Raw genomic sequence first — 139,367 nt, 5'->3', positions numbered from 1 at the left:
TGTTGTCTCCCCTATTCAAATTGTGATTTCCTTGAAGGTAGAGACTGGTAGTGAACTTCTTTGTATTTCTAGTACTTAACACAATGCCTATGTAATGGGAATGCAGATTTGGAAGATCTTCCCTGCCCCTAGGCTAAAGTGCACCTGAAGCCTGGGGTGGGAGGCTTGTTTTTCAGTAGATACTTCTTGATTGGCCAGTGAGTCAATAAGGTTGTTACATTCTCTGAGCCAGGAGAAGGCTATATAAGCCCTGATGTGTAGCTTTGTTTTGGGACTCACTTTGAGAAGTGTTCTGTGATTTGATCTGAATTCTGGGAAGCCGTTGTTGAGAGTCCCCCGGCTTTGAAAAACCCAGATGTGGAAACCCAGATGTTGACTGGGTATGGATGTAATGGTTGGACAGTTTGGAAAGCTGTCTACTTGATCTGTTTCTGTCTTGATAATTCTGCCTGTATACTTTGAAGTTCAGGGTGCTGACCTTTTTTCCCTGAACAAGGTAAACTATATATGTCTGACTGATTAAAGTAAGCTTGTTAACCCATTTTGAGTTGCTTTCCTTTATCAAAGCAGATCCAAGAACCTGTGGTGGCAGCCACCCTGAGGACGCTTGGGGTGCTTGCTGCTATAGCCTATCACAAAGTACGTGCTGATTGACTCACTGATTGATATTTGGAGAAGATGACTACCATCAGGAGGATGAACCCCAAGCTATGTTCTGTTTTCCCAGAAGATATGTCATTGAGGGAGTTTCTTGGATAATATAAGTCTAAGGTAAAAGTGAAATACCTATTTGGTATTCTCAAAAAGTGTTTCACAGTTGACGTTTTCAGTATCAAACTCCAGAGAGTGTATAATAGGAGTGATACTCTATTATATCATGCTTTAAACATTTTTCATTGAGTGTGTATGTGTCTTTTGAGTTTCTAGCATCTAATATAATTTGAAGGAAATAAATTGCTATTATATGTAGATACAGACATAGATATAGATTTTTACAGGGAAGGTAAGGTCACATAAAAGTTTTTTAGAGACTGGGCATTTTTGTAGATAGCAGAGAAGGAGTCAAAGGATAAAGAAGGATCAGAAATTAGGATTAAAAGCACAAGATCACATACACATCTACATCCATCCTTTTAGGTAGAACTTTGTTCATCTCTTTTAGAAAGATATCAGACACCTTGGACAGGGGGTGGGGGGTGGGAAGAGAAGCCGGCAGGAGCTTCCCTCCCTCCCTCAAGGACTCACCTTTGGACAGTTCATTCTGCCAAGGACCGAGCTCCTCCTCTCCCCACTCCTGCCCCTGGAAAGTTAGTTTGAAGAGGGGGGGCTGAGAACATAGACATGAAGAGGAGGATCCACCTGGAGCTGAGGAACCAGGCCACATCGCATGTAAAAGAACTTGTCCTGGACAGTTGTAGGGCAGATGATGGGAAAATTGAGGGTTTAACTGCTGAATTTGTGAATTTAGAGTTCCTCAGCTTAATAAATGTTGGGTTGTCTACAGTTTCAAATCTCTCTAAACTACCTAAGCTGAAAAAGCTTGAACTTAATGACAATAGACTTTTTGGAGGTCTGGATGTATTAGCAGAAAAACTGCCAAATCTCACACATCTAAGCCTAAGTGGAAACAAACTGAAAGATATCAGCACCTTGGAACCTTTGAAAAAGCTGGAATATCTAAAAAACCTGGACCTGTTTAACTGGGAGGTGACAAAACTGAATGACTACCGAGAAAGTATCTTCACACTCCTTCCACAATGAACATACCTTGATGGATATGACCAAGAAGGCAAAGAAGCCCCTGACTCTGATGCCAAAGTAGACAGGGTAGATGATGAAGATGAAGAAGATGATGAATTTTATGAAGATGATCATGAAGAGGATGGTGTAGAAGGAGATGATCATGAATATGATGTCAGTGGAGAGGAAGAAGAATTTGGACATGATGGAGAAGTTGATGATGATGAAGATGAGGATGAGGATGAAAAATATGAAGAGGAAGAAGAGACTGGGACAGGTGAAAAGAGGAAGAGAGAAACAGATGGTGAAGGAGAAGGAGAAGATAATTAAGACCCCAGATGATCTGAAAAAAGAACTGTTCAGTATTGTGTGGACTGTTCCTATTGATTTAGTAGCTGTACAAAGAAGTGGTAGCTATAAGCCAAGCCCCCAGGACACCTAAAGAGCCAAAGAGTAATTCTTGTGACATTCTACATTCTTCCAATCAATCCCCATTGGATAGCCAAGTTACCAAGAAAATTATTAGGTTTTCTTATAAGACTATTGCTATAGCAGGAAGAGCAGCTGTGATTGGTGAGTCATGATTGTTGATGGCTACCAGTTACACCAAGGTTGTAATATCATTTTTACTTTCTGTACAACAAAAGAAGCTTTGTAAATAAAATCTTAACATTTTGGGTCTGTGTAGCAGCAAGCACCCCGGAGTCCTCAGGGTTTGCCGCCCATACAGGTTCTTGGATCTGCTTTGTTAAAGGAAAGCAACTCAAAATGGGTTAACAAGCTTACTTTAATCAGTCAGACATATATCGTTTACCTTGTTAAGGAGAAAAGGTCAGCACCCCGAACCTCAAAGCATACAGGCAGAATTATCAAGACAGAAACATCAAGTAGACAGATTTCCAAACTGTCCAACCATTACATCCATACCCAGTCAACATCTGGGTTTCCACATTCTGGGTTTTTCAAAGCCGGGGGACTCTCAACAACGACTTCCCAGAATTCAGATCAAATCACAGAATACTTCTCAAAGTGAGTCCCAAAAACAAAGCTACACATCAAGGCTTATATAGCCTTCTCCTGGCTCAGAGAATGTAACAACCTTATTGACCCACTGGCCAATCAAAAAGTATCTACTGAAAAACAAGCCTCCCTCCCCAGGCTTCTGGTGCACTTTAGCCTAGGGGCAGGGAAGATCTTTAAAATTTACATTCGCATTACAGTCTGTTAAAAAAAAGATATCAGACAAACCTAAGCTTGTACATGTACATGTAATGGAAGGTAATCAGGGGAGAACTTCCCCCACTATCTTCTAAACCCTGGACCACATGTGGAAAGATGTGTGCTGGCTCATTGCTAAAGGACTTTTACTTTGGGATGATGCAGCAACCCCTTATTGGTTCCCCATGGACTGATATTTTCCAGGGACAGAGCCATCCCCTTATTCACCCATGACCAAGGTGGAGAGCAGTGGTGCGGTGCATAAGAAGAACAACTAAAGACCTCTGATTGCACATATCCCTTTGCAAGACTCTCTCATACCAGAAAGGACCACGGTACGTGCTAACTCCAGAGGAAATGACTCAGTTTAGCAAATCGATCCCAACTACATGGAGCCCCTGATTACCGAGATCTGGCATCATGGAAACCTTAGATGACCTCCTTGAAATCATAGAAACTTTGAATGGCCTTGCTAAGATCAGAGATTTAGTAAGACTCTCAGTAATATAAAGAATTGTAGGGCTTGATTTTTGGTAGACTCTAAGAACTTGGTTTATTTTGTAGTTACAGGTGTTTAAAGAAGAGGTTTTCACCCAAGTTTTGGGGATAAAGGTAGAAAAGTCAGAGAGGAGAGATAGTACACAAGCAGATGCTGCTGCACTAACCTCAACCTTTCAAGTGTACCCCCTAGAACCTTGTGAGGCAGGTGTAGCCAACCTCTCTCTGAGAGAATGAGGATAGAATGCTCTCTAAAGTAATTCCATCTAAGCACTCAGTATGCTCCTAGCATCTCTGAGCCAAGGTGAGAAATCCTTTCTCATGTCCCTGTGACTTGAGGATCCTTTCAAATTAAACTGCATAGGATTTCAAAATTCTCCACTGGAGGAAGAGGGGGGAATAACAGGAGGCAAGAGGGTGTATGCTGAGTCTTAAAAGAAATAAAGCACATTTAGTTCATCTATCTAAAGAAATGTAAAGATCAAGACTCCATATCTTTTAGTGGAAAAAAAAAAGTCCATAACACACAGAAGTCAGTAGTCCCTTTGTTTGCTGTTGCTTAAGTTTATATTTGGTACAGTGGGCCATCTCTAGTTTCTAGTCTTTCTAGTTAATAATAGTCTTTATTTAGTAGTGCAACCCTTGGCAGTCATCATTCTCCTCAGAGAGAAGGCTAATGTAATACTCACTGAGTTTTCAGCAGCGGCTGGAAACAATCAATAGGTCATAAATAAACCTACCACCACACAGGAAAGACAATGAGATTATATATACTCCTACAACCTCCAATTACAGTAAGAGCAACAATTATAAGGCTGTACTCCTACAGCCACCCTAGGGAGAAAATGAGAGAAAAATGTGCCATTAGCTTAATGAAGAGAGAGCAGCGGAGCAACATACACATTTTCTCACTATTAACTCCCACAGTGTGCCACCAGCACATAAGGGTAGCAAGAGTTGCAGAGTAACAATTAAACTTTCTGACAATTAGCCCCTACAATGTAAATTCCTTGAATCCAAAGTGTTCAAGATTCAAAGATTTCAAAGAATCTTATTTCTAGTTTCTCACCATTTGCCTATAAAATTTGAGGAAGGTCTTTCCTTGTGAAAATTGAGGAAGACAAAGTTAAGGGCTTATTTTAATTTTGTAGATAACCTACACAATATTTTTAGATTGCATGTATAGAATTATTGCATGTATAATTTGAATGTCATGGTTAGCAAAAGTGATGAGGTACACATAGATTGAAGTTAACAAAAAAAAGATGGAAAAATCTACAGGGTAATGTTCATAGCCTAATCAAGAGAAAGATGCACAGAATTAATCTGAGTAATTTTGCAGAATTCGGCCTTCATGAAATCTCTGGTATAAAAAGAACATGAAAATGAGAGAGCAATATAGACAATGGCTGCAAAAGCATAAATGAAAAATCACTAAAAGGAAGGCTAACTGAGTAATGACAAGGGTAAAAGGTGAGTGAAAGGAGGAAATCAATGAAGCTAGTGAACAGATAATGACACATACTTCTGCCCTCCTGGGAGATATGAGGTACTCCTGGGACAGACTTTGTCAAAAATGTTCACTTTACAGGCAGGACAGAATTTATACCCTGAAAGTGTATAAAATGTTACTCCCTTCCAACTCCATAGTCAGTACTGCAACCAGTAAAGAGTTAAGAACTCAGGAAGTTATTCCCTGAAGGGAGTAGGAATTATTACACAATTCCCCCTCCAGGGAGCCTGTTATGTTTCAGGGAATAAAGAAGCCACACCTACCCTCTCCACTTTGCACCAGAATTGGAGTGAATTGAAATGTCATTAGAAAGATGTCTAACTCCAAAGAGAATGGGAGTCAATCATGGCTACCATGTAAATTGGAGAAGGAAATGGTAAAACTCCAGTATCTTTGCCAAGAAAGCTCCAAATGGTATCACAGAGAGTCTTTCATGATTGAAAAATTACTTAACCACAACTTGACACCATTTAAAAACTAAGAAAGTGCAAAAATTTAAAAATTAGGGAAGTGCATGAGTATTCAGGGCACATCCAAATTTTCCTTTGGCCTGTCTATGGTTAACATTATTCTAATGTTCTGGGCCTCAACCAATAATATGTGACAATGAGGAGTTTTGATTTTAACCTGGTTTAGAGATAAGAAATTATTATTATAATTACTATGCTGTTATTATAGGTTGAATTTATATTTAGTTGAGGTTTTTGTGCAATATACAATATTTTACCTACTGTGTGTGCAAAGTAGTCTTGTCACAGCAACAGCATGACAACATGAAAAGCCTTATAACAAATAGGTAAATACATATCTTTTGTGAATTAAAAGGGGGTAATTATTTCAGCTCACTACATTTGTAGGCAAATAGCTAAAAATCAAAGTAAAAATGTTAGAAAATATTGAATACTGATAATAATAACTACAATGTTTCACTACGACTGAGACTTTCTGGGTTAATAAAACACCTAAAAGCTTCCTTGATATCAGGTCTAAATGAAGAATAGCTCATTATTATTCATCTCTGCTCTAAGTAGTGCCATATTTAATGGTCTTATCAATTTGGGGAGTCAAAATTGGGTATGAATAGTGAAAATGACCCCCAAAATATGATTGTGCTTGTAATTTTTTTTATAGCTCAGATAGCAAAACCCAAATTGCTGGGTGAGGCAATTTGACATAAAGGAATTCTGACTCTACCCTTTTACTACTTATATGGCCTTGACAAAATCACTTTATTTCTCTGAACCTTAACTTTTTAATCTAAATGATTAGATTAGATAATGCTTAAGGTTAATTCTAACTCATAATCTATGAATTTACTTTGACATTTAGTACTGGAAATATTTCTGTCTTCCTTTGAAGGTAGAGAATTATGTAGATGAAGTGTGTCTGATTTTTTTTTAAACAGAATGAAGAACTTACATATCCAAATGTGAATTCATCTTCAAAGTAATCTATCTAGAAGACTGACTACATTTATTCCAGTCATGTTGAAATACAGTTTTGGAATGATTTTTTGAATTGCTGTCAGTTTCTATGGCACATTCTTTGGAATGTATTCATTGCTGGCAATTATTGGTCCTTTGAGAGTGAATTTGCTTTTTTTGAATCAATCCAGCATCACTAAATTTGTTGAATAACATGGGTGATCATAGGGTCACACATTTAGAGCTATAAGAGACTCAGAGAAGTCAAGGGACTTGCCAAGGTCACATCAGTACTAAGTGTCAAAGCCAAGATTCTAATTGAATTTCTTTTTTTCCCAGTCCAACTTTTGTTTCCCAACAGTACACTGATCAATCTGGTAATGCTATTTTTGATAAAACAAAACAAAACAAAATCATGTGACTTCAGCATAATGAGGTCATTTCCCATTTGCCTTACAAACTGTTCTTGAAAGCAATGGCAAGAGGAGATCCAAATATATTTTGAAAAAATGGCAGTATGAACAGGTAAGTGGAAAGTCTCTTCAGATGACTTCTTTTAAGAACAATATTCATTGGGACATTTGTGTTTCAGTACGTTTCTTTAAAAAAAACTACATCTTATTATTTTAGTCACATTTTGTAAATTGAATTATTTTATAAAGTAATAATTGTTTGAATATACTAAAAATTAGAGATTTTGAATAATAATGTAACTAAGATTTGTCTTGAGTACGAACCAGCTATGACCAAATTAATTTTGTTCATATTGTTTTCCTTAATATAAACTCTCCAGCTTACCTTATCCTTTCTCGTCTAAAGTCTCATCATGGCATGGAGCTCACCCTTTGTCAACACAAGGACTGCCAATGAAGTACAAACCTACCTCTTAGAGGCTCTACCCAAGAGGAAGAGACTTTGAATAGGGTCTTCGAATAGAACGTTGAATAGCGATGTCTGCTATCAGACTAGCTTTGTGAGGTGGCAGGGCTCATCACCAGAGGTTTAATCATGAGGTCACTCAATTAATAAACATTTACTATGCCCTTACTATATGCTAACCCTTTTTCTAAATACTGTGGATACAAAGAGTGGTAAAAACCAAAGCAAAATAAAAAACACGGTCTGTACCCTGAAAGAGCTTTACATTTTTACAAATAGAAGGTTATCTCAGAAAGGAAGCAATAGGAGAATAGTGGAGAACTGGGAAAGACTTCCTATAGAAGGTAGGATTTCAGCAAAATCGTGCAAGAAGCTGGGAAGGTCAGAAAGTGGAGGTGAGGAGGAAGAACAATCCAGGCATGAGGGACAGCCAATGAAAAGGCAATGAGGCAAGAAGTGGAATATTTTATGGGAGAAATATTAAGTATAGCTGGAACATAGAGCCTGTGAAGAAGAGAAAGTATAAGAAGACTTGAAAAAATAGGAAGATGTCAAATTGTGAAGGGTTTTAAAAGTCAAACAGAGAACTTAATAACTGATCTTGAGGATAAGGAGGATCCACTAGAGTCTATTCAGTAATGTGTGACATGCTCAGACTTGTGATTTAGGAAAGTCACTTTGCCAGCTGAGTGGGAGATGGATTGCTTTGGGAAGAGATTTGTGGTAGGGGCACCAACCAAAAAACTGTTTTAAAAGTCTAACTGATATGATGTGATCTCATACTAGGCTGTTGGCTGTGTGAGTCTAAAGAAGGGAACATCTAGAAGAGATGTTGTAGATGTAGGAAAGATATATGTTAAAAAGTTTGACTATGAGTCAGTCAACAAACATTAAGTGATTACTATGTTACAGACATTATACTAAGGATTGGGGTTACAAAGAAAGGCAAAAGATAATCCTTGTTCTCAAGAGGCTCACAGGCTAGTAGAGGAGCCAATCTGTACACACAAGCTATGTGCAGGATAAATAGGAAGCAATCAATAGAGGGAAGGCACTAGAATTAAGAGGAATTGAGAAAGGTTTCCTGCAGAAGGTCTGGGACTTAAAAGAAGATAGATTTAAGGTGGAGATGAGGAAGGAGGACATTTCATATATGAGGGATAGCCAATGAAAATGCCTGGAATCAGGAGATGGAATGTCTTGTTTGAGGAATAGATAAAAAACAACCCAGTGCCACTGGATTGAAGTGGGCAACAGTATAAAAAGTGTAAGAAGACTGGAAAGGTTGTGGGGGGGAGGCAGGTTATGAAGGGCTTTGAATGTTGAGGATTTTACATTTTATCCTGGAGGTGATAGGGAGTCACTAGAGTTTAATGAGCAGAAAAGGGTGACACAGTCAGACCTGAGCTTTCAGAAAAGAATTTTATCAGATGAGTGGAAGATAGATTGCAGTGGGGACAGTCTTGTGATAGGCAGAACTATCAGGAGAAACTGGTCATCCCTCCTGTATGCTTATATTTATATGAAAAGTAGGACGAGTAACTTCTTTACCTTGTAGGCTAGGCTAGTTTTGCAATATCTATTAAGCCATAGAAGACAAGACTAGTTTTTCCTGAAAAAAGCAGTGAAACTATTCTCAAGACTTAATTATTCCAGAGGACTAAGTCTTAGACCATTGACACAGATTTCTGGTTACTTAAGGCATAATGATCCCAGTGCATTTGAAATGGGAACTTCTCAGGCTTGATAAACTCATATCTGTTTCACTAGTCAACATACTTCTCCGTTTGGGTGTTCTACTATGGCAAATTTGGAGGCAAGGGAAGATTAATCTGCATGAACCAATGGTGTATCTGTCCATGGCTTCTGTTAAACAAACTTCTTTGTGCTAAATGTTAGGTAATCCATGAATATCTCATTTTCTTCCAGGCTCAAGTCTGAACTACTAGATTGCCAGAAGTTAGACATAGTCCAAAACATTTGGTATAGCCAGCAGGATTTGATCAGAATGACTCTGTGACTGACCTTCATGGTTGAATTGGAGAAAGAGGAATGAAGAGGAAATGGAGCCATAAATGATCAAATGCCTAATTAAGGAGCCTGACATCTCGTGATGACTTGCTTCTGGCTGTGTATAACAAATCCTTTAAATGGAAGAGGGAAGAACCTCTCATTGATCTAGTGGGGTTACTCCAATGCATATTTAAGAATGCTACCATGAAGAATAAATATATTATGTGGACTCAAATTCATAGGCTGTTCCTAATAGGTCTAGAAAAGTTCAATCATGAGAATAAGGACAATGAAAATAAATTGTTTTCAGACTTAGCAACTAGAGAAAGAAGTAAATGTCCTCTTGGTTTTTAACAACCATGCCCTGAAAACAGTATGACCATCAATGATTTAATAGTAGCACAAATGACAAGATCAATATTAATGAGAGCTGGAATCTGAATTCATATGGGCATTGTGTTCTCCAACCCAAAAACGTGCTGGAAAATGTGTTCAACTCCATTGAAATCAGGACTATAAATGAAGAGAATGGAAACAGGTGAGAAGATGAGACCTGGTAACTTATCCTGATGAGTAAAAGCTTTAGGCTTACCTAATTACTACCCTGGTGAGGAGTGATTTCCTCCACAGTGTGTTGTGAGAATGGATAGACTTTTACCACAAGGAACTGTGTACTGATCCAAAGGAGAAGAGTCTTTGCTTGTCAACTTGTGTCCTCTCCAGACAGTCCAGATCACTAAGTCAAATTCTTGGCCCCTGCCCAGGAATCTTATCAAACGTATTTCTTAAAGTTCTCTCATGTGTCAATGGAGAGGACTTTTCAAGACCCCCAACCTCTGAATCAATTTCCACTGAGGTAAAGTTGTTCTTTTCCTTCCTGTTCCCAATCCCCTCAGTCTCTTGCACCATTCTCTATGATCAGGGCACATACTATACCACAAAAGAACTCTGATATTGGAATCTACCACAATCACATTTGCTGGGTTTTTCACCTCCAATACCATCCTTGGGCAGTTGGCATCATTGGACAATACTGAACTCTTGAAACAATGGTTTCATCATCATCATGTTGCTGACTTCAGATTTAGTGTCACACACACATACCGACCTGACCCTAAGCTCACTCAGTACCTCTCCTCCACCTTCCATGCTACCAACAGTGAGGCTGTACTAGCAGGCCCAAGGACATGACATACACTTACAAAGAATCCTACCTCCCCAAACCCAGTCTCATGGAGACCCTAGGTCTAAGTTGTGAAAATTTGCCCTGGCTTCAGCAGACAGCCACAGACCCTCAAGAGCTAAAGCCTATGTTGGGGTGTGGGGGTGTCCATAACCCTATAGCATCTGCACTGTAAAGCTCTGAAGTGCCAGTTCCAGGCAAAGAACTAAATAAGGAATAGAGGGTATAGGACAGGACACCTGGGCAGGACTCTATGTATGTGCATGTGTGTGTGTGTGTGCATGAGCTGTGTAGCACAACACCAAGTCTGAGGGAAAGAGCACAGCATCCATCTGGGAATATTCTGACCAACCAAAAATCAATTGGAAGAGAGGGCTAGGCTGGTTGACCATGAATTGCCCAGAATGGAAAGAAGCTCAGTTGTTTTGAGATCTAGTCCCCAAGGAAACCACAATCAGAGGAGAGGGAGTCAGAAAGTGAATTAGAGGAAAAAAGAGGGGTAAAAGACTGAAATAACAAAAAAAAATATGAAGAAGAATAGAAGGAAAAAGAAAACTGAAAAAACCTTGAACATAAAACAAGAAAAACACGCACAAAGAGGGAAATATGGTCTCCAGAGCTAGTAAACAAGTTTAGGTATCTATGAATAAATACTACAAAATAAAGGAAGATCATCCAACACTTACTAATTTAAGGATAACAAGGAACCACAATACATTGTTCTTGAATGTGTCAAAAGAGAAATGAGATCAATGAGAGCAGAATCCTCACCAAAGAAACAAAAGAGAGAACAATAGCTTGAGAATGCAAATACACCAAACTGAAGGACAGTCTAGAAAAAGAAGAAAACATGACATTAAGACAAAATATGCTCACTATACAAGCAAAACATACTGATCTCAAAGAAAGGATGTATAGAGACAATCTAATGTTCATAGATCTCCTAGAAGAACATGATGGGACAAAAATAACAACAAGTACCCCCAAAATCCCATTAACAAAATAATGAAGGAAATTATGAGAAATCCCCAGGACTCCTGAACTTAGAAAACTAAATTATAACTGAAAAAATGAAAATCTCCAGGAAAACAACAACAATAGGACTGCCGACTCCAGGACACACCTAGAGTTCAATTGAACAATTCCGTTCAGATATAAGAAGTTTTGCGCGTGATCAGGAGAAAGACCTTGAAATACAAAGAAAAGGACATTTGAATAATGTAAGACTGTCCTATACCCACTAGAAAACATAGGAGGAAATGGAATAGTGTATTCCAGACGGCCATTGAGTTCATATGATTCATTCCAGGGTGATCTACTTGGAAAGTCTGAAATTAACTCCATATGAAAAAAAATAGATATTCAATAATAAAGAAAAATGTGAATAATTTTTAGAAATGAAACCAGAATTGAAACGATGATGTGCCTCTCGAAAACCCTAAACAGAAAGGCAGAAGGAATGAAGAAATGCAGCAGAAAAAGACAACAACAGAGTCACCAAGAAGACTCCCACACACAAGGAGACAAGGGTGAAGATGGAGATCTGGTAGAGATAACAGGGAAGAGGCAGAAAGGAATCGTTCTGGACACAATCTGGTGACACTTTGCCGAAAGAGAATCAATGTATTGCTTTGGGTTTTGTTTGGTTGGTTTTTTATTTTTGGAACCACATTACAACATGGGAGAGTATATCAAAGCAGGGAAGAGAGCAGGGGGATAGGGAGGAGTGTGTGATGAGCCCAGGTCAAATTGATGAAGGGAAGACAACCTCTTATTTCAGAAAAGGAAGAGCCTACAGAGGAACAGTTGAAGAGGTAAGAGGGAAGGATTAAAATGGGGAGGAAGGGAAGGAGGCTTTAATTTTGTGGTGAGAGGGGTTTTCACTGATTAATGTTCCTAATGGATGAAGAGAGAGAATTTGTGAAGAGAGATGAGGATCTTATTATATTGGGGAAAAGGGAGTTGGAACCCATGAGGGCAATTGGCATCTGGAGGAGCAGGAGAACATGAGCCCAGGGAAGAGACTATGAGACAAATGTGGGAAAACAGGAAACCAGAGGATGGTATAGATCAGATGGGCTGCATAATCAAGGATGTGGTAGAGAAGGGGCCCCACCATGGAGGACTGTCCTCTATGACACTGGCAGTTATTGGCCCTGTTTTGGGGTGTGAGGTAAAGTAGAAAAGGGGAATCCATGGAGTGGTCCCTATGAGGGAGTGGCAGAAACCCCCTGGCAGGGAAAACCTAGAATGGATAGCTTGGAAACTTTGAGTACATGAGGAATACAGAGAAGAGAGAGACTAGATAATTATAAGGGTCATGAATCAGAGAATGAAAATCTAAAATAGACAGAGAGGAGGAATAATGAAGCTAATGGGAAAAATCCCTTTTGGAAAGTGGGACAAAAAAGGAAATTTAGAAAACTAATGAACAGGACTAGTTGAAACAGAGGAGAGAATAACAGGAAAGGGAGAATACACTTATCCAATCAAGAGTGAAAAACAGGGATGGAGCGAAGAATTATATAACCAGAAAAAAGCAGGAAAGAAAAAAGAACTCCCCCCCCCCCAAAAGGGAAAGAGGTAACAAATGAGAAGTGAGAATCAGGGGTGAGAGAAGATCCACTGGGAACAAGGCCAACTTTTTAAAAGATTAAAGTAACTAAAAGAACAGAGTATAGGAACCATATAGAAGGTGGGGAGGAATCATAACTTAAAAAAAAAACAATATTAGAGACAGTTGGAGGAAAATACAAACCTAACTCATAAATTTAAATGTGAATGGATGAAATAATCCAATAAAATGAGAAAGAGTAACAGATTAGATAAGAAACAAAACTCTAAAATCTGTTGCTTAAAGAAACACATTTAAAGTTATACACAAAATAAAACTGGGGGATGGAAAAAAAAATTGCCATGCATCAAATGAATAGAAACAATCAAGAGTTGTCATTGTGCTAGCAGACAAAGGAAAATCAGACATTCAAAAAAATAAAAAGAAACAAACAAGGAAATTATATCATGTTGAAAGGAATCAGACAACAAACCAAGATCAATAATAAACGTATACACTACAAATGACTTAGCATCTAAATTCATAAAGGAAACATCACCTAAGCTTCAGGAATAAACAACACAATATGAGACCTTAATATTCCTCTCTCAGTTTTGGGCAGGTCTAACATAAAGATAAACAAAAGGTAAAATATAGACATGAACAAATTGCTAGAGTATCTAGAGTTTAAAAGACTTATGTTATCTTCTAAATGGGATGGCAAAAAGAATATTCAGATTTCTCTGTACAACATGGAGCTTTTATAAAAATTGACCATGCGCTTGGGCAAGAAATGTTGCACACAAATGCAAAATGGTAGAAATAATTAGTATATCCTTTACAGACCATAATGTAATAAAAATGAAGTTGATTTAGGAACCACAAATAGAAGATACAAACTCAAATGGAGACAACAATAAAATCTTAAATAATGAGTCTGTCAAAGAACAAATCACAGAAGCAACTAACAACTATGTAAAAGAAGATGATGATGATGATGATGAAACAACAGACTAAAATTTCTGGGATAAAACTAAAGCAGTCCTCATAGGGGAAATTATATTCTGACAATATGTATTAAGAAAAAGAGAAGTTAATAGACTAAATATGCACTTTAAAATATTATAAAACAAATAAACATAAAATAAACACAAAGGAAAATATGTTAAAAGTTAGAGGAGAAATAGATAAATTAGAAACAAGATACCATAAAAATAATAAAGGAAACTAAAAGCTGGTTCTTTGAAAAGACTAGTAAAATTAACAAAACTTTAAGCTAATCTGATTTTTAAAAGGAGAGCAGAAAATCAAATCAATAAAATTGCAAATGAACAAAAGTGAAACCACAGAAAAAACAGAAAAAATGAAAAGAATAATCAAAACAAATTATACACAATTGTATGCTAAGAAATTTGAGAACAAAAAATAGAGAAATGCTTTCAAAATATAATCAAAGTTTTAAATAACAGTTAATACCCATGCTCCCTAAATTATTTTAAAAAATTGAGGAAGAAAGCTAGAATCTTTTCTGAGACAAATATAATCCTAATATCTAACCAAAAAGAAAAAAGAAAACTAAGTCAATATCATTAATGAACATTGACTCAAATTTTAAAGAAAATCTAATCAAACAGATTACAGTAATTTATCCAAGAAATCATTCATTCAAGTGGGATTTATATCAAGAATACAAAGATGGTTTAACATGAGGACAAAAATGAACATAATTAATCATATTAAAGCCCCAAACATCCAAAACTCCATGATCATTTCAACAGATGCAGAAAAAGCCTTTGACAAAGTATAACAATTTTTTATGCTAAAAACCCCACAAAGTATAAGCATATCTTGATTAAATATGAATTTACCTGGAAGAAGAGGAATCTTTTAGGTGATAATGTTAATCCTGAAGATCTGAATAAAGATGGGGAAGTGTCCTTACCCAGACTCCTTAATTGAAAGGGGCAGCCTCTTGGAAGCCTCCAAAAGGCCTCACATCTAGTGAAAGGTGATATACTATAATGGATATAACCCTAGTTGTGGGATTTCCTGGAGGGTGAAGGTGAAGAGTAATGGCTGCCCCAGAACTATCAGTTCCATCATAGCTCTGATTGTCCTGACACTGCTCCTTTTAACACTTTACATAGGAAAATCTACGAACAAGCTTTATCATTACTTAACACATGGAACAGATTAAGATCCTTCCAAAGTGGGGAGGTAAAACATGGAATTTGTGGTCCTTACTCTTACCATATTCAGTCACCTTGGTATTGTATTTCTTGAGAAGACTGTTCCATTTCCTGTCTTCCCTCCTCCCCTTTGCCCCTTGAACTAAACTCCTTTCTGAACTAAACTTCTTATGCCAGGCTTCTTTCATTACTGAGATCAAGATTCTTTCATAATAATCCTAAGGTCATTTCAGTGTTCAAAGATACTCAAGAAGACTTTTAGGATTTTTCTACCAATAGGGAGGATATTATAGGAACTATATAGGCTTGGCTAGTTTTATAACATTTACTAAGCCACATAGTAGCCACATTGTCTAGAGACATAATTGGTTCAGAGGACAAAGACTTGATATAACTTCCCAATACCTTAAAACAAAAAGCCCAGCTTATAAGGAGAATGGGCTCTTTGGGATTAATGGCCTCCCTGCTGTCATATGAGTGAATTTTTTTTTCAGATAGGACATGCTGCCATGGTAAATACATTTGTGAGGGGATTCAACCACCTATATCAATACTGTACCATTGTATAATACATTCTTTTTGTTAAATGTTAGATGGGACGTGTGTGTGTGTATGTGTGATTTTCATTCCAATTCTAAACCTGATCCACCACCAGACCAATATGAGTCAGGTCTAGCCCAGAACACATAGCTTTTAGTGTTCCCCAGTTCCATATAATCCTAGTTTTTTTACTTTAGATATAAACTTCTTTATCATATTAAAAATCTCCCCATACCTGTATTTTGTATGATTTTTAAGTCATAAATGAGTATTGACCGTAGTTTAAATTTTTTAAATTTACTGAAATAATTACATGGATTTTGGATAATTTTGTTTTTAATGTGATAGAGTTGTTTTTCCTAATGTTGAACTATCTTTATATCTTTGAAATAAATCCAATGTAATGTATGATTAAATCTTCAGGCCATATTTGTAGTTAAATCATGTAAGTCAATATTCATTAACTATAATGGTCAATTGTTCCTTTCATTGGTCTATCTTTCCTTATTTTGCATATTAAAACTGAATTGTATATTGAAACTGGATTTATCTCTTAAGGGGAATTTGGATGAATTTTTAAAATTAATTTTTGAGAATAATTTGTGTAATATGGGTATTGTTTTGTAAAATGTGGGCAGAATTCTTCTGCAAATTGATTTGGACCAATTTTTTAAAGTTCCTTTAAAGGTAGTTTGATTTCCCTTCCCTTGCCTTGAAATTGGATTATTTAAGTGTTATTATTATTTGTGTTCTGTTAATTTGGGTCTTTTGCATTTTTTGTATATGTCTCTTTTTAAAATTCACAATTTTGTCAGCATATAACTGTGTATAGTAGATTATTATAATTAATTTTGTTTCTTCTCTGCTATGGTTTCACTGTGTTTTTCTTTAATTTTTGTTCATTTGATTTTCATCCCTCTTCTTTTTAATCAGGTTGGTTAAAAGTTTGTCAATTTTTAATTTAATATTTTATTCTGAATTTAAACTCCAAAAGATGAGTATATCTCTCTATATAGTAGAAAAACAATAAAAAAGATTGTATATGAAACCTTGAATCTCTGATTCATCTTGTTCTTTTATATATGTATATAAAGCAACATGAATATATGTAATATATGGTGATATATCACCATATATTACATATATTCATGTTGTATGTATATATATATACACACATACATATCTCCATTTAGGAGATATATATTCATATATCACCATATATTACATATATTCATGTTGTATGTATATATATATGTATATACATACATACATACATACATATCTCCATTTAGGGTTATGCCTTTTGTTTGTACTCTCTGTATCAAGGGTTTCAGTTTTTTTTCTTCTTGATGGTTTCTAATAGATCATAACTCTTTTTTTTTGGTTCCTATTTCATGTTCCTATTCGGACAACAGCAAAGATTTTTGGATTCTGAATTTTTCCATACTTGGTTTAGTTCTATATTCTCCTCCCCACCCCCTTTACTTTACCTGTTTTGAGAGGAACATATAGTCTCTTGCTATTATTGTTATGTTTTGCAGTTCAGCCTGATTTTCTTTTATGAATTTTGATGTTATGCCATTATATATCACATATATATTTTGCATTGCTGTTGGTTCATTGTCTATGGTTACTTTAAGTATAGCCTAATTTCCTTATATGTCTATTGATATTGGGAATTTTAATTTTTACTTTGATTGATATGACAGTTTGATTGTAACTCCTGTTTCTTGGGATTCACTTTATATACAGTAAATTTTAAAGCTAAATTTCTGATGAAACTCACAGGTCTATTTTTTTTAAAAGATGTGTTTAAACCTTTAACTGCAATCTTCAGAAATGGACTTTAATATTTCTCATTGCTGATCCAATGCTACTATAATATAGTATAAAATTAATCATTTTAGATTAAGACATAATCTTTTGAATTTCTAAACACTTAATGGAGCATATTTTGAAAGAATTAGCTTTCTTGCTTGACAACCAACTCAGTTAAATGGACAATAATAGATACTATCATTAGGGGTTCATCTTGTTAACTACTTCTCACATTCAGTAGTCAGAAGTTTTACATGAAACAGGTTAGTTGCAAAATAATGGAAAGAGACTTATAGAGGTTAATTGTGCTATATTAGTAATGTGCAGTGATATTAGCATCTGTTCAATGTTCCTGTAGATACATTGCATTTTCATTTTTTTAAACCTGCCTTGTGTGCATGTTTTAGTCATCTCTGTTCCTCCCTCTCCTAATGATTAATCATTACACTTTTACAAAACCCCTTTTTAATTTCACATCTTTCTACTTTTTTTCTACTTTCTATTTCTTACTAAAGCCTCCTTTCAAATACATTCTGCTAGTCTTTTCTGCAATATAGCAATGAACTCCAAATCAAGAGCAGAGGAGCTAACCTAATTTTTGGTAGCTAAAGTTATAATTAAAGCTGCAGGATGTTATGCTGTAGACCTAGTCTCTCATCCTAGCTAACTATTAATTAGCTGGGTGGTAATTCCACCACTGTGTATTTAATCATATTCTAATCTGTATTACAGTTATTGGTGTATAGAAATTGTGGTTCACTTGGAAGAATAATGGTCTTGCAGTCAGAAGCTGTGAGTTCAAGTCCTCATTCAGATATTTACTGTATATGTACTTTGGCCAAGTTAATTTCTTAGTCTTAGTTTCTTTATCTGCTAAGAAAGAATAATGATATGTGTACTATATACCACATAGGGATGTTGTGAGGAAGGCATTTTATAAAATTTAACATTGAATATAAATATTATTTTCTCCTACAACACATTAAACATTTTTCGTTTCCACATCCCCCAACCTAGCATAGTACTCTGTGCATAGTATGTATTTCATAAATGGTTGTTGAATTGCATTAAATTTGACCCTTTGGGACTTCACTTTCCAAATTTGTGGAATGAAAATATTCTTCTATGTGATTATAAGTGTCTGTGTAACTCTAAAATTCTATTACATTTGAATGTGCTCTTAAGAAAAATCTTCCTATGAAACAAAATGATTTCTTTTAAAGCATTAAATTTTTTATTTTGTGGTTTTAGACATCTGGGAATCCCTTCCAAATGAAAAAAGACTATGAAAGTTATAAAAATGGAGTCAATCTAACAACAATGAAGGGTCACTTCGGGTTGGACTAGACATTTGTGATGAATGGACAATAATGGTATACCTACGTAACTGTTGTATAGTGACCTGAAGTGGGGTAACCAAAAGGGGGCAGGGCAGAAGTACTGTAAGGATTCACTCAAGCATAACCTCAAGCAACGTGGCATAACTGTGGATGGCTGGGAAAGAATGTAGCCAACAAACCAGGCAGTCGCAGCCATAATGAACTGAGCCAAGACTTTGGGCTCACAATAAGCCTGAGAGACAGTGTCACAATAGCCCTCTTCAAATAGTACTATAGATGCTAATCAAAGGACACATTTCACATGTGCTGAGTATGAAAGGAAACTTGGTCCCACATATACTCGTCATAATTGCTAACATCTAACCACCCCATTCTAAAATATAGAATCTTTAAAATTTGTCTTTCACTTATTTCTATTTTGTTACTTTCAGGTATTGTGGTTAATTAGAACTACCATAACAAAGTGTTGCTTAGTAGATTTCCTTGGAACTATTTAAATATATTTGTAATCAGCACATCAAGCGATTGTAAATGATGCTTCTAAACTGCTCAAAAATTGTGTTCCTTTAATTAATTTAAATATTCTCATTGCCATCTTTTTAAATATTCTTTAATACACTCATAAAACCTAAGCTTCATATGTGGTGCCAACTTTTCAGCCCTATGACCTAATGGATATAAATTCTAAATTTGGCAAATGAGAAAATGAAGAAGGAACTTGTATAGATATGTACATATTTGTACTTAGATATTTGTAGAGATGAAATACAGTACAACATATAATACAGGCTATTGACCTAGAAGTCATAAAGACCCATGTTCAAGTACTGCCTCTGACATATATTGGCCTTGTGGCCTTGGTAAAGAACTTAACTTCTCAGTTTCCCAGATAATTCACTATTATTATATGAATTACAGAGTAAGTACAGACTGGCATGGTATCATGCACTAGTTTAGAAATCACAGTAAGCCGACAAATTCTTTTCATTGACAGTTTTTTAACATATTATAAATATTCAAACCTTCAAATTTGGAGCAAACTAAAACATCCTTGCAGATCTATACTATCTGTCGCTGTATGTATGTGTGTATGTATGTATGTATGTATGTATGTATGTATGTATCTATCTATCTATCTATCTATCTATCTATGTGTTTATCTTTTTCTTTATCATTCCAACCCCACCTCCAACCCTACTCCCCATAGCACTTTAGGATCTGGTTGCCCTATGTTACTCCTCCTTTCTACTTACATATTATTCCCTTCATATTCTTTATGGTTTAGTCATAAAGTTTACCTGTTTTTCCTCACCCATGACCCTTTATCTCCCATTTATTTTGTTTGGGCTGTCATCAATGAATGAGAGTCCAGTCCTTAGAACATATACATTATGTCCTAAGTGCTTCCAATTCATGCATAGGCTAAGTGACCCTGCTTCCAGGCAGGCATCATGGAGGATTCTTCTCTCCTACTTCAGACCACCCCGTGTATTTGCTGTTTTCTGTCAGCTTGCTATGTGGAGTAAAAGTCTTTTAATTTTCTGCTTAGCCACAACTGAGAATGTGTATGAAATGTTTGAGAAGATAATCTCTTGCACTCTCCCCTGTGCTTTCAAATGAGGAGAACTGCCTTGAGCAACAGGGGCAGGGGCAGAAGTAGACTCTTCTATCTTCCACCTGGCTGCCAAATGTCTGTGAACACATGGTACCCCTATTTCCTTTATTTCCCCTGAGTTTCTCCTTTACTGATCATAGGTGAATCTTGAGATGGAGGCACTCAGGTGACCAGTGAGACTGGGAAATCCATCCAAACTATTTGAAATCTTACAATCACAGTCCTAGAGCTGGTAGCAGCAGTAGCCAAATCTAGTGAAGAGCCAGTGTACCGTTGAGAAGTGCCCTGCTTGTTCAAGCCCAGCAATGAGTCCACCAGGCAGCTGAGACAGCTCTGCGAGGGAATGATTCACCCAATGGTTATGCCATACCCAGAAGTGAACTTGGTATAGACCTTGAGAAGGGAGAAAAGGACTCCCAGGGTCATAAAGTGCCCTCCCCATTCTGAGTAGAGAGAGAACTATTTTCTATCTACTACTTTGAGTTTACTCTCTCCAGGGTTGTCTGCCTGTGTACAGAGGAGGTAATGTACCTCCAGGTCTGGGAGGCTTTCCCTATACAAAAGCTAACTGATATAAAATGATCAATTGATATTGAGGAGATCTACATTGACTAATAGATATGGGGGGAGTATACCATATGGGAACTTTTGAGTAAGACTACTGGCAACTCCAACCCCTCAGAGTTACCAAAATCCTGAAGGTTGGGGAGAACCTATACTTGGAATACCCTCCCTCTTCATCTCTGCTTTTGGGAATCTTTGGTTTCCTTCAACTCTCAGCTCATGTACCACCAGTCTTGAGAAATCTTTCCTGATCCCTCTCAGCTGCTAAAGTTTTCTTCTTCAAGGTGACTTTGCATTTGTCTAGTATGTATCTACTATGTCTGTATGTCTGCTGCCTCTCCCATTAAAATATAAGCTTCTGAATTGGAGGGACTGATTCTCTTTCCCTTTAAAAGAAAAGAATCCATTAATGATGTTATCATTTACATAGTTCTTTATATATTTCATTTGATCTTTACACCAACCCTTATAAGGTAAGTGCTATTATTATCCCCATTTTACAATTGAGGAAACTAAAGCAGAGAGAGGTAAAATGACAGGGTCACACAGCTAGTTTAAGGAAGGATTTGAACCCTGTGCTTTCTGATCAGAGCCAATTTTTAAGTTCTTTATCCACTGTACCACCTAGCTGCTTTACCTTGCACTTATATAGTAGTGTGAACTCCTTAGAAGGTAGGGCATCACAAAATCTAGTTCTATTATTTGGTACACTTGGGGAGAAGTGGATAAACATAACCATAAAGGAGGAGGTGATCTTTTTCTTTATAAATATGAAATTCGAATATATTTGGATTTATTCATGTTTTATATTTGTCTTTTTAGTGGATAAAGTGCCGACCTTGGAATCAGGAGGACCTGAATTCAAATCCAGCTTCAGACACTCACCCAGGACAAGTCACTTAACCTTGTTTGCCTGTTTCTTCATTTGCAAAATAAGATGGATCAGGAAATGGCAAATCACTCCAGTATCTTTGCCAAGAAACCCCCAAATGGGGTCATGGAGAGTTGGACATGGCTGAAACCACTCAAATTAGTCAACTTAACTTTGGTATGACTGATTCTGAATCCTAGTTAGTTACTTCCTGGGTAACCCCGGTCAGGTCACTTTGTATCTCTGGGTCTTTATCTGTAAAACAAGAGGTTTGGATTAACTAACTTGTTAAGGTCCTTTCCAGTTCTAAAATTTGAAGATTTATATTAGTTAAAGATAGTTTCCCCAGCTATGTGAGGAAATGTGGACTGATACACACACACACACACACAAACACACATATATATTTGCTTTTTGGAGGGGAGAGAGTAGGGAAACTGAGGTTAAGTGACTTGCCCAAGGTTACATGGCTAGGTTTTTGTGTTAAGTATCTGAGGCCAGATTTGAACTCAGGTCCTCCTGACCTTTAGGGCTGGTGCTCTATTCACTGTGCTACCTAGCCATCCCTGGAATGATATATTCGCAAAAGCTGTATTTTTATAGACCATTTCCTTACCAGAAATAAACTGCAAGGGTTTAATAGAACAATGCAATGAATGTGAACAGGTAGTATGACCCCAAATTTTGAATGTTACATTATTTCAAATAAAAGAATTGTATAATTTTAATGTATAATTTATTTTGATATTATATTTTCATATATAATATATGCAATTATAAATCATTTAAATAATATAAAATGTTATATATTTTAATATAAAATTATCCTGAATAGTTTGATAAATATAATAGTCACAAAATTAACACACCTTGCTTATTATAAGTAAACATAACCTCAAAATGTTTCAGACTTTGAACTCACAAAGAATTCAACAAAAAAGACTGCATTTATTAAAGAGAAACTGCAATGGCCAGGGACTCCAGACTCCCACATAGTGTTGCTAACTTAAATATTCAACGTAACAACACTCCACACATTAAAGAATACTGGGTCCTGAATTTTTTTTAAAAGGTTTGGTTTAGGATCTATCATTTTTGATTTGGCTAAATTTTAACTGATTAAAATTTTAATAAAATTGACTTTCTAGATGATGAACAAAGTCAGAAATCTCTTTAAGATAATTTTCCTTAAAAATATTCAATTCTGCTCAATAAATTTATATACAATTTTAATTCAGCCTATATTTTTAAATTTTTTCTTTTGATTTGAAATTGATTTTTAATAATTTATTTATTTTTAGTTTACAACATTCAGTTCCATAATCCCTTGAGTTCCAAATATTCTCCCCCTCCTCTTCCCCTACTCCCATGGTGGCATGCAATCTAATACAGGTTCTACAAATACTTTCACATTAAACATTAGTCAAGCTGTAAAGAATTATAACCAATGGAGTGAACAATGAGAAGGAACGAAACAAAACAAAAGAGAGAAAGCAAGTAGTTTGCTTCAATCTGCATTCAGACTCTGTAGTTCTTTCTCTGGATGTGGATGACCCTTTCCATCATAACCTTGCATTTTGCTGAGACGAGCCCAGTCTATCAAAATTAGACGTCACAGATACGATTTGTCTGTAATTGTGTACAAAGTTCTCCTGATTCTGCTCTCCTCGTTCAGCATCAGTTTATATAAGTCTCTCCAGGTTATTATGAAGCTTGTCTGCTCCTCATTTCTTACAGCACAGTAGTATTCCATTACATATATACATACCACTACTTGTTTAGCCATTCCCCAATTGATGGGCATCCCCTTGATTTCCAATTCTTTGCCACCACAAAAAAAAAAAGCTGCTATAAATATTTTTGTACATATGGGTCCTCCTCCCATTTGAATGATCTTTTTGGGATACAGCCCTGGAAGTGGTGTTGCTAGGTCAAAGGGTACGCACTTTTTTATAGCCCTTTGGGCATAGTTCCAAATTGCTTTCCAGAATGTTCGGATCAGTTCACAACTCCTCCAACAATGCATGAAATTATAATTTTTGAGTGGATTATACTGAAGTTCTCCATCCACAAAAATTACAAAGCTTTAGCATCCATTTTCATCACTCTCCCCAGGACCATCCAGCATATTAAATGCTTTGCAAATGTAAAAGTGTTACTTAAATGTTGTTAATTCAACTCAACAAACATTTATTAAATATCTAATGTGGGAAAGACACCTTAGCTGTCCAAAAGTGCAGGGTAATTAAAAATACATTTCAATTGTACTTCTACTTCTCTAAAGAACTTTCACATCCTTCATCTCCCCTCCCCCCGCCCCCTCGCTCCAAAGAAGTTGTATTCATGTGAGAATATTGAAATGGGCTCTCCAGTGTGGCAAGGTGGGTATTATTGTCCCCATTTCATAGATGAGTAGACTACAGCTAAATAGAGTAGAATTTGCTAAGGGTCACATGACTAGATAATAGATTCAACACTAAAATGTAGATCTTCTGATTATTCATCTAGCGGATTTGAACTAATTTGGATAGAAACAATCAATAAAGTGCTCTTCACATGTAGACAGTCTGTAAAAAGTACACCTGCACAACATTTGACTTGAATTAAAGCAGGCCAACAGCAAGTTTTATTTGACTAAGCTATTTGAAAAAGAAAGGTATATTTTAACCCTTGTGAAATCTCATATATCAATAACCAATCAAAAAACATTTATTAAGAACCTACCTTATGTCAGGCACTGTGCTATCATATATCAATCATAACCTTCAAATCAGCCGCTTATGGAGGAGTGTCTTCTTCGACCCCCACCCCCTGAATTTTAGATTGCTATTTGAATTTTTTTTTCTAACAGTAACACTACCAGGGGTATTTAATTAAAATCTTTTAAATGATCACACCCACATACAAATTTGCACAACTGCAGCTCAGTGTTTTCACTGTTAGGCTTCAAAAAGCAATTTCAGGTAATTCTAACTCTTGAAGAGATTCTTTTGACATGCTATCAGCAGATATTTCCCCAAAATAGTTTGTGTATTTGATTACATTATCAAATGTAATTTGATTTCCTTTGCATTTCAATTCCCATAATGAAAATTATATAAAATATTTGGAAGGAATTTTCATTTGAATCTTGCTTTTTTGAAAGAGGTTTTTTTAAGCTAAAGGTTTTTTTTCTCATTGGAAACACATTTCTAAATACTAAAATCCTTTTAAAATGAATTTTTAAAATAAGCCTTAATGACTTTTCAGTTGATAAGAGCAAAAAGACATCGAGTTACATTTGGTTTTATAAACCAATTGTGTATGAGTCATTTTGATCAATGCTACACTGGACTACAGCCTGAAGAACAGTAAATTCACTTGAGATGGGCAGCTAATATTCTTTGAACACTTGAATAAATTGATGTAAATGTTAGCTTTAACATTCTCTTTGTTAATGTTTTTTTTCTCTCGAAACCTCTGAATGAGCAACGGCAAGCTGAATAGCAACATCACAGTGCTGAAAGAATTTTTCAACAACAATTTGCTTGTTCTAATTTGCTTTTCAAGGTTGGTGATCAGGATCATTACCTATTTCTATTAATCTGGTCCAGTAATTTCTCTTATTCTAGTCATATTTAGTTTCTTTGGTACTTTCCTTGGAAAAAATAATTGAAATAAAAAATGCTACCAGCAACCTATGTAGTTCTGTCGTTTCAAATTAAAAACAAAACAAAAACACTCCAGAAACAGATACATTGCACCTCAGTTACACCTGCTGAGGAAGTAAGGAAACATTAAAAAGAACTGGTATTTCTAAAGAAAGCTTTGTTGCTTTAATTATTTAGTCCATGAAACCAATATACCAAATCATTATTTATGCAATCATAACTTTTTCAAATAAAAGTTGATCAAAGTTTGATTGTGAACACAGAGAATTCTCATTTTCTTAATTAGGGACTATGCATATTCTATAGGGAATAGGACTCTGGATTTTAGATGTCAACAAAGCAAATTTCATAGTATTTTGAAAAGTACTTTAAAACCCAAAATATATATCCTGTAATAACTTATCCCATTATTTACATCCTCAGTAGTATTCAATATTGCCCAATATTTTCTTTTTCCTACTTGTGGAAAAAATTATGATGTATTTCTTCTCAGATCCAATTTTCAAATGGCTTGTTTTAGTAAAGCTTCCTCTGGGTCTGCAAAGCTAAATGATGTTTCAATTGTTCTCAGCAAATGATATAGTAAACTAGAAACACCCACACAGATCCTTAGTAAAGCAATAGAGATATCTATAAATAAACTGGACCAAACCTTCCCTTAAAATGGCAGTAACAGTTAAGCAGTTATATAGAAATAGAAAAAAAGTCTTCAGCCTTTTTCCTTATAACCACCAGAGGGCAGAAAAGTTCTTTGTAGGAATAAAGAGGTTTTCTTGCCCTAAGAATCATATTTTTATTGAATATATATGATTTTTAATGACTATTATTAAAAATGTCAAGCATTCCAATTCTCCAGGGGAAACTACATAAAATAGTTGGATTTCATGCAACCTGACTTCGAAAATGCGGTTGTTTTAAATAGGTCACCCTCTAGAAAATATTCCATGACCTACATATGAAGGAAAATTCATTAAGGGGTTCTTCATCTGAAGTACCTCTTCCTTAATCTGTATGTGGATATGCATCGCCCATTAAAAATATGGAATAATTCAATCATGTAGATTAGACAGGGCCTACTGGTTTAGCATTTGAAAGAAAGTTAGGCATAAAAGCAATATCATTTTAAGGGTAGTAATAACTGAAATACCTCTGGAAGTCTATTTCTCTTGGCTATTGCTGCTCACTGCAATTGCTCAGAGATATGATATTAAGTGAGTAGAAACAGCTGGTGAACATTTTTAAGCCAAACTAAAATTGTGTGTTGATTCAATAAAATCCAAATTGTATGACTATAGTAATTTGATTAGTAATGGTTTCTCAATATGGATTGGCACCCTAGAATTTTTGGCAGTTCAATTAAGGAAATGAAATCTTCGATTTTAAAATATTTAGTTCCTTTACTTCTCTGAAATGACACATAATGTGCATACCTTATCTGTTACATATAAATGCTCTCTGTTGAATTAAAGTATAATGACAGATATTGTAGGTACATTAGGTGTTTTCGAATATATAGCAGTTAGATGATAGAACATTTTATAATTAAATTTTAAATCCATGGAATACATTCTTTGTAAAAAAAGTTTTAGAAACCTTTTTAATATACAAATGCAGCTAGGTATATCAACAACAGGGTTTCTTTTTTTAATCTTTAATTCTACAATGTTACTCAAATGATTTGTTATTAGGGAGCATACAGCCATGCTGGTTTATTAATAACATTAGAGATGAGTTGGGAAAATTCAATCAATTTGCCAAAGAAAAATATGCAATAAAGTAGGGACTGTCTTTTGCGTTTCTCTGTATCCCTTGGACATTAACAGAGTGCCTGTAGTGCTTAATAAATGCTTGACTTTACTAAAAGAAAAAAATAAACACCAAAATAATTACATTTTAAAATATCTAACTTATACTATACAGCAAATTGGTTAAAGCTAATAAATGATGGTGAAGCATTTGAAGTTTAAATGTAATATAAATAAGAATCGTTAACCAATATTCAGGCTTTAAAATTGACTTGAGTAACAAAAAAAATTCATGCTACGTTAAAAAAAGTTTAATATTCTAAAATGGAACTTAACTCAAGTTAGGATAGTGATTATATTTTGGGAAGACATTCTCTGAAAAATGAGAATTTTACATTACAAATAATGAAACTAGTTACTATTTTAAAGAAAAAGCAAATTGTTTTATGTTTATCAAGAAAGTTCTCCCAATATTCTGAAATATAAAGTAATTCATAATGTATGAATAAAATTTGAGAGACCAAATTAATTATCAAAGGGAACAACTGTGTTTTAGAGAAAAATAAATTTTAAAAATGTGTAAAACAGGTGACTTTTTACAAGCATTTGGTAATGGTACATTTTCTTTCTAAAATTTATTGCCTTGTTTATAGACATTTCTTTTTCAGCTACATCTCCTTCCAACATACCACGTGTTACTAATCTGCAAGAAAAGATGATTCAATTTCTCTAAACAGAAGCATTTTCCTCATCTAAAGTAACGGTTCAATTCCTTTGATTCCTAGGTGTCCCCACTCTTCATATTTATATGTGAAACATTTTAAATTGTATTTGGAATATCTTTTTAAGAAACTTACACTTCCAGCAAAGGGAAATGTTTATTCCTTCGAGTAAGAAATAAACTTCATTTGGTATTCAATTGACTTTCCAACTTAGTAGACAGGACTTTACAACTTCAAATACGGAAAATAAATTGCATTCTTGGCCCTTGCTTTAAAAGGTTATGAAGAATAAACGCACACCCTGGTAGTGTTCTAGTGATCTCCCTAATCTCAGTTGCACTTTGTCAGAATGAGGTAACTGGTAGTTAAGTGAAATACCCTAGATCAAAGGGGGATTAATCACCAACTGAATCCTTGCTGAATAAACCTGTCATTCAAGAAAATTATTTCCACTGAACTTAGCAGAGGATTGAAGGTATTTGCATAACAGGGACCACGTACTTCAGCCAGGTTAAAAGGTTCAGAATTCATCCCATGTTTAGCTTTTTGCCTCCTTTTCCTTTCAGCAACCCTGTACAATGGTTTCTAATCTGATAATACAGCCAACTATCTAAATGATGTCAGAACAGGAAAGTATTGCAAAATTTGGATGAGGGATGGATCAATTTCACTTTCAGTAGTAACTCCTAAATCTGATTTGTTGGAATTTGAGATGTAATCCTTAAAAAAGTCCCTTAAACCCGAGGACTATTTATTAACACCCCCTTTTTGACCTTTGTCTTAGAAACAACTGTTGTGTTCTGGCAGGGGCCCCTGTGGTTCTTCATTATCATTCTACTTATCTACCTTGCCCCTAAAAGGTGGGGTTCTATGCATGTCTATAAGTGTTTTGTGGTCTTGAATTTAAAAAACAAGGAGAAATTACAGACTTTGCTTTGAAATTTTAATATTATTTGATAACACAGGAAACCACAATCATTATAAACGAGTTTGAAATTTTAAGGGAGTCTGGCATCTATAATAAGGGAATTATAATAATGCAACAGGCATTATCTAGAAATAATTCTCATTAAGTTTCTCTGACAATGCTGTTTGTATAAGTGAAGATATTCAGACCAGATACTGAGAGACCAAAAGAGACATTAGTTGATGCAATCATCAGACCAAAGTTGGAGCATAGATATTTGCCTCAGAAATTAAAAAAGAGAAAAAAGAATATATATATATATATGTATACATATATATATATTTGAGATTAAAAAGACAAATTATCAATGTCAAATATTTTTTCTAATGGTCATTTTCTAGAAGTTTTATACCTTCCTTACCTGTTAGGTGCCCTGAAGAAGCTAACTATATAGCAGACACTGGATTTCATAATCATATTTTGACACTAAAAGTAATTTACACTTGCATCTAGACTAGGTTCAATATGATTCAGTCTTTCATTGAAAGCAATTCTTGTATTCATTGGAAATCCAAAGCATCTTTCAAGTTTAAAAAAAATGCAAAGAATGGTTATCAAAGAAAATGAATAAAATACATATTGAGATAATTTTTTAGAAAATGATTGAAGTTTTAACCCAAGAAAGGACTCTTAGAGCGTCTTATAGCTTAGAATAAGAACATGTCAATCACGATTAAGCTTCTAGAATCGGAATCCCTTTGAAATGCAGCTGTTTCTTCTTTAATTGTGGAAGGGACTCTAAAGAAAAGAAAGGTCCAGCCTTAAAGATGAGTAAGGAATACAAAATAGCTCAGGATTAGTTGTGGAGTTCAAAGGTCGCTAATTACACTAAGGAGTTCCCAGACACAGGGAAAACATTAAACAAGTTACCTACAAAATGGGAAATAGACTTTGTCTTCAGAAATTATCCTGAAGTAACAAGTTTCTAGACAAAATCAAACATATCACAGTGTACTCAGCTGATATCAATGGGATGAAAATAGGAATTGGTTTTAGTCTATAGTGTTCTGAAAGGCAACTGATGGTATCACATTTCCTTCCCCACATATTTTTCATATGCATTATATTTTCCTTCAGGTTTCTAGAACAGGTTTCAAACCAGAGAATTATGGTTTCTATTTAAAGTTTTCTAAAGAGGTTGATTACATAAAAATCTCCCACTAACCAGTATGAATCTCGTACTTTACTCATAGTACCTTGCTGAACTTATGTAAAATTAGGTAGCTGATTGAAAACCAGTATAAGTCTTCCAAAAAGGTTAGTTTTTGATGCTGACACTTAGTTGCTGTTAGTTTGCATATAATCTAAACAATGGTATTCCTACAGTGTAAAAGAGTTCAAACTTAAATGTATGGAATATATTGCTTTTTCTCTTCTAAAAAGGTCAGTTTTAATAATGGGGTAGCATCAGTGACAATAATGAAGAAAGGGTTATTTCAAATCTTGAGGTTCCAGGCTACCCTCAAGCCATTCCATTGCTCTTATTCAAAAGAGCTAGCAGATTTATGCAATATTTTTATTAGAATTTTTAGAAAGCAAAGTATAATAAATATATTTGGCATTTGTATTTAGTCATTTGCTAAAACAGCATTATGTTGTTTCTAATATTTAGTTTTAAAAAAACATACATGTAAAAATACTGAAACTTAAGAAATTTAAACTAATTCTCACCTAAAATCACCATTACTATTAGTTACCAGGAATATGGAAGATGACAAAGAATAGAAAAAGAACAATGGTGAAAAGAACAGCAAGAATGGATGGATTTTTGGGGAAAAAAAGGTATTAAAGGAACCAGGAAAAAAAGAGATAAAAACAATGCCATAAGTAATCTAAATGTTAAATACTTTCTACACAAAATTTACATCCATTCATAGCTGAATTCTTGACTATAGTAAAAAAAAAACATGCATAAAAGCAACATATATTCAAACGCATCTTTGAAAAATTAAGACAGAAAAACTGCAGATTATCAAGCCCTTTTCCTAAAGTGAGCTTTATATAGCCTTTTAATATACTCAATGCCATTCTAAAGAAAGAACTTTATTAGGGAAGATGAATGAGCACACACATCTTCAACGGAATTATGGAATTTCTTTTTTTTCCCCCAAATGCTTTATTAACTTCTGGTTTACATCATTCATTTCCGCCAGATTTTGAGTTACAAAAGTTTTCCTTATTTTTCCCCTACCCACCACCCCAAAATAGTGGTCCCACAGGATATCCCCTCCTCCAATCTGCTCTCTCCCATATCCCCTTCGACTTTTCCAGTAGGGCATAATGGATCTCTATGCCCCATTGCCTGTATATCTTATTTCCCAATTACATGTAAAATAGTATTAATAATAGTATATACATACGTACATACACACACACACACACACATATATATATATATATATATATATATATATATATATATATATATGTTTAAAAACTTGGAATTCCAGATTCATTCCCTTCCTCCCTTGTCACCCACCCTTACTGGGAAGATAAGCAATTCAGTATAGGTTGTACATGTGTAGCTATACAAAACATTACCATATTGTAAATTGTACATATATTGTAAAAGACTGACTATATTTCCCTCCCTCCTATCCCACCTCACACTAATTCTATTCTCTACTTTGATCCTGTGCCTTTTCAAAAGTTGCAATCTCTTATAAATAGGAAAGTTTGGAATAACATCAACAATTTCACATTAAAACAATTCTGTCCTTTTATAAGACAACATTTCCAAGAGAGCCATTGTTTCTAATGTAGTCACTATTAAGCAATATTAGTTAACATTTACTGAGGGGCTTGTCCTGTGCAAGATACTGAAATACACAGCCTAAAAATCAGTATTACAGGCTTCCTCATTTTACAAAGGAGAAAACTGAAGCCCAGAAAGTTATTAAATGACTAGCCCAAGGTCCTATTTGTGGCAATGTTGGGATTTGTACCCTGGTCCTCTAGTTTCAAATCCCAGGCTCTTTACATTAAACCATATTCTTTTCCATTGTGTGCTTTAGCTTGTTCAAGGAAACCATGAAAAGGCAACAGAGTAGAAAAATCAGCTTTTAAAATGTTTTCGTTTAAAACACATATTCTGTAAACACAATGACACTGAAATGAAATGAAATTGATTCATGATTCATTTCCATTGGAGAGAAATGTACAAGATAAAAAGTAAAAGACAGTAAATTTATTTTAACTATGTTAATATGACTTAAATTTCCCCCTTTTTAAATATTAGAAAATTACAGAAATAATGATCTGTATGTTACTGGTGCAGGGGCTTTGGAATTCCATATACAGTAATCAGATGAAATCAATTCCCGGCCTAAAAAGGAAACAAGAGACAATGTTTTGTATGTGTGTGTGTGTGTGTGTGTAATGCACAAAGTTCTGACTTTAAAAATGATACCAATAGCATTTGAAAATAATTTCAACAATATTCTTGTATTACTAATTTCATTTATAAATATGTCAATGTGCTATCTACTATTATATTATAGAAGATTTAATAAATTTTAATACCCATCAATTTCTGTTTATTTTTAGTTTATAATACAAAGTATCAGTCAAATATTCCTTACTCTTGCTATGCCAAATCCTGACATTTTCCTTAGCATGGACATTCTACTTCTAACCCTTTACCCTCATGGCAAAATCCTTACACTTGAATCAGTTTCCATTTTCACTATTGCAACTTCTTAATTAATGTACCTTATTCTGACCTTGATACCTTCCCTTTCACTTAAAACATCTCAGCTAAAATAATCTCTTGATTACTTGTTACAAAGTTACTCATATGGGACCCTTTGCTGTCTCCCTAATAAAATTTAAATTTCATCCTTTCACATTTACAAAATTCAATTTTGTAGCTTTTATTAAACAAGTATAACCCATAACACTTTTCTTCATTCCAGCTGCAGAATACCACAGTTTAGAACACTGTAAAAAGATTACTGCTCTCCTAACCATGTTGTAACCTGAACATTCCAATATGGTGATAGCCCATAATGGCCAAAGAATAAGTAATAATTATTATCATTATGGCAGCTGTTTAGAAACTAATAGCAGAAGTAAATTCATCTGTACATGATGGTCCCTTTAAAACGGGCTCCATTTATTTTAAAATTATGATAGCTGTGTGCTAAACTGATCACCTAATATCAGGATATATGTCTGAAAATTATTTTCCAACATATTTCAATTATTTATGAATTAGTTATGAATACCTAAAATGTTTTAGACATGGAGTCAATTAGACCCCAATCATCCTCAGGAGCTATACAATTTTAAATGCTGTTTGTCAGCCACCACAAGTGCCTTCCACAATGGTTTTTCTTAGCATCCATGAATTATCCCTAACAAAATAAAAAAACTTCAGCATACTTAGTGGTCAACTTTCTCTGACATCAACCAATAAACAAGTACTTATTAAAAGGTTGCTATGTGTGCTAGCTATACAAAGACACACACGAAACAATTCAATTCCATTCACATTTATTAAGTGCCTACTGTATGCCAGGCACTGTGCTAAGCACTGCAGATGTAGAAAGAAGCAAAAGAGTGTCCCTACCTCAAGGAGTCCCTAGTCCAATGGGGATGATGACAAGACATCCATGTGGGATATGTAGGGAATGAATTAAAGATAACTTCGAAGCCTAGGGCTTAGGAAAGCTTTGTGGTGGTACTTACATTGTATCTTAAAGCAAATCAGGGATTTTTAGAGGAGGAGGAAGTACATCTTTAAGAAAAGATGGAGATAATATAAGAAGAGGGCAGAGCCAACAAAATAAAGGGGACCAACTCACCCTTGTGCATGCGGTGCCCAATTCCCTGCTATCACCATTACAGTTTTTTGGAATTTTTAAGCTCTGATCCAAGAATCTCCCTTAGACCTTTCAAATGATAATCTCATTCCCTTTGTTCTTGTTCTTTTTCCCTAACACCACAGGATTTCTATCCACCAGCTTAAAAAAAAGACAAAAATTAAAAAAAAAAAATTCTTTTCCTTCAAAATGTATAAATTACATACATTTTGTTTAACTGAATTCAAGCCACTATTTCTTTATTCTGTGTCATTTCAGTATTTAACCTGTACATCATTTTAAATTCGTTGACAAGCTGCTTTGTGATTATGAATTATATATTGGTATTTAGTATTTGCCTGATAAAGTAGGTACTCAGTAAATACTGGTTAGCAAAAATATTTTCTTAAAGGTAAAAAACCATTCACATTATTATACTAGAAATTATTTGCAAAAAAAATTTATTTACTAAGAAATCTAGTTTTTGATCCAGTTGAACCTATTATGGCTCTTTCTCTCGTACATATTCAGTTTCAGTGGGTGGCTTTGTAAGCCACCAGAAGATAGAGACCAGAACGGGACTGGCTGAAACAAGAACAGAAGGTACTCTGAACAAATGGGGACCACACCATAATATATGAAGTCGAGTCAGCATGAAATTTTTGTTATACTTTCTTCAGTTCAGTTTAAAACTAGGGAACTTACATGTAGTTATTTTAGGTTTTCCTGATGCAAACATTTGAACTGAATGCTGATCTGCATAACACCCAGTAAGCGTGTAATCTGGAATCCTAAAATAAAGCTGGAAGAAAACAAAAATGTATTGAAATCCAAGTCATTCATTTAATTCACAATGTCACATAGTTTCTTTACCCATGATTTCAGTAGGTTTATCTCATATATTTCACAACGTAAAAATCACAAACCTTAAAACCAGGATATAGTGTAAATATTTATGATGAATATTAAGTAGGCTAACATATATTTCTAATGATTTCTGAAGTGCAAGAAGCAGAAATGTATGATTGGGGGCGGCCAGGTAGCACAGTGAGTAAGAGCACCAGCTCCAGTGTCAGGATGACCTGGCTGAAATCTGGGGTCAGATACTCACTACCACACCCAGAAACACCTGGCCGTGTAACCTTGAGCAAGTTACTTAACCCCAATTGCTTAGGGGCAGCCAGGTAGCACAGCGAGTAAGAGCACCGGCTCCAGTGTCAGGATGACCTGGCTCAAATCTGGGCTCAGATACTCAGCACCACACCCAGAAATAACTGGTCATGTAACCTTAAGCAAGTTACTTAACCCTGATTGCTTTAAAAAAAAGAAAAAGAAATGTATGGTTGAAAAAAAGGAGGTGACTGGTCATATTCTAAAATGAGTTTAAAATACCCAATCTTTTTAAACACCGAATACCTTAAATTTAGGTATGGATGCTCCCCATCAAAACGGACTGAAAGCCTTTCACATGCTGATGTGGGTAAAAAAAGTCTATGATCTGTTGGTCCTCTTCCTGGTGATTACACTCTTCTTCAAACTTAGAAAGGTTATTTCAGAGATGACAGGTGAAGGGAGCAGGAGGGGGGTAGGGAGGAAAGGGAATAAGCATTTTAGTAGTACTAAGACTTTGACAAAGATGATCTCATTAGGGCAGCTAGGTGGCACAATGAGTAAATTGCTGGCCCAAGAGTCAGGAGGACCTGAGTTCGATTCCAGACACTTTAAGACCCACACAAAAAAAACTAGCCATGTTAACCTTGGGCAAGTTACTTAACCCCAAATGCCCTCCAAAAGGCAAAAAAAAAAAAAAAAAAAAAAAAGATCTTATCTCATTTGATCCTCACAACAACTTTGCACTTTTTTTTCCCCAAATGCTTTATTAACTTCTGGTTTACATCATTCATTTCCACCAGATTTTGAGTTACAAGCTTTTTGCCTGTTTTCCCCCTATCCACCACCTCAAAATAGCAGTCCCACAGGATATCCCCTCCTCTAATTTGCTCTCTCCCATATGTTTTCCCACAACCCCTTCAACTTTTCCAGTAGGGCATGGTGGATCTCTATGCCCCAGTGCCTGTATATCTTATTTCCCAACTACATGTAAAATAGTATTAATAGCATGAATATATATATATATATATATATATATATATATATATATATATATATATATATATATATATATATATGTATGTATTTTAAACATTTGATTTTAAAAGTTTGAATTCCAGATTAATTCCCTTCCTCCCTTGTCACCCGCCCTTACTGGGAAGATAAGCAGTTCAGTATAGGTTGTACATGTGTAGCTAAAGCAAAACATTACCATAGTAGATATATTGTAAAAGACTGACTATATTTCCCTCCCTCCTATCCCACCTCACACTTGTTCTATTTATTCTCTACTTTGATCCTGTCCCTTTTCAAAAGTAGGTGCTTCCAACTTTCCTCCCCCACAGCTTGCCCTCCCTCATCCCCTTCCCCCTTACTCTCCTGTAGGGTGAGATACTCTATTTAGTGTCTATGTCATTCCCTCCTCTAGCAAAATTGTGTGAAAAAAAGGTTGACCCATTCCCTTTTGCTTTCCTGTTCTTCCCCTCCATTGTAACCATTTTCCCTTGCCTCTTCTATATGAGATAAGTTTACTCCATTCTGTCTCTCTCCATTTCCTCTCATTATATTCCTCTCTCGCCTCTTAATTTCACCTTTTAAGTATCATCTCTTCCTATTAAATTGGTCCTGTGCCCTCTATCTATGCATACCTATACACATATATACACATTCACATATGTATTCATATGCCCACTCCTATATAGATATATTTCTATTCCCTTCAACTATTTTCATACTGAGAAAAATTTCATCAGTTACAATTATCGTTTTTCCATGTAGGAAAGTAAACGGTTCAACCTTGATAAGTTCCTTATGATTTCTTTCCCCTGTTTACCTTCTCATGCTTCTCTTGCTTCTTGTATCTGAATGTCGAATTTTCTATTCAACTCTGGTTTTTTCATTAAGAATGCTTGAAAGTCCTCTATTCCACTGAATGACCGTATTTTCCCCTGAAACATGATACTCAGTTTGGCTGTGTAGGTGATTCTTGGTTTTAATCCTAGATCCTTTGACCTCTGGAATATCATATTCCAAGCCCTTCGATCCCTCAGTGTAGAAGCTGCCAGATCCTGTGTTATCCTGACTGTTTCCACAATATTCAAATTGTTTCTTCCTGGCTGCTGGTAATATTCTCTCCTTGATCTGGGAACTCCTGAACCTGGCTATAATATTCCTAGGAGTTTTCTTTTTGGGATCTTTTTCAGGAGGTGATCAGTGGATTCTTTCAAGTTCTATTTTGCCCTCTGGTTCTAAAACATCAGGGCAGTTTTCCTTGAGAATTTCTTGGATAATGATTTCTAGGTTCTTTCTTTGATCATGACTTTCAAGTAGTCCAATAATTTTTAAATTATCTCTCCTGGATCTATTTTCCAGGTCAGTGGTTTTTCCCATAAGATATTTCACATTGCCTTCTATTCTTTCATTTGTTTGGATCTATTTAACAGTATCTTGATTTCTCATAAAGTCATTAGCTTCCATTTGCTCCAATCTAATTCTGAAGGAATAATTCTCCTCAGTGAGCTTTGGAGATTCTTTTTCCATCTGGCAAATTGGACTTTTTAAGGCATTCTTCTGCTCATTGCCTTTTTGAGCCTCTTTTGCCATTTGAGTTGGACTATTTTTTAAGGTATTATTTTCCTCAGTGAGGCTGTTGACTCTCTTTTCAAAATTTTCTTGCATTGTTCTCATTTCTCTTCCCAATTTTTCCTCCACTTCTCTTATTTCTTTCTTAAGGTCCTCTATGGCCTGTAACCAGCTCATATTTTTCTTTGAAGCTTTTGGTGCAGGAGTTCTGACTTCACTGTCTTCCTCCTGTTCCATGCTTTGATCTTTTTTGTTGCCAAAACAGGAATGTAAAGTTGGGGTGCTCTGTTTATTTTGCTTCCTTTACCTGCTCATGTCGCCTCTCAGTCACTTGACCCTTGGGCTTTTTGCCACAGTAGGAATCTGCCAACAGACAGTGGAGCTTCGTCCCAAATGCTGGGGTTTTCTCAGCTGCCGGAGGTATTAGTTGGGTGCCCTCTCTGAAGCCTCCACATGCTCTGGCAAGCTGGTCACAAACCCCAGGACCTCCACCCTAGACTGCAATCCAGATCCAAGCAGGTTAAAGCAAGAGCATTTACTCCTCAGACTAGTCGCTTGGTCCCCCTACACTCTGCAGGCCAGGAGCTGAAGCTGCCACATATGACTACAGCACCTCAGATACTTCTTGCCCTGGGGGCAAAGGCTGACACACTCCCAACTACTGGATCCCAAAGTCCACACTGCACTTATCTTCCAATTTGTCCTTAGCATCTATGGGTTGATAATTCTGGAAACCACCACAGCTACCAGTGATCTGAAGTCCCTCCAGCCGGTAGTTGGTCAGGCCCACCCTGGGGCTAAAACCTCTGGTTCCCGTGGGGTTGGGGTTGGCTCCCAGAGTGCTGCGCTGGCCAATTCCTGCCGGCCTGCCCTCCGCGGGAGGTTAGCTTCTCTGTGTCATTTTGTGGGTTCTGTAGCTCCAAAGTTTGTTCAGAGTCCCCTTTTACATGAACTGGGGGAGGTGGAAGCCGAAGCCTGTTTCTACTGTGCCATCTTGACTCCTCCCCAACCTTGTACTTTTTAATCCCTATTTTAAAACTGAGGAAAACTGAGGCAAAAAGAGGGCACGTTATTTGCCCAGGGTCACACAGAAAGTGTCTAAGGTCACTTCTGAACTTGTGTTCCTGACTCTAGGCCTAACACTACATATATCCAGTAGCGGGCCCATATTCACAGTTTTATCAGCCAACTAATACTTATTAGACCTTTGCTCTTCAAACGTACAGCTTTTGAGGACACAGTAGAGTGTCAGTCAGCAAGCATTTATTAAGCACTTAATAAATTCTAGGCACTGTGCTGCATGCTGGAGGTACAAAGAAAGGCAAAAAAAGAATCCCTACCCTGAAGGAGCTTACATTCCAATGGTAGAAAAACCTGTGTGTGTGTGTGTGTGTGTGTATATACATAGAATTGATGAAAGAAACTATTAGAGGGGAAGGCATTTGGAGGGAGCATCCTGCAGAAGGTACAATTTGCACTGAGCCTTGAAGGAAGCCAGGGAAACTATGAGGTGAAGAGGGAGAGCATTCTAGGATGGGGGGAGTCTGAGGAAGAGGGACGGGGATGACAGCCATTGCAAAGACACAGAGATGGATGATGTAATGTCATGTGGGAAGAACAACAAATAAGTCAGTGTGACTGGATATAAGACATTGTGGAAAGCAGTAAAATGTAAGAGGTCAGGTTGTAAAAAGCCTTAAATGCCAAACAAGGGACTTGATATTTCATCCTGGAGGTAAAGGAGACTCCTTGGAATTTAATGAGTAGGGAAAATCACAAGATTAGTTATTCATCAAGCATTTATTAAGAACTTACTATGTGCTAGGGACTGGGCTAACTGGTCAGAGCTATATTTTAGGAAAATCTTCTATGTCTCTTATGGAAAATCACCTTGAAAGTTAAGTGGAAGGTGGATTGGAGTCAAATGGGACAAGTGGCAGGAAGATAAATGAGAAGGCTACTGTCACAGTCTAGGAGACGTGATGAGGGTCTATATTAGAATGGTGGCTACGTGAATGGAAGGAGGGGAATCTATGCGGGAGATGTTATGAAGGGAGAAACACAGTATATTAAGTATCTTTAAATCTTTTTTTTATGATTTATCATCATAAGAACCATCATTTATCATCCCATGCTAAAAGGTAGTACATTATGTAAAACTATTTGCTGCTAAACTACAGAACTGTCTTATGGTTGGTTTGTTGTTGTTCAGTCATGTTTGACTCTTCATGACTCCATTTGGGATTTTCTTGGCAGAGATACTAGAGTGGTTTGCCATTTCCTTCTCCAGCTCATTTTACAGAGGAGGAATGGAGGCAAACAGTGTTAAGTGACCTATCCAAGGTTACACAGCTAATAAGTGTCTGAGGCCAGATTTGAATTCAGGAAGATGAGTCTTCCTGACTCTAGGCTTGGCACTCTATCCACTGTACCAACTAGTTGCCAGTTGGTAGGGTTTATACTAATGTATCTAGGAATGTTTGTCTCTAAATTCTGTATCTGAACTGTTTGGTATCCCTAGGACAATTCCTATAGAGGCTACTAAGGTGTACAGAACTATTTGCACCTAAACTGCACATCTATCCTTATGGAATGGGCTCTCTTTTTCTTACTATTAGATTGCCAGTAGCTTATACTTTCATCAATTTGTATAATCTTCATAGCTAATTGTGCTGTCTGATAAGCTCTTTGCTTTCAATTTCTTAGCTTTTCTTTTTTGTTTTATGTCTTTCTTGTTCAGAGGAGAGGTTTTTTAATGCAACTTACTCCCACAAATATATTCAATAACTTACTTTTACATAGGATGTACCCCCAATGCAAATAGTGTCAACTGGTTGCTTTTGATGACCTGTAGTATTAAAATTCACAGTTCCAGAAAGATTAATTTCCAGTGACTTGGGGAACTTTTGCCCTGAAAATAGAAATATTATCAACCAACAATTCCATTTTAAGAGGCACCTGCAATAGATAAAAGAGGAAAAAGAAAAAAAAAAAAAGCAACTCACCTATAATCCAGATTATTAAGCTTTTCTCTTGTAATACTTCTACCTGGCCAAAACTAACTTTGTATTCCAAATGGGTGATTGGACCTCTGAAAATACAAAGTATTTAAAAGTTATCATGTAAATAAGGCTACAAAAGTTGACAGAAAAATAAACCAAAAAATTTGATACTGATACTTAACATAAGGACAACTCAAGCTCAAATTACTAACTTGTTTGCCTTCCAACCTGGGTTTTGAGTTAGAGGTCCTCACTTTGAATTCTGGTTCACTCACTACCTTTGTGACATTGGGAATAGATTTCCTCATCTTTAAAATAATGGCATCAGACTAGATGACTATGCTCTTATGAATGGACATTAGGGCTTTAATGGTAAGCTGTAGGTGGCTAAATCATTGTTAGCTTGTTGAAATTATTAAAGTATCCACAGTCTCCCAAATATTTCATCCATTCTTTCATTGATTCTAAAAACAACTGGAAAACCTAATTATATAGGAATGATCAGAAAAACACATATGGATGATGAAAACTATGATATGACTCTACTTAGGTTATTTTGAGAAGAATGACATTTCATAATCAATTTAAAAATAGAAAATAGTGAGGAAGTAACCCTGAAACCTAATCAGCTTAACTCACCAGATTGTTATTTGACAGTAAGGCCAGACATGTAGATAAGGATATAGAGTAATTAGTAGAGGAAAGAGAACTCTCTGGAAACAGGTGTCTGCTATGGCTTATATTTTACTAGTAACTGGCATCCACAATAAAAAAAAAATCAATAAAAAAATTAAAGCTAAAAATATAACTTTGTGCTGTTTGTCATTTTTATCAGGGACTTAGATAAAAGCATACTTTCTATTAAATTTGAAGACACAAAATCGGTAGTGATAAATAACACATTTGGATCAGAAAATCAGGATTCAAAAGTCTAGAACATCTAGATCTAGTGAACTAAATCTAGCAAGATGACAGTCAATAGAGATAAATATAAAGTCTTGCATTTGAGTACAAAAAGATCAACTTTGCAAGCATCAGATGTGGAAGACATGATTATAGAGCAATTGTTCTGAAAAAGATCTGGGTAGCTTAGTGGACTCAAGCTCAATATAAGTCAGCATGAGACACACCTGTTATTAAAACTAACATTGCTGGCAGCATTGAGTGTTATTGGGATGTGAGAATCCCACTATACTCTGCCTTTGTCAGACCTCAACTGGATTATTGGGTTATTTCTAGGAGGCACAGTTTACAGGGACATTGATATACTAGAGAGATTCCAAAGAAGGGCAGTCAGGATGGCGAAGGGCTTTGAATTCATGACATATGAAGATCAGTTGAAGGAAGTAAGGACGTTTAGTCATAAGAGAAGACATGGGAGGATACAAGAGCTCCCCTCCCTTCAAGGCCTTTAAAGGATGTTCTGTGAAGGAGGAACTGGATTTGATTTTTTTTGTTCCCAGAGAGTAGAACTAGGAGCAAGGAGTAGAACTTGCAAGGAGGCCAAACTTCCTGTCAATCAGAGGTGTCTAACAGTGGAATGGGCAACTTGGATAGGTGGTGGGTTCCCTCTTTTTGGAGGTCTTCAGAGACTGGGTTGGATATGTAATAATACGGGCTTCTTTTGGGTATGGTTTGGATTAGATGGGCTACTAGAGTCACTTACAACTCTCAAAATCTGTGATTCTGTGATTTTACAATTATAGTTTAAGAACCAACATCATGAGCTTAGCATAAAATCCTTACCAGCCTTAAGAAATACTCTGCAAAAATGGAGAAACGATGTCAATAAATTTTTCCTACCTGTTATAAAAAGGTATATGAGCTTCACAGTACTCAAAGCAATTTTTCACACTTTCATGAAGTTTTAAATGGATATTTATTTTTAACTGTGAATCTTCTTCTTTCAGTTGGTAAAATCCCAAAATTGGTGGGACAGGCACCTAAAAACAAACATGTCAAAAATTAAATAATTTTCAGCTACTAGATGTAAAATATTCATTGATAAAATCCACCCATTAATTATAGTATTGTCATGGTTCATGGTTGTCCTTTGTTTTTGAAGAGGATCAAAATGATATCACTATGTTGGAGTCAAGCATGTCCAACTGTGGCTGATCAGACCAATACAAGCTTTGAAGGCTCTGCCACAGGTTGTGAACATTTAGAGTGGAGATGTGATTTGCCCATCTCATATTTCTTTTGAGGTACTACAATTCTGCTTTGCTCCTAAGAGTATGGGGCCTCCTTTGATGGGGGCATGCCATGCTGGGTGGTACTTTGCCAGCATCACCCATGTCACACAATTAATTCCAAAGTTCTTCAGAGAGACCTTGAAAGTGTCCTTGTATCACTTTTTCTGACCTCCATGCAAGCACCTTCTTTGAGTGAGTTTTCCATAAAATAGTCTTAGGCAAACATATATTTAGCATTTGAACAATGTGGCCAGTCCCTCAGAGTTTCACTCCCTACAGAAGAATCTGAATGTTTGGCAGTTTAGCTGGGGAAAAGAACTCAGTGTCCACTAGCTTATCTTGTCAGGTGATCTTCAGAATCTTCCTAAGACAATTCAAATGGAAATGATTTAAGTTTCTTGGCTTAGTGCTGGTATACTGACCAGGTTTCACAGGCATACAACAATGAGATCAGCACAATGGCTCTGTAAACCTTCAGTCTGGTAGGCAGCCTAATGCCTCTTCCTTTGTAGCTTCCCCAAAACTGAGGTAGCTCTGGCAATGTGAGAGTCAACCTCATTGTCTACGTGGGCATCCCTGGAAAGCATATGGCCAAGTGAACTTATCCATAGTATCAAAATTCCTCCTTTGGCTGTGACTGATGGTTCAATGTGTGGATGATGTGCTGCTGGATAGTGAACATGGTTTTTTTTTTTGGTGTTAAGTGTTAAGCAGAAGCAGTAAAGAATTGATCAAAACTTTGTGGTATCTCAGCTTCAGAGTCTGCATTGAATGCACAATCATCTGTGAACAAAAAAATCACCCACTAACTCTCCCTCCACATTATTCTTGGCTTTTAGCCTTTTCAAATTAAATAATTTACCATCAGTGCAGTAATTGATGTTGAGGCTGTGTTTATCCTTGTTGAAGGTGTTGAATATGTCTATGACATTGATGAACAGGGTATCTGCTCTGAGTTATTTCACAGGCATGGACTTGCATCAACGGGTCCATATCTTACAAATTTCTTTTCCTATCCTCAGTACATAACACAATATCTTATGCAGAATATTTGTTAAAAGACTTCTAGTAAAAAAAAAAAAAAGAAAGATTTCTGGTGCCAACATGGTGGAGTGAGGAAGGAACCCTCTGAACGCCTCCCAAATTCCCCTCCAAACAACTAGAAAACTGCAAATTCATCTAAGAGCAGGTAAGCAGCTTACCAGCACTGATGGAAGGATCTGTCTCACTGGGATAGGAGGGGAGCAAGGCCCCAAAACAGCATCAGTGAACCTCATAGCAGGGTGGCCTGTAGTAAGGCTCCAAGCCTGGGGCAATCTATCAGCCAGGCTCCAGATGCCTGCAAACCAGCAACCCCCTAGGCAAGTGAGCAGTCTGTGCAGCAAGTAAGGACCCAACCCGGCACCAGCCAACAGCCAGGCCTTAACCCCATTGCTTACTAGTAGTGAACCCCTATCCGGGTAGACCAGCAACAAGATCCCTTTTCCAGACCCAGCCGCCAGAAAGACCCTGTTACCACAGCAACTCAGCAAAGCCCCATCCCTGGAGTAGGCCAGATAAACCCACAATCCAGGGGAGGTCAACAGGGAGGCCCCATTCCCCCAGTAGAAGGGAAGCCTATCCTCCAGAGGAAGCAAACAACTAAGCCCTGAAGCCCAGTGAAAGCCAGTAGTTACACCCAGAGCCCCATCAAAAAAACTTGGAACAATGTTGGACCAGAGCCTAACTCTCACACAGAAATAACAAGTCTCAAAAAAAAAAAAGGCAGAAAAATGAGCAAAAAACAAAAGTAAAAGCTCGACTACAGAAAGTTACTATGGTGATATGGAGGCTCAAAGCATAAACTTAGAAAAAGATAATAATGTCAAATGGCTGCATGTGAAGCCTCAAAGAAAAATGTAATTTAGTCTCAATCCCCAAAAGAATTCCTGGAAAAATTTAAAAAGAATTTTGAAAAGAAACTAGAGAAGTAGAAGAAAAATTGGCAAAAGAAATGAGAGTAATGAAAGAGAATCATGGAAAAAATAACAGTCAATAACATGGGAAAATATATACAAAAATTTACTGAGGAAATTAATCCCCTAAAAAATAGAATTGGCCGAATGTAAAAGAAAGAACAAGAACTCACTTAATAAAATAATTCCTTAAAAATTACAATGTAACAAGTGGAAAATAATGACTCTATCAGACATCAAGTTACAATAAAAGAAAATTTAAAAAGTAAAAAAATAGAAGAAAATGTGAAATTTCTCAATGGAAAAACAAGTGAGTTAGAAAATAGATCCAGAAGAGAACCTAAGGATTAATAGACTACCTGAAAGTCATAATTAAAAAAAAAAAGGTATCATATACAACAACTTTCAAGAAATTATCAAAGAAGGCGTGGGTGGCTCCAGCTTCCACCTTCCCCAATTCATGTAAAAGGGGCCTCTGAACAAACTTTGGAGCTACAGAACCCACAAAATGACACGGAGAAGCTAACCTCCCACTGAGGACAGCACGGCAGGCCGGCAGGAATCAGCCAGCAGAGCGCTCTGGGAGCTGAGCGCAGGCCTGCGTGAGCCAGAGGTTTGAGCCCCAGGGAGGGCCTGACCAACTACCGGCTGGAGGGACTCCAGATCACCAGCAGCTGAAGCCATTTCCAGGATTTTCAACACATAGATGCGAAGGACAAAGTGAGAGGTCAGTGCACTGGGGCTTTGGGACCAGTAGTCAGGAGGGCGTCACAAAAGCCACTGAGATGCCTCAGCTCAGCTGGCACCACATGGCACCTTCAGCTCCTGGCCTGCAGAGTGTAAGGGGACCAAGCACCAGTCTGAGGGGTAACTACTCTTCCTTTAACCTGCTTGGATCTGGATTGCAGTCTAGGGTGGAGGTCCTGGGGTGTGCAACTAGCTTGCCAGAGTGTGTGGAGGCTTCAGAGAGGGCACCCAACTAATGACTCTGGCAGCTAAAAAAACCCCAGCATTTGGAAAGGAAGCTCACATGGCTGGTGGCAGAGTCCTACTATTGCAAAAAGCCCAAAAGTCAAGTAATTGAGTGGCAACATGATAAGGCAAAGGAAGCAAAGCAAACAGAAAAATTGAACATTAGACTCCAATTTTGGGGACAAAAAGGTTCAAAGCATGGAACAGGACGAAGAGAGTGAAGTCAGAACTCCTGCACCAAAAGCTTCAAAGGAAAATACGAGTCGGTTACAGGCCATAGCAGACCTTAAGAAGCAGATAAGAGAAGTGGAGGAAAAATTGGGAAGAGAAATGAGAACAATGCAAGAAAATTATGAAAACAGAGCCAACAGCCTGATTGCGGAAAATAACACCTTAAAAAACAGACTAATTCAAATGGCAAAAGAGGATCAAAAAGGCAATGAGGAGAGGAATGCCTTAATAAGCCAAATTTGCCAGATGGAAAAAGAATCTCAAAAGCTCAATGAGGAGAATCATTCCCTCACATTTAGAATGGAGCAAATGGAAGCTAGTGACTTGATGAGAAATCAAGATGCTGTTAAACAGATCCAAACAAATGAAAGAATAGAAGGCAATGTGAAATATCTCATGGGAAAAACCACTGACCTGGAAAATAGATCCAGGAGAGATAATTTAAAAATTATTGGACTACCTGAAAGCCATGATCAAAGAAAGAACCTAGAAATCATCCTCCAAGAAATTCTCAAGGAAAACTGCCCTGATGTTTTAGAAACAGAAGGCAAAACACAGGTTGAAAGAATCCACTGCTCACCTCCTGAAAAAGATCCCCAAAAGAAAACTCCTAATAATATTATAGCCAGGTTCCGGAGTTCCCAGATCAAGAAGAGAATATTACAAGCAGCCAGGAAGAAACAATTTGAATATTGTGGAAACACAATCAGGATAACCCAGGATCTGGCAGCTTCTATACTGAGGGATCAGAGGGCTTGGAATATGATATTCCAGAGGTCAAAGGAGCTGGGATTAAAACCAAGAATCACCTACCCAGCCAAACTGAGTATCATGTTTCAAGGGAAAATATGTTCATTCAGTCTAATAGAGGACTTTCAAGCATTCTTGATGAAAAAACCAGAGTTGAACAGAAAATTTGACATTCAGATACAAGAAGCAAGAGAAGCATGAGAAGGTAAACAGGGAAAAGAAATCATAAGGAACTTATCAAAGTTGAACTATTTACATTCCTACATGGAAAAACTATAATTGTAACTGATGAAACTTTTCTCAGCATGAAAACAGTTGAAGGGAACAGAAATATATATATTTATAGTCTTTACCAGAGGGTATATAAGCTTATGATTGCATATGTGAATGTGTATATATATATATATATATGTGTGTGTGTATATATATATATATATATGTGTGTGTGTGTGTGTGTATATATATATATTTACAGGTATACATAGATAGAGGGCACAGGACCAATCTAACAGGACGGGACGATACTTAAAAGGTGAAATTAAGAGGTAAGAGAGGAATATAATGAGAGAAGATTGGAAGAGACAGAATGGGGCAAACTATCTCATATTGAAGAGGCATGGATAATGGGTACAATGGAGGGGAAGAACAGGAAGGCATAAGGGAATGGGTCAACCTAATACTCATTGAATTTGGCTCAGGGAGGGACTGATATACACTAAATAGGATATTTCACCCTACAGGAGAGTAGGGGGGAAGGGGATGACAGAGGGGATGCTGGAAGGTAGGGCAGGCTGTGGGGGAGGGAAGTTGGAAGCACCCACTATTGAAAAGGGACAGGATCAAATTACAGAATAGACCAAATGAGAGATGGGATAGGAGGGAGAGAAATATAATCAGTCTTCTACAATTGATCTACTAAGTTAATGTTTTGCATTAGCTACAAATGTACAACCTATATTGAATTGCTTATCTTCCCAGTAAGGGTGTGTGACAAGAGAGGAAAGGAATGAATCTGGAATTCAAAGTTTTAAAACCAAATGTTTAAAAAAGAATATATATATATATATGTATATGTATACTATTATTAATACTATTTTACATGTAATTCAGAAATAAGAAGAGGGGATATCTTGAGGGATCACTATTTTGGGGAGGTGGGTAAGGGAAAAACCGGGAGAAAATTTGTGACCCAAAATTTGGCAGAAATGAATGAAGTAAACCAGAAGTTAATAAAGCATTTGGGAAAAAAAAGAAATTATTAAAGAAGACTGCTCAAATGTACCAGAGGGCAAAATAGAAATAGAAAGAATCCACTGATCACTGCCTGAAAGAGATCCCAAAATGAAAACTTCCAGGAATATTATAGCCAAATTCCAGAATTTACAGATCAAGAAGAAAGTATTGCAAGCAGCCTTCCCCCCGTCCCCCGCCCAAAAAAAAACCAGAAAGAAAGAAAAAGAAAAATACCATGGAGCTACAGTTAGGATTACATAGAATTTGCAGCTTCCACATTAAAGAACTGAAAGGACTGCAATATGATATACTAGAAGGCAAAGGAGTTATGATTACAACCACGAATCAGCAACCCAGCAAAATCGAATACAATTTTTCAGGGAAAAAAAATTGACAGTTATTTAAATAGAGGACTTTCAAGCATTTCTAATTAAAAGACCAGAGCTAAATAAGAATTTGACCTCCAAATACAAAACTCAAGGGAAACATAAAAAGGTTAAAAAAAAAAGATAAAAACATAAATTCAATAAGCTTAGCTGTTTATATTTCTATAAAGACAATATTTGTAATTCTTAACTTTATTAGAAGGAGTATATGTAGACAAAAGGCATACATAAGGTGACTGATGGAATGATACTCCAAATCAAAAAATAAAGGGGTGAGAAAGAAAGTTTGCACTGGAAAAAGGAGGAGTGAGACTGAATGGGGCAAATTATTGTGTGTCCTTTGTTTTCTTTTTTTTTTTCAAATGCTTTATTAACTTCTGATTTACATCATTTCCACCAGATTTTGAGTTACAAATTTTCTCTCCGTTTTTCCCCTACCCACTGCCCCAAAATAGCAGTCCCACAGGATATCCCCTCCTCCAATCTGCTCTCTCCCGTATTTTCTCCCATACCTGTTTTGACTTTTCCAGTGGATCTCTATGCCCCCGTGCCTGTATATCTTATTTCCCAATTATATGTAAAATAGTATTGATAATAATATACATATATTTATACACACACACACATATATACATAATAGAATATTTGATTTTAAAACAGGATTCCAGATTCATTCCCTTCCTCTCTTGTCACCCACCCTTACCGGGAAGATAAGCAGTTCAGTATAGGTTGTACATGTGTAGCTAATGCAAAACAATAACATAGTAGATATATTATAAAAGACTGACTATATTTCCCTCCCTCCTATCCCACCTCCCACTTGTTCTATTGTCTACTTTGATCCTGTCCCTTTTCAAAAGTAGGTGCTTCCAAATTCCCTCCCCCCAGCCTGCCCTCCCTTCTATCATTCCCCTCTCACCCACTTCCCCCCCCCACTCTCCTACAGGGTGAGATACCCTATTCAGTATGTATTTCATTGCCTCCTCAAGCCAAATTCAATAGGAATAAGGTTGACCCATTCCCTTTTGCCTTCCTATTCTTCCCCTCCATTGTAACCATTTCCCCTTGCCTCTTCTGTATGACATAATTGGCCCCATTCTGTCTCTCCCCATCTCCTCTCATTATATTCTTCTCTCACCTCTTAATTTCACCTTTTAAGTATCATCCCTTCCTGTTAAATTGGTCCTGTGCCCTCTATCTATGTATACCTGTAAACATATATACACACATTCACATATGTATTCATATGCCCATATACCCTCATATATAGACACACACATATACATACATACATACATACATACATACATATATATATATTACTATTCCCTTTACCACTAAGAAAAGTTTCATAAGTTACAATTGTTGTTTTTCCATGCAGGAATGTAAATAGTTCAACTTTGATAAGTTCCTTATGATTTCTTTTCCCTGTTTAACTTCTCATGCTTCTCTTGCTTCTTGTATCTGAATGTCAAATTTTCTGTTCAACTCTGGTTTTTTCAGCAAGAATGCGTCAAAGTCCTCTATTACACTGAATGACAATATTTTCCCCTGAAACATGATACTCAGTTTTGCTGGGTAGGTGACTCTTGGTTTTAATCCCAGCTCCTTTGCCCTCCAGAATATCATATTCCAAGCCCTTCAATGCCTCAGTGTAGAAGCTGCCAGATCCTGGGTTATTCTGAATGTGTTTCCACAATATTCAAATTGTTTCTTCCTGGCTGCTTGTAATATTCTCTCCTTAATCTGGGAATTTCGAAACCTGGCTAGAATATTCCTAGGAGTTTTCTTTTTGGGATCTTTTTCAGCAGGTGATCGGTAGATTCTTTCAACCTCGATTTTGCCCTCTGATTCTAAAACATCAGGGAAGTTTTCTTTGAGAACTTTCTGGAGGATGATTTCTAGTTTCTTACTTTGATCATGGCTTTCAGGTAGTCCAATAATTTTTAAATTATCTCTCCTGGATCTATATTCCAGGTCAGTGGTTTTTCCCATGAGATATTTCACATTGCCTTCTATTCTTTCATTTGTTTGGATCTGTTTAACAGCATCTTGATTTCTCATCAAGTCATTAGCTTCCATTTGCTCCAGTCTAATTCTGAAGCCATGATTCTCCTCAGTGAGCTTTTGAGATTCTTTTTCCATCTGGCAAATTCAGCTTTTTAAGGCATTCTTCTCCTCATTGCCTTTTTGAGCCTCTTTTGCCATTTGAGCCAGTCTGTTTTTTAAAGTGTTATTTTCCTCAGTCAGGCTATTGACTCTCATTTCATAATTTTCTTGCATTGTTCTCATTTCTCTTCCCAATTTTTCCTCCACTTCTCTTATCTGCTTCTTAAGGTCCTCTATGGCCTGTAACCAGCTTGTATTTTCCTTTGAAGCTTTTGGTGCAGGAGTTCTGACTTCACTGTCTTCCTCCTGTTCCATGCTTTGATCCTTTTTGTCCCTAAAATAGGAATGTAATGTTGGAATCTTCTTTCTGCTTTGTTTCCTTTGCCTGGTCATGTCTCCCCTCAGTCACTAGACCCCTGGGCTTTTTGCCACAGTAGGACTCTGACACCAGACAGGGGAGCTTTCATCCCAAATGCTGGGGTTTTCTCAGTTGCTAGAGGTATTACATGGGTGCCCTCTCTGAGGTCTCCACACACTCTGGCAAGCTGGTTGCACACCCCAGGACCTCCACCCTAGACTGCAATACAGATCCAAGCAGGTTAAAGCAATAGCGATTACCCCTCAGACTGGTGCTTGGTCCCCCTACACTCTGTAGGCCAGGAGCTGAAGCTGCCACGTGGCCCTGGCTGGCTCAGCAGCTTCTCGCCCCGGGGGTAAAAGCCATGCACTCCCACTTACTGGTCCCAAAGTCCAGACTACACTGACCTCTCACTTTTGTCCTTCACATCTGTGTGTTGATAAATCTGGAAACGGCCACAGCTGCTGCTGATCTAGAGTCCCTCTGGCCGGGTGCTGGTCAGGCCCGCTCTGGGGCTAAAGCCTCGGCTTGGGGTTGGGCTTGGCTCCCAGAACGCTGCGCTGGATTCCTGCTGGCCTGTCCTCAACGGGAGGTTAGATTCTCTGTGTCATTTTGTGGGTTCTGCAGCTACAAATTTTGTTTAGAGTGCCCTTTTTACATGGATTGGGGAAGGTGGAAGCCCGAGCCGCTGGAAGGTCGTGCTTCTACTCTGCCATCTTGGCTCCGCCCCTGGATTCGTGTCCTTTGTTTTCAAATAGGACCAGGGATAAATTATACCATATAAAAGACGCATGAAAAATGTATTATAATGGAGGGCAATACAGCAGGGTGGTGGGCAAAACTTAAACCTTACTCTATTCAAAATTGGCTCAAAGAAGGAATAACATACACATTCAGTTGGACACAGAAATCAGTCTTACCCTATACAAAAGTAAAAAGGGACAGAGATAATAGAAGGGGGGTGGGGGGCTGATAAAAGGGAGGTTAGAAGATTGGGGAAGGCAGTAATCAGAAGCAAAATGTTTGTGAGGAAGGAAAGTGTGAGTGGTGAGAGACAGAGGGATAAACCAGAGAAAAATAGCATGGAGGAAAATACACAATTAGTTATCATAACTATAAATGTGAATAGGATGAACTCAGTGATAAAATGGAAGCAGATTAGTAGAATAGATTAGAAGTAGAATAGATTAAATAATTACAGATTTATTTATTTATAGATTAAAAAAGCAGAATCCTACAACATAGTGTTTATAAGAAATATATTTGAAGAGAGACACACACAGGGTAAAGGTAAGGGGTTAGAGCAGAACAGAAAGCAGGGATAACAAGAATGATCTCAGACAAAGCAAAAGCAAAAATAGATCTAATTAAAAGAGATAAAGAAAGAAACTATATCTTACTGAAAGGTACCATAGACAATTAAGTCATATCAACACTAAACATATATACACAAAGTGGTATAGCATCTAAATTTTTGGAGGAGAAGCCGAGCAAGTTACAGGAAGAATTAGATAATAAAAGTATACTAGTGGGTGACCTCAACTTTCCCCTCTCAGAACCAGATAAATCAACCAAAAAATAAACAAGAAAGAAGGGAGAAAACTGAATGGGGATAGAAAGGAACATACCTTTTTCTCAACATTATATGGCACCTACATAAAAACTGAGCATAAGTTAGATCATTAAAAGCCTTACAACCAAATGCAGAAAAGCAGAAATAAGCAAATTTATCTCTTTTAGATCATAATGCAATGAAAATTACATTCTAAAATGAACAATGCGGGGGAGGCTAGGTGGCACAGTGAATAGAGCACCGGCCCTGGAGTCAGGAGGACCTGAGTTCAAATCCGACCTCAGACACTTGACACACTAGTGTAATGGAAATGTAAATTTTAAAGATCTTCCCTGCCCCTAGGCTAATGTGCACCTGAAGCCTGGGGTGGGAGGCTTGTTTTTCAGTAGATACTTCTTGATTGGCCAGTGAGTCAATAAGGTTGTTACATTCTCTGAGCCAGGAGAAGGCTATATAAGCCCTGATGTGTAGCTTTGTTTTGGGACTCACTTTGTGAAGTGTTCTGTGATTTGATCTGAATTCTGGAAAGCCGTTGTTGAGAGTCCCCCAGCTTTGAAAAACCCAGAATGTGGAAACCCAGATGTTGACTGGGTATGGATGTAATGGTTGGACAGTTTGGAAATCTGTCTACTTGATGTTTCTGTCTTGATAATTATGCCTGTATACTTTGAGGTTCAGGGTGCTGACCTTTTCTCCTGAACAAGGTAAACGATATATGTCTGACTGATTAAAGTAAGCTTGTTAACCCATTTTGAGTTGCTTTCCTTTAACAAAGCAGATCCAAGAACCTGTGGTAGCTGCAAACCCTGAGGACGCTTGGGGTGCTTGCTGCTACAACTAGCCATGTGACCTTGGGCCAGTCACTTAACCCCAATTGCCCTACCTTCCTCCTCCAAAATGCAAAAAAAAAAAAAGACCCAACAACAACAAAAAAAATGAACAATGGAAAGAAGGATTAAAATTTAATTAGAAATTAAATAATCTAATCCTAAAAAAACAAGTAGGGCAAAGAACAAATCATAGAAATAATCCATAATTTCATTAAAGAAAATAACAAGACAACATACCAAAATTTAGGGGATGCAGTCAAAGCAGTAGTTATGGGAAATTTTATATCTCTAATTGCTCACATCAATAAAATAGAGGAAAAGCATAACAATTAATTGGGCATTCAACTGAAAAAAAAAAAACTAGAAAAGGAAAAGATCTGGGAGGAGAGCCAAGATGGCAGAGTAGAGGCAGGAACTTGGCGTGAGCTCCCACTCCAACCACCTCCAATATGACTCTAAACAAATTTTAGAGCTACAGAACCCACAAAGTGACAGAGAGAAACAAATCTCCCACTGAAGGCAGGCTGGCAGGCCAAAAGGAAGGGTCTATTGCACCAAGCTGGGAGCCAAGCGCAGTACCACGTGAGCCGTGCAAGTCTGAGACCTGCGGCCCAGACTGACCAGAGCAGAGTTCAGGAGAGTGAATCATTGGCAGCTATGGCAGTTTCCAGACTTTTCAACCATAAATGCCAAAGAGAAAGTAAAAGGTCTTAGGGGAATTCTGTTTGGAAGCTGGTGACAAAAGAGCATGGTCTGGTCCCTGCCCCCACAATGGCAGAGGTGGTGAAGGTGCAGTGGCTGCAGCTGCGGCCGCATGGCTGCTTCCGGAACTTCTGGACTGCAGACTGTAGGGGGAGCAAGTGACGATTCAGAAGGTAACTGCTCTTGCTTTGACCAGCATGGATCTGGAAAATAGTCTTGGGTGGTGGTTCTAGGGTGTGTGGCCAGTGTGCCAGAACTTAGGGTGTCTGTAGATAGGGCACCCTCCTTACAGCTTTGACATCTGTGAAAACCCCAGTGATTTGGGACAAAGCTCTCTCCACTCTGGAAGCAGAGTGGCAAAGAGCTCAAAAGTCAAGTAATTGGCTGGCAAGATGAGCAAACAGAGGAAGCACAATCAGACCATAGAATCCCTTTTTGGGGGACAAAAAGAATCAAATCATGGAATCAGAAGAAGACAATGAAATCAAAACTCTTGCATCCAAAGCTTCCAAAAACAATATGAACTGATTACAGGCCACGGAGGAGCTCAAGAAGGATTTTGAAACTCAAGAAAGAGAAGGGGAGGAAAATTGGGAAGAGAAATGGGAATGATTCAAGAAAATCATGAAAAGCAAGTCAACAGCCTGCTAAAGGAGACCCCCAAAATACTGAAGAAAATAACACCTTAAAAAGAAACTAACGGAGGGCAAGTCTTCCCACCAACCACAAGGTCCACTACCAGGCCTATCACCAAAGGGCTGGGACTGGAAAGAGCAAGGTAAGAAGCAAATACAGGGGCCCCTGTCCTGGACAGCAAACACTCCTGGGGCTACCACTTCATAGCCCAGAATTTTTTTTAAAAAGCCCCTTTCAGGACCTCCAAAGACTAGGATGACAGAGTGAAGCTCACTTGCTCCAAACCCCCCCTCTGACCCTGAAATCATAGTAACTCTTGCCCCAGGGCAAAACCCTCTACAGTAAAGGCTTGGGATCCTAGAGGAAGGGCATGGCTAGGACCCTGCCTCAAAATGGGTACAAAGCAGACTACAAGGACAAAGACTCTGGAGTCCTACTATCCTCAGAGGGAGACAATGTGGACCCACACCCAAAGCTGAAACTTCAACAGGGAATGGGTCCCGAGCACAGAAAGCTCTCCTAGATGAGAGCAAAAGGAACTTTGGAAACAAAATGATAGAGATAGAAGACAAAATGAATAATTCTCTCAAAACCAAAATAGCAGAATTAGAAAAACATTATAATGAAGAAAACATCTCTCTAAAAAGAAAAGTGTATGATATGGAAAAGGAGCTTCAAAAATTAACCAAGGAAAATGACTTGCTAAAAACTAGAATTAACCAAATGGAAACAAATAACTCTATGAGTAACCATTAATCAAGAAAACAACAAGAATGAAAAATTAGAAAAAGAGGTAAAATACCTCAAAGAAAAAATAAGTGACCCGCAAAACAGATCCAGGAGAGATAATCTGAGAATCATAGACCTACCAGAAAATTATGATGAAAAAATGAGCCTGGACAACATTGAACAAGAGCTTGTTAACGAAAACTGCCCTGAGATACTAGAACCTGAGGGTAAAATAGAAACTGAGAGAATCCACCAGACACCTGCTGAAAGAGATCCCAAACTGAAAAGTCCTCGAAATACTTCAAGCGGCCAGAAAGAAACGATTCAAATATCGAGGGTCCACAGTGAGGATTGCACAGGATTTGGCAGCCTCTACACTGAAAGATTGGAGGCAGTGGAATACAATTTTCCAGAAGGCAAAAGAGCTGAGGTTACAACCAATGATCACATACCCAGCGAGACTGAGCATATTCTTCCAGGCAAAGAGATGGTCATTCAATGATATAACAGAGTTCCAGACCTTCTTGATAAAAAAGCCAGAACTCAATGGAAAATTCAATCTCCAATTATGAGATGCAACAGTGACTTAGAAATGTAAACAAGGAGAACACACACACACTGCTACTTGATAAGAGCAAACTGGTTATAGACAAGTAGAGGGTGTGACTATAAAATACACAAAATGATGATTTAAAAAAATCTTATTAAGGGCCACAAAGGGACTGAAATGGAAGAAAGGGAATGGTTGAAGTGGAAAAGGGTAAATTATGCTGCACATAGAGGCATAAAAACTGTACAGCAGAGGAAAAAAAAGGGAGGGAGTTGGGAAGCATATGAGTTTTTCCCTCATTGGTTCTGATACAAGGAGGGAATAACAACCAGTTAAGCATAGGACTCTATGGAGAAGAAACACAAAAAAGTATCATTTTAGAGGGAAAGAGGGGAGGGAGAGGAGCTTCATATAATATTTGTTCCTGTCACTCTTGTTGCGAAGTAGAAATAGGATACTTCATTAAGTATAAAAATATCCTACACGCAGTAGGAGGGGGAAAGGGTTATGAAAGGGGGGTGGGAGTGGTTTGTAGAGAGGGAAGTAATAAGGGGAAAGGGTAGGAAAAGGGAGGGGGAATGAAAAGGGGACACTGAGGGAGGTGGTGGTCAAAAGGAAAACTATTAAGGGGGGAAGGGAGAAGGGAGGGAAAATATGAACATTAACAGGGGCAGAAATAGGATGGAGGGAAAGAAACAGATAACAATCATAACTGTAAATGTGAATGGAATGAACTCTCCCATAAAACAGAGATGGATAGCAGAATGGATTAGAAATCATAAACCTACAATATGCTTTTTACAAGAAACACACCTGAAACAGAGGGATACACACAAGGTAAAGGTAAAAGATTGGAATTAAATATATCATGCCTCAGCTAAAGTAAAAAAAGCAGGGGTAGCAATCCTTATCTCAGATAAAGCAAAAGCAAAAATTGACCTAATTAAAAGAGATAAGGAAGGAAACTATATCCTGTTAAAAGGCACCATCGAGAATGAAGCAATATCATTACTTAACATATATGCACCAAGTGGTATAGCATCCAAATTCCTAGAGAAGGTAAAGGAATTAGAGGAAGAAATAGATACCAAAACTATACTAGTGGGAGACCTTAATCTCCCCCTCTCTGAACTTGATAAATCCAACCTCAAAATAAACAAGAAAGAAGTTAAGGAGGTGAACAGGACTTTAAAGAAGACAGGTATGATAGATCTCTGGAGAAAACTGAATGGGGATAAAAAGGAATATACTTTCTTCTCAGTGGTTCATGGCACACACTCAAAAATTGATCATGTTCTAGGGCATAAAAACCTCACAATTCTATGCAGTAAGGCAGGAATATGAAATGCATCCTTCTCAGATCATGATGCAATAAAAATTATATGAAATAAAGGGCCAGGGAAAGACAGACTAAAAACTAATTGGAAATTAAACAATTTAATCCTAAAGAATGAGTGGGTCAAACAAGAAAATATAGAAACAATCAGTAATTTCATTCAAGAGAATGATAATAATGAGACAACATACATCTGGGGGATGCATTACAGGCAGTTCTTAGGGGAAGTTTTATATCCCTGAGGGTGTACGTGATTAAATTAGAGAAAAGGGAGCTCAACGAATTGGGCATGCAATTAAAAAACCTAGAAAAAGAACAAATTCAAAATCCCCAATTAAATACTAAATTAGAAATATTGAAGACAAAAGGAGAGATTAATAAAATTGAAATTAAGAAAACTATTGAATTAATAAATAAAACCAAGAGCTGGTTTTATGAAAAAACCAACAAAATTGATAGACCCTTAGTCAATATGATAAAAAAAAGAAAACCAAATTATGAGTATCAAAAATGAAAAGGGTGAATCTACCTCCAATGAAGAGGAAATCAAAACAATAATTAGGAATTATTTTTCCCAATTGTATGCACATAAATTTGACAATCTTAGGGAAATGGATGAATATTTACAAACATACAAGTTGCCCAGATTAACTGAAGAGGAAGTAAATTACTTAAATAATCCCATCTCAGAAAAAGAAATTGAATGGGCCATCAGTCAACTCCCTAGGAAAAAATCTCCAGGGCCAGATGGATTCACTAGTGAATTCTATCAAACATTTAAAGAACAATTGATTCCAATACTCTACAAACTATTTGGGAAAATTAGTGAAGAAGGACTCCTACCAAATTCTTTTTATGACACAAATATGGTACTGATACCTAAATCGGAAAGAGAAAAAACAGAGAAAGAAAATTATAGACCAATCTCCTTCATGAATATAGACGCAAAAATTCTAAATAAAATACTAGCAAAAAGACTATAGCAACTTATCTCAAGAATAATACACTTTGATCAGGTAAGATTTATTCCAGGAATGCAAGGATGGTTTAATATTAGGAAAACCATCAGTATAATTGATCATATCAACAATAAAGCTAGCAGAAACCACATAATCATCTCAATAGATGCAGAAAAGGCTTTTGACAAAATACAACATCAATTCCTATTAAAAACATTAGAAAGTATAGGAATAAATGGAGTTGTGAACTGATCCAGACTTTCTGGAGAGCAATCTGGAATTATGCCCAAAGGGCTATAAATACTTTCATACCCTTCGATCCAGCAATACCACTCCTAGGGTTACATCCCAAAGAGATCATAGAAATGAGAGAAAGACCTGTATGTACAAAAATATTTATAGCAGCTCTTTTTGTGGTAGCAAAGAATTGGAAATTAAGGGGTTGCCCATCAATTGGGGAATGGCTGAACAAGTTGTGCTATATGCATGTTATGGAATACTATTGTGCTATAAGAAATGAGGAGCAGACGGTCTTCATATTTACCTGGAAAGGCTTAAAAGAACTGATGCTGAGTGAGAAGAGTAGAACCAGGAGAAATTTGTACACAGACACAATGTATGTGTGATGACCAACTTTGATAGACTGGACTCTTCTCAGCAATGCAGTGATATAGGTCAATCCCAAAAGACTCATGATGGAGAGAAATATGTGCATCCAGAGAAAGAACTAGAAAGAACTAAGTTTATATCCAGGTGGAAGTAAAATACATGATCTTTTTTCTTCTCTTATTTGGTTTTATGTCCTCTTTACCATTTTTCATTCCAGCTGGTACAATCCGTCCTTATAACCTGACTAATGTGTAATGTGAAAGTATTTATAGATCCTATACTTGACTATAAGCTGCCATGGGGGGGGGGGGGGAGGGGAGGGAAGGGGACAAAACATGAAACTCAAGGAATTGTGGAATTGAATCCTGTAAACTAAAAGGAAACAAACAAATTAATAAAAAAATAATTAAAAAAAAAAAAAGAAACTAACTCAAATAGCAAAATGGCCCAAAAAGCCAATGAGGAGAAAAATGCCTTAAAAAGCCAAACTGGCCAGATGGAAAAGAAATTTCAAAAAGTCAATGAAGAGAATCATTCCTTCAAAATTAGACTGGAGCAAAAGGAAGCTAATGACTTTAAGAGAAATCACAATACTATAAAACATCCAAACAAATGAAAAAATAGAAGGCAATGTAAAAAAATGACCTGGAAAATAGATCCAGGAGAGAGAATTTAAAAATTATTGGACTACCTGCCAGAAATCATCCTCCAAGAAATTCTCCAGGAAAATCGCCCTGATATTCTAGAACCAGAGGGCAAAGTAGAAATTCAAAGAATTCACCAATCACCTCTTGAAAAAGATCCCAAAAAGAAAACTCCTAGGAATATTATAGCCAGGTTCCAGAGTTCCCAGATCAAGGAGAAAATATTACAAGTAGTCAAGAAGAAACAATTTGAATATGGTAGAAACACAATCAGGATAACACAAGATCTAGAAACTTCTACATTCAGGGATGGAAGGGCTTGGAATATATTCTGGAGGTCAAAGGAGCTAGGATTAAAACCAAGAATATGAACAGAAAATATGACTTTCAAATACAAAAAGGAAGAGAAGGTAAATAGAAAAAGAAATCATAAGGAACTTATTAAAGTTGAAATATTTACATTCCTACATGGAAAAACGATAATTGTAAATCAAGAGACTTTTCTCAGTATGAGGATAGTTGAAGGGAATATGTATGTGTGTGCGTGTGTGTGTGTATATATATACGTATAGAAGGGTATATGTGTATATAAATACATATATGAGTGTGTGTATATGTGTGTACATGTATATATAGACAGAGGGCACAGGATCAATTGAATAGGAAGGGATGATATATAAAAAATAAAGTTAAGAGGTAAGAGAGGAATACAATGAGAGAAGGAGAAAGGGAGAAATAGAATAGAGTAAATTATCTCATATAAAAGAGGCAAGAGAAAACTGTGACAATGGAGAGAAAGAGCAGGAAGGTGAAAGGGAATTTGTCAACCTTACTCTCACTGAATTTGTCTTAAGGGGAGAATAATATACACACTCGTCTTACTGTAATAGTAATGGAATTTAAAGATCCCCCTGTATTGGTTTGGTTTTTGGTTTGATTGTGTTAAAACCCAGAGCTTGTGAATCCCACTTGTGGGATGGACTTGTTGATGTGAAAAGAGAGTGCTGAACTGGGAGGATCTAGTGACATAAATTTAGAGAGACACAAGAAAAGAGAGATGCAGAAGAACTTTTTGGAAGCAGCATCTTGGAGGCAGAGAGAGACTGCGAGGATTGCTGAGGGCCAGTTTGAATTGCCCAGGACTTTTGAGAGCTGCCACCCAGAGCTGCCAAGGACTGAGGAGACATGGCTGTTATGCTGGTACTTTGTCTGTCTGTTTTGATGTTGTTTTGCCAGATTTGTTCACTGGAGAAAGACAGTCCTGTTGTTGCAGAGGCACTGGAACCTTGCTGTTGGTTCAGAGCTCCTGAGACTGTTCTGCAGACAGAGAGTGAATTCTGTCCACTGGTGAAGGACAGAAGTGTTGTTGAAGAGGTTTTGGAACCTTGCTGTTGGTTCAGAGATCCTAGGACTGTTCTGCAGACAGAGAATGAATGAAGACACTGGCCATCTATCTCCTGGCCTTGCTAAGCTTTGTCTCCCCAGGAACAAAGATTGCTGAAGAAAAGACCTCAGAACTTTGGGTATTAAATGCTGTGCTTAAGCTTGTTGTAACTCTGGGGTAGATGGCCTATTCAGTTGTAATCCAAGGGTGGGGAACTTTTGACCTTTTTGTGCTCTGTGATTGAACAAATGAATATACTTTACTTATGATAGGAAACTAATCTCCATTTGAGAAGAGGGGCTTTGTGGTTGACTAAATGAATGTACAGCCTAGGGGTGGAGTAGTACTTAGAAGAGGGTTTTGGGGATTGATTAAATGAATTATAATGTCCAGGGGTGGGGTAGTACTTGATTGAATTACACTTGGCAAATGCTGTATTTTGAATGATGCTATATTTTGATTTTCTCTGTTCTTAATTTTTCACTGAATAAAATGGAGAGCACCTATGTTGGTATTTTGAACCTTGGGAAGTTGCCTTTGCTTGGCATTTCACTTACCCTACAGGAAAGTAGTGGGGAAGGGGATAAGAGGGGGATTATAGAAGGGAGGGCAGATTGGGGGAGAGGGTAATTAGAAGCACATATTTTGAAAAGGGACAGAGTCAAAGTAGAAAATAGAATTAAGTGGGGGACGGGGTAGGTTGGAGGGATATATAACTAGTCCTTCATAATATAACTACTATGGAAACATTTTGCGTAACTACACATGGACTACCTACATTGACTTGCTTATCTTCCCAGTGGGGGTAGGTGAGAAGAAAAAGAATCTGGAATTCAAAGTTTGAAAAACAAATGTTAAAAAAATTGTTTTTTACATTCAACTGGGAAATAAGATATATAGGCACTAGAGTATAGAAATCCATCTTGCCCTACCAGAAAGTTAGAGGGGGAATGGAGGAGTATATAAGAGAAAGCAGATTGGGGCAAGGGATATTCAGTATGCTTTCCATCTTGGGGTGGGGGGTAGGGGAAAGACAGGGAAAAAATCTGTAACTCAAAATCTTGTGGAAATGAATGTTGAAAACTAAAAATAAATTAAAAAAAGAAAAGGAAAATATTTAAAATTCCCAATTAAATACACATTGTAAATCCTGAAAAATCAAAGGAGCGATTAATAAAATTGAAAGAAAATCATAGAACTAAAATAAAATAAAAATCAATAGAATTAAAACTAGAAGTTGGTTTTATGAAAAAAAAAAACAATAAAACAGCCAAACTATTGGTAGATTTGATTAAAAAAAGGAAAGAAAAAAACCAAATTACTAATATCAAAAATGAAAGGGGCAAATTCACCCCCAAAGAGGAAATTAAGACATTTGTTAGGAGATAATGTGCCTGATTATATGCCAATAAATTTGACAATCTAAATGAAATGGATATTTATAAAAATATAAATTATCTACATTAACAGAAGAAGAAATATTTAAATAACCCAATCTTAGAAAAAGAAATTGAACAAGCCATCAACGAACTTCCTATGAAAAAATTCCCAGGACCAGATGGATTAACAGGTGAAAGTTACCAAACATTTAAAGAACAATTAATCTCAATACCATAGGAACTATTTGGAAAAATAGGTGGAGTCCTATCAAATTCCTTTTATAACATAAATATGGTACAGGAAGAACCAAAACAGAAAGAAAATTATAGACCAATTTTTCTAATGAATATTGATAAAAAAATTTTAAATAAGATATTAGCAAAGAAATTATAGCACTATATCATAAGGATCATACATTATGACCAGGTGGGATTTATGTCCGTAATGTAGGGCTGGTTCAATATTAGGAAAAATATTGGACCACATGAATAACAAAACCAACAGAAATCATATATCTCAATAGATGCTGAAAAAGCTTTTGACAAAATATAGCACCCATTCCTATTAAAAAAAACTAGAGAGTGGGGCGGCCAGGTGGCTCAGCGAGTAAGAGTACCGGCTCCAGTGTTGGGACGACCTGGAGATCGAATCCCGGGCTCAGACACTCAGCACCACACCCAGAAATAACTGGCCGTGTAACCTTGAGCAAGTTACTTAACCCTGATTGCTTAAAAATATAAAAAAAATAAAATAAAATTTAAAAAATAATAAAAAAAACTAGAGAGCACAGGAATAAATGGAGCTTATCTTAAAATGATAAGTACTATTTATCTAAAATCATCAGCAAGCATTATCTACAATGTGGATAAGCTAGAAGCCTTCCCAGTACAATCAGAGGTGAAGCAAGGATGCCCATTATCACCTCTATTATTTAATCTTTTACTAGAAATGTTAACTATAGCAATAAGAAAAATAAATTAAAGGAATTAGAATAGGCAGCTGTCATAGTAATGGAATTTAAAGATCCCCCTGTATTGGCTTGGTTTTCAGAATGATTGTGTTAAAACCCAAAACTTGTGAATCCTACTTGTGGGATGGATTTGTTGAAGTGAAAAGAGAGAGCTGAACTGGTGACGTGAATTTAGAGAGACACAAGCAAAGAGAAAGGCAGAAGAATTTTTTGGAAGCAGCACTGCAGCATCGTGAAAGCAGATAGAAACGGAGAGGATTGCTGAGAGCCAGTTCGAATTGCCCAGGACTTTTGAGAGCTGCCACCCAGAGCTGCCAAGGACTGAGGAGACATGGCTGTTATGCTGGTACTTTGTCTGTCTGTTTTGATGTTGTTTTGCCAGATTCGTCCACTGGAGAAAGACAGTCCTGTTGTTGCAGAGGGCCTGGAACCTTGCTGTTGGTTCAGTGCTCCTGGGACTGTTCTGCACACAGAGTGAATTGTGCCCACTGGTGAAGGCCAATGCTGTTGTTGCAGAGGCTTTGGAACCTTGCTGTTGGTTCAGAAGGCCTGAAGAAGGATTTTCTTTGTTGTATGTTTACAGAAATCCTGGGAGAGGATTTTGCTAATGTTTTCAGGGGTCCTAGGACTGTTCTGCAGACAGAGAATGAATTAATGAAGACACTGGCAATGTATCTTGTGGCCTTGCTAAGCTTTGTCTCCCCAGGAACAAAGATTGCTGAGAACTTGCTTCCTGTCAAGATGAAGAAAAGACCTCCATTTGGATATTAAGTGCTATGCTTAAACTTGTTGTAACTCTGGGGTAGATGGCCTATTCAGTTGTAATCCAAGGATGGGAAACTTTTGACTTTTTTGTGCTCTGTGATTGACCAAATGAATGTACTTTACTTATGATTGCCAAGCAAAGGTAACTTCCCAAGGTTCAAAATACCAGCATAGCTGCTCTCTATTTTGTTCAGTGACAAATTAAGAACAGAGAAAATGAAAATATAGCATAATTCAAAAGACAGCATTCACCAAGTGTAATTCAATCAAATACTACTCCACCCCTGGGCATTACAGCAGCGAGAAAACAAAACTATGGCTTTTTGTAGATGGTATGATATACTTAGAAATCCTAGAGAATCAACTAAAGAACTACTTGAAATTATTAATAACTTTAGCAAAGTTGCAGCATAAAAAATAAATTCACATAAATCATCAGCATTTCTAAATACTGCCAACAAAATCCAGCAGACAGAGATGGAGAAATTCCATTCAAAATAACTGTAGACAATATAAAATACTTGTGAGTCTACCTGCTAAGACAACTCAGGAACCATAGGAATACTTTTCATATATAAAAATCAGATCTCAACAAATGAAAAAATATGAACTGCACATGGGTAGGCTGAGTCAATAATACAAACATGACAATTCTACCTAAATTAATCTATTCAGTACCATACCAATCAAACTATCAAAAATTATTTTATTAAAGTTAGAAAAAATAATAACAAAATTAACCTGGAAGACCACTCAAGGATATCAAAGGAATCAATGAAAAAAATGTGACAGAAGGTGGTCTAACTGTACCAATCTCAAACTGTGTTGTAAGGTGGTAATTATCAAAACAATAGTCAGTCTGATAATGGCTTAATAATCAGTGGAACAGATTAGGTACAAATTACATTATAGTAAATGACCATAGTAATCTAGCATATAATAAGCCCAAAGATCTAAGATTTTGGAACAAAAACTCATTATTTGACAAAAATTTCTGGGAAAACTAGAAAACAGTATGGTAGAAACTACATTTAGACCAACATTTCACACTGTATACCAACATAAAGTCAAAATGGATACATAATTTACATATAAACAGAGATACCATAAGTCAGGGGTAGAGAACCTTGGGCCTCAAGGCCACCTGTGGCCCTCTAGGTCCTCAGGTGCAGTCCTTTGACTGAATCCAAATTCTTGATTTGTTCTGGGAAGTTTGGATTCAATCAAAGGGCTGCACCTGAGGACCTAGAGGGACACTGGTGGCCTTGAGGCCCAAGGTTCCCTACCCCTGCAGTAAGCAAATTAAGAGAGCATGCAATAGGTTATCTATCAGATTTATGGATAAGGGAAAAATTTAGGACCAAAGAAGACATAGAGAGCATTACAAAATGTAAAACAGATAATCTTGATTATATAAAATTAAAAAGTTTTTGTACAAACAAAACCAATGTAACCAAAATTACAAAGAAAGCAGAAAACTGGGGGAAAAGTCTGCAACAAGTATATCTGATAAAAGCCTCATTTCTCAAATATATAAAGAATGAGTCAAACTTATAAAAATACAAGTCATTCTTCAATTGATAAATGTTCAAAGAATATCATGATCAGGCAGTTTTCAGACAAATAAATCAAAGCTAGCTATAGTCATAAGAAAAAATTCTCCGAATGACTATTGATAAGATAAATGCAAATTAAAACAACTCTGAGGTATTACCTCACACCTATCTGATTGGCTAATATGACAAAAAAGGAAAATGTTGGATGTTGGAATGTATGTGGGAAAACTGGGACACTAATGTCTACAGTTGGTAGAGTTGTGAACTGTTCCAACAATTCTGGAGAGCAATTTGAAACCATGACAAAAGGGCCATGAAACTGTGTGTACCCTTTAATCTAGCAAATAGCTGGGTCTATATCCCAAAAACATCCAAAAAAGGGAAAAGGATCTATTTTCACAAAAATATTTATAGCAGTTCTTTTCACAATGGCTAAGAATTGGAAATCAAAGGGATGCCCATCAATTGGGGAAATGGCTAAACAAACTGTCATATATGATTGTAATGGAATATTATCATGCTATAAGAAATGACAAGCAGGATGATTTTAGAAAAACCTGGAAAGATTTCTATGAACTGATGCATAGTGAACATTGGAGAACATTGTACACAACAGCAATACTGTTTGATGAAGAACTGTGAATGACTTCTCTATTCTTAGCAACACAATGATCTAAGACAATCCCAAAAGACTAAAGATGAAGCATACTATCGGCTTCCAGAGAAAGAACTGATATTGACTGAATATGGACTGAAGCATGCTATTTTTCACTTTCATTTTTTTCTTTTATTCAAGTCTTATACAAAATGACTAATACGTAATTGTTTTACATAATTGCACATGGATGACATATATCTAATTGCTCACTGTCTTGGAGAGGGAAAAAGGGATGGAGGGAGGTACAGAATTTGGAACTCAAAACTTTAAAAATGTTAAAAAGTTAGAAAAAAAAAGAAAATATATTAAGAAAAAAAAGAATATTTGTTAAATATATTTTTACTGCTGTTTCCTGGAAAACTTCTCATCTGTTATGATCAAAATAAGATGTTATTGCTTAAGGCCAGACATACAATATAGGACCATGGATCAAGTGAAGAAGCCCACAATGGTCTTCAAAAAGGGGGTCATGAAGAAAATAATATAACTTTTATCTGTGTTTACTATTATTTCAAATAAAGAATCAAGGTTACCTATTATATAAATAATGAGGAAGTTTTACAACTTAGCAGGATCAATGGTGATAACTACTCATTTATCCATTTTCAGGACATTGTGATACATCATAGTCTACATGTGCTTGGTTAAGTGGATTACAGATTATATTATCGAATTTTTGCTAAACTATCCATCAAAAAATGGCCAAGTGGCTTAAAAAATTCTTGTAAACAAACAATTGAAGATAATGCTCTATGAGCATAAAAGGGCATAAAATGAGCATAAAAGAATCACAAAAAAATGGCAGAACTAATACTTCTATTCCTAAATCTTACTGAGTTACAAGGCAAAGACAATAAAGATATAATCAGTTCTGGCAAGCACTTGGCAAAAACAAAAAATTCAAAATTGTCAAGATGATCTGATATATGTATTTATATATTAACAATGACTCTCACCCTAAGTGTATACTGTACATTGAGATATTAGGCCATCAAGATTTGCAAAAAAATCTAAAAGTTAAACTTTTGTCCCAGAAATGTTACCCATAAAAATTTCTATCTATACACTTAAAAACCTTGGAAAGGATTTTCCTAACCTATTTCAAAATCTGCCAAATGAAGATTTCAAGTGGATTTCAAGTCTATTTATTTAAAACAATGCAACACCTTCTAATTAGCTTGCAAGAACAAATGGCTGACATCAGGAAAGACAGAAATTTACTAGCAGAATTTCAATGATAACAAAAAATCTTTGTATAACTGGTGGGTGAAATTGAAAAATGTGTACAGCCTATGGGGTACTTCTTTTCAATTGGATATACATTTTTTTTGTGCAGTGTTTTCTTCAGCTAGACTAGTCTTTAAAGCCAACTACTGAGATTAACTGGATTTAGCTCCTAATACCAGAACTATGGTATCACAAAGGGTTAAGCCAAAATTTCAAAAATAATGAAGTCTAATTAGTCATATACAGAAGCTAGGCAGTGCCCCAGAGTGAGAAAAAACTCATCTTCCTGAGTTCAAATCTGGCCTCAGACACTTACTAGTTGTATGACCTTGGGCAAGTCACTTAATCCTGTTGGTCTCAACTGTCTCACCTGTAAAATGAGCTGGAGAATGAAATGGCAAACCCTTCCAGTATTTTGACCAAGAAAACACTTAACGGGGTTAGAAAGAGTTGGACTGAACAACAAAATCAGTCATATTATTAGTGAGAACAAAAAGGGGTTTTATATTTTTAATAAAATATTTTAAAATAACGTTTATCTTTTATTTTAATTTTGGTGTATAATTTATATTCTTCATAATTTTCATGTATGTCTATATGTCTACATATATGTATATGTCTATATACATATACATATATGTCTTTATGCATATATTTTTTACTTTGGGGACATGTTTTACAAGAGGCATATCAAATTTTGCCAAACTCCTGAATGTGGCTTGAACTTGATTAAAATGTAATTGATAAATGTTTAGCAAAATACAATAAAACATAGAAACATAGATAATGTTTATCTGTGACATTCTAAATCAATATGTGGTAGAGAGGGATCTGTTTCTATTTGAGTTTGACACCACTGTTTTACAACATATTCGATATGTTAATAAGTATAGTACTATATCTGTTATTTATAAATATATGTATATATACATATACTGGGGGTCTACGTTCAAAGACTTTTTACTGATAAGGGTGTGTGGCAGACCACTGCTCTAAATAACTAAATGAGGTGACCTTGAAGCTAGAGCATTTAATGTTGTGAAAGTTTATAGAATTCAGAAGAACTCTCAGTGAAATTTTAAACCTTAATTTTCATTCATCTACTATCTTAAATTCTGCTCTGAAACAAACATGCATTATTTGTTTATTAACAATATCTATAAACTATACAGATTAGTAATTAAAAAAAAATCAGGCCTGTGAGTCTACCCCTATAGATAACTCCCTTTACCAAGGCAGATTGCCACCTGTTCTTCAAGAGTTTCCAGGAGCACTGAGAAATTAAGTGACTGGTCCAGCGTTATGTAAACTGTGTCAGTGGCAGGACCTGAATCTGGTCTTCCTGGTTCTGAGACCAGATCTCTATCCACTAAGCCATATTACACACACATACACATACACAGATGTATGTATACTTTACCTGAGATGTATAGTAGCACAAGTGGAATGACTCTAAAGGAGGAGTGAATGGAAATTTGTAAGGCCCACTAAATGCAGAATCATCCTTTATATCAGCGCTGCTAGAAGTAAGAACAGCAGAGTCAAGGGAAGTCACACAAGGATGCACCAGAATATCCTGAAGTGGAGATCCATTGGTGGGGAGATTCAAACTGACTGTAACATTTGGCATGACTCCTTCCAAATCACACTTAAAAAAAGTAAACAACAAGATCCTAAGATGATAATAACAATAAGAGCTGACATTTAGATGACATTTTAGAATTTGCAATGTGCTTTATATATACTTTATATTTACATGCTTTATATACTTTCTCATTTGAGCCTCACAATAACCCTCTGTGGTAGACTTTACAGGCATTATCCCCATTGTACAAATGAGAAAAGTGAGGTTCAAGTGCCAAAAGTAGGACTCAAATTGAGGTCTCCTGAACAGTTTATCTACTTCTATGAAACCTTTCCAGATGGACCAGAGTAGAGTTAATTGCTTTTCTCTGCTTTAGTGAGTCTAAGTATGAAAATTCAATGACTACTTTGCCTAATATCAACTCATATTATGATCCACCCCTGCTTTTGCTCCCAAAATATATTTATCCTTGAAATATAAATGTTTTAAAAATTTCAATCTACTGTCTAAATACCCTGCATGGGTGTTCACATCAATGTGTTTATTTTTGGTCATAAGTACTTCGCAGGCAGAAAACAGCTCTATGAACAATTTTCTCTGCATCAAGTACAGCACCACACATAAAAAGGCCCTTCATAAATGCTTTCTGATGATTATGATGTATTTATAATGAAAATAAATTTGAGGTGGGCTTGTACAGAAGAATGAAAACGTGTTTCTCCCCCTGAGGATATGGAAAAGATGTGTGATTTTACTGGAATAGGGGATTCTTCCTAATATAGATAGGTACCTTCTCTGGGCTTTAGAGACTTACAGAGTTACAAGGGAACCACAGATTAAGTGACTTGGTCAGATTCATACACTCACTTATGTCAGAAGCAAAACTTCCTGGCCCTGAAACTGGCTTTCTAACTACTCTATCTATTATCTACATAGTTTCTCTTTTCTCTCCCTTAATTTTTCTAATTCCTTAGCAACTAAGTGACGCTAATTAGCTATACTTAAGAAAGAGGGGAACATTAAGTGCATGTGCATGTAATTCAGTTGTTCATATTCTCAGTGATGAAAAAAATGCCACTATTGTTTCCTTGTATAACTCATTGTTATATTAGCTACTATGTTCATTTTGATGACTTGATCTTTGTAATTTACAACAAAGCAATGCATTTCAGAGATGGAGCAACTGATAAAGAGGATCAATCTTGGAGTCTGGAAGAGTTCAAATCCTACCTTGACACATAATAGCTGTGATAACACAGGCTTCACCTCTCCTGTTCCAGGGAACCTTTTAAGAATATACAATGAAAATTTGCCAATCTACATGGGTAAGGGCAATTTCTACCTTGATAAAAATCAATTCTCTTGATATGCTTCCTCCCCCTACCAAAAAAGGGGAAGGAGAACTTACACTTGGTAAGATATAAGTGCGTCTTATTTTAAGCTCTTTCATTCATATATGTGTGTTTGTATATGTATATATGTGTGTGCATATATGTATGTATAAACTATGGAGGGAGGTAGGGAGAGAGGAAGAGAGGGAGAGAGGGAAAAGGAGGGAAAGGGCAAAAGGCAGGAGGGAGAGGAAGAGGGAGGGAGACAGAGAAGGAGAGGGAGAGGGGGAGAGGGGGAGAGAGAGGGAGATCAGTATTTTGAATTAGCAAAAGGATAATAAAGATAACCTAATTCTCCTGAGGAAGAGGAAACTAGGACTAGAAAAAGAAGGGACTCACTCAAAGTCAAGTCTGTGGTCACGTCAAGCCCTTATTTCCAAATTTCTTGGCACTTTATCCAGTATTCTTTCAATTACACTAAAAAGATTATGTGTGTTGTTTTTTCTTTTCCTTTGGGGGTGATGGTGGAGGGAGCAAAACATTTGCTTCACAAAAAATTTCAAAGTAAGGTTCCTTTAAATAGTGAGTTCCTTTAGTGAACCAAAAAATGAAATGCCTAATGATCATAGCATTATATCTTATCATATTAATATGTTGTCAACAATATTGAGTAGCTATATACCATTAAAATAAGTTAGATATTAATGTCTAGATTTAAAGCATAAAGACTGAAGGAAGATATCTGAGAATAAAACAATCTAAAAATAATGTTATTTAAAGACAGCTACAAGATGTTTACTTATAAGTATATTATTTATAGAATTTCCGACCACTTTTAAAAGTTGGCGTTTGTATTAACATCACCATTGCCTTTTTACAATCATTAACCTTAAACAGGATTCCAGTAGGAGTGATTATTATTTAATGGTTTGTTTAAAGCAAAACAAAATAGGGGGAAAAAAGACTTTTTAATGACTTTAGGTACTAATTTAGAGATTAGTCAGTTTTGCCTCCTAGAAAATCTAGTAGAAAACTGGTAGGGCATGTAATAGAATCACTGAGTGTTAAAGATTGTAGGGACCTTAGAGATCACTTAGTCCAAAACCCTTATTTTATACAAGAAACTCAGGTGGAAAACAATGACATGATTTGTCCATCATTAGAGATAAAATTTATAGTTCACACCACTCTGGCATTTAAGGCCTACCACTTAAGATAAAATGTAAGTTCTAGCTGTATTTACCAAAGTAAAGGACTTAAACTTTTCTCAACATATGTAAAATAGATCCACTGAATATGCACCAGAAAGTCTCACCTTACAGGTTATAGTTCCATAGATCTGCCACATATCTGCTACATCCCGCTTATCATACTGCATGGATTTAACTTTTTCCGTGACAGAAACAGCAACTTGAGGCTTTCCTTTGTAAGTACCTGTTTTCCATGCTGGTTGTTTTGGGGCTTGATTTATTGAAAGATTACTAAAATTATCTAATAAAAAGTTGGCATCCAACAAAGTGCCAAATGGACAAATATGCAAGAGCAAATCAGGTAGTTGGCTCACTTTACTACTTAGGTCAGCTTCAGTCTTGGGCCCGGAGTCCAGAAATTCAATCAACCCCAAAAGTAGATCAAAGGCTTGTGAGATGCCACTAATGCTAATGAGTGGTGGATGAGTAGATAAAGTTTGCTCAACTAGTGGAACACTAACATAAATCAAGCCATTCTTCTGAAGGGCAAGGATAGGCCACAGTTCTCTTCCTCCTATTGGAAGTCCATAGACTGAAGCCTTGCTGATTCGTGAACAGCTATCACGGCTCTCCACAAAGTCCTTATCATCATCCAATAACCTGAGTTCAAAAAGCAGAGCTTTACAGAAGAGGTCATCTTCTGGTAGAGGCACATAACTTGATCCATTGAAGATTTTGGCTCGTTTTTCAACAGTGGGAAACCTTCTGCATCAAGGAAAGAAAAGCTTATGTTATTCCTGATCCTGTCTATTCACAGTCAAAATAGAAGTAACAGGAAAAAAATGTTAACTTCCTAACACATTCTTTACCTCTCCTTTATGTTTCATTTATTCTCTCACAAGATGAGTTGTCACTTTAGAAACTGAAAACTTGAACAACTTTGTTTTCTTTATGATAGTTTTATTGTTGTAGAAATGGAAGAGATCTGATCCAGTTCTATATAGAGACCTCAAACTTTTGAATTCAATGAGTAGATTAAAAGTAGAAGACAGAGAAGATCAATTCTTCACATTCTTCTCCCCTGACCCCACAAAAAAAAAAAAAGTTGGTCCTGAAGGTCACAGTTTATCAGTAAAAAGCTAAAGGTTTAAAAAATTCTTATTTTTTATTTTATTCTTATATTCTTATTCTAAAAATACCTTATATATACAATGCCAGACACAGGACTAATGCATTTTTTGGGGGGATACATAAGATACTTTTACTTAATTTTCACATATTCTAAAATATTACATATTCTTCATTTTAAAAGTTCTCTGCTACCATCTATGTGAATACAGACCAGTCCCAAATAATCATTAACTAGCTGAATGACTTTAGAAAAGACTTTTAATTTCCTTAGGCCTTGGTATCTTTACCTAGAAAACAAATGTGCTGAACTAGGGGTTATCAAATGTCCTTTTAAGTTCTAAAATTCTTTGTCTGAATAGGGGGTAAAAATCCATTACACTGTGAGTTCCTTGTGGGCAGGGACTGTCTGTTACCTCTCTTTTTATCTTCAGTACTTAGCAGAGTGGCTGGTAAGTGTTTAATAAATGCTAAATGACTGGGCTAATTAATCAAATCAATTCTAGACCCAACTTAGGCATTTCAGGTGGATTCTAGGATTTCCTTGGGAAGGCTTGCAAATGTCAGAGTTGAGAGAGACCTTGTACAACACCCCCAGAATAAAGCTTAGAAAAATGAAGAACTCTTGACTACAACCAAAATCACAGACTTTGAAACCCATCTATCTTCTGATTCTAAAAAATCTGATTCTAGTGGTTTTTACACTACAAGATTTTAATAGGTTCAAAAATAATGGAAATGCTATGGGACAGATATGACCTGAGACAGCCTTGATTTGTCCTTGTTGTTCAGTCGAGTCTGACTCTGTGACCCCGTCTGGGGTTTTCTTGGCAGATACTGGAGTGGTTTACCATGTCCTTTTCCAGCTCATTTTACAGATAAGGAAATTGAGGAAAATGGGAGTAAGTGACTTGTCCAGGGTCACAAAGTTATTAAGTGTCAGAGGCCAGACTTGAATTCAGGAAGATCTCCCCAACTCCAGACCTGGCACTCTATCTACTGTGCCTCCTAGCTGCCATAATCTTGATTTACTTATCTCTAAGGCTTTAAAAGGCATTAACTCAACTTTTGCTATAAAAAGGGTAGTTGGCTAGGTTAAGAATAATTTATCTCACTAAATTCTGCCAATTGTTGGCTAACTTTCAACATAAATGGGTGAAGAAAAACTCATCCAATCACATATGAATTTTTCTTTTGAATTATTACTGTAAGAACAATGAAAACTTGGGGGTGGCTAGGTGGTGCAGTGAATAGTGAATGGCCCTGGAGTCAGGAGGACCTGAGTTCAAATGCCACCTCAAGACCTTGACACACTTACTAGCCATGTGACCTTGGGCAAGTCACTTAACTCCAATTGCCCTCCCCCCCAAAAAAAAGCAAAAAAAAAGAAGGCAATGAAGACTTAAAAAAAACATTCTATTTACCTTACTAAAATGAATTATATAAATTTTCACTCTTCATAGGATCACAGAACTGGAAGAGACCTTAGAGGTCACTGTTTGACTCTTTTACAGATGAGAAAATTGAGGCCTAGAGCATATAAATAACTAGTACAAAATCACAGAGGTGGTAAAATTCAGGTCCTCTGACTCCAAATCAAATCAACCTTAATAAAACATTAAAAACTAAACCTGTTTAGAATGTATTTAATAAAGAAAAAAAACTAAGCAATATTCTTTGTGTCAAATACCAAAGAAGCATTTTCATTTCTGCATTGGCAAGGTGTTTTATTTCACAATCTCCTCTTAGAATCCCTTTCTTCCTTTAAGGCATAGCTCAAGCGATACATTCCTTAGGTCTTTATTAATTCTTCCCAACTACTATTACTTTCCTTCCATAACTTTATATTTTGTCTATTTATATTTATTCTATATCCACTTATAAATATATTTCTTTTCCTGTTAGACTATAAACTTTTGTTGATTAGAGGCTATTTTAATTCTTTGTATTTATATAGTCCCAGTGTCTAGCACAGTGCTTGATCTGTTATAGATCCTTAACAAATGCATAATGACCGTTAAGTTTAGAAATGAATTAGTCTAGATCAACCCTCCACCTCTTTTCAGGATTACTACTTTGCTGTGGTTCCTTAAACAACTTAGGGCCGAATTAATTATTGTTTTTCACTTCGGAAAAAGACAGAATTATTCATCAAACCAAATGTTCATTTGATTATATTGACTTTTCCATCTATTTCCATTTTTCATATGCTTACCTGGATAAACAGGCTGGCTATTCAACCAGTAGACTAGTTCATTCTCACTCCAAAAACACAATGTTTCAATTTGCATCTCTTGAAATCATTAATCATTTGGATGAATAGGTCCCTCATGATTGATCACCTCTGCACTCCCAGCACCCTCCCAGCCAGCTGTCAGTAGTCCTTCGTTCTGTTAATTAACTGCAGCCTAAAGATATGAACTGACTTATCCAAGGTCTTACAGGCCGATGGTAAGTAGTGGAACTGGGATCTGAATCCAGGCCCTCACTCCAAATCTAGTGCTCCTTTCGTGCCACTGGTTTCTCTACTCATTTGTCAAGCCACAAATCAAACGTCTGATTATCTCATCAAGACAGTAAGTATTCGTAAGGTGCAAGGAACCGGGATAACTGAGGAAACGTAACACTTTCTAAAGCTTAGAACGAAGGGAGCAGCATTAAAGTTTTGCATTGGTTCAAGGGAAGAATAAGTAGCAACGACGTGCAAAAAACACGTTATGCAAATACGGTCTTCCGAGTCTGATTTTCATCTGCTTGGGGACCTAAAGATCAGGACTGTGTGGCCTCTCAGGAAAGCTTGGTCCTGCAGAACAAAATGAGCTAAAATCGGTATTTTCTTAAACAATGACGGTGCCTGCGGGTGCCCACTCACGTTTACCTGGAGAATCTCACGGTCCCACCCTGAGGGGTTCCTGGTTCGTGGCTCACCAGCCAAATCGCTCGCTGGGCCATGACTAGGGATTAATGGGCCAACTTAGCGCCAGTCTCCGTTACCGCCAAGAGAGAACTAGAGTGGAGACTTCCCAAAAGGCCGGATCCCCGTGGAGGCCCTGAGGGATCTTTCCAGGAGTTGCCGGTCGCCCCCTGCCACCTATGGTATCAGCGCATCGACCATGCCACATCCGCAGTGAAGGGGGAAAGGCCAGCCCCAGGGAAAACTTCTACCATAAAGCGTAGCTCCTCTTCCGGGATGGTGGCCCGGAAGGCTCATAGTCCGTCAATTTCCAGTACGCCCCCTGACATTCTCTATTAGTGTTCCCTTCGCCTTTTGCCCCTCCCAGTCCCTCATCACCACCCCCCCCCCTCCCCGGGCCCCGCCGAGCGTAGCACCACTTCCGGCGTGCGGAGGCGGTGACAATCTGAGCAGCGCAGGCGGCCCTGGGAGGTGGCCGCTGAGAGGCGTTAGTGGTTCCGCTTTATGGCAGGTCTCCCGCCCCGCTGGGCCGGCTGGGGCAGCGGCAGTGCCGGGGGTGATGGACTAGCCGGAGGGCTGAGCAGAACGCCAGGGAAGCGCAGCATGTGAAGTGGAAGGCTTCCGCGCGTGGAAAATTAAAAAGGAGATCCTCCTGCGCGGCGAAAGCCCGACGGACAGTCAGCATGGCTACGACGGCGGAGCTCTTCGAGGTGGGTTTTCAGTTCCTGGAGCTGGTGGGGAGTCCGGGCGCTCCCTGGGTCGGCTGCTCCTACCTTGGGGTGGGGGATGGGGGAAGCACCTGCGTGAAGGGGTTGGGGGAAGGAATGGCCGAGGAATCGCGAAATGGGGGAGGGGTGTCTTTGGGACTGCAGGGGGCGGCGAGGGGGCCCCCGAGTGGGGAGGGGCCTGCGTCTCCGAGAGAGATGATCGACTCTTCCGTAACTTTTTATGGAAATATGGAAGACTGAGCCCTGATCCAAAGAAGCTTCCAGATCACTGGAGGAAATGGGAAGGGCTGACTACGATACAGGAAGGAAGGGAAAATGACAGCGGCCTCCAAGCTGGGGAAACCTTGGGGCTTGTTTGTTGAACCCCTAAATATTGTTACTCTTTGGAGAGCTAATCCGAGTTTTAAGTGACCCCTGGCAGTTTGACTCTGAGTTGAAATTCATGTTTTTGGTTTGTACATTTTGGGGCTGGAATTGATCATCTTCACTTGTTAGTAGAAGCCTCTTGGTGGAGATTTTATGTTTGGGAGGGGCCTACTTTTCTCCCATTAAACTAGAGAGAAATGCAGAACTGTTAAACGGCTTGTGTTCTAAGGATCCTAAAGAGCATTAATAATAACAATGATCAAAATAGTGCTAACGTTTATATAGTGCCTGTGTACCCGCCTCTGTGTTAAGGACTTTACAGTTTTTATCTCATATGATCTTTATAACAACCCAGGCCTGGGGAAGGGGGGAGGGAGGGGAGGTACTATTATCCCCATTTTACAGGTGAGGAAAATGAAGCAAACGGGTTAAATGACTTGCTCTCTGTCACACTGCTAGAAAGTGTCTGAGGTTGGATTTGAATTCTGTTCTTCCTTACTCCAAGTCCACTGGGCCACCTAGCTGCCCAAGACATCATAAAAGCTCACTGCTGCTAGGGTTTAAACAGTCAGATGTTAGCATAAGCAAATGTGTCAACTCTACCCATTATTTTTTGTTGAATGGTATCTTGTCTACTTAGCGGTTTGTTGGTTTTTTTTTTTTTTTAAACTTGATAGGACATAGGGATGATATTTATGAAATAGATTGGGTTCTTCACCAGTGAAACCCTCCTTTTATTGATTTCCTTTTAGATAAGTAAAAAAAAAAATCCAAAGACAGAGGAAGAACTGTTTTATACTGGAGAACCTGTGCAATTTATGTTTGGAAAATTTGTGCCGCAACAAGAAAAACAATTACAATTGTTATGACTGTAAAATGCTTAAAACTTTTTGTCAGTATTTCCTTTGCTCTTGTCATCACCAATAAGCCTTTGATTTTTGTAGTCTAGAACTCAGAAATTCCTCTCATAATAACCTCATCTCACTACAACCTCTAGTCACTTTTCTTGTTTTCCCAGGATGTCAACTCTATATATTCAAAATCTCTGTAAAATCTCCCTCTCAATTACAATTTTTATTATTTCAAATTCAAAACCTCAGTACTAAGTTTTATCAGGTGGAATTTACTCAAAAAGTTGATATTTTTTTTCCTCTCAAATCAGTTTGGTTACATAATTCCTCAATAGTAATATTATTACATGACATTTAATATGATATAATCTTTAAATGTCAAATGAATTTTATTTTGTTAAACAGCCTCATGACATCTGATAAGGCACAGGACCTTGTAGTCATGCTAGCTAGTTAAGTGTTTTTTTTTTACTTTTTTTTTTTTAAACTATGCATGTTTTTGAAAGAGGGAAAGTATTTGTAAGGTTATTTGAAGTGCCTCGTTTCAGCTTGTCAAAATTTGTGGTGTTGAGCAAATCAAGAAAAATGCATTTGACTGATAATTATTGTACTTGCGGTTTGACAACTCTTGTTGCATTTTTTTCTTGAAATTTGGCAATTATTGAATCTATTCCTGGCACTTATGTTATAGGTTAAAATAGATATTTATATTATCTACAGATACTTAGGTGAGTCTTCCAGATTTCATTGAAAATATATTTAGGTTGTGTTTTTTTGTTTTGTTTTTCTTAAAAATAATACTCTCTCTTGTTTTGGAACTTGTCATTTAAGGGATATAATGTCACATAGAGCATGATTCTGCCTGATATTACCTAGTGATGACAGCAACAGGAGGTTTTTGTGAGTCCAAAGTCTTAGAGCAATCCTACATATAAAGCTTCATCTTAACTTTTGATTTTTTTTCTTCTTTATATTAGCTTTCTGCTTCATCAGTTTAAATAGTTTTAAAGTCATTTTTATGTTAACATTTGACTATGAAGGATTATTTTAATAATTCAATATTGGAAACCCCTTGTAGCAGTAAAAAAAAAAAACGAAACAATTTTACATTGCCAAAGCATTTAAAATTTTTTTTAAATTTAAGAAACTAAAGCTTAATCTATATTCTTATCTCTCCTTTGAAGGGCTTAAAACTTTTTGTCAGTATTTCCTTTGCTCTTGTCATCACCAATAAGCCTTTGATTTTTTGTAGTCTAGAACTCAGAAATTCCTCTCATAATAACCTCATCTCACTACAACCTCTAGTCACTTTTCTTGTTTTCCCAGGATGTCAACTCTATATATTCAAAATCTCTGTCCTTTGTCTGTCCTAAAACCAGTTAAATTTTATACTGCCTTCCTGAATCCTTTGTTTAATCATTCTTTTATTGCTACTCCTTTCCAAACACTAACTTAGACTTCTCAGAAAAGATTAAGTTAGTTATACATTTCCTCATCTTCCAGTTCTACACTTCAGGTGACTATAGCATCATTCCCTATCCTATCCTTATTTGCTTTATGAAATGGCCCTTAGGGCTAATAGTAGCCCCCCTACTTGTAGTCTTGATTCACTTCCTTACTATTTTCTCTTGCAGGTTTGTCCTTGTTCTCTTCTTTCATATTACAGTCATTTTAGTCTAGAATCTCTTCACTTCTTTCTCCTTAATTTTCAGTCTCTCCCTATCCATTGATTCCTTCTGTATTACCTGGAAAACAATGTGCAGATCCTGCATTCAATGCCCCCATCCTTTCAAAAACTTTCCCTTGACCCAGTTGTCCCCTCTATATCTTCCCTTTCACAGTCAAATTCCTAGGAAAAACCATCTATTGACCTAGAAATAGTTTGTTCTTTCTTACCTTCTACTCATTTCTCACCTTCTACTAATTTCTCAATCCTAAAATTGGATTCTTCGAAGTTTCAATTGATCTTTTTATTGAGTCCATTTGCCTGGGTAGCATTTGAAAATGTTGTCTACCTTCTTCTGTATGACTCTTTCTTCCCTACCTGTCTGACCCTTTCTTAATCTCTTTTGCAGTAATATCATTCATGTTACTCTTCCACGTGTGAATGTATGTATACAGGGGCTCTGTTCTAGGTTTCTTCTTTCTTTTGGTGAACTTATGAACTCTTAGAAACTCAGCTATCATTCCTGTGAGATTACTCCTAAATCTATATATCTGAACTTTCTCCTGAGTTTTAGTCCTACATCTCCAACTGCTAAATATCTATACCAGGATGTCCCACATAAATTTTTGCTTTCTAAAACAGAATTCATTACCTTTTTCCATAAACCCATTCCGTCTTCTAACTTGTCAATTTCTGTTAAGGGTACCACCACCCTTCTAGTCACCCAGACTTGCAATTAGAGTCCTACTTCATTCTTGACTTTTACTTAGCCAGTTAATTACCAAGTCTTGCCAATTCTGTGTCCACAACATTTCTCATATCACCTCCTTTCTCTACTCATATTAGTCACATTAGTCTAGACCCTCATCACTTCTCACCTGGAGTATTGTTAATCCGTCCCCCTACCTTAAATCTTCTCCCTCTCCAATAACTGCTGCAGTTTGAGATCCTAAAAAGGGTCTACTGGAGTATGGGAGCATATGATCAATGATGGGATCAGCATCCTTTCTGTCTGTAGCTCTACCAGACCATCCTACTAGGATATTAGCTGCTCTACAAACTTGTATGTATCCTGCCTCTCGTTTTTTTTTTCCTACTGTGCATAGCCATAAATGTGTGTGGTGGCCAATGAGAAAGTGAAAATTAAGTTACTAATAATATCATCTGGGGGCGGCCAGGTGGCACAGTGAATAAGAGCTCCGGCCCCAGAGTCCATGCCGGTCATGTTGTGAAAGAAGACACATAACAAAACAAACAAAAAAAAAACCACAAAAAAACCAAAGTGAGGAATAGCATGTTTTGATTTCCATTCAGACTCCTTCAGTTCTTTCTCTGGATGTGGATAGCATCTTTCATCATGAGTCCATGTATTCCATTGCAATCATATACCACAGCTTGTCCAGCCATTCCCCAATTGATGAATATCCCCTCAATTTCCAACCCTTTGTCACCACAAAGAATTGTCCCAAATCACTTTTCTTAAATGCAGTTCTGACCTCATGACAAAGCCTGACATATAATAAGCACTTAAATGCTTTTATTATTTTTTCATATCATTCTTTCCACTACCCTCCCACCATCCTCTCTGGTCACCTGGAAATTACAGTGGCTCCCTGTTAACTCTAGGATCAAATATAAGCTCTTTCTGGTATTTAATGCTCTTCAGAATGTGACTGCTTTCTACCTTTCCAGGCTTATTACACTCCCTGTCCCCTGCCATACTAGCCAGATTGGCCTTGTTGTACTCCATCATCTGCTTCTACTTTTTCATTGACTGTTTCTTGTATCTGGAATATTTTCTCTCATCACCTCTTGGAAACTTTTTATTCCATTTCCCCATTTGTTACTAATAAGAAATATTCTAAAAAACCTTCGAAACCTGTGTGTTTACTCTAGTGACAGGAAAATAGGGGAAAAGCTGTTTGGGTGTGTGCTGGACTTTAGTAACCCAGGGGGAAGAGAAGCAGTAGGTGGTAGGAATAGGAAGGGAATTAGGTAGGCCAATTTTTGAGACCCTTAGAAAGAAGGGGAATGAGCAGGAAGCTCCCTGGGACCAAGAATTGTTACCAGTTATTTATACTAATTTGAGATATTTCTGCTCTTTCTCAAAATCTGCCTCAGCCTATAAGAGTGATCACTAGTAGCTTGGGGCTCCATTCCCAGAGCCAGGCAAAAGGAGGAAAAAGGGAAGGATATAATCTTATTTCAGTTGGAATGTAATTGATGTTCCAAGTTGGGACTCTTTATGACATTTTTCTATAGAAACTTTAACTTGGGTTAACTTAGATTGACTTCTTTAGTTAACTTGAGTAATAGGAACTCTAAAGCTTATAGTAAGCCGAGGATAACAATACATGCTACGGACAACGAAAAGGACTATTTTAGTTATTGTGCAAGAGGGAGGATTTGTATTTGGCTTTTGTGGGCTGATCTAGTGACCTAACTACTATTTATAGCATCACTTGAAAATGGCAGGGGATAGGGGGCGGCTAGGTGGCGCAGTGAGTAAAGGCCTCCCTCCTCCCCTCCCCCCCCCCCCCCCCCCAGTCAGGAGGACCCGAGTTCAGTTTATGCCTCAGGACTTAACACCCACACAAAAAAACTAGCCATGTAATAACCTTGGGCAAGTTACTTAACCCCAATTGCCCTCCAAAAGGCAAAAAAAAAGAAAAGAAAATGGCAGGGGAAATCAGAGGGGGAAAAGCTACACATATAACACTAACAAACCAGATTCAATAAGAGTAGCAAATGCAGCATAGGAAGGTAAGTTGATAGGGCTGATAATTTACCAAGGACTCTGTCAAAAAAGGGAGGTAATAATAAAACTTTTGGCCCTATATATTTGTACATAAATGCATAAAATATAGGTAATAAAATGAACTTGATCGTTACATAAACACTATAATTCAAGCCCCTAATCATTGACATAGGGTAAAATATGATTCCTGGTTAGATTATGGGAATGGATGGTTATTTCTTATTCAGAATGAACATATGTAATAAAAGGGGCAGCATCATTACATATCAGAAATGGGTGTTCACATGAGGAAATCTGGGAACAATGGCAGAGAATGTTTGCATGATGATCAGTGCAGAGAAAAAGGAAGTGATATTGTGGGGGGAGCTTATACATGGCCCAGCCAGAAGAAGACATAGATGATGAGTTTAGGAAATTGATAAAACTTCCTGCAGATAGTAATAGGGACTTCAGCCATTTGAAACTGGCACAAAGGCACTTAGTAAAAGTGTGTTAATCTGGAGCACTCTGCTAAAAAGCAAGAGCAACTGATGTATTCTTAATTTTCATTTCAATTTATTATGCATTTATTAAGCACCCTCCATGTGTTAGACTCTGTAGTAGGTCATGGTGGATGTAGACAAAAAAAAAAAATGAAACAGCCCTTGCTCATAAAGTGCTTATTGTTTTAGTGACTTACTGCCATGATAATTTCATTCATAAAAAACTACAGAAAAATGAGGTGAGGAATTGTTATCCTGAACTTATTTGTGATCAGTGTGGAGGAACTGGTTGTCAAAATAGAAATGGTGGAAATATTGGAAGGTTTTGATTATTAGGATTAGAAGGATTTGAGTAACTGAAAGATAAGTAGATGAAAGCTAGGCATAATTTGATACATACCAAAAATTTGAGGACTGCAAATTTTAAACGTTTCAAAAAAACAGTAGGTAAAAACCCAGGGACAAAATTATAAAAAAAGAATGGGATACTTTCAAGAATCAAATTCTTATTACTTGTTTTGAGGAAAGTTTAGAAATGAAAATGGTATAAAAACAAACCAAAAATGTCAATAAAAAACTAAAAATGAAAAAAGAATAAAGTTATAATAATAAGAAAGTTAAACCTTGGTTAAATTAGAGTTTTAACCTCTATTTGTGATAGAGGTTGACCCTTGTCCTAGGTTTCCCCAGTCTTGGGTTCCACTCATCCCTGTATTAATCTCCATTCATTAATAGCTGCCGCAGGCATGTGGAGTTGCTTAAGGAGCTATCTTGGTTGGGGTTCAGCTATAAGTACAGCAGTTCACACTAGCTCAGGAGAGGATTTGTTTTGTAACATTAAAAGATTCAGTGATATGTTCAGATCTATCATAAACAAACAAAATGCTTGTCAGATAATGACAATTTTTGAGCAATTGTGAGATAATTTTTCTCATACCAATAAAGCCAAAAGGAAAATACATACCAGTTGATTGGGGAATGGGTGAACAAATTGTGGTATGTGGTAATGGAATATAATTATGCCATAAGAAATGATAAATATGAGAAATTCAGAAATGTTTGGAAACACGTCTGTGAACTAATTAAGAATGAAATAGCTAAAATTAAGACTCTTAAAAGGTCACTAAGGAGAATCATTCCTTCAGAATTAGATTGGAGCAAATGGAACCTAGTGACTTTATGAGAAATCAAGATGCTGTCAAACAGATCCAAACAAATGAAAGAATAGAAGGCAATGTGAAATATCTCATGGGAAAAACCACTGACCTGGAAAATAGATCCAGGAGAGATAATTTAAAAATTATTGCACCACCTGAAAGCCATGATCAGAGAAAGAACCTAGAAATCATCCTCCAAGAAATTCTCAAGGAAAACTGCCCTGATGTTTTAGAAACAGAAGGCAAAACACAGGTTGAAAGAATCCACTGCTCACCTCCTGAAAAAGATCCCCAAAAGAAAACTCCTAAGAATATTATAGCCAGGTTCCGGAGTTCCCAGATCAAGGAGAGAATATTACAAGCAGCCAGGAAGAAACAATTTGAATATTGTGGAAACACAATCAGAATAACCCAGGATCTGGCAGCTTCTATACTGAGGGATCGAAGGGCTTGGAATCTGATATTCCAGAGGTCAAAGGAGCTGGGATTAAAACCAAGAATCACCTACCCAGCAAAACAGAGTATCATATGTCAGGGGAAAATATGTTCATTCAGTGGAATAGAGGACTTTCAAGCATTCTTGATGAAAAAACCAGAGTTGAATAGAAAATTTGACATTCAGATACAAGAAGCAAGAGAAGCATGAGAAGGTAAACAGGGAAAAGAAATCATAAGGAACTTATCAAACTGGAACTATTAACATTCCTACATGGAAAAATGATAATTGTAACTGATAATTTCTCAGTATGAAAATAGTTGAAGGGAATAGAAATATGTGTGTATGTCTATATATGAGGGTATATGGGCAATATGAATACATATGTGAATGTGTGTATATATGTGTACAAGTATACATAGATAAAGGGCACAGGACCAATTTAACAGGAAGGGGTGATACTTAAAAGGTGAAATTAAGAGGTGAGAGAGAAATATAATGAGAGGAGATGGGGAGAGATAGAATGGGGTAAACTATCTCATATAGAAGAGGCAAGGGAAAATGGTTACAAGGGAGGGGAAGAACAGGAAGGCAAAAGGGAATGAGTCAACCTTATTCTCATTGAATTTGGCTTGGGGAGGGAATAACATACACACTAAATAGGGTATCTCACCCTACAAGAGAGTGGCGGGGAAGGGGATGATGGAAGGGAGGGCAGGCTGGGGGGGAGGGAAGTTGGAAGCACCCACTTTTGAAAAGGGATGAGATCAAAGTAGAGAATAGAACAAGTGGGAGGTGGGAGGGAAATATAGTCAGTCTTTTACAATATATCTACTATGGTAATGTTTTGCTTTAGCTACAACCTATACTCAATTGCTTATCTTCCCAGTAAGGGTGGTTGACAAGGGAGGAAGGGAATGAATCTGGAATTCAAAGTTTTAAAATCAAATGTTTTAAAAAAATCTATATCTATCTATCTATATACTATTACTAAAACTATTTTACACGTAATTGGGAAATAAGATAAACAGGCACTGGGGCATAGAGATCCACCATGCCCTACTGGAAAAGTCAAAGGGGGTATGGGAGAAGATATGGTGTAGCAGCAAGCACCCCAAGCCTCCTCAGGGTTGCTGCCACCACAGGTTATTGGATCTGCTTTGATAAAGGAAAGCAACTCAAAATGGGTTAACAAGCTTACTTTAATCAGTCAGACATATATCGTTTACCTTGTTCAGGGGAAAAAGGTCAGCACCCCGAACTTCAAAGTATACAGGCAGAATTATCAAGACAGAAACAGATCAAGTAGACAGCTTTCCAAACTGTCCAGCCATTACATCCATACCCAATCAACATCTGGGTTTTTCAAAGGGGGGGGCGGGGGGAGGTGCTCCAGACAACGGCTTCCCATAATCCATATCAAATCACAGAACACTTCTCAAAGTGAGCCCCCAAAACAAAGCCTCACATATAATATCCTTCTCCTGGCTCAGAGAATGTAACAACCTTCTGGACCCACTGGCCAATCAAGAAGTATCTGCTGAAAAACAAGCCTCCCACCCCAGGCTCCAGGTGCACTTTAGCCTAGGGGCAGGGAAGATCTTAAAAATTTACATTCCCATTACATCTGGGAGAGAGCAGATTGGAGGAGGGGATATCCTGTGGGATTGCTATTTTGGGATGGTGGGTAGGGGAAAAACTGGGAGAAAATTTGTAACTCAGTCTGGCAGAAATGAATGATGCAAATCAGAAGTTAATAACGCATTTGAAAAATAAAGAATGAAATAGCTAAAATTAAGAGAACAATATGTTGAACAAAAGAGTAAAAGAGAACACTGAATTTCTCATCAAAATTCAGATCTGTGTATTGGCCTATCTTGATTGGACTGATATTGAAACATTTTTCCCTTGTCTCTACTGTATATACTGTTAGATTTGGTCGCTGTATCCATGGTTTGCCATTAAAACAGTAAAAAAAAATAAATAGAATAGAAAATAACTGAGATGCTGATATTATCCCAACTTACTCAGCAAAGAAACAAATTTGTCTGAAGACAGACTCAAGTGATTCTGATGAAGAGAATGGACTGTATAAACTGACAGTGTTAATATGTAGGGAATTTATTGACTAAGTTAGAATTTAAAGAGACATGTTTAGAAGATTGAAGCAAGGATAGGTAACTTTGTGTGAATACGAAACTGTTATGGATCTCAAAGAATAAAAGCTGTACATTAAAGCTGGAAATGACCCTGCTGATGAATGCTAAAAACAAGAAAAAGGACTTTTTTACCCTTACCTAGATTCTAGAGGAAAAGAGCAATGTCAGAGAAGAGACATTGATGTCCTTGCGAAATTGATAGCCGATGAAAAGAAGGGATTTTAGGTTTTTATTAAGGCATTTTTTCCTATTCTCAGTCCAAAGATGATTATTATTATTTTGGGAACATTTCGTGTGTGTGTGTGTGTATGTGTGTGTATGTATGCATGCATGCGCGTGTTTTTTACATAAAAAAATTTTATTATGTAATAAAATAACAAAAGAGTCTACAAAGAACTTGGCATTGAATCCACTTCAATCAGATTATCCCAACAGCATTTTAAAATGAAAATAGGATAGTAGATAAGAAAATGAAATATGTCAGCACAGATTTTTAATGTTTTTATTTGTGATGAAAGAGGAACTCCAAATGGGCAGGAATAGTGTATACGTATATATATACATACATACATATATATATATATATATATATATACAGTAGTACAGAAATGTGTGCATTTGTTGGTATTGTCATTCTAAAAAATGTATAGAAGCTGAAGTTTTCCTCCCAAAAGTTATCTATTTGATTAAAATAAATGTTATTAATACATATGAACATTTTGTTGAAGTACAATGTTTTAATAAGCTCTTCTAGAATTTATGTTTTAAATATTTGGTAATATAATTATTGTGAATTCCTTTAACTACTTTTTAAACTCTCAAAACCAAACTCTTAAGACACTACTAATAGTGTTATCACATTGCTCTCTTTGGAGCTGTGTTGAAGAATATTTATTTTACCAATTAGGAGCCTTTTGTGGCAGATGAGTACATTGAACGTCTGGTATGGAGAACTCCCGGAGGAGGCTCTCGAGGAGGACCTGAAGCTTTTGATCCCAAAAGGTGAAGTGAAAATTTCTACTTCAGTCTATCTTTTGATGTGGCTACTTTTTTTTGCTTTCAAAATAAAATTTCTATGTGACTTGATTTTACCAAACAGTTATAAACAATATCTGTAGTGTTTCAGAAGTGAAGTGTTTTCTTTTAAATGGTCACTGTTTTTGAATTTGTATGACTTCATTTTGAATACTCTCATCTGGTTTACTGACATGATCATTTAAAGAAAATTTATAATAAGTTGTATTATAAATATTTCCTTTCTAAAACAGAAATATATTAAACATTTGTGTTAAGTACAATCAGTTTCAATGATGTGAATAAACTTGAGCACTTCTTAGAATGTATTATATGATTTGCAACACATTTTGTCTTTCTTATCATTTTCCTTAGGCTTATATTAAAATTATTTTGTAGTTTCTGGGGACATATCTCATGATTGGTGGGCACTTAGGCCCAGAGTTAAAATTTCAGCATGATTTATCCATAGAACAGTAATTTTCATTTCAACAACTAAGAGATGTATTTCTGAAATAACATATATTTTTAAAGTTTTAAGTCCTGAATAAGACCAGGAAAAAAAACATGAAATAATGGAAAGATTTAAATACTATTGTTAAACAAAAAATAGTTTCCTAAAAATATTGTAAAGAAATAAATATCCTATGGAGTTTTTTATTTAGGTTTGGATTGTATTTGTGAATTGATTTATTAGTAGATTCTATTTGAGCATAACTGTTTTTGTACTTTATAATAATTTTATTTTCACAGATTGTTAGAAGAATTTGTAAACCATATTCAAGAACTTCAGATAATGGATGAAAGGATTCAGAGGAGGGTAGAGAAACTAGAACAGCAGTGTCAGAAAGAAGCCAAGGAATTTGCTAAGAAAGTACAAGAACTCCAGAAAAGCAATCAGGTAAAAATTAGGATATGGTGTCTAAAGGATAAAGAAATAGACATATACTTCATCATTAAATTATTTTTTCTGATTCCCGGTTAAAAAAAATCCACCAATACAGTGGAAAAGATTATTTCTTTAGTGATATTTTCTGTTTGTGAAGTAAAAAAAAAATGTGATCTAAAATTGCATTCTTGGAATCAGTTACTCTTATTGGTTGTAATAGTGAATGCTGATGCCAAATCAGACTACATAGTCTTTTTTTTTTTTAAGCATTTATTTATTTATTTATTTTTTTGCAGGGGGAAGGGTAGGGCAATTGGGGTTAAGTGACTTGCCCAAGGTCACAGGGCTAGTAAATTAAGTGTCTGAGGCCAGATTTGAACTCGGGTCCTCCTGACTCCAGGGCTGGTGCTCTCTTCACTGCACCGCCTAGCTGCCCCCAGACTACATATTTTAATCTAGGAAGCTGGTTAATCCTAGACCTGGCCTTGGTTTTTAGGAAGACTTCTCTAGTGAACTGGCCCTTCTTCTTAAACAGATCCAAGACTTTAGGATGGCCTTGTAGTTGTCCTTTGTTGCTTTGGGTTCTCCTAGATAACCTTTTCACTTAAAAGCAAACTAAGTCTGGGAAATAAACTTACAAGGGAATGTGTATGTCCCAATAAAATTTATGTTCCTTTTCATTCTTTCAAAGCTAGGAAATTTCTGTCTAAAGAATAAAGAATACATCTTTGGAAGGATTATTCCCCCTAGAAATATTCTGGTCAGCATATTTTAGAACATAATCAAGCCCTTATAGTATCTTCAGGCCAGAGAAGACCCTTTAGCCCTTCACAGACCAATTTCATAACTTCTCTGGACCTAAATTAACCTTTAAGATTTTAGAATGGGGAACATCCTTTGGTGCCCCAGTTGTATCTTAAATTTTTGAGCAACCTGTTCTTAAAGCATTAATGCAAAGATTTCAGTAATTCTTCTTATATTTTTAGATGTAAAAAAATTATCACTTCAGGTTTTCTACTTTTATGTTTTCAAAATTCAAATATAACGAACACTTATCAAGTGCCTGTGTACAAGGCACTATGTTCTCTATCACAATAGCTTTGCTAAGATTATGAAAGAAATGTTTAGTCTATTTAAAATACTGCCCCAAAACTCTAAGGCTGTCCCATTTGTGTTTAATTAAAGCAGTAATTACAGATGGATCCTGTCTGTTTAAGCAAGTTCTGTAGGACAGCCTCTGCTTGGCAAATCTGTGTCCTTATATTACAAAGCCTGGGTATCTAGACTCCTTTGCTTTCCCCAGAATCTGGATATTGTGATACTATTTCCCTTTTCACTAGCCAGCCTGGGGCTTTCTGCAGGGTTTTCTTTACTACTGTATTCCTTCATTGAGAAAAAAGTGTGGTAGAATAAAAACAATCATGGGAAACCTAAGTGCGAATCCTGCTTTTTGTGCTTAACAATTGTGTGACTTAAGTTGAGTCCCTTAACCTTTCTGAGTCTTACTTCCCTCAGTCTAATTATAAGCCAGGCTTCATTCAGGTCAGTCTTGGTAGCATAGGCTTGGGTTTGAAATGAAATAAAAATTCTTAAATTTTTTTTAAAACTTCTGGCAGTTAACAAAAGGTTTATTTAATCGTAACAGGGAAAGAAGATTCAGTAGAGATGCAGCATGGATTCAGTTAGCTACAACTACCTGTTCTGTGTTGCCCATGCTGGTTTGCTTATCAGCATCCTGAGGGTGGGAGTAGCTGTTGATGATTTTTGTCCGACTTTTCTGAACCGAGGCTACTAGAAAGCTACATAAGCAATCTGAGCCTCAGGCTCCTGAGCCAATCATTTCAGTAATCTTTAGGGAAAGCCTAACTTAGTTTGTGTGGGATAGGGCCTGGGATATTGCTTCTACCACACTTGTCTATAAAGTGATAATAGTAATACTTATGGTACTTAACTTACATAGTTATTAAGATCAAATGAGACAATAGATATAAAATTGTTTCCAATATTATGTAAACACTATGTAAATATTAGCTATTATTACATTCTCATTTTTTTTTATGGAAATGTTGTTTTTCTTATCTTTTTTGACAGATTTCAGTTAAAAATAGTCCTGGGACAAATCATGATCCTACTGCTATTCTTTTATTATTATGTTGTCACTGTTATTGTATCATTTTATCTTTTTCAATATGGTTCAAATAGAAATAGTCCTGGGACAAATTGTTATCCTGCTATTATTTTAGATTTTTATAAAAACTTAAGAACAGCAGTTTTAGTAGTAGTTACCATACCAAATGCTCATAATATCTGAGCTACATAGAATGTAAAGTTTCCAGTGTATAGAGAAATTAAAGTTATGCAAAAATAATATGAGGTATATATCATCTTTGTTACCCTATTTACTACTGCCAAGGGTGTGTTTGTATTTTAATACTTTTATTCAACTGTAAGAAAGCAGTTATTTTAACTACCTGTGCAGTAATCTGGAGAACACCTGACTTTCAAATGAGAGACTCTCTTGTTTGGGTCCAAGGCTAACTCTTAAGTTAAAAGTGGCTTTTCCTTTCTGTACTCATCTGTGCATGTGCATTTTCTCTCCTTTGAGTAGTTCAGATGAGTGAGAAATATTAAGTGCATCTATTACCCCTTTTTTCTTGTTTGTATAGATTTCTGCACTTCTGCTTGTGCAGCTAACTTTCTTCATCCTTCTTCTCCCTTCTTTCCCTGCTTTCAAACCCTTTTCCTGTCCTTTGCATGGTTATTTTAAGACCATCAAAACATAATAGAATTACCCCCAGGTCCTCTGTCTAATTAAATTTCCTCCAAATAATATTAGGGTCTTGAAGGGATACATATACATATACATATACATATACATATACATATACATATACATATACATATATAATCATCTCTCCATATTAGAAGGTAAGCACTTCATCCTTTTTCTTCTCTTGAAATTGCTCACTCATGTTTACATTTTTTGTTTTTCTCTTAATTCCTATGTTTGCGCTTCAGAATTTCCATGCAGCTGTGGTCTTTTCATCAGGAATGCTTGGAAGTCTTCTTTTTAATTAAAAATCAATTTTTTCCCTTGTAGGATTATATTTAGTTTTTCTGGTTAGTTTATTTTTGGTTGCCTTTTGGATTATCATATTCTAAGCTCCCTCTGCTCTTTTATGGTGAAGTCTATGAAAAACTTGTATTCTTTCTTTCTGACTGCTTGCAGTATTTTCTTCTTTGATCTAAAAACTCTGAATTTTGGCTATAATGTTCCTACAGGTTTTCATTTTCAAGTTTCTGTAGGTGACTGGCGAATTCTTTCCACATCTATTTTGCCCTCTGGTTCTAAGAGTTCTTATGCAGTTTTCATTTATGATGTCTTGACTCTTTTTTTGTTTTGTTTTGTTTTGTTTTGTCTTAGCTTTCAGGTAGTCCATTGACTCTTAAATTATTTCCCTTCATTCTGTTATCGAGATCAGTTATTTTTGCTGTGAGATACCATATATATTTTTCTGTTTTTTCAACCTCTACTTTGTTTTAATATTTTTCATTGTTTCATGAAATAATTAGATTCTATTTGGCCTATTCTAATTTTTCAAGACTCTGTTGCTTGTGCAGTGTTTTCCCTTCCCAATTCTTTCTTTCATAGCTCTCATTTCTTTTCCAATTTTTTCCTCTAGCACTTGTTTCATTTATAAAAACATTTTTAAACTTTTGTGCCATCTCTTAGGAATTCTAGTTGAATTTGTGCCCAAAACTGTGTTTTTCTTTGCTTGTAGATATTTTGAATCCTTTATTTTCTTCTGGGTTAGTGTCTTGACTATTTTTGTCATCATAATAGCTTTCAGTGCTCTTAAAGTGAACTTATCTGGGACAAAGTTGGATTTATACAACCCAGGTTGTTGACCTGGGTTTGCCTCTCAGCTGCACACGTGTGAGTTTGTTGGTGTTCTAGTAGTTTGCTGCTGGACTCAGCCATTATGTTCTGCAGGTTCAGGTGTGAGATTTCTGACCTGGTAGTTACACTAATGACTTTAGTCTAGAGGCTTTGACTGAGACCTTCCTCTGCTCCTGGGATCTAAGCCATGCAGCTGAGGCTTGCTTCTGAACCTACTCCATTCTTGGTACACAGCTTAGGGATCACAATTTATCCTACGATGGACTGCCACGTCCAGGCACAGGTTTCCTCCTCAGGCAGCCCTGGATTTACGACCTAGAACTGGGTAGTAAACAATAGAGTTGTCATTTGGCCTCTATTCCTGTAACATGACAAGGTCAGTCCTCTCCGTGTTCAGTCTGGGACCTCTTATTGCCCGGGTGCACAGCCTTTCCCTTCTTGCCATTATTGGCTTGACCCCTGCCCTCAGCATTCATGATCCTATCTGTCTCCCTGTGTTGACCTATGCTGGAAAAATGACTCACTATGATTTTTGTTTTTAATTTCAGAACTTGTCTAATGCATTTTCTAAATCTTTTTAGAGACATTTGAGGGGAACTCTGCTGTTTGTTTTTGATACCTCATCATCTTGGCTTCTGACTCTGGGTTATTTTTAATATAGAATTCTTGAAACATTGTTTAAAAAATTTTTAATCATCTGAATTAGGAAAATAGATTAAAGATTTAGTTTGTTGTGTAATTGTTTAACAATAACCTTTTTTTTTTTTTACTCTTACCAATATTTCCTTATAGGTTGCCTTTCAACATTTCCAAGAATTAGACGAGCATATCAGCTATGTAGCAACTAAGGTCTGTCACCTTGGTGACCAGCTGGAGGGGGTAAACACACCACGGCAACGAGCTGTGGAGGCTCAGAAACTGATGAAATACTTTAATGAGTTTCTAGATGGAGAGTTGAAGTCTGATGTTTTTAAAAACTCTGAAAAGGTAAGAGCTGTCAGCAGGATAAAAGCAGTTCATTAAACAGCACAGCCATAATTACAAGCTATTGTGACTTTAAATGGTGAACTTCAAACCAAAGAGTGACTGACTTATGAAAAGTTTTGTTCTGAAGTGGAAATCAACACTTGACTGTAGATTGCTGATAAAGCATTAATGTTCAGTAATTCTTAATGTGGGTAATACTGACATTTTTCACTTGTGAAATAATATGAGATTTTAGAAGTGCTGATACAATCAGTTTTAGAATGCAGGTCTTTCCCATAAAGTTCTTCCACAATGCATCCATGTTTGGAATATGGCCTCCAGTAGGGAGGAGGAGAAGCAGTATGAGCTAATTCTATGTATTAAACTGATATAATTCAGAGATCTGGTCCAAGACGCTTAGTTTTCTTACTAAAGGTATACTATAAAGAATTAAGAATATAAAATTTAGACCCTGGAAAAATGAAAAATCTGAATTAACTATTTCATGTTAATCCTTTTCATAGCACTAGTCACTTAATCCTGGTCTCAGGGTACATGGTATTGGCTGCTCTACAGTCTTGAAAAGAAGGTAAATTTAGCTCACTTTTTTCCCCGCAGGAAAAGAATCAAAATGCATGAGAACATAAAAACATTTTTGGGTGGCATATGCATACAAAAGTATTTCCTAAGAATTTATTTTGAATACAATATTAATTAATTGTTCCAATGCACCCCGTGAGTATTGGGATGATTTTTGTCACCCTAAATATTGGAGTGATAATCTAAGTGGCAGTAAAATTCAGTGTCAGCAACACTGTCCTCTTGTTCCATGTATGTATAAGCAATATAAAACCATAAAATTGATAATTTATTAAAATCAGAAAATTAATGCATTGCCAGTTACTCTTGACTGTATTTCTTTGTAGACATATTGACCTTTTAATATGTATAATTGTCATTGTGTTATATGTAAAATAAGTATTTTAATGAATATGTAAGATAGTAGCCCAGGCCAGTTTCTTTAAATGTGGGGTTTCAACTTTATAAAAACATTTATATATATATATATATTCCATTATATCTGTAATATAGTTATTTTCCCTAATGTGAGCTGGCCTGTCTCTGCAAGCACACCAAAACAGTCAATCAGAACCTAAAGAAAGAAGGCATATCAAGCTGAGGCAGGTCATATGGCTTCATGCTAGTGATAAAACTTAATTTTAATTATGTTTCCTTTAATCTTTTTATTATACACCAAAAATTGTGAAGTTGTAAATATTATGTACATCTTCTTTAATCTTTGGAGAACTTTCTAAAAAAAACAGAAGTGAGCATTTTTATATTCTAATTACACACCTTGGATGATTGTCTCGTATACTCAGCACCTCTGCTTCCTCTCCTTTTCAGTCCTTTCTAAACCTTTGGCAATTTGACTTCCAGTCACATACATTCTTCAGCTGAAACTTCTTTCTCAAATTACCAGTGACCTCTGAATTGCCAAATCTAATAGGCTCTCTCTTTTCTCTCTATGCCCTCTCACTTGATAATATTGATAGCTTCCATCTTCCCTAGATACATGATTCACAGACCTCTAAATCCAGACCTAGTCTCTCACTGAGCTTTAGTCCTGCACTGTTGACAGCCTGGACATTTCACACTTGATGTCCAAAGCAGAACTCGTTATCTGACACTCACCCCACTTTGGACCTTGGCAATTTTTGTCAGTGGCACCACCATCTTTCAAGTCACCCCAGTTCACAACTTTAGTATCATCTTCCTCTTTCTCACACACTTAACATATCCAGTCATTTGCCAAATCTTGTCATTTATTTCTCTTCAGTGTCTCTTATGTATCTTCTTATTTCCATAGCTACCACTCTACTAGTCAGTCTCTCATCACCTATTTCAGACTATTGTAGTTGCCTTCTACATGGAGTACCTTACTTAAAATCTCTCCCTACTTCAATGCATTTTCCCCATGGCTGCCAAAATGATTTTTCCTACCAGCCTGATCATGTCTCACACCCCACCCCCCCCCTAACCTTCCGCCCCCCCCCCCCCCCCCCACATATACACAGAGTCTTTAAACTTCAGTGATTCCCAGTTAACTTTAGGATCAAATATAAACTCCTATGCTTCACATTTAAAGCTCTTTACAATCTGGCCCCTTTCTGTCTTCTCAGTCTTTTATCTCCAATCTTTTAACACATTACTCTCCTCCATGCTAACCATACTGGCTTACTTGCAATTTCTTACATATTTTGCTCCCTTGCCATTTTTTTTACCTTTGCACTAGCTGTCCTGGAATACTCTCTTTCCTAATCTCCAATTCGTAGAATTCCTGGCTTCCTTTAAGACTTTGCTCAGGCACCATTTCTACCATTGACCTTTCTTAGTCCCCTAAACCTTATCAGTGATTTACTATGTATTTTATCTTGCATGTATTCATTTATTTATATGTTGTCTATCCCATTAGAAGGTAAGTTCTTATAGGGCAGGTGTTATTTTTCCTTTTTCTTTTATTGTAAGCAGTTAACATAGTTCCTGGCAGTAAGTGCTTAATAAATGCATGTTGATTAGCTTGATTCATGTAATTACTTTGTGCCTCAAAAGAATAGGGGACAATACAGAATTATTAAAATGATTTGCCTTTTTTTTTCTCCAGTTTAACTGGTCCTCAGTCCCATCCTCAGTTTTCTTCCTCTGCTTCTCTATTTCCCTTTTATCATTTATACTTTTTCTTTTTGTCTCCCTCTCCCACCAACTTTAGATTGCCAGTGACTGATTGTGGATTGTTCTAGCTCAGATTGTATCAAATTGGTTACATTCAAGAGTTCACACATTAGGTTGCCAGATATTAGCTAACTTTGCAGCTATGTTATGTCCTAAGCTGTATACCAGCCACCGTTTAGAAAAAAAGAAAGGAAAACAGAAATCATCCATGTAGCTAAAGATGCTGACACGAGTGTGTGTGGTTGATATAAGGGAAAACAAAAAGAATAGTGAGGAAACTGTTAATGTATCTCACTTCTTTCTCATCTTATTCACCAGCAATTTCTGCCTTTTCAGAGTCTTATTTTTTAAAATATATATTTTTTATATTTTGCTTTTTGGAGGGCAATTGGGGTTGTGAGTTGCCCAAAGTCACATGGCTAGTATGTCAACTGTCTGAGGTCAGATTTGAACTCAGCTCCTCCTGACTCCAGGGCTGGTGCTCTATTCACTGCGCCACCTAACTGCCCCAGAATCTTATTTTTTAAAGGTATTCTTGAACTACTAATCTAAATTAAACCTATTCTGATCACTTCTCTTTCTGTTAAAAATACATGCAAGTCTTTCCATGGGGGAAAAAAAAAAGTGTTATATTTTCCAGCGAGTTTATTGTTATGAACTTGATTTTTATTTAGATGATAAAATATGGTCAGAGTGAAGTATAACCATGCATGCTTCATGCGTCTGTGTATGTTGCACCTATGTAGATTTTTTTTAACTCTATAAATATACTCTCACAATAAGATAGCATTTCTGGTGTGTTGGATTTGGATTCAGAAAACCTCGATTCAAATTACATACCTGCTACTTATTACCTTTGTGCACTTAGGGCAAATCAGTCATTGTATCTGTGTCTTAGTTTCCAAATCTTTGGAATGAAGCTATTAACCTAGAGTCAGAAGGAACTTCAGAGGCCATCTAGTCTGACACTCCCTCCCCCTTGCCTCCCTCATTTTACTAAAGTGGTAATGGAGGCTTGGGGAGGTTATGACTTCAGGGTCACATAGATAGTAAACATCTGAGATATAACTCTGGTCCTCAGGCTCCAGAGTCACTGTTCTTTCCACTCTGGTATGATGCTTCTTAGCTACATTGCTGCTCTAAATCTGCCATCCTATCACTATATAAATTCTAATGCTTTAGACATTAAAGCAACAATTAACAGAACTTATGTAAAAGCAAGCATAACTTATTACTTTGCAAGATTCAGAAAGCAGTAAGTTTGCTAACATTTAATATTTAGAATAATTATCCCTTAAAACAAACTATTAGGTTGATAGCAGTAATGTCAACACAGAATAATCTAATTTGTGATTAGTTATACACAGTAACCAATCACATTCAGCTTTAGATAAATTATATCAGTAAATCCTGTGTGGTAAATTTAGTTTTTAGTAGCAAGACAAAATAACCTGTATAGAATTTTGAGGAGTGAAGTCATTCAGTGCCAGTGTTTATTATTTAAAGCCACTGTGCTTGTCTTATGAAGAAAGCAGGTGATAATAGTACTCAACGGTAGTTAACCATTGGTTAACCATTATGTTGGGGCTAAGTGATACTTCCATGAGCAGTATAAGCACAGCTGTTGTTGCTGGAAAACAACGTTTACAGAGATGCTGAAGGCAGTGACTCAAACAAATGGTATGTTGTCTGTGAGGAGAAGATAGAAATAGCATTAGGCCCTGCATTTGACATTTCTAGTTGCTTACTAGACTTCATATGTATACTTAGTAAAAATATCAGTTCTGTACAAATGCCAGAAATAATTATTTTTATATAAAGAAGAAACATTTAAAAGAAAAGCAACAGAACCATCAGATACCATTAGTATCATCTCTCTTAAAGTTATGTTATTAACATGTTTATTATATGCTAAAATGTGCTAGGTGGCACAGTGGCTAGAGCACCAAGCCTAGACTCAGGAAAAGCTGAGTTCAGATCCAACCTCAAACACTAAGTAGCTGTGTGACCCTGGGCAAGTCACTTAATCCTGTTTCTTCATCTGTAAAATGAGCTGCAGAGGGAAATGTTAAATCACTTGAGTATCTTTGCCAAGAAAATCCTCAGTGTGGTGAAATGACTGAACAACAACAAAATAATTTCATAGTACTAATTGGAAGCATAAAAATGAACAACACTTAATTATCTTATACTTTGATGTCATTAAGAGCAAAAGTGTATTAATAGTATTCCTAGGTTATAATTTTTAGATTCCTTGTCTAAATCTTGAAAACTTGAATAAATGCATAAATTTCTATACTATACTTTGTCAGTAATTTTATTTTAAGATCTATTTATTTTTTCTGTAAGAGATCTTAAGTTCTATCTCATTTGATCAATTTAGATTGAAATTGGATACATCTACCATGTATCACCAGAAACATTCTCATAAAGCTTATTTTTACCCACATGAGGATCTTAAATTGAGAATAATACTGCAGTTCCGACTTTGAGCAATTGTGGTCTTATTTCTTTAAGGTAAACTACAGTTTGCAGGTTCTATCTGTAAAAAGGCTGTTAAAGCACACAATTGAAATAATTTCCACAACAGAGAATTGGAAATGCTTTTCCCCTCTACTTCACCATCCCCTGATTACGACCTCTAGCTACTTTTGTCATTATCTAACAAGTGCCTACAAATAGAACACTTCGTTCAAAATCTTAGTTCGTCACAGTTTTTTTAAAAACAGTATGTTAGAAATGTAATTGTCCCATTCTAGGAATTACTCTTAGGCAGGTAGATAAATCTATCTTTCAGTTAAACTTTTTGATTTAATGGTGGCAGAGCAAATGAAAGCCATAGGGAAAGAGGTTTGTAATCTTTTTGTATCATGGACCCTGTTGGCAGTGTGGTGAAGGCTATGGACCCCTTCTCAGAATAATACTTTTAAATGCATAAAATAAAATGCACAGGTTTACCAAGGAAACCCAATTATATTGAAATAGTTATCACAACATTAAAACTTCTTTGTCTAAATTTAGTGCCATTAAAGGTTTTTGTTTTGATTGATTTGGTTACCAGCTTTAATGTTTTTAATTCATACATGAAGCATGAATCAAATTTTTAGTAATTTCATTATGCATAGGGTTTAACAAACATTGAGACCTGGTTTTTCTTTCTTCTTGGTATTTTTTAAATAATCTTTTATTTTTAAATATTAACAAATTGATACTTTGATATGACATGATCAAGGCTTCAAAAGAAACTAGAGGTCAGTGTTTTGAATTCATTTATGTATATTCATTTTTCTTTCACTGTGATACTGTTGGTTAAAATCTAGCTCTGAGACAGATTTATCAGTTATTTTAGTCTTTATTCTCAATTATAAATTTTGCTAGGACATTTACATTTATTTTAATTTTAAACTGTCAAAATTTGTCAGTAGGTATGGGAGAGAATTCTAAAGAGAGATTCTTGATTCTGACATATAGATCATTAAAAGCTTTTTTAGATTTGAGCTTAGGGAACAGAGAAATCTACCTCTTCTTAGCTGGCCTGGAAGGAAGAGGATCCTACAAGGAAGGATAAAACCAGAAGTTATTCTTGACTTTGTTACTGTCTGATTACAGATTTTCTGCCATGCCTGAACCACAAGAGCAATCTGTTATTGAGCACTTAAAGTTAGTTTTTTATAGTAAGATTCATTTATTAACCTGTAATTCCTCCTCTTACTTTAGTCTCTGTAGTTTTTTTTTGAGTCATATTCTTTCTTCCCCTTACACACACATGCATTTGCACATGCAGACACACACATGCACACATGACACACTCTATTCCTGTGATAAAATCTTTATTGATGTTGTGAAAACTCAAGGCTTCCTGTAGAATTAAATTATTCCTATTTCTCTTCAGTTTTATAGAGATGAAGATATATCCGAAAATACTCTCAGAGAATACCTACTTCCCTTTGTATGTGTTATTTACTAATATGATAGACTTGTGTGAGGTAACCTGATATTATAGTTGTGACACATATAAATCTTACCCAATCATTTAAGTACTCATTCCCATTCTTTGTCTCCTGTCTCTTTTCTCTTCTCCTTTCAATTCATACTGACCAGCTTACAAGATTTTAGCCAGAAGAATCAATCTGTGAGGACTAGATTGAGTCCTGTTAGTGGGTGAGACAGAATAATTTATATGTCTTATGCTTACCTTTGCTTTGGAAGCCTAAGTAACCCAAAGTTGTCAAATAACCAGCCAAAATTAAAGCTTGGAATGGTGAGGTCCTGATGTATATGTGTATAGATAGTGCCAGTTCACTATAATTCTAGGCTTGATTTATAAATATTTGGTTGCCTAAAAAACTTTGATATGTTGAAAAATAATTACAAAGATATTTTTATAGGATGAGATTTGTATAATGTAAATATGTAATTTTTTCTTGAAATACATAAATTTTTGTTGCTTTTACTTTTTTCCCCAGATAAAGGAGGCAGCTGACATTATTCAAAAGTTACACCTAATTGCCCAGGAGTTACCCTTTGATAGGTAAGTTCATTTGTCAGAATCTAATATGGATATAAGAACTTTTATTGTAAACCACAATTTTTCCTATGTGATTTTTAAAAAACTGAATTAAGTAACAGTATTTTAACATTTCTTGTTAATTTGTGGAACTATTTAGGTAAGTTTAAAAAAAATCCTCTAATATATTTGAAAGATAAAATTGACCAAAATTTAAAGTGTTAATTATAATGTAGGATTTTCTAGATCTTTTGGTCCTCATTTTTTCTGATTTTATCTCTTTTTGATACCAAAGGGTGTCCATGTGTAACACAAAGGGAGAACTTTAGTCAGTCAATTTTTGAACAAAATGAGATAATTAAATTAGGAATTGTTTGGCCTTATTGTTATCATTCCCTCAGTGCCATATATTTTGAGAATTGATTGTAATTCCTGTGCTATAAAGTGTTTGTCCTGTAAGTATTTACTTTTTCTAATCTTAACATTTAGTGATGCATTAATATTTACCATTTTTTTGTTTTGTTTTACAGATTTTCTGAGGTAAAATCAAAAATAGCAAGTAAGTGAAAGTCACTATATTTTTCTATTTAGAAACATAGAATTTTAAGCCTGGAAGAAACATTATAGATCATCTAATCTCAGTTTACTGTCTGATTACAGATTGTGACACATTTGTTGTCACAAATTTACAGATGAGGAAAATGAAACCTTCAGTGGTTGAAACTGTCTTAACCTGTGTCTCTAGATTCCCTGGCCAATACTCTTTTCCCTATACCATGAAGCTCATCCTAGCAAGTTCAAGCATTTGAAAAGTTCTGACTCAATACATTTCTGAGACTAATTGACTTCTGTCTTAATGCTTGATTTTAACTGAGAGCCAATCCTGGATTTGCTTTCCCAGATACCATGAGTTAATGCATTATAATTTGGGTCATTATTTGATTGGACCATAAAAGAACAATGAAACCACATGCTTGCCCCGGGAGACAATTCTGATAATTAGAATCTACTTTTGATAAGTATTGTTCCTAGGATTAGTCTATGCCAAGCCCTTTCAAGTTAGTTTAGCCAGTTAGTTTCAAACTAACTTCAATAGTATTGTTTATCAAATTCACCTTACAGTGGGCTCTAAATTAGTTATGAGTATAGAATAAGTTCAAACTCATCAGTACCAATCATTGTAGTACTCAGAACTGGATATGATATTGTAGAAGTGGTATAGTATCTTACTGGTTACTATATTTCTGTCAGTGCAGCTTAAGATTGCATTACATATTTTGACTTCTGCATTGAAAAATCACTTGTTGATTCATATTGAGCTTGAAATTCCCTAAATTTCTTTAAAAAGTTTTTAATATACTTTTGAGTATATCTTCTTTCATCATATATGTGTGTGTGTGTGTGTGTGTGTGTGTGCATACATATATGCATGCAGTTGTTTTTAACCTAAGTATGGTACTTGTTCATTTATTTCTATTAAATTTCATATAGTGTGAAGTAGTAAAAGTACTTGGAGTCAAATGAGATCTGTGTTCAAATTCTGCCTATCTTTTATTAACTGTGCAGTCATAAACAAGTCACTTAGCGTCTCTGAGTCTCACTTTCTCCTTTGAAAAAAATGATACTACTTGTTATATTTGCCTCACAGGATCATGGCAAAGATCAAGGGAAATAATGTATGGAACTTCCTTTGCAAATCATAAAGTACTATTTAATTGTCATCTATGTAGGATAAGAGTGGTTAGGAAAGAGGGAACAAGCATTAATGAAGAACTTACTTTGTGCCAGGCAGTGTGTCTTACAGATAGTATTCATCTGTTACAACAACTGTGTGAGTTAGGAGCTTTTATAATCCCTATTTTAGTGTAGGAAACTTGAGGTAGACATAGGTTAAGTAATTTGCAAGGATCACATATTTAGTAAACATCTTTGCAATACATGAACTCAGGTCTTTCTGCCTGTAGGCCCACCCAGCCTTCTATGCACTCACTGTATCACCAGCTGTCTCCCTTTGGTCTGCCATTCTAGCACATTAAGCTGTCTCCACAGATTTGTGTGTTATCCACAGATTTGATAAATATCTCACATGTACCTTCATCTAGCAATGCTGAACAGAACACAGTCAGAAGGAAAGCCTTCTGTTAGTGCAGTAGAATTCTTTTTCCAGGTAAACTTTAAATCAACAATAATTTTTTAAGAACCTGTTTGTTATGTGCAAAGCATTAAGGGGCATGTAGCTGTGGTGATGGTGTTGGTGGTGGTAAAGTGTTGTGCAGAAATAACTAATATTAGATTAGCATATAATAATTCAAAGGAGAGGTCTGAGCAAATTGCTATGGAAAATTTGAGAGGAAACCAAGGAAGGTGAGATGAGGAAAGAAGGTAATTGTAGGAATAGGAAATGCATGAAAAAAGGAACAAATGAGCATAGATAGGAAAATGAAGAGCAGTTGAGTTTTGTTGGACCATGGTATGGGGTTGGAAACATAAACTGGAGCCATTAAGTTAAAGGGCCTTGAGTGATATGATCAGAAGTTTTGTATTTTATTTTGAAGTGACTGGTAGAGCTTAAGTTCTTTTTCCATTCTTTGTATTTTATGCCCAGCACCTGCTGCAGCATCCAACAGGTAGGAGGTGCTTAATAAATGTTTGTTAAAATTGACGATTCTAGGAGTCAGCTGAAAGTTTTTGAATAGGGGAATAAAGTAATGAACACACATTAGAAACATTCAGGCAGTGGTATGAATGATAAATTGGTGAAGGGAGAGACTAGTGAGAAGACCAATGAGGAGATTATTGAGATAGTCTAGGTGAGAAGAGATTAGGTTTGCTTCAGTGTTAATGAAAAGAAAGGTGCTGGAGATTATTATGATGGTAGAATCAATTCGAATTTGCTAACTCATTAGACCTAGACAATGAATAGGAAGAAAGAGCCAAAGATAATTCTGAGATTAAAGGTTTCACCTTATCAATTGAAATAGGTGGCTAGGGAGAAAGACAAGTTTTATAGGAAAAATAGTGACTTCACTTCTCGAGATTAAAATTCTTATGGGATATCCAGGTGGGAGATACTCAGTAAGCATTTGAACACATGGGACTATAATTTGGGGAGTATTTAGGATGAAGATACAGATTTGAGAATAATTTCTGTTATAATAGAAATAATAATTGAAGCCATGACAGTAGGTAAAGACCATCAAATAATGAATGTAAAAAAGAGAATAGAAGACCAAAGACAAAATTTTATAAGATACTCACATTTGAGGGGCAGGAAGATGAGAAGGGAAGAGCATTCTGAAGGGGGAGGGAGTTTCTAATAATCAGATATGTTTACCCTTTCCTTCTCATTTACTTTTGTCCATATCCCCCTATAACTCCTCCAAAGGTGGTTTTATTCAGTGTTCTGGGGGCCCTTTTCACATTACATGGCTACCAGTTGCCCTCTCTTGCTTTCCACTATGTGTTCTCTCATCAATTATCTCACACTGTCCCTACATGATTGTTCTGACTCCTCTTCTGGGGCTCTTTGATGATACCTCCTCTATTCTATTTCTTTGCAGTTTTTCATTGGTGATATGCTGTAGCCTACTAACACCTACCATGTGCTACTCCTTGCTTTATGGGTGGCTTACAACTATAGTTTTTCAGAGATTATAGTATTCCATGATTTATAGCCTTATGATTGGCATCCCAGATATCCAAGTGGATCTATGCTTTCATTGATTTGGGAGTTCCCTGCAGTGACATAGGCAGCAGCACATCTTGTTCAATGCTGGTCTATAATTCCCTTAGACATTTGCCATGAGGTCTTCTCAATATTCTGGAGGTCTTCCTTGTTTTTTTCCACTATCTCAAGGGTACCAGTTGAGCACTTGGGCCATCGAACTATCATCTTTTACTCTTGCTACATGACCAACCCAGCTTCTCTTCCTATCATATAGTTTCTTGATGATATCCTTTACTCCTGTTCCTCTTCCAAGTTCCTCATTGGTTATATGTTGTTTACTGCACTCCCTCAAAATTTACTTCTCCATTGCTTTCTCTCTGATACTTATCTTTAGTTTTTTGGAGTCATGGTGTCCCCTATAGCAGTTGGTAAAATATTAGTCCTGAAAAGATGGCCAACTTTTCATGGGAAACTTGGGGTCAGTAATAGTACTTTTCAAATTCTTGATAGCATTCCAGACTGTTCTCCCATTCCATTCTGGGGCCAACTTGTCCATGTCCATATGTATTATTTGTCTAAAAGGCACCGCACACACACACCCACACACACTGTTGGATGAAGTCTATATGGTGTTTGTCCCAAATGCATGTTGAAATCTACAGTAAACATTCTTTATGTATTTGATCTTTCCTGGATAGATAGATGTGCCAAATTCCTTCAATGATTACATCTCTTGTTACAGGGCTTAAAGTTAGCAATATGTCATCCACAGACAGTAGCATCTGAAGGTTCTCATTTTCTTAATTTGGACTTTGTGCTCCATGTTCTCCAGCAAATCCCTTTGGCAGGTGTACTTCCTAACTTAATGTCTTAGTAGACATTATTTATCAGCAGACCATAGAAAAATAGTTATTGTTAAAATTTTCAAGGTTATCTTTTTTTATTTTAATACATTCTTTTGTTAGAGTATTGCCTTTAATGTGGCATTTTGTTATATTGAATAAAATTACTATTTTTGTGTCAACAAACAAAAAAACTAATGGATTTTTCTGTTCTTTACACTTTTCATCGACTTGGTGTGCTATAGAATACCATTTAGAAAAAGATACCTTGTTCTTTTCTTTTACCTTTCATCACATATTATATGTGTATTTTTTTTTAATCCAGACCTGTGATTTAATATTCTCCCTTATCCAGGGGTCTGGTTCCCTGTTAGCCATGTATGTTCTTTTATCTGCATTCTGAAGATAATTCTCCTTTGTAAAGAACACAACTAAAATTGGAGTTAGTTCCCACAATTATCCATTACACTTTTTGTATACACTGCAGGCAAGGGTGCTATCTGCTTTTGATCTTCTTCTTAATTCAAGCATGACCAAAACAAACACAAAATCCTCTTTGTTCATTGCTTTTGTTGCCAGCCACAGCTTCTCTGACTCTTTTGTTATAGAACTATAATACTTTTTTATATTCATTCTCAGTTACTTGTCCTGGATTCTGTCATTTGTTCATTTTCTTTCTGAATGTGAGCTTGTTCATTAACTCCCTTCCAGCTACATTTAAACAGCTTTCCCCTTTATTCCATGTCATTTTTTATTGTGTCATTTGATTTTCATTTTTGATGACTTTGAAGACCAATCAAGAATTTATTACGTGTTTTGATTTAGTAGAGAGGGGTGCCTCATAAATGTCCAGCTTTTCCACCACAACAATATTAATTTCAATTCAGCAAACTTTTGTATTGTTTGTGTCAGCTTTTAGATCTGCTTCTGGAATTAGCTGGTTGGATGGTCTATAGTTAGTCTTCAGTTATTACCACAATATCATTTTTATTTTTCCTTTTTTTTTTTTGTCTTCATCCAAACATTCCATTGTGTTTCCCTTTTCAGCTTTCATGTATTTCAATAGGTTTGAATAATTATATGAAGAGTTCCATTCTACCTCCCTTTTTGTTTAATTATTTTTGGTTGAACAGTGTAAACCTCTTCCGCCATGTTCTAGTCATGAAACAAAAATCAATGATTATATACTTTAGAGGTCATATTTGCTTCTTTGTTCTAATAGTTCTTGTTCATTTTTGTTTATTTCCCATGTGTTGAAAATTGTCATGTTAGCCATAAGGGCATGAATATTATTTTTTCTTCTGTTCCTGGTTATGATATCTTATAAATTAATGAATATTTGTATTTTATTCTTCCTCTTACGTCTGCTGTTACCTGCCATATCTAGGTATTTTACTGCATTTTCTTCCCTTTCTATTTTTAAAGCCCTCAGATCAGTTAAGTATTCAGACAAAAACATAATTTTCTTCTTTGTTCATTGTTCTCTGTTTCCAGACAGAAACCCTCCATCTCTCATTCCTTTCTTCTCTTTTTTCTCTACCCCCTTTCTGGCAAGGTTATGACAGCTTTGTCTTGCTCTAGGGCTAGCAGGGGCTCAGTTATTAATCTACGTGATATATGACACGTTGATTTGGGGAAAGTTTCTGATCTTAAAACATCAATTTTTCTATATGATAGATACACTAATTTTACACTACACTTATTTTATATATCATGGGCTTTTTCTGTTCTCCTATTTTAATAAAATTCATTAAATTTTAATGATATTCATTAAAATAGGGCTATATCTGTCTTCACTATCACTCTTAAGTTCATATATACTTAACTCTGCACGTGACTTTACACATGATGTATTTTGCACTTGACTACCTAAGAAGAGCTGACTGATTTTTTTTTTTTCTGTTTAGGTAAATACCATGATTTAGAATGCCAGCTTATTCAGGAGTTTACCAATGCGCAAAAAAGGTGTGAAATCTCCAGAATGAGAGAAGTGGCAGCAGTTTTACTTCACTTTAAGGTAAATACTTAATTTTTTTAAAAAAGCTTAATATTTTAAATTAATTGTTGTACATTTAAGACTGAATTCTGGGACTTCTGAAACCTTTCTTTTGGTCATAAAACATTCTGTTTTTCTCATTTTAGTAGTAAGTGCTTCAGAATGGTCATTTTGAATTCTCAGTGATTTGAGAATATGTGTTATATCTTTTGCATTAATAATCTTAAATATCAGGCAACAAGAAATAATAAATTGCTATTTTAAATACCTATTATAGACTTGTGATCAAAATGTGTGTTGCTTATATTTCTAATTTCTCTGTATATATGATGATTGCTGTGGGCAAAAGTCATAATGAATTCAAAGGGACATTCAAGTTTAAGGATGAACATGTGGATAGAAATAAAACCTGTTTCCAAATTTCTTTGTAATAAATTAGCAAATGGAAACTAGTGCTTTGAAATTTAGGAAAGGAAGGAAAGAGGTACTGAGCATATGTCATCAACTCCTTCCTTCACTCTCCTGAGTCTTTTTTGCATTGGTGCTCCAGTTTGATGGGTGGATTGAGAGGTTAGTTTTGGGTTGATTTTGTAAAATGTTAGAATTTTTAGGGTTAATGGGTTTATGTCGAGTCCTTCCTCATAATGAGATTTTATCTGTTATAAAAATTCATCTTGCTCAGATATCATAATTTATGTGTTTTTCCCTTCCTCAGGGTTATTCTCACTGTGTTGATGTATATATTAAGCAATGTCAAGAGGTAATATTCCAGGGTTTGGGTTTTTTTTTTAAATTTTGTAGTATTACATGTTATTTTATGCTCTTTAAAGATGTATAAACCTATGAATTTGTTCTGCTCTTTAGAATGCTAATTTGAGAAGTGATATATTTGAAGATACAGCAATACTCTGCCAACGTGTAAATAAGCAAGTTGGAGATATATTTAGTAGTCCAGAAACAGTACTGGCCAAACTTATACAAAATGTATTTGAAATAAAACTGCAGGTAATTTTTAAACACTCGTAAGTTAAATAATCTTTTACTATGTTTATTTTGAGGGAAATATTCTCTGATTCAAAAGATTGTAGCTTGCAAAAGTTATGTGCACTAGAGGTCACCTCCTACTTAATTATAAAAAAAAAAGTACCAGTTATCATTCTGCTGTAAAGTCACACTGTCAGAAAGCTATTATATGCATTGAATTGTTTTCTAGTAGTAGGTATGGACTGTACAGAAGCACTTGCCCCTTTTTATTGTTTTACTCTCATAGCCAGTATTATCTGTTTTTGAAGTTAGTAACCTGGAATTGCAAACTATGATTGTTGACTAGAGTTTTTCTCAGTGTGAAGCTAACATCTCTGAGAACTGAATTTGTGATCTTGATCTCATTAATACCATACTTAAATTGAATCAATCAGTTCTGATTTTAAAAATTGGTGTATTTTATGAAGCAGTGTAGATTGTTTTGAAATGAAAAGTGTACTGCTGAGTTCTTACTTTTCTCAAAATCTTCAAAAACAAAGCAAGTTGCAAATTTTTTTTTAATTCAAAATGATATTGTGGTTTATTTTGTATAATCACTTGCTTTCCTGTATAGCTGTTTTGTATTTTTGAGTAAGGAAGAATATTAAACACATTTTAGTAATTTATGAGGAGAAATTATCTTAAGAAATTGCCATATTGGCTAATGTAGCAATGTTTTTTATGACTGCCTGTGTATAATCAATAGTAAAGTGCTTGTCTTCTCAAGGAGGGGGAAGGAAAAAGAGAATTTGGAATTCAAATTTTTTAAAAACTGTTAAAAATTGTTTTTATATGTAATTAAGGAAACTTAAAAAATAAAGTTATTAAGAAAAAAGAAATTGTCATATTTAATGTATATTTTACATCTGGGTTTCTGTGTGTGTAAATTTTTTTCTAGAGTTTTGTGAAAGACCAGTTAGAAGAATGTAGGAAGTCTGATGCAGAACAATATCTTAAAAATCTCTATGATCTTTATGCAAGGTATATACATATATATATATATGATCTCTGTACTTTTTAATAATATAAAGAAATTGTAGGTATTGTCATGGGAGGGCAGTGCATAGAAAGTAGCAGGTTAAAGGGAGCAGCAGTGTTATTTACTGTTTCTTAAAGTGGTTCATAGCAGCATTAAAGGTTCTTGTGGGAAAGGATCTGAGTATGATTAATATTCATATAAAATATGAGATTTCCCCCCCTAGTTTATGTGGAAGATTTTTTTAAGCCTTTTAAAAAACACTTTGCTGTAAGTCTTTATTTGAAAAGTATATCTTGTCTTCAAAATTGAATAAGAAAGTGTTATATGTATGATGAAGGACCGTCTTAAGTCTGAGTATGAGAATTTCTCCTCTTTTATTATTAGGGTCATTGCTACCCCTTATGATGAGTGAAGCTTTGTTCAGAACAGTCCTTAAATATTTTTTTCTTATGACAATTCCCCATATGGAGGCCAGTTCTCTAGAAGTAACTGATCAGAAAGTCTTTTTTCACTATTACCATAATTTCTACAGCAGTAGAAAAGGGAGTATTCATTTACAACAATTACTAGTGTCACATTATTTGTATTTGATAGTCCATCCTACCTCAAGTGCAGCCCTTTAGAACTTCTGATTACTAATTACCTAAACCATTCCATCCAGTTATAAGAAGTGTTAGTATGAAATAATTCACCAAAATTACTTGTAGAAATATAGTCCTTACTTTTGCTACAATATCCAAACATACATTAATCTTTTTTTCCTTCCTCCCTCTATGAAAAGAACTACCAATCTTTCCAGCAAGTTGATGGAGTTTAACTTAGGTACTGATAAACAGACTTTCTTGTCTAAGCTTATCAAATGCATTTTCATTTCCTATTTGGAGAACTATATTGAGGTGGAGATTGGTTATTTGAAAAGCAGAAGTGCTATGATCCTGCAGCGCTATTATGACTCAAAAAATCATCAGAAAAGATCTATTGGTACAGGAGGGTAAGTTTCAAAATGAATTTTGTATACACAAAAATCCTTTTTTCTGGGGGGGACTGAATTGTAGTTTTTATCATTATAGAATAGCATAGAATTTTATTTTGAAAAATTTTTCCTAGCAGTGCAAATTGGCATTTTCTCTTTGCAACATAGGATATTAAATAATTCCCAAGGATATAGAAAAGTTAAGTCCGGGGGCAGCCAGGTAGCACAGCGAGTAAGAGCACCGGCTTCAGTGTCAGAACGATCTGGAGATCGAATCCCGGGCTCAGACACTTAGCACCCACCCAGAAACACCTGGCCGTGTAACCTTGAGCAAGTTACTTAACCCCAATTGCTTAGGGGCGGCCAGGTGGCTCAGCGAGTAAGAGCACCGGCTCCAGTGTTGGGACGACCTGGAGATCGAATCCCGGGCTCAGACACTCAGCACCACACCCAGAAATAACTGGCCGTGTAACCTTGAGCAAGTTACTTAACCCTGATTGCTTAAAAAAAAAAAAGAAAAGAAAAGTTAAGTCGGTTGTCTTGCCCACAGTCACATAAGCCAGTAAGTGTCTGAGGCAAGACTTGATTCCAGATCTGATACCGAAGGTACCTCTCTATTCTATTGTATTATCCTTTCAACTTACATTTGAGCAAAAAGAGGTTTCCAAATAATATTGATTCATTGAAAACACATGTTACAGAATTCTTTTTGTCACACTGACTTAGATATATTAGTAGCAAAACCTCTTGAAATGTAATAGCTGCATACCTAGATGACGGTCATCTCCTGATAGTGTATCTTCTGGTAATGAGCTTTATTAAACATGGCTAGTCTAGTCCTAAAACAATAGATACAAGGTACCTTACTAGACCTGTTACTAAAGAGCCCTTTCTGTCATTGCTTGTACTGACCTAGGAGACTTTTGTATTTTTAGTCATTTTCTTCATTTCATGATGAGGCATCAGAACAGGAATGATGTAGAGGGCTGTATGCATAGTAAATGCATAATTAACATGTGTTGGATTGAATTAGCCTTCAGAAATTTTTTATGCCAAGGGTGGTATTCATGTTGATAAGATTTTTAATGACTTTTGGCTACAAAATTGCTCTGTAAATAAAATGGCAGCTATAATAGGCCTCCAGTCATTGCTAGATTATTATCTCATAGAAAAAATGGTTTTGTATAAACTTCAGCATTACAGCAATACCTCACTTATCTAGCAGTCTAATCCACCAGAAACATGACTGAAATCCAGGGGTGGGGGGGAGGGGGGAAGCTTTGAGTATGTAAACTAGTTGTCAGTAAAACATATATTTTATTCTTTTTATTTAAGTTTACATTTACAATGTAAAGAGACCTTATTTATTCTTTATGTAATATTTTTAATAAAGTTGATCATCTTTTTTCCCAGTATATAATAGATTAGAAGATATGTATATTTTAGAAATTTGTATACATCAGGAGATGCTGTAAATAGGAACAATGACCATAAGAATAAATGATAACTGAAACTTTAACAGCTAGAGATGAAACAGAACAAAACAACTATTAAGAACAGATATAAACATAGCATTCTGAGGACATTCAGTGGAGAGGCTATTTAAGCAGATTTTCCTTTCTCAGTAGTCCCTAAAGCATCATTGCATCACAGTTATAATAAAGGTAAGGTTGAATTATGGTTACTAAGTAATAAGGCAGAGAACTTTAACACATTTTTGGAAACTAAATAGTCAAAATAAGTTTGAGGACTTCAAAACACTGGAAAGGACATTAAGAGAACACCTTGTTGCATGCTTTTGAATTACAGATAAGGAAATTGGGACCTAGTGAGAATTTGATTGACTTGCCCTTGATCATACAGCTCCTTTCTTCCTGGAAGAATCAGAAGTAGAAAATAGAACTTTTCACTCCCACTTTAGGGCTTTTCATACCATCACATTTATTGTATAATATATTTATTGTAATTTTAAATTCTGCCTAATGGAAATATCTTTGTGTTATATGGTATTCTAGTATTCAAGATCTGAAAGAGAGAATCCGACTACGGACCAATTTACCACTTGGGCCCAGTATTGATACACATGGTGAAACTTTCCTCTCCCAAGAAGTTGTAGTTAATCTTTTACAGGAAACTAAGCAAGCCTTTGAAAGATGTCACAGGGTAAGAATAATTGCAGATTAATTTTGTACATACTATATTTCAGTGGCTCCTTTAGCACTTCAGTGTGTGTGCTTGCTTTTTTGATGTAGCTATTTGCACCTCCTCACCCTGTGCAAGTTTTGCACAGGTTCTTCTATAAATCTTAATCTTCAAGGATTTAGTCTACAACTGAAGACCTTCCTCTATAGGTCTCTTAACATTTATTCTATGCATGCCATTGCAGCTCTAGGGCTGTCTCATCTGTTATTTTTCCATTCTTACTAATTACATACTTCCTTGATATATTCAGGTCACTTCTTGTGCCCTAGTCATTTGTCATATCTTAAAACCTGCTGGCACACACCGTCCATCTCTCCACTTTGTTTTGTGTCATCCATAATTTTCTTTGGAAATTATAGTGTTTCATGCGGTCTAGACCACATAAATATTTCTGCTCTCAAATACAGAAAAAAATTGTTTTCTCTAATCCTGAAGAGAAATTGTAACATTGTTTTAGAGAATAAAATTAGTGCTAAATTGCTTTAGGAGTTTATATTACAGGACATTTCTTATAATTTTAAAGGAGACTCTGGGTCTTAAATTTAAAAAAAAATCTTTCATGAGGAGATTTTGGGAGCCAAGAAGACGGACTAAGCAATAAATCACTGTCCCTCTTCCATTCTCATCTCTGAACACTCATAAAACAGCACCCTAGAACAGAGCCTGGTACAGTGGAGTGACCAGAAAGATGGGTTGGAGCAGTGTTTTGAGCCAGAAGACTGAAAGGATTGGGATATAGTCCATATCAGATAAAAAAAGAGCACAGTCCAGGACGGGAAACATTCCAATGCTGCTCATGGCAGGCTCCACTTCAACAAACCAGTGGGAGATCCTGAGCCCTGGAGCAGTGGAGCAGACGACTACCAACACTGGGACCCACTGCAGGACTTAACACAGCTGGGGGACTCAGCAGGCTCCAGCTCAAAGAACCACTCTGCTGGCACATCCCTGGGCAGACAGGCATCTTTTTAGTGCAGCTCCAGTTGGGTAGGCATACTCCAGCAACCACACCTCCCTATGCTTCAGTGCAGCCCCGTGTGGGCAGTTGTCCTCCAACAGTGGGCACCCATGTGCTTCAGCTATGCCCTAGGTGGGCAGGCATCTTCCAGCAGCCAGACCTCCCTATGACTCAGCACAGCCCTGGGGAAATGCAGAAAAACCCCACCTGGCCCCAGTACATGCCAGACACCAACACAAGGACCCCAAGTCAGCACCAAATAAACTGCCAGAATCCTACTACCTCCAGCAGCCAACATTTGAGGCCTCAGGTACAGGTCTCAAGCCCAAAAAGCCTTCTTGGAAGAGTTTAAAAAGGATTCTAAAAGTTGAATAAGAGAGGCAGAAGAAAAATTGGGAAAAGAAATAGAAGGTATGCAAGAGAGAGTCAGCATCTTGGAAAAAGGACAAAAATTGAATGTAAAAAGCAATTCCTTAAAAGATAGAGTTGGCCAAATGGAAAAAAAAATCCACTGAAGAAAAAATTTAAAAAGTAGAATTGACCAAATGGAAAAGGAGGTACAAAAGTTAACTGAAGAAAATAATTTATTAAAAATTAGAATTGGGCAAGTAGAAACTAATGAGCGTGTGACAGCAAGAATCAGTCAAACAAAATCAAAAGAATGAAAAAATAGAAAATGTAAAGTACCTCATTGGAAGAACAGCCAACTTGGAAAATAGATCCGAGAGAGAATGTAAGAATTATTGGTCTATCTGAAAGCCATGATCCAAAAAAGAGCCTGACCAGCATCTTTCAAGAAAGTATCAAGGAAAACTCCTGTTACATCCTAGAACCAGAGGGTGAAATAGTCATTGAAAGAATCCACCGATCACCTCCTGAAGACCCCACGAGGAATATCATAGCCAGATTTTAGAATTATCAGGTCAAGGAGAAAATGCTCCAAGCAGTCAGAAAAAAATAAATATCTTGAAATGGCAGTCAGGATTACACAGGATTAGACTAGCAGCTTCTGCATTAAAGGATTGCAGGACCTGGAATATGATATTCTGGAAGGCAGAAGGAACTTTGTTTGCAACCAAGAATCCAGCATTTAATCTTTCAGGGGAAAAGATGGACATTCAGTGATAAGGGGACTTTCAATCATTCCTGATTTAAAAAAAATCAGAGCTCAACAGAAAATTTGATCTTCAAATGCAAGAGTCAAGAGAGGCATAAAAAGGTAAATAGGAAAGGAAAAAAAGATGTTATTCAGTAAGGTTAAACTGTTTACATCCCTACATGGGAAGACAATACTTGTAACTCTTGCAAACTGTATCTTACGACATTTAGAAGGGGTATTACATAGAGGGGGTGGGAGTAAGTTGAATTTGATGTGATAATAAAAATAGTTAAGGGGTGAAGAAAAGGATTGTACTGAAAGAAGAGGAAAGGGGGAGGCAGAATATGGTAAATTACATCACAGGAAGAGTCACAAAGTCCTATTACAGTAGAGGGAAAAAAGGGAGGGGGCAAGCATTGTTTGAACCATACTATGACTCAAAGAGGGAATAACATACACATTCAGTTGGTTATAGAAATCTAACCATACTCTTTAGGGGCATAGGAGGAGGCAGGAAAAAGAAAAGGGAGGGGGTGAATAGAAGGCAGGGAAGAAGTAGTAAGGGAAAGGGAAAGAAAAGGGAGGGGGCTGATAGAAGGGAGGGGAGATTAAAGGAGGCAGTGGTCAGAAGTGAGGGAGGAAAGGGTGAAAGAGAGAAAAGTATAAATGGGGGGAGAGGGCATTAGAATAGAGAAAAAGACAATAATCATAACTGAATGTAAATGGGATGAACTCTCCCATAAAACTGAAGGAGATAGCAGAGTGGGTTAAAAACCATAATCCTACATATAATATGTTTACAAGAAACACATATGAAGCATAGAGCTACAGAGTAAAGGTAAAAAGGCTGCAGCAGAATATATTATGGGTCAGCTGAAATGAAAAAAAAAAGCAGGGGTAGCAATCCTGATCTCAGAAAAAGTAAAAGCAAAAATCTAATTAAAGGAGATAAAGAAGGAAACTACATCTTTCTAAAAGTTACCACAGACTATGAAGTAATATCAACACTAAACATATGTACCAAGTGGTGTAACATCCAGAATCTTAGAGGAGAAGTTAAGTGAGTTACAGGAAGAAATAGACAGCAAAACTATACTACTGGGGGACCTCAGCCTCCCCCCTTTCAGAACTAGATAAATTTAACCACAAAAAAGGAAGTTAAGGAGGTCAATCAAATTTTAGAAACGTTTGAAATGGTAGAAGTATGGAGAAAATTGAATGGGGATAGGAAGGGATATGCCTTTTTCTCAGCGATATATGGCACCTACACAAAACCTGACCGCATAAAAATCTCACAATCCAGTGCAGAAATAGTGAATGCATCCTTTTCAGATCATGTTGTAATAAAAATTACATGTAATAAAGGGCCATGGAAAGATAGACTTAAAAATTAATTGGAAACTAAATCTAATCTTAAAGAATGAGTGAGTCAAGCAACAAATCATACAAACAATCACTAACTTCATCCAAGAGAATGACAGTAGTGAGACAATATACAAAATTTATAGGATCAAGTCAAAGCTGTTCTTTGGGGAAATTTTATATCTCTAAATACTTACATGAATAAAATAAAGAAGAGATCAATGAATTGGGCATGCAAATAAAAAAGCTAGAAAAAGAACAAATTTAAAACCCCCAACTAAATACCAAATTAGAAGTTCTGAAAATCAAAGGTGAGATTAATAAAATTGTAATTAAAAAAAACTATATTTAGATAAACTTTTGGTTAATTTGATTAAAAAGAAAGAAGAAAACCAAATTAACAGCATTAAAAATGAAAAGGGTGAATTCACCACCAATGAATAGGAAATTAAAACAATAATTAGGAACTATTTTGCCCAACTGTATGCCAGTAAATTTGACAATCTTAGCAAAATGGATGAATATTTACAAAAATATTAATTGCCCAGATTAATAGAAGAGGAAGTAAAATACTCAAATAACCCCATCTTAGAAAAAAATTGAACAGACCATCAGTGAACACCCTAGGAAAAAATCTCCAGGGCCAGATGGATTTACAAGTGAATTCTACCAAACATTTAAAGAACAATTAATTCCAATACTGTATAAACTACTTGAAAAAAAAATAGGCAAAGGAGTCCTACCAAAATCTTTTTATGACACAGATATGGTGTTGATACCTAAACTGGGAAGAGCCAAAACAGAGAAAATTATAGACCAATTTCCCTAAGGAATATAGATGTAAAAACTTTAAAATATTAGCAAAGAGACTACAGCAATTTATCACAAGGATAAGTTATGACCAGGTGGGATTTATACCAGCAATGCAGGGTCGGTTCAGTATTAGTAAAACTCTCAGCATAATTGACCATATAACTAACAAAATTAACAGAAACCATATGATTATCTCAATAGATGCAGAAAAAGCTTTTGACAAAATGCAACACCCATTCCTATTAAAAACACTGGAGAGGGTAAGAATAAACCGTTTTCCTTAAAATGATAGATGATAGCATCTATCTAAAACCATCGGCAAGTATTACATATAACAGGGATGAGGTAGAAACATTTCTAACTAGAACAGGGGTGAAACAAGGATGTCCGTTATCACCATTGTTAATTCAATATTGTACTAGAAATGTTAGATTTAGCTATGAAAAGAAAAAGAAATTAAAGGAATTAGAGTAGGCAATGAAGAAACAAAACTATCACTGCAGATGATAAAATGGAGAGAACCCTAGAGCATCATCTGAAAAACTGCTTGAAATAATTAATTTTAGCAAAGTTGCAGGATATAAAATAAGCCCACATAAATAATGGGCATTTCTATATATTACTGATAAAACCCAACAGCAAGAGAGAGAGAGAAATTCCATTTAAAATAAATGTAGACAATATAAGATATTTGGGGAGGGGAATATGTATGTATGTATGTATGTATGTATATGTAAGATATTTGGGAGTCTTCCTGCCAAGACAAACCTAGGAACTAAATGAACACAATTACAAGCACTTTTCACATAAGTAAAGTCAGATCTAAATAACTGGAAAAACATCAGTTGCTCATGGGTGGGCCGAGCTAATATAATAAAAATGACAATTCTACCTAAACTAATTTGCTTATTCAATGCCATACCAATCAGACTACCAAAAATTATTTTATAGAGCTAGCAAAAATAATAACAATTCATCTGGAAGAGCACAAGGTTCAGATATCAAGGGAATTAATGAAAAGAAATGCAAGGGAAGGAGGCCTAACTGTACCAAATCTAAAACTATAATAAAAGGTAGCCGTCATGAAAACTGCTTGGTACTAGCTAAGAAATAGAGATCAGTGGAGTAGGTTAGGTACACAGTACACAAGTCAGTTACTATAGTAGTCTGTTGTTTAACCCAAAGACCTCGGCTTCTGGGACAAGAACTCAATATTTGAAAAAAATTGCTGGGAAAACTGGAAAACAATATGGCAGAAACCAGGCATGGACCAACATCTTATACAGTATCCAAGATAAAGTCAAAATGCGTACATGAGTTAGACATAAAAGGTGATACCATAAGCAAATTAGTAGAGCAAAGAATAGTTTACCTGCCAAATCTATGGAGTAGAGAAGAATTTATAAGCAAACAAGATAAAAGAACATTATGAAATGCAAATTGGATAATTTTGAAAAGTTTTTGCACAAAGTTAATGCAACCAAACTTAAAGGGGAAGCAGAAATCTGGGAAATAATTTTTACAGCCAGGGTCTCTGATAAAGGCCTCATTTCTAAAATATGTAGAGAACTGAGTCAAATCTATCAATATAAGTCATTCCCCAGTTGATAAATGGTCAAAGGATATGAACAAGCAGTTTTCGAAGGAAGAAATTAAAGCTATCTATAGTCATATGGAAAAATGCTCTAAATCACTATTGATTAGAGAAATGCAAATTAAAACAACTCTGAGGTACCGCATCACACCTATCAGATTGACTAACATGACAGAACAGGAAAATGATAAATGTTGGAGAAGACATGGGAAAATTGGAACATCATTGGTGAATTGGGAACTGATCCAACCATTCTGGAGAACAGTTTTTGGAACTGTATCCAAAGGGTTATAAAACTACAATCTTTTGATCTTGCAATACCACTACTAGGTCTGTATCCCAAAGAGATTATAAAAAAGGGAAAAGGAACCTGTACAAAAAAAAAATTTATAGCAGCTCTTTTTGTTATGACCAAGAAGTAGACATTGAGGGGATGCCCATCAGCTGGGGCATGGCTGAACAAGTTATGAATATAATGGAATAATATTGTTCCATAAGAAATGTGGTGAGTAGGCAGACTTCAGAAAAACCTGGAAAGACTTGCATGAACTGATGCAGAGTGAGGTGAGCAGAACCAGGAGAAAACCGTACACTGTAACAGCAACATTGTGAGATGACTGACTTTGTTAGACTTCACTCTTCTGAGCAATGCAGTGATCTAAGCCAACTTCAATAGACTCATGATGGAAATTGCTACCCATATCCAGAGAAAGAACTATGGAGTCTGAATGCCAGACCAGTGCATACTATTTTCTCTTTTGGGGGAGTGTTTTTTTGTGTTTTTTTTTCTTATGGTTTTCCCTTTGGTTTTTCTTTACAACATGACTAATATGCAAATATGTTTAATATGATTATATATGTATAGCCTATATCAGATTGTATGCCATCATGGGGAGGGAAAAGTGGAGGGAGGGAGAAATATTTAGAATTCAAAATTTTATAAAAGTGAATGTTGAAAACTAAAATAAATTTCTAAAAATCTCTTTCCTTAGGGCTTTGCTTAGTGCTTTGGCATATAGTAAAAACTTATACATATATACATATACATATATACACATACACATATATATATCTATACACATTTATGTCTAATGATAGCCATCTCTAGGGTGGGGGAAGAAAAAAATGTTACATGATAACTTTATTATATATTTAAAAGGAATAGCAAGTTGTACATACTAGATTTGCAGTTCCATGTGCAATCATTTTTTCTATTTATTATGAAAATGCTTATTTTATTTCAGAATATAATAATTTTTTTTAATTTACTGTGTTTGAAATGAATGTGAAATCAAGATGTAAGTAAAGTATATAAAAATTACTTTTGTCATAAGGAAAATTAACCTTTAATTTTGGTTAGAATTGAGGACATGAGATTATGCAGTATTTTCATCCTTTTTGATATTGACCTCTCTCTGTTCTGCACACATAACATCCTGTGTCCCAACTCCATTCCTTTGCATCGGCTATCCATTCTGTCTAGAGTAAAGTCTTTCCTCATCTCAGCTTCATAGAGTCTCTATCTTCCTTTATTTTGAAACTTAGGAACCATCTTTGATGTGAAACCTTTTTGGATTTCTCCTTGAACTGCTAGTGCCTTTTCCTTTCCAAATACCATGTGTTTAAAGTGTTTAAATATTTTGCATATAATTGTACTTATTCACTTTATATTTATTCTTTGTGTGTATATGTATATATATATATATATATATATATACATATATATATATATATATATACTTCTTGCCTCCTTTAAATGTAAGCCTCTTATGAGTAGAGATTGTTTCTTTTTTGTTTATTTTCAGCTGCTTAACACAGCATTTTGCATATAATAGGTACTTAATAAATGCTTGTTGATTAATATCTAAGTCACAGGTATCTAATTTTGGGTTAGAATTCATATTCTATAAAGACAAAGGCCAAAAATCTTAAGGTAAACCTAGACCTTCTCCTCAAATCCCCAAATACAGGTTGAGTGAGGGTAAGAGGTGGATTATGCTTTGATATTTACAGAACAAACATAATGGATAATATGGTAATAATAGGAAACCCATTATTCTGGAGGTTTGTATATGGTGAAAACAAATAGGTTCAAAAAAGGATAAAGAGAAATTCATTTATGATAGCTCTTTTGACTGCCTGAGATCCTTATCATGCATTGATTTATAGTAGTTAGTTGGGTTTTTTTTTTCCTGTGGCACCCATAGTTACTTCTTGTTATTTGGTATTATTCGAAGTAGCTAGACAAGCAGTAACTAGCAGTTGCTAGTCATTTACTTGAGTTTATTTTGGACTTTTCCAGGATGGCCTTGTAAAAATCAGGAAAGCTATAGCTATTCCCTCTAGGGCAAGACAGATTTTAGAGCATCACAGAGATAGCATGTGTGTTAATGGTGAAAATTATTATTTCTGTTTTTGAAATTGATTTTCATTTTGTTATGAGATTTCCATCATTTGTATATGTTTATTTTTACTCTTATTTTTGTGAAATTACTAAATAATTTTGTTTCAGTTACTGAATAACTTTGTAATTGGTCATTATAATACTTTGTATTATGCTTTCTTGTGTTATTTGCTGTATTTTCCTTGACTAGATCGTAAATTCCATAAAGGTAGGGACTATGTTTTATTATTTTTAAGCCTCATAATCATTATGCTTTATCTTTCCTGTAATGTTAAATGAATTAATTTCATTTTAAGCTAATGTGGATTTTTTTGTTGTTGTTTTTAAAAGCTTTCTGATCCATCTGATTTGCCAAGGAATGCCTTTAGAATTTTTACTGTTCTTGTGGAATTTTTGTGTATTGAGCATATTGATTATGCCTTGGAAACAGGACTTGCTGGTAAGTATAATATCTTGTCTTTATGCATAGTAGTAGTTAAAAGTATTAGAAATACTATACATTTTTGTATATGGAATCTTTACTTTTAGACTTACATGATGTAGTATGCTAAAATGTTTTGGGTTTTTTTTTGGTTGTTGTTTTTTTAAGCAATCGGGGTTAAGTAACTTGCTCAAGGTTACACGGCCAGCCATTTCTGGGTGTGGTGCTAAGTATCTGAGCCCAGATTTGATCCCCAGGTCATCTCAACACTGGAGCTAGTGCTTAAAATGTTTTTGAGAAGTACAATCATCAAAATTGTGTAATTTAAAAAAATCATTAGTGTAAGTTAAATCTGAAATGCCTTGTTATAAAATGATTAATGATCTGAATTTTAATAATATTTGCTGTGTTATCTTGAAAAATGTGATTTACTACTCTTTCTACTTAAAGTAGTAGGTGTTAAATGCATATTTCTTGATCAACTGTCTAACCAGATACGTTTATAATGGTTCAAAATTTTAATTTTTCTTAATAGCTGATTTTAATATGCATTCATTTACATTTTAGGAATTCCTTCTTCAGATTCTAAAAATGCAAATCTCTACTTTTTGGATGTTGTGCAACAGGCCAACACTATTTTTCACCTTTTTGACAAGCAATTTAATGATCACCTTATGCCACTGATAAGGTCAGTCAAATCTTTTAATTTATATTAGTGATCATCTGCTCCAGTGGGTTGAATTATTTCTACACAAATAAGAGGTCCAGCTTTATATCTTGATCCTGTGAGTGCAGATCTATATGCTCAGCTGTAGCCTCACAGCTCAGTCACTCTCCCATATTATCAGGTCCTATCATCAGCTTCCTGAAGGACCTTTTCAACTGAGTGACCTGAAGGAATTTCAAATTGAATATATCTAAAACCAAATTCATTTTCTCTGAAACCTGTCTCTCTTCCTAATTTTATTATTTCTGTCAAGGGTATTACATCCTTTCTGTTACCACATTCATAATCCTAGCCTCTTCCTATACAAGACAAGTCTTGGTGAAGTTTTAAACTACTAAACCTTAACATTTTACTAAGACTTTTAGGAGACCCTCTATATCCTATAGTTAGTCATTTCAACTACACACTCTACTCATGAGTTACTCACTCTCTTTTCCTGTTGCTGTTCTTCAGTTACCAAAACCAAGCCTTGGATTACTCCTATTATCTTCTGCTGAATGGAGCTGGAAGAAGTAACAAAACCCTTTTGACTGGGTTCATAATTTATGTTAACTGTCTTCTCATGGCAGCAAAGGAATCCTTTTATTCCTTCCTGATTGATTCCTTATCAGTCTTCATAGGAACGCTTTCAAACTGCTCCCCAAATCTTCCACACTTCCCCTTTTTCCACCTTCTTAATTAAGTACCCTCACTACTTTACTGAGAAAATGTAGACCATTTGCTTTGAGTTCCCTCTTCTCCCCTTCTCTTCATCTCAAAAAAATTTTTTGACCCCTATTCTTTGTTCATGTCCTACATACAGAGTGATGTGACCCTTCTCTTTGCCAAGATCAGTACCTCTTGTGTGTTGTTTTGATAACATCTCATCTAAGCAAATTGCCCCTCAATCATCTCTTTTATCTTTAATCTTCAACCTCTCTGTATCCATTGGTTCCTTCTGTACTGTTTTCAGACATGCCCAAGTCTCTTCTTCCTTAAAAAATCTTCATTAGAACCTACTGTTCTCTCAGGCTGCCATCCTAAATCTCTTTTCCCCATCTCCCTTCTCTCTTTGAACTGATTCTCCCCCTCCCCAGTGCCTGGAAGGCACTCCCTACTCATCTCTACCTTAGGGAATTCCTCTTGTCCATCAAGAAGCAGCTAAAGCACTACCTTCTATGTAAAGTATTTCATTATTCCCCTCAACTGCTCATGTCCTTGTATTTATTTAATCTTTATATTCTTTAGATGCTTGCTGCCTCTCCCATTTGACTGTAAGCTTCTTGAGATTAGTTTTTTCCTTCCATTTTTTTTATATTTCTATGCACAGTATCTGGTACATAGTAGACAGTTAATAAATGTTCTTGATTGATCCTCAGCTCAGGCTTCTTCGCTTCTCATATCCAGTCATTTGACAGATCTTGTCAGTTTTATCTTCATAACATCTCTCACATGTACTTTCCTCTCTGTACTCAGATTGATGCTACCCTAGTTCAAGCTCTTGTCACTTCTTATATGGACTGTTATAATAACCTGCTAACTGTTTTCTCTGCCACAGAGTGTTCTCTTCTCCAATCCATTGTCCACACAGCTGACAGATTAATATATCTAATACACGAGTTTGACTGTGTGGTTCCCTGTTGTTGCCATGATCAGATACAAACCCTTTATATGGCATTTAACACCCTAAATAATATGACTCTAATTTACCTTTCTAGGCTTATTATATATAACTCCCATACATCTGCTCTACAGTCCAACCAAACTGGTCTATTTGCTGTTCCTCATAAATATGATGGATCTTCTTAGACAATAGTCTGTCTCTCATCTTCATGCCTTTACACAATTTTCTTTCTCCCCCATGCCTGGGATGACCTCATTCTTTACCTCTTCCCTTTATCTTTCATCAAGACCCTCCTTGATTTCTCCCAGTAGTTAGTGCCTTTCTCCTCCCTCTTCCAAAATTACCTCATATTTACTTTGTTTGCATCTACTTATATATACTTGTTGTTTTTCCCTATAGAATGTAAACTCCTTGGGTATATGGATTTTTTTGTTCTTGATTTTGTATCCTTAGTACTTGACACATGGTAGCCAGTTGATAAATGCTTATTCATTGATATTTTTTGAGATAGTTTAGCTGAGAGGCATTGTACTATGGAAGAAAGAGTACTGTACTTAAGAGTCAGAAGAATTGAGTTTGTGTCTATAGTGCCAATGTAATATTCACAGTGCCAATGGTCACTGTAAATATGCCTGCATAGTGCTCGATCACAAAATATAACAGACCCTCCATATATAAGACAGAAGCAAAACATTTATTCAGACACCAGAAAACCAAATCCCAAAACCAGTAAACTGATTCCATCATAGTAGCAAAGAAGTTAATAAGCCATAACAGCACAGAGAGCCACAGCTCTTCATCTTCCCACAAACGAACACTGTTACAGCAGTGGAAAACAACCAACATTTACTCACAAACCTAACTGTCTCCCTGGGATGCATCCCATCCTCCCTCCAGTCTAGCTGCTCTGACTCCCAGCTTCCTATGGACTCTGTCCACCCCTTCAGCAAACTCCTCCCACCACAGGCTCCATGTGATTACATTCAGCCTATTAGGGGGCAGGGGTATATTTTCAAAGCAGGAAATGTCTGCAAATTTCCTTAGGCTTATTAAGGGGGCAGGAAAGATCTTCAAATTCCCATTCCCATTACAGTCCTAGTTCTGCCACTTAGTATCTGGTATTATTCATATCTGAGTAAGTTATTTATACTCTAAACCTCACCTATAAAATTGGGATAATTCTACCTCCCATACCCCACCAGGATGTTACAAGGATCAAATAAGTTCCCTTTCTTTCCCTACCTCTTTTTTTCCTCTTCTTATTTCTACCCCCTTCATCTCTCTTCCTCACATATAAAATTTATAGTGAATTCCTGTCCATTAACTCTTAGATCCATCTTTTCTTTGCTGTTACCATTGCCATGGTCCTAATTTATTCCATCAGTCCCTGGATTATTGTAACAGTGACCTAACTGCTATCCTCATCTCTAGTCTTTGCTGTCTAATACCATCCTCCCTCCCCTAATCAGTTTAATCTTTCCATGCAAAACTATGCTTACATCATTCCATTGCTCAAAATATCTAGTGTCTGCACATAATTTAATAAATAAGAGTCCATACTAGCATTCAGAGCCCCATATAATCTGTTTCCAAGATACATTAACAGACTTCTTTCATAGTATTCTCCCTCTTATACTCTAGATAAAAACTGTACTGCTTTCTTTCATACCATTCATTATACTTGGAATTCCCCACCTCCCTCAGGGGAGGGGTTGGGAAAGCATTAGGAAAATAAAAACTTATGCTTTTTCATAAATCTTAGTATCTTAGATTGAAAAGAACTTGGCTGTTCATAGGAGTTGATCCCTGGCTTCTAGATTTATTGAAATCCTACCCATCCTTTAATTCCTTGCCCAGATGTCACATTATTATGCTTTTCTTGTTAGCTCCACCAGTAAATGAGCTAGCTCTTCTCTGTGTTGTTAGAATACATGATTTATCTAATGAATAGATTTTAATGGTTCAGATCATTGTAGAGTGGCAAAAGACAAAGCATCCCCTATGTCTTTATTGATGTAATAAAAGTGTGTGTGTGTGTTGGGGGGGGTCAAGCAGTAGTATTAATTTTGATTTGGCGCTAAAAAGGAGATTGATTCTTCAGTTGTGTTTTCTCAGAACATCATATATTCATATAGCTATCAAAATATAAATATCTTTGCGAAGTAGTATACTATAAGTTATTCTACCAGTTAACATCTCAAAGATTGTACCACTGATAGTTTCAGGATCACATTCTGAAAAATCACTCCTAGTGTTTACCACAAAAGAGAGTCTTCCTGTCATAAGACTTGTTTAAACCATTGGGCCAAATACCACACCCTCCCTCCCTTCTTCTTCACCTCCCCCCCACATTCCCATAAGATTTTGATGAGATGTAGGTAACTCAGAAGGGAAATATAACTTCCAAGTTTTTTTTTTCCTTTCTCAGACTGAATCCCGTTTCTGATGTCATAAGCTAGCACAGTTTCACTGTCAACTTCTTAGTCTCATTTAACAGTGATTTCCTTTGATTTTTGAATAATATAGCATGATTTTTTGTTTCAAGAATTTTTTCTCCAAGGAGTAAAACCAAATAATTCTGGTAATTTAAAAATTACTTTGATAGCGAATCTGAAACCTTATTTATATAGGTCAGTGTAGGTATTTTTTCTTTTCAGTAATAAGAGATCAACCTTTCCATTGCATGAGACTCCTGCAAATCTATCCCATAGAGTCCAACCAGCATCCTAGAAGCTTTTCTCCAGCCTTCTTGACAATGTGTAGATACCATTGTAGCATTGCAAGCTGCCAGAGGACACCACATATATTTACTGTGTTACTAGCTCTTTTATTTTCACTGTCACACATTTCTCTGGTGACACTGTGTTGTTTCTGTTACCTGGTTCCTTGTTTGGATTGTTTCATCTTACTTATGCACACCATGCATCAATCTACTGCCCTTTGAATGATTGTGCTTTTAATTTGGAAGGTCATTTGAATTACAATTTTCTTGAAAATTAGATATTTTCATATTAATTTCATTTCATATTCACTTACTGTTATTTAGTTATATAGAGCCTTGCACCTAGCCGTAGTCTCTCTGTAAATGCTATAATTTGGTGAATGGGAAAGAATATTCATTGCATCTGCTTAATGTTTGGGTATTTTTGGGGGACAAGACTAGAATATTTTTAAAAAGCAAGATTTTAGATTTTTTCAAATAAATAATAATACTGAATTTTTTTTTCCTTAAATATTTAATAGCTCTTCTCCTAAGTTATCTGAATGCCTTCAGAAGAAAAAAGACATAATTGAACAAATGGAGATGAAACTGGATACTGGTATTGATAGGCAAGTACTGACAATTTTTTTTCACTCTTGAACTGTTATTTGCATAAGTTGTCAATATTTTTAATTTTGGAAAATTAAGAACTTATTTTTAACACAATTGCAGTTGAAAGCGCTTTGTCTTTTATTTCCTAGTAAAGGCTACTTCTAAGGTATGCCTCTAAGAACATCCTGCTCTCCCCTTCAGAAAAAAAACAAAAACCAAAAACTCCTCTATGACATTTTTAAGAAGATGATTTAATTTGCACCTTAAATTTGCAGTATTTTTTTATATATATTTTGAGCAAACAGGAAAATGAATTCCTTAAAAGTATCCTGTGTATTTGGTGATTGGTAGAGAGCAGAGAACAAAAATAAGTTCCAAACTAAATTTCAGATTTGTGATCTCTTTTATACCACATAACATCTGGCATCCAAGAAAAGAAGTAAGACAATATACTTAGGACAAATAGACCGCATTAGTTTGACAGAATTTTGGCTTAGAAGAACCTTTATAAATAATCAGTTCAGAGTCTGCTGCTTTTAAATTGGACCATAACAAATCTAAGAGAAACTATAACACTGTAAACTTTACAGTTTTGAGTTATCTTCCCTGACAGATTTATTCTGTAGTCTAAACTAAAGCCCTCATGTAACAAGCAAATGAAATCCTTTCCTCTTCTAAGAAGAAACCAGACCGTAGTTATCTTTTATATAAAAATTTTCCTATATATAAAAAAAATTTTATTAAGTCACTTCCCAGCCATCTTTCTCTATAAGTAATCCTACTTCTTTACAAGCTTTCTCTATAGGTATTATTCTCCAACATGTTAATTGTTTTGGTTTCTTGTATACTGTTTTATTTGTTCATGCTTTTAAATTTTCCCCCTTTTGTGCCATTTACATTTAAAAACTAAGATGTCTAAGCTACTATCTGCCTGCTAAGTGGATTTGCTCCAAGTGGTGGTCAGGTTGATCATACGCAGGATCAGTGACGGCATCTCACATTTTAGTGACTCTCATAATCAAACATAAAATATAACTTATTTTGGACATTATATTTTATTAGTCCTGTCTGTGTCATTCTGTGATTGATATTGCCCTGATCAGCTAAAATTCTTCTTATGCAAGTGCTACTGAAAGCTAGATTCTCTCATGTGCCTTATCTTTCCTTGTGTCTCCCAAGTAAATATTCTCTTCTTTTCAAAAAGTAACTTAGAGCCTGATGATGCCTCGTTCTAATTTATATTACTCATTTCTAAGACTCTTTACATTGGGAGAATTTCTCTTTCATCATTTTAATTGCCTGTACAACTTTATATTCATTATCAGTACATTCTGCCTTCCCCGCCCCCTTTGAATCTGTATTTGAAGCTGTATAGATGCAGAAATTTAAAGTTCAAAGTCTATTCTAGTATGATTTCATTTTACAGATAAAGAACTGGGGCCCAGATACGTTATGTGACTTAACCAAGGTCACTTGTTAGTTGCAGAGCCAGAAATAAGTTCTGGTTTTATATACCCTTTCCACTGATCTGCACTGCCACACAGTGCATTTTTTTTTCTTACCAAACACTTTAATTTCATGTTTTATTGTTACAGTTAAATTTTGATCAACTAGAATCCTCATTAATTGAATTTGGTTTTATCACTTCACTAAGAGGTGAGAAATAAATCACAGGAAATCAAAGAGAGATTTAATTATTGTACAGCTACTAAACTGTACTTATTAAGACAGAAAAGTAGACACTTCAGGGTGATTTTATCAGTGCAAATTGAAATAAAAAGATTTTCTTTTCACGAATAGGATATGTGAACAAGGGCAGGGAAGTTCTAACTTTGAAAGAGAGGGAATGAATTGTTCCCTATTTAAAAGCGTTTTAATCCTTTCTGCCTAATTCCACTTCTATAGTGATGGTTTTCTGAATTATATGACTTTTGTCTTAAAATATTGTGCAAATAATGACTTTTTCTCTTTTCTAAAGCAAGCAAATAATCAAGTTGAGATAGTTTAATTTGTAAGCAGCTTTAATAATTAAAAACTCAAACATTGTTTTTTCAACGTTGAAGGACATTGAATTGTATGGTTGGACAGATGAAGCATATCTTGACTGCAGAACAAAAGAAGACTGACTTTAAGCCAGAAGATGAAAATAATGTTCTGATTCAGTATACTAATGTGAGTGATGTTAACTGTAGCTTTGTTAATGATTATAGGTACTTTGAAATACTTTTGACAAATACTCTGATACTTTTGAAAGATAATATATATTTTAAAATATTGTTGTAACATAAAATTTTCTTCTATTCTTTGAAATTAGAGCCTCTTTTTTTTTAATTGATCTGATAGTTTTTCCATATTATAATTGTATGAAATTTTTTCAGGCATGTGTGAAAGTCTGTGGTTATGTCAGGAAGCAAGTAGAAAAGATAAGAAATTCAATGGATGGGAAGAACGTGGATACAGTTTTGATGGAATTTGGAGTACGTTTTCATCGACTTATTTATGAACATCTTCAACAATATTCCTATAGTTGTATGGGTGGCATGTTAGCAATTTGTGATGTGGCTGAATACAGGAAATGTGCCAAAGACTTCAAGGTAAGCACAGCTATTAAACTTTGTAAACAAGTTCCTAAAATGTTTCACCCCAACAATTTTATTTTTTTAGCTTGTTGTATTTTCTCTGATCATTATAATGCATGTTGTTAATGAGATGAAAATTTCATTACAGTGGATATCGTGACCTTAAAAGAGCAGACTCTTCAGTCTTTTGGCTGATATTTTCTGAATATTTTGTTTGTATACTTGATTTCATTTAGGCCTAGCCTTTTTTCAGGTCCATATGTCCATGCTGATATGCTTGACTGACATACAATAAGTATTATGCATCAGTAAAAAAATCCCTAATTTAATTAGTGTTTTTTCATTATTTCTTCTCTATTTTTTAAAAATTTCTTTTCAGTACATTTTAAAATCATTATCTTATGCAGTTTTCAACTAATTGTTTTTCAATTCATATTTTTCCCTTTAGTCAGGGAAAGGGCACATTTAATCATAACTAGTGCTATTCAATAAAAATATTTCTGTGAATGATTATGGTTGATATTAATTGTGAGTCTTTGCAAAGAATTAAAATTTATTTAGAAATCTTTGTGCTTTGAAGTTTGAGTTGCTTTTAAATATTCTCATTTACCACAAACAAAACCCTGATTGTTACGTAACTTTCTTATGAGGCGTAAATAATTGAAAATAGCTGTTCAGTCTTCTCATCAAATTGGTATTCATTCTCTTTAATAATTTTTTTCTTCTCTCTCAATTCAGATTCCACTGGTATTACAGCTTTTTGATACCCTGCATGCACTTTGCAACCTTCTGGTAGTTGCCCCAGATAATTTAAAGCAGGTCTGCTCTGGAGAACAACTTGCTAATCTGGACAAGAACATACTTCACTCCTTTGTGCAGCTCCGGGCTGACTATCGATCTGCCCGCCTGGCTCGGCACTTCAGCTGAGGTTGAGTTCAGAAGAGAAACTTGATGTACTTTGGCCAAGCCTTCATTTTTAGAAAGCACAGAGTATTCCTTACTGAAGAGCCACATTTTTACAGGAAAATGACTTTTCAGAACAATATGGCAGCCATATAAATTTTATTGGGGGAAATGGAGACTGACAGTCACATTTTGCAATTTTTCTCTAACGATTTCAGCCAAACCTCATATTGTAAATTTCTTGTCACTGTTTTCACTGTGTGAGTTATTTATGTGGGAAGGCAAATAAGATGTTACCAGCGTTTGTCTGTTCTTTATCCAATTCCATGTAGTGACTTTAACTATGATGCTTAGCACAGGTTTAAAGCTGACGCCAAAATACATTTGCTCATCAGTTTTAATGATTTCTTCACTACAACCAGTCATTAATCAGATTCAATTCTTTTAGGTGCTCATATGTAATTTTCCATTATCAAACATGTTATCCTACTTTCTGAGTACATAACACTAATCTAAAAACGATATAATAAACTAAATTGGTGAAGCTCTTTTATATAAACATTAGGGCACTTCAACAATATATTTGCTTTTGGTTAACTCAAGAAGGTTTACAATATCTTGTTTGGTACATAAATCTTAAACATGTCCTATCAAGAAATATATAGCCACTCCGTTTTAGATTTTGTTACTCTAAGGTATAAGGTAGGGGGTATCTTTATAGAAAGGACTACTTTTTTATTTTAAAATTATAAGGGAAATAAGAGGATGAGATATAATTTAAACACATGAAAATGTTCATTTTTAGGAGTAGTGCCGTTTTAAAGATTTCTATCTTTAAAAAAGAATGAATATTCAGAAAGTCTATCCTCCATTTGAAGTTGAATTGAAAGTTCGTATGCAACCAGCCAACTAATGTTTGAGACAAATTCACTATCAGAACTGGTGGCATAGACCCCGTAACTTCTGCCTCTCTCCTTCCTTAAGGTATTTCTGAAATGGATTCCTGTTGTAGACAAATGATTGAGCCAACTTAATGTAGTGATAGTAAATTAAAATACTTAGGATAGGGGCGGCCAGGTAGCACAGCAAGTAAGAGCACTGGCCCCAGTGTCGGGATGACCTGGGATCGTATCTGGGCTCAGACACTTAGCACCCACCCAGAAACACCTGGACATGTAACCTTGAGCAAGTTACTTAACTCCAATTGCTTAAAAAAAAAAAAAACTTAGGATAGCTTTGCCACCAAGTGGAAATTTAGAACATAGCTGAACAATTGCTCTGCTTAATTGAGAAGAAAACATTCTATATTGGCCTGTTTCTTTTACTAATCTCTGTATTCTGTTCCTAGTCTTTAAGGAGTAGAACATCTTCAATATTTTAGCTTATGCTAATATCCTTTAAAACAACCACAGGCTTTTCCATTCTGTTTTTAGAAATAGGTTATCTTCTGAAAAATCTGGTATTTCTTAACATTTAGTTTTCCTTACCCAAATTCTTGAAATTTCTAAACCCTGGGGATAGATATAATGTGAGTCACTATTGACTGGATTGTCTTCATTTTGTTCTTAGCACAGTATTATCAGGGTAAGCAAGGGAAATATAAAGTATGCCAGATTTTATGAAATCATTCTGGGAAGCTGGCAGCTTTAAACAGCTGTATTGTTCTGTTTCTTAGTGAAGACAGAGCCACAGCAAGTTTCGGATAAAGGCACATAAATGTACTATTGCCATTTTAGAAAGCTTTGATATGAATTCAAATGATACCTCTGTTACTTAAAGCCAACAATTTTAAAGCATTGGCTTTAATGGCCACTTAAAAATCTTTGTATACTGTGTCAATTTGTAAACACTTCAATTATTAACTAAAACATTAGATGTCATTTTAAGACTTCAAATCATAGTTGTGCTTCAGAATTATTTTCTATGTTTGAGTTCATTTTAAAAGATGTAAAATATACCGTATACTTGTTTAAATATTTTGTTAGCTGTATTTTTCATGTTTGAGTTCTGTGCAATATTTTCATTATATCCATTATAAAGATAGTGACAGAAAACCCACAGTACTTAAAATTTAGACATGTAAACGTCCTTGCTCAATAAAAATATTTCGTAAACTTGTTTATTTCATTTCTCCATTCTTTTAAATATTTTCATATTCCACTTGATAAATTACTTCTATTAAAGATAATTTTAAAGTACTTTTTCTGTAGGTTTCATAGCTTAAATTTTTCTAACATTAACTTTCATTTTAAAAGTCAGGTTCCAGACATATTCCAGTCTTTGGGAATTCAACTTCCAAATTTGTCTTTAAAGAAGAAAAATAAATTTATACATATTATACAAATAATATATATTCATTAACTAAAACTCGAGGCAATTTTTGTCATTTTTTACAGCCATCATATCCAAATGATGGTTGGGAAAGCATCTATACATTTAATTTTAAAATAATAATTCATTTATTTGGATAGGGAAATTTTAAGCTAAAATACCCATTTGAATGTTAAGGACTGTATTTTAGTAAGGCATAACTGTATTCATTACATAAACTTAATTACATTAAAATTAAGTGAATGAGTAAATTATTAAAAACTTTGAAATGAGATCCAAGTCACATATTTTCTGAAATGTTACTGTTTGAAGTGAAGCAGTTCAGAATCTGGAGAACAACATAAGTTTTAAAAGAAAGTCTGGATTGTGTAATGGAGACAACCACACACAATGATTGTTTCATAAAGAAGAATCATATAGTAATAAGAGTTGGAAGAGATCTCAAAAGATTATGTGACTCTTTTACACACAGCTTTTAGAGAAGTGTGATTGAACCTTTTAGGACATGTGGGTCTCTCCTTAAAGATCTCCAGAGAGAGAGTGACTAGGACTTTGTTTCATACAACAGTGGAATATTTGTAGCTCATGCTGCCTTTTCTGAGAAGTTGTAAATGGCAAAAAGTAAGAGAACTGCTGGAAAGTTAACAAATTTGTCTGTTTTCAACTGGTCCTGTTGTCTTTTCACAACTATCTTTCCATTAAATTGCTCCTCCACTTAATACACAAATAATTAGTCAAAAGTCTGAAAGTAGAACTATCTTCCCTCATTTCTGTAACTATGGAATTGAAAGGACATTCACACCTATAGACTAAAAAGGGAATTTAGGAGAATGTGAGTCTCAATCCAATTTTGAGATATCAGAAGCCTTGAGTCAGACCTATAAGGAAGGCAGTGTCAGTGTGAACTAGAGGAGTGTTATAGCAAGATTCCAGTGTATAATCCTTTGACTTCTGAAAGTTTGTATTTGGGACCCCTTTAATTTTTTTTTTGATTGCTTATTGTTTATATTGCTGTTTATTTACCATGTACTTTGAGAAAATGTACTGATCTTTATGCTATTGGTCTCTATTTCCAGAATGTAGTGTTTGATATATAAAAACTTAACCAGTTTCTATTTTAACATAAAAGTTAGCTCTCTTCCGTATCTGTACCTCCTCGCTCTACCTGAGTCTGCTATGTATGGAAGAATTATACTTATTTAGGTAAATGTAACTAATACAAGTGCAAGTTGGTACTGACTGAAGGCATGTATAATCTAGTTATAAAACAGAGCCTTTATTTTGAAGTTTCGTTACAAAACTAGCTGTTTACTGATGGATTTCTTTTTTAGTATTTACTATTGCCTCTCCTTGACATCCCCTCTTTCAGATATGGGTTGTGAATTTGTTGATTAAGTTTTGTATAGAATCCTATGACATATTTTCTTCATTCCCTAGTATGTACGATCATAGATTGTTTGTACTTATGACACATTTCCGCTATAATTTTTCATAATAGGTCATAAGTTGCAGCAAGGATTTCAGAGGTCCATCTTCTCTCTGAAGCACAAATCTCTTTCCCTCTTTTTTTTTTTTCTTTTTGTAGAGGGGAAGGCAGGACAATTGGAGTTAAGTGGCTTGCCCAAGGTTACAAGGCTAGTAAGTGAGAATGGATCTCTTAACACCATCTCTGAAAAGTAGTTATCCAGAATGCACTTGAAGACTTCCAGTGATGGTGAACTGTCAACCAAGGCGACCCATCCCACTTCTGAAGAGAAATGAGAGAGTTTGCTAATTTTTTCCTTATATCAAATTGAAATTTACCTCCTTTTTAGCTTTCACTTACTGGTCTTGGTTTTCTCTGATCAATTAACACACATGTAATCCTTCCACTTGATTGACTTTCAAATATTTAAAGCTAATAATCATGCACTTCACCTTCTGACTCTTTTCCCAGGTTAAATATCCTCAGTTCTCTCAACCAGTCCTTGTAATGCATGATTCCATGTCCCCTTATTTTGCTGGACCACCTCTGGACATGTTCCACACATCCTTTTTTCCCCATTGATCTTACATTTATTTTAAACATTTCTGTTGCTATCCTTTGTTTTAAAATTATCTTCATTTTCTGGCATATCCCTCTTTTCATTTACCATCTCTATAGAATACCATCTCTTGTAATAAGGAAAAAGGGGAATGGATGGGGAAAGGCAGTTCAGCAAAACTAACCCATACCTATGTTCCTTCCTAAAGTGTGATGCCCAGAACTGAACTTTGCATAGTTGTCTGACCAGAGCAGAATACAAGAGGGCTACTCCTTGTAATTGGGGCAACTAGGTGGTACAGTGGATAGAGTGCTGGGCTAGGAGTCAGGAGGATATGAGTTCAGATTTAGCGTCAGATACTAACTGCGTGACCCTGGGCAAGTCACAACCCTGTTTGCCTTAGTTCCTCATCTGTAAAATGAGCTGGAGAAGGAATGGCAAACCACTCCAGGATCTCTGCCAAGAAAAGCTCAAATAGAGAGACAGACATGACTGAAACAACAAAAACCCTTGTCCTTTATCAACTTCTTTGGCTACTATCTCATACTGTTGACTAAGTTGCAATCCAGTAAAAATTTTAGGTCCTTTTTAAATGAATTGGATCCAGGGATTTTGTACTTATACAATTGATTTTTTCAGTTCAGTTTGACAGTAATCAACAAACTTAAGTCCCTACACTTCTCCTTGTTAAATTTTGTGTTTTTAGGCTTTGTTCATCATTTCAGCATAAGCATGTTGAGACTTTTTTTTATCCTGATTCTGCTATCCATGATTAGCTACTTCCCTCCCTGCTTTGACTGAAAGTATAACTGTTGTGTAGAAATACTGTATACCATTCTCTCTTGAATAATAAACACCTACTTGGAGGATACAAGGAAACCATTTCTCCCTTCATATACACTGAAGGTTTGAATCCCTGTATTTATCGGGTAAAGAAAATGGTCCCCTTACATGACATGCTATCTCAGTAAGAGGTAGAAAGAGACAATTGTAATGGAGCAAAAATAGAAATGAATTTGGAGTTGGATCTCTGTTCAAGCTCTGACTTCTTTACTTAGGTTTTGTGAATCGTTCCTTAACTTGTAAAATGAGATTGATACTATATTCACTACTTACCTCATATGGTGGTTATAAAGAAAGCTTTTTGTAGACCATAAAGCAGTATATAAATAAAAGCTACTGTGTAGGCCTGTAACTAAAATGTGAGACGAAAACCCATTTTGAGAACGTGAAGATATATGTGAACAAGAAAATTCATTTTTGTTTTGCTTTTTGGAGGGCAACTGGGGTTAAGCGACTTGCCCAAGGTCACACGGCTAGTTTTGTGTGTGTGTGTGTGTGTGTGTGTGTGTGTGTGTGTGCGCGCGCGCGTGCACATGTGTGAAGTGTCTGAGGCCGATTTGAACTCAGGTCCTCCTGACTCCAACAGCCGCTGTTCTCTTCACTGTGCCACCTAGCCACCCCAGCACCAGAAAACTAATTTTTGAAAATTGTTCTTGGTTAAATTTTGTTATTCATTCAAAACACAAGCTGGAAGAATCTGTACCCAAAACAGAGAGAATCATATTGAAAGGATTCATAAATGTGTGTGTGCATAGTAAGCTGACAACAGTCATGCAAGATACTTTTTCCCCCTCTTCATATATTTCTTTACCATTGTTGGCTGAGGATACCAATTAACCTTAGCTCTTATAACTTAATAACTTTATTTGACATATGATTCCTTAAAATCGTCTGGTTAGGCTTTGTCAAGTGAGTTTCAGAGGTTTTGTAGTCTGCTTTATCCAAAGTCAATTCAAGTATGAATATATAACATACTCAAACTAGCAAACAACTTCAGAAGAAAAGCACTTATTCAGAAGGCATGATATGAATGAGGCAGCAATGATGCATTACAAATATATAATTATTTGCACTAATATTTGAGCAGGTGGAATGGATTAGTACTTGGTCAACATTACACTGATTATAATATACTTTCATATATTAATATGTACTGTGTAACATGTATTAAATTGTCAATTCATTTCAGCTAAGCTAGTAATACTTATATATCTGTTTTATAGACAGTATCCAGTTGAGCTAGTTTTAATTCGGAAGTTTCAGAGCAGAAATAATTTTACCTTCAAAATGACTAGATGATAGAATTATCAATAATTAGCAACAGGTGGGAATGGAGTTGGGAGGGGCAGGGAGAGACCTCCATTTTTGTCATGCAAATGCCACTTTGCCCAAGTGGCTGTTATTCCCTCAATATCTATTCGCCACTCTGAGTCCTCTCATATCATTGTTCCTTTGCGGCTCATATCCTCCCCTCTCCAACCCCAACTCTGTTATGCTACTCTCTACCTCTAACCCCTTTGACCACCCTATTAACAACTCTCAAGTACTTGGCAAGCTAACCTGATTAATATGACCAAGCTGTTACTAGCTGGTCAAAGCTTACAGTCTTACCCCACCCAGGGCTTTTTAATTGTGGACTCTTCAAAACCAACTTACTTTAACTTAAAGAAATGAATCTCTAATGATGGAATTAAAGGCCTCATGAGGAGGGACTTGAGCAGGAGAAAGATTGCCTGATAAATTCACTTCTGGTAGGCAGTTACGGGAAGCATTTGTGGATAAGCAGTCGATTTTTTGAGAATAATCTCGCTGTAAGTGACTTAAAATAGGTGGACCATCAGAGACGTTTGAATAGTGTCTAACCTGGAATGACAGAAAATGTTGCTTCTTGAGTGTCCATCATTTGCACACATTACATGACATTTACAATTAGCTAATGGGGGTTTTACATAGGATGTGAAACACAAAGTACCGATCTTAAGTGAAATATTGAAGATAGGGTAATTAACAGTTCTGAAACTGCACAATTGTAAAATTGTTGCATATCCATTTTGGGCCACCAGGGGGAGATTTTATTTGTATCCAGCAAACACTAAGTGTCTAGTATGTTTTTATGGTAGTATTTTAAGTTTTAATTTAGAGCCTTTTTGAAGTTTCTTTTAAATTAAAAACCCCATGAAGCACAACATCCTTACAGATATCATTAACCTAAGATGAAATTTAAGTACATATTTGCTTTTATATCAAGAAAAATCATAAATAATTATGATATAAATAATACAAAATAATATTTTAGGCTAATTGTGTATCATCTCTTGTTAGTGTCTTGATTTTCCTCCAGAAATTCATTTCCTTGTGCTTTTGGGGGGTGGGTGGGAGAGGGAAATCAAGGAATAGCCAGAACATTCAACACAAACTATGGCAGTTTTTAGACATCTACCCACACATATATACAACATATATACCAAGAACAATAGCTGGAAGAATTCTTAACCCTAGTGAATTCAGTGGTTCGGAGCAGATTTTTCCAACCAAAATTATCACAGTAAAAAATGGTCATAGTTTTAAAGAACTTTTTCCTGAGGACACTATTAAAATTGCTGTGTGTTTTAAGATGAAGGGTGGCATTGTGGAAAAAAAATGTGCTGAACTAGAAGAGTAGGAAGACTGAGATCCAAATGATGCTTCTGGTGCTAGTTGTATGACTTCTAGTTGATTCCCAGGGCCTGTTTCCTCTTTTGGAAAGCAGGGGAAATAATTCCAGTAGAACTTTCCCCACAATATTGTTATGAGGATCTGATGAGAAGTTAACAAAAGCACCTCACATAAATGTCATGATTCTTTACCCGTCCACTTTTACTCTATGCTCTCATTCCTAAAATTCATTTTTAAAAATATCATGTGACTTAATGGATAACACTGGACATGGAGTCAGGAAAACCTGGATTCCAATACTAGTTGTGTGACATTTCACTTGTCTGAGCCTCAGTTTCACCATCTAGAAAATGACTATTATCTGCAGCATCTGTAGTATTTATCTCAGTTCTGAAGATCAAAGGAGGTAATGTATATAAATTGATTTTTTCAGACTTTAATGCACATATATGTGCCAGTTATTTCATAATCCATTGATTTTATTATCCATTATTATCTGGATGTTCATATCAAGTTGGATATCCATAATATCCAACATTATCAGTGTTGATTGGATAAATATCTAATATTCTGTTGACTTTTATTGTATCAGAGAACAAGACCTTTTGGTCATTTCACTACTTGGTTCAGCATCCATCCTATGTCATTCTGGACCACTTATTACCACCTCTGATTTTGAGGCATTTACCATCTCTGAGTCTCATTTTCCTCATCTGTAAATGAACAGGTTGACACTAGAGTCTTTTGAAAGTTCCTTCCAGCTCCAACATTCTAGTATTCCTTGATGTGGAGTATCAGCAAGCACTTCAGGGGAACGACTATGTATGAAGAGCTCATAGCAATACGAGAAGTCGATGAGCACAAAAAAGCTTGAGAGCTAATGACCCATCCCATATTAGGTGCAATTTTGCTGGGATTATGGTGTTGCCATTGGAGTGAAGAAAGTGAATGATTTGCAGCAGAGAACATGCCCCTTCCAAAAACATAGTTTTGGAGAAGTGGAAAATGACTCACTCCACTTTTCTTATAGTATTGTACAAAGAACAGACCCCTCTCCCAAAAAAAGTGTTTATAATGCATACATATATGTGTATGTATGTATATGGACACATAGATGTCTCTGTGTATATATGTATATGGATTTGCATGTATGTGTGTATACAAGAAATCTCTACCAACCAGAAGATGAGGAATACTGCTACCAATAATAATTGCCAGGAGCAGTGACATGTTGTGGCATGCCTTAAGTTCATCAATAATTCAATGTCAATTTATAGAAAGTTTCCTGTATGCTAGAGTGGAGAGAGCACAAACTACCATCCTCTTCATCTTCAATACTGTGACAAAACTGTGAGTTCATCTGGTTGGATATTCCCACCACCGAGGAAAGATTATTTCCTCCTCTACCCCTTAATGGATAGTCTTTTTGAGTTTCTGTGGTTGGGGAAAAAAAAAATCAACTGATGATCCTTCTAGTGCAAAGCTTCTTTGACTTTGGGCTAGTCTTCAAATGGTAGATATCTGTTAGAGGGCCCTACCCACAGGTTTTATTTTTGAGAACCCATAATTACTTTATGATAAAGCATTGGGCCCATAAAAGAAAGTTCTCACCACCAATGTCCACAGTAAAATAGTTTAACATCAGAAATGGATATGATTCTATTGTGGAAATATATCAATCAATAATTAATTAACATTTATTAAGTGCCTACAATATGGTAGGCAGTATGCTATGTAGTACAGTGGATAGAGTGGTGCTGAAGTCTGGAAGACTCATCTTCCTGAGTTCCAATATGTTATCAGGCACTTACTAGCTATGTGACCCTGGGCAAGTCACTTAACCCTATTTATTTGAGTTTCCTCATCTGTAAAATGAGTTGGAGAAGGTAACTAATTTTTGTCAAGAAAACCCCAAATGGGTTCATGAAGGGTTAGACACAGCTGAAAACAACTGAACAACAAATCTCAGGCACTGTGCTAAAATATATTACCATCTGCTTTGCCACTGTACCCTAAGAATCATGGGGCCTTTCTATTTGATTTGTAGCTAAAACTTCA

At 35.9% G+C, this 139,367-nt stretch overlaps 2 protein-coding genes and 1 pseudogene across 7 annotated transcripts; 2 read left to right on the top strand and 1 right to left on the bottom strand.

The window, feature by feature from the left end:
- The first annotated feature begins 1,227 nt into the window (after nt 1-1,227).
- LOC138164062 (acidic leucine-rich nuclear phosphoprotein 32 family member B pseudogene) lies at nt 1,228-2,167 on the top strand (annotated as a pseudogene).
- A 20,514-nt stretch (nt 2,168-22,681) lies between these two features.
- On the bottom strand, nt 22,682-75,694 carry AP5M1 (adaptor related protein complex 5 subunit mu 1). 6 transcript variants are annotated; one of them, XM_069092268.1, is made up of 8 exons: nt 75,350-75,694; nt 71,469-72,108; nt 68,658-68,885; nt 42,344-42,483; nt 40,544-40,629; nt 40,331-40,449; nt 34,551-34,647; nt 22,682-23,780 (listed from the first exon to the last, which is right to left on the bottom strand). In XM_069092268.1, coding segments are annotated over exons 1-8 (1,386 nt in total). In that variant the 5' UTR covers nt 75,424-75,694; the 3' UTR covers nt 22,682-23,778. The 6 variants fall into 6 exon arrangements, 5 of the variants coding, with proteins under 5 accessions (XP_068948369.1, XP_068948365.1, XP_068948368.1 ...); XM_069092264.1 differs by lacking the exon at nt 22,682-23,780 and adding an exon at nt 29,006-32,368; XM_069092267.1 differs by lacking the exon at nt 22,682-23,780 and adding an exon at nt 29,006-32,368 and having other exon boundaries at nt 40,331-40,386.
- Nucleotides 75,695-75,819: 125 nt separating this feature from the next.
- EXOC5 (exocyst complex component 5) lies at nt 75,820-131,573 on the top strand. The gene is made up of 18 exons (XM_069092263.1): nt 75,820-76,095; nt 86,896-86,990; nt 87,756-87,903; nt 92,585-92,779; nt 99,958-100,022; nt 100,529-100,557; nt 106,415-106,524; nt 107,219-107,263; nt 107,368-107,508; nt 108,425-108,507; nt 109,287-109,496; nt 111,494-111,641; nt 120,241-120,349; nt 120,899-121,019; nt 125,905-125,991; nt 128,038-128,146; nt 128,353-128,568; nt 129,292-131,573. Exons 1-18 carry the CDS (start codon nt 76,069-76,071, stop codon nt 129,478-129,480), a joined length of 2,127 nt encoding a protein of 708 aa, XP_068948364.1. The 5' UTR covers nt 75,820-76,068; the 3' UTR covers nt 129,481-131,573.
- The last annotated feature ends 7,794 nt before the right edge of the window (nt 131,574-139,367 follow it).

The sequence above is a fragment of the Petaurus breviceps genome, unplaced genomic scaffold (genome assembly GCF_028583685.1).
Source record: "Petaurus breviceps papuanus isolate PSGF00001 unplaced genomic scaffold, PetGlider_PUasm1.0 189, whole genome shotgun sequence".
Classification (NCBI taxonomy): Eukaryota; Metazoa; Chordata; class Mammalia; order Diprotodontia; family Petauridae; genus Petaurus; species Petaurus breviceps.
This window is presented reverse-complemented; position numbering and strand designations above follow the sequence as displayed.

Excerpts from the sequence above, each read along its gene's own strand:
- AP5M1 (XM_069092264.1), bottom strand. The coding sequence starts at position 75,423 with ATGGCCCAGCGAGCGATTTGGCTGGTGAGCCACGAACCAGGAACCCCT. Across the intron at positions 68,886-71,468 it reads ATGGAACTATAACCTGTAAG|TGTGATTTGGAAGGAGTCAT; the intron begins GTGAGACTTTCT and ends ACTTTTTTTAAG. Across the intron at positions 32,369-34,550 it reads AAAACCTAAAATAACTACAT|GCCGGGAATTGATTTCATCT; the intron begins GTAAGTTCCCTA and ends TTTCCTTTTTAG.
- EXOC5 (XM_069092263.1), top strand. The coding sequence starts at position 76,069 with ATGGCTACGACGGCGGAGCTCTTCGAG. Across the intron at positions 107,509-108,424 it reads TATTTGAAATAAAACTGCAG|AGTTTTGTGAAAGACCAGTT; the intron begins GTAATTTTTAAA and ends ATTTTTTTCTAG. Across the intron at positions 128,147-128,352 it reads TTCTGATTCAGTATACTAAT|GCATGTGTGAAAGTCTGTGG; the intron begins GTGAGTGATGTT and ends AAATTTTTTCAG.